The sequence below is a fragment of the Zingiber officinale genome, chromosome 2B (genome assembly GCF_018446385.1).
Source record: "Zingiber officinale cultivar Zhangliang chromosome 2B, Zo_v1.1, whole genome shotgun sequence".
NCBI lineage: Eukaryota > Viridiplantae > Streptophyta > Magnoliopsida > Zingiberales > Zingiberaceae > Zingiber > Zingiber officinale.
This window is the reverse complement of record NC_055989.1, coordinates 143,688,322-143,831,170: the sequence shown is the minus strand read 5'-3', so window position 1 is coordinate 143,831,170 and position 142,849 is coordinate 143,688,322. Positions and strand designations below refer to the sequence as shown.

General features: G+C 40.7%; 9 protein-coding genes across 14 annotated transcripts; 6 read left to right on the top strand and 3 right to left on the bottom strand.

Annotated features, from left to right (window-relative positions):
• Nucleotides 1-69,788: 69,788 nt before the first annotated feature.
• On the bottom strand, nucleotides 69,789-72,103 carry LOC122047562 (protein NRT1/ PTR FAMILY 5.10-like). The gene is made up of 3 exons (XM_042608925.1): nucleotides 71,970-72,103; nucleotides 71,647-71,864; nucleotides 69,789-71,131 (listed from the first exon to the last, which is right to left on the bottom strand). The coding sequence occupies exons 1-3, from the start codon at nucleotides 72,094-72,096 to the stop codon at nucleotides 69,983-69,985; spliced, it is 1,494 nt and encodes a 497-aa protein (XP_042464859.1). The 5' UTR covers nucleotides 72,097-72,103; the 3' UTR covers nucleotides 69,789-69,982.
• A 2,780-nt stretch (nucleotides 72,104-74,883) lies between these two features.
• On the top strand, nucleotides 74,884-78,007 carry LOC122047559. Its single transcript, XM_042608922.1, has 3 exons — nucleotides 74,884-75,043; nucleotides 75,392-75,432; nucleotides 77,480-78,007. Exon 3 carries the CDS (start codon nucleotides 77,509-77,511, stop codon nucleotides 77,794-77,796), a length of 288 nt encoding a protein of 95 aa, XP_042464856.1. The 5' UTR covers nucleotides 74,884-75,043; nucleotides 75,392-75,432; nucleotides 77,480-77,508; the 3' UTR covers nucleotides 77,797-78,007.
• Nucleotides 78,008-83,719: 5,712 nt separating this feature from the next.
• LOC122047558 (putative methylesterase 14, chloroplastic) lies at nucleotides 83,720-88,095 on the top strand. Of its 2 annotated transcripts, none has more exons than XM_042608921.1 (6): nucleotides 83,720-83,909; nucleotides 84,229-84,522; nucleotides 86,859-87,095; nucleotides 87,163-87,306; nucleotides 87,416-87,550; nucleotides 87,625-88,095. In XM_042608921.1, exons 2-6 carry the CDS (start codon nucleotides 84,265-84,267, stop codon nucleotides 87,895-87,897), a joined length of 1,047 nt encoding a protein of 348 aa, XP_042464855.1. In that variant the 5' UTR covers nucleotides 83,720-83,909; nucleotides 84,229-84,264; the 3' UTR covers nucleotides 87,898-88,095. The 2 variants fall into 2 exon arrangements, with proteins under 2 accessions (XP_042464855.1, XP_042464854.1); XM_042608920.1 differs by having other exon boundaries at nucleotides 86,856-87,095.
• Nucleotides 88,096-88,144: 49 nt separating this feature from the next.
• On the top strand, nucleotides 88,145-91,321 carry LOC122047557 (glycosyltransferase BC10-like). The gene is made up of 2 exons (XM_042608919.1): nucleotides 88,145-89,077; nucleotides 90,300-91,321. The coding sequence occupies exons 1-2, from the start codon at nucleotides 88,571-88,573 to the stop codon at nucleotides 90,939-90,941; spliced, it is 1,149 nt and encodes a 382-aa protein (XP_042464853.1). The 5' UTR covers nucleotides 88,145-88,570; the 3' UTR covers nucleotides 90,942-91,321.
• A 1,190-nt stretch (nucleotides 91,322-92,511) lies between these two features.
• On the bottom strand, nucleotides 92,512-94,003 carry LOC122049627 (peroxidase 47-like). Its single transcript, XM_042610989.1, has 4 exons — nucleotides 93,682-94,003; nucleotides 93,414-93,599; nucleotides 93,156-93,318; nucleotides 92,512-93,082 (listed from the first exon to the last, which is right to left on the bottom strand). Exons 1-4 carry the CDS (start codon nucleotides 93,895-93,897, stop codon nucleotides 92,685-92,687), a joined length of 963 nt encoding a protein of 320 aa, XP_042466923.1. The 5' UTR covers nucleotides 93,898-94,003; the 3' UTR covers nucleotides 92,512-92,684.
• Nucleotides 94,004-96,710: 2,707 nt separating this feature from the next.
• On the top strand, nucleotides 96,711-101,843 carry LOC122047556 (protein root UVB sensitive 6-like). The gene is made up of 13 exons (XM_042608918.1): nucleotides 96,711-97,184; nucleotides 97,717-97,815; nucleotides 97,939-98,052; nucleotides 98,475-98,546; nucleotides 98,627-98,737; nucleotides 98,831-98,950; nucleotides 99,727-99,828; nucleotides 99,913-99,985; nucleotides 100,607-100,690; nucleotides 100,767-100,831; nucleotides 100,945-101,046; nucleotides 101,123-101,299; nucleotides 101,413-101,843. The coding sequence occupies exons 1-13, from the start codon at nucleotides 96,852-96,854 to the stop codon at nucleotides 101,479-101,481; spliced, it is 1,521 nt and encodes a 506-aa protein (XP_042464852.1). The 5' UTR covers nucleotides 96,711-96,851; the 3' UTR covers nucleotides 101,482-101,843.
• Nucleotides 101,844-102,563: 720 nt separating this feature from the next.
• On the top strand, nucleotides 102,564-114,853 carry LOC122047555 (E3 ubiquitin-protein ligase CHIP-like). 2 transcript variants are annotated; one of them, XM_042608917.1, is made up of 8 exons: nucleotides 102,564-102,753; nucleotides 103,106-103,173; nucleotides 103,273-103,336; nucleotides 111,934-112,005; nucleotides 113,000-113,133; nucleotides 113,243-113,390; nucleotides 113,469-113,579; nucleotides 114,501-114,853. In XM_042608917.1, the coding sequence occupies exons 1-8, from the start codon at nucleotides 102,568-102,570 to the stop codon at nucleotides 114,624-114,626; spliced, it is 909 nt and encodes a 302-aa protein (XP_042464851.1). In that variant the 5' UTR covers nucleotides 102,564-102,567; the 3' UTR covers nucleotides 114,627-114,853. The 2 variants fall into 2 exon arrangements, with proteins under 2 accessions (XP_042464851.1, XP_042464850.1); XM_042608916.1 differs by having other exon boundaries at nucleotides 103,106-103,177; nucleotides 103,247-103,336.
• A 19,391-nt stretch (nucleotides 114,854-134,244) lies between these two features.
• Nucleotides 134,245-137,655, top strand: LOC122047554 (TPR repeat-containing protein ZIP4-like). Its single transcript, XM_042608914.1, has 5 exons — nucleotides 134,245-135,633; nucleotides 135,720-135,909; nucleotides 135,980-136,012; nucleotides 136,097-136,714; nucleotides 136,790-137,655. Exons 1-5 carry the CDS (start codon nucleotides 134,291-134,293, stop codon nucleotides 137,510-137,512), a joined length of 2,907 nt encoding a protein of 968 aa, XP_042464848.1. The 5' UTR covers nucleotides 134,245-134,290; the 3' UTR covers nucleotides 137,513-137,655.
• A 1,268-nt stretch (nucleotides 137,656-138,923) lies between these two features.
• LOC122047552 (protein IQ-DOMAIN 13-like) lies at nucleotides 138,924-142,013 on the bottom strand. 4 transcript variants are annotated; one of them, XM_042608911.1, is made up of 6 exons: nucleotides 141,626-142,013; nucleotides 141,037-141,141; nucleotides 140,694-140,972; nucleotides 139,931-140,173; nucleotides 139,716-139,859; nucleotides 138,924-139,651 (listed from the first exon to the last, which is right to left on the bottom strand). In XM_042608911.1, exons 2-6 carry the CDS (start codon nucleotides 141,127-141,129, stop codon nucleotides 139,076-139,078), a joined length of 1,335 nt encoding a protein of 444 aa, XP_042464845.1. In that variant the 5' UTR covers nucleotides 141,130-141,141; nucleotides 141,626-142,013; the 3' UTR covers nucleotides 138,924-139,075. The 4 variants fall into 4 exon arrangements, with proteins under 4 accessions (XP_042464845.1, XP_042464846.1, XP_042464844.1 ...); XM_042608912.1 differs by having other exon boundaries at nucleotides 141,639-142,013; XM_042608910.1 differs by having other exon boundaries at nucleotides 141,037-142,013.
• Between the last annotated feature and the right edge of the window lie 836 nt (nucleotides 142,014-142,849).

The window sequence follows — 142,849 nt, the reverse complement described above, 5'->3', positions numbered from 1 at the left end:
ACACGAATTATCCAATCAAATTGGGTCTTTGAGCCATGACTATCACAAAATTAATATATAATTCTAAATTATATATTTTTTCATAATTTTCTGTAATTTTCATAATTTTTACAATTTTATGAGTAAATTTTTCCCAGCGGTCCCGTTTAGCATTTTCGGGCGCAATCGCGGAACGAATCCCCTTGCGGGGCCAGGGGCAGCGCCCCTACCCGCGATCTAACCATCGCGAGGGTTCATTTGCGATCAAATAGCACCTAAGCCCGCTGTCCCAAAAGGTTTTGGGGCGAAACATTGCCATTTCGGAAAAACCTTCTCGGTAGTCGAAGCCTACAAGTGTCTAAACACTTGTGCTTCGCTTCTACGAGAAAAATACCCATTAAAACTATAAAAACATGAATTTACAGAAAGTTTACAGATCTATATTTTTCATAAAAATATTAATCTAAACTCATACTCGCTTCACACGTGGCTCTGATACTACTGTTGGATTTTTCGGGCCGCGAAAACCGCGTTTTCACATCGCGGAAACCCCGAATCACCCATGCCACTGGATCTCGTGCGAAGGATAGATTTCAACAGATTTAAATACGAGTACGAGTTTACTAAAACTTAGATCTACTCCTAGATCTACATGAAAAGATTTATACCTTCGATGTGTGCCCTCGCAAATCCCGCAAGTCCAAGGTACGCCGGATCTCGAAGTTGTCAACGTAGACAACTCTCTAGTAGTATCCACACGAACAAGAAGTGTTCTCTAACACTCAAGGATGGAGAAGAGAGCACCACAAGTGTACTAGCACTTCTTGGGCTCTCGGGTAGGATTTAAAAGAGAGAAAAGAGAGAAAGCAAAAAGGAATCTTATACACTCACTAGTAGTATCCTCCTTTGTGACCTTCACTTTCCTTTATTCTCTTGGAACAAAACTCACACACCTTCTCGATTTCTTGAAACCCACAGCAACAGCAAGAGAAGGAGGAAGAAAATACCCAAGGAAGAAGATGACATTCATCACACATTATTACCACAAAATAAAAAACCCCCTCTTCACATTAGTGTGACCGACCACACAATGTAACCCCCTCATTTAATGTGGCTGGCCACATTAAGTGGTATAAGATGTGTAATCTCCATGAGGTGGCACACCATTATGAGGTGGAGATGATGTGGCAAGGTTAGTCATGCCATGTAGGATGAGTCAACCTTCATGATGTGGCAATACATCAAGTCAAACTTGATGTTTCAACTTCCATTTGGTCAAGTCAAAATTGACCAATTCTCTTCCTTGTTGAGTTAAAACTAACATTTGGTTCAAGTCAATTTTAATTTAATGAATCTCAATTCATTAATATAAATTGACTCAATGAATCAAATTTAAATTAGACTCATTCAACAATTGAATCTAATTGAGTCTAACTCAATAAGTCTAATTTGAATTAATACGAATCCAATCTTTGGTGCATCATATGAACCTAATCTCTATCCACTTATTCTTTATGTGTGACCCAATGGGTTCTTGTAACGTTGACAATGTTTCTAAACTCTTTTAGAAACATAAGCAATGAGCGACATCTAGCAATACATCATTGCTACCCAAGTTACAAGAATGTTGAGATCCAACATCACCTTGTGACTACTAATTGTGACTCCTCACAAAATATGACATTGTCCTTCTATCCTAGACATCTAGATTGATCAATGTGAGGCATAGACCGTGTCATCCTCTAATCAATATAAATCTTGAACTCCAAGTAGACTCACTCGATCAAATGAGCTCAACATCTCATGTTGACTCATTTGGGCATGACCATGCACTTCGCGGTCTAACTCTATCAAGAATACCGATGTCGCTCCCGTCATATGGGAGGGATAGATCCCATCTACATCACTCACATCCCTCTACATAATTCGTTATATACCCAGTAATCGTCTTTATAGTCTACCCAGTTACAGGTGACGTTTGACGAAACCAAAGTACATAACTCCTTATGTAGGGAACCATGGTGACTTCAGGTCTAAGGACCAATAGTCATACTAATAGTCACATGAGAAAGTATATGACACTCATATAACGATCCATGATACTTTCTCATGGCGGGTCATTCAGTATACATTCTCCAATGCATACCCATGTGTCAACTTGATATCTCTATATCCATGACTTGTGAGATCAAGCCATCGAATTGACCTACATGTTAGTCTTATTGCATTAACATTGTCCCTGAATGTTAATACTCGACTATGAATGATTTAGAGTAGTGTTCCCTATATCATCTCACTATCGATTCAACCAATCGATTGATATAGGTAAGAACCTTCTACTCAAGGACGTTATTATACATAGTTTATTTGACACCAATACAAGTAAGTATAATAACCAAACAAATGCCTTTATTAATATAAGAATATGATACAATAAGTCTATAATACAATCATCAAATGATTGGCTCTAGGACTCTAGCTAACACGTTCCCCGCAGAGGGAACAGTAGGCGTCGGGTCGACCTAGGGTTTCCGGACGAAAATCTGAAGTCAGACCCGAACAATCTGATGACTGTCAATCACTTGATTTATCATGTTTATATCTGTTCTAACTTTGCCTTGCAGGGTATGTTGTTGTTTTGGGACTAACGTGTCTTGCAGGTATAAAAGGAACAAGCTAAGCCTCGGATGAACAGTGTTCGAGGCGCCTCCATGGAGCTTGGAGGCGCCTCAGGTGTAAGGCTAGAGCTGTCTACGAAGTGAGCTTAGAGGCGCCTTAGAGGATAGTAGAAGCGCCTTGGACTGCTTTTTGGAGGCGCCTCCATGGGGCATTGGAGGCACCCTGAGGCGGATAAGAGGCAGCGGCGAGAGCTCATCGACAACGAGGATTGCGGGATAAAACTTCGAGTTGGAGGCGCCTCCATGGGGCATTGGAGGCGCCCTCAACGGAGTATTTAAGCAAGTCTCGAGGTAGTAGCAAAAAATCAATTCTCAAGCTACCTTTCTCCTGTGTGCTACTAACAAGACAACCCAGAAGTGCTACGACAAGTTACCGATGACCCGGAGCTGCGATTCCTCAATCTTTTGTTGTCAGTATTATTTTTCAGTTTATTTAATTGTAATCCTTATTGTACTTCAGTTGTAATATTTCTCGATATTATAGTTGTTGCCCATCGAAAGCGATCAACGATCGCGGGCCTTGGAGTAGGAGTCGTCACAGGCTTCGAACCAAGTAAATACTCGTGTTCGCATTTGTTCTCTTTTATTTCCGCTGCTTTAACTCGATAGTTTTACGAATTTGAAACGAATTAGCCACAAGCGCTATTCACCCCTCCCCCCCTCTAGCGCATCTTGATCCAACAAGAAGTACCCGACTGCTATCACGAATACTCTGTCGAGCAACAGATGCTCGATAGAGAGAGAAACATAGGTGGAGATCTTTTGTTGCTTTTCTATGTTTGTAACCTCTTTTCCTATGATCGTAACCTTCTTATATAGAAACTTAGATCAATGACAACGTTAATGATCAATTAAAGATCATTACTCGATGAGCTGTGAAACGCTAGCGTTTCGCTCGACCGTTTTGATTTCTGCATTAATCTTACTTTAATGCATTAGTTACATAAGCAGCAAAAAGTTTATGTGGCAAAATGCTGGTAGTTCTACTTGGGAAAATTTTACTCCGACCGGTCTGGCATTCGGCGCGTGCAGATCGTGCTTGCACATGAGTCAACTTGGTTCAGTGCAATCTCGGCCCTGGATTTGCACCCCCCCTGCACACTCACGCGTGAGAGAGAGAGTCTCTCCCCTTGCATTTGTTCACATCATTAAAGCATGTGAATCAATATAAACCAACCAATTTGCCTTGAAATTCTCAATATGATACTAAAGTCTCATTCACAGAGTTCCATGCCTCTTCCACTTCTTCTCCATTCATATATATCCAACAATTTCCTAGATTTCTTCTCATAGTACTACGATTTCTTACGGAGAGTAACAAGCATCAAAGGGTTCGTCAGGAGTTGCTTCGGCCAGACCACTCTGATGCCTAAATTAACATAACACAATAAAAACTCCAGCATTTAGTGATGGACATATTTCCATCACTGACATTTTTTACGATGGAATATTTAAATCCGTCACTAATTAGCTACCATTTATATATGTCGTCGCTATATAGCAACGAATTTAATAATTCCGTCGCTATATTTCATAAGGTGAGCTTGAACAGAATTTAGATTTCATTTATCGAATTAACGACGGAATATTAATATCTGTCGTTAATTCGATAAATGGAACTTGACGATGAATTAGCGATGGATATTAAAATTCGTCACTAATCTTCATTAAACAATACGAGAACCTTTTCATTTTCATTCCTTTTCTATGTTTACAACCAAATATAATTAAATAAAACAACATATCATTTTTGTGTATGAAGATTTGTTAATATTACTTTGTGTTGTGAGTTTTTATACATTAGATTGGATTGTGAGTTTGTTATTTAAATCATCGTTTGTAATGATTTTGTATTGTTGGACAGGATTGCAGAACAATACAATTTATACACAAAAAAGATTACGTCTAAAGGTTTGATAGTAGCCGAAAGAAGATAGAAAAATGAAAAGAATAGTTAGAGAATTTCCCTCGTTTTACCTTTTCTTCTTCTGGGTGGCAAAAGGTCATTCGCCGACTTTGGACACCCTCACACGACTAGTTCTACAATCATTTGCAGATAGAGAAATCATGGATGACTTTTTCTTTTCCTTTTGAACCGTGACTTTTTCATCTTTATAGAGAGAAATCCTATAGACGTTCTCATTAAAGGTCATTAAAAGGGGTATTGTTGTAGTTTTGTCATTTAATTTTAGTAACCGTTACAGCTCGGGAGATCTACGAGCCGGCAACTTGATGGGTCGGCAAGTCGAGTCGGCTTGGAAGATGGGATACTTCACATAATTCCTATGTTGACCAAGTCCTGGAGAATGCCATTCGACTCCATACGTTTACCATCTGCATGAAAGATGAGTATTCGATTATTCAGTTAATTTGGTATTAGTTTTGTATATATTTTTTTTATTATTTTTAACCGATTTGATTAATTTGGTGTTAACTAAAATAATTGATTTTTAATTTGATTCGGTTAATTCAGTTTTAGTAAAATTTTGATTCGATTCGGTTAGCCAATATTACATTTATTTTCGGTTAATTTATGGACCGAATTAATCGAATACTCGCATCAAGCGTAATTCTACAATCGGCTACGGTACTCCACCGTTGACGCAACCTCAGCTCTCGCCAACGTCCAACACTTCGTCATTGGCTACCAATTTGGCCAGCTCATAGTCACCCACAACAACAACCTGATTAACTATCGGCACCTCCTCTTTGACTTGGAATCCAAGGGCTCCATCTTCGGCATTAGGGGTGTAAACGAATCGAATCGAGCCGAATATGCTGAAAAATTTAAGGCTCGAATTCGGCTCGAAATAGGTATATTTGAGTTTGAGCTCGATTCGAAGCTCGAAAAATTTAAAATGTTTGGTTCGAATTCGGTTCGAATTAGGGTTCGAGTTCGAATTCGGCTCGAAATATTCGAACATATTCGCGAACTATTTGAATTATTACACGAAAATAGGTTCGAAAGGCTCGAAATTTATTTATTTAATATATATTTAATTTATATTAATAAATATTAAGGCTCGTGAGCAGCTCGCGAGCAGCTCGCGAGCAGCTCGAACAATATAATTTGAGCTCGAGTTCGGCTCAAAAAAAAGTTCGAACATGTTCGAGTTCGGCTCGAATTCGATAAATTCGAATACGAATCGAATATTTTTCGAGCCGGCTCGAAAAGCTCGCGAGCCGGCTCAATTTGTTTGCAGCCATATTCGGCATCTCATCCGACACCGAGGTGATTCTCCATCTTCAGTCCTCCGCAACTCCTAACATAGAATTATTCAACAAATCATATCAAGATTAAGATATAGTAATTATTAAAATAAATCAATTAACAAGTTTCCTTTTATTACGTTGTCAATTGACCAAATATGTAAAATCTTTATTTATATATATATATATATATATATATATATATATATATATATATATATATATATCATGGACTTATTTCATTATCTCTTCTCTCTCATCTAATTAATTTAACTTGATATCAGAGTCATCACCCTACTCGCTCTCTCTTTTTCCTTTTTTTGCTCATGCTCTGTAATTTTCTTTATTGCTCACGCTTCCTCTCGTTTCTTTTCCGTCGCTCTGATAATATTTTATTTTTCTCTTTCCTCTTCCATGATCTCTGTTTGTCTCTCTCTAAACTTTTTCTTATCTCATTTTTTCCTCTTCCCTGCCTGCCTTTTTCTTTTCTCCTTGGTGGTTTTTCTCCCACCACCGCTGCAATCCATGCTCCTCCTTGCGCCGACTATTCTCCACCCTTCTTCTGTTACCTCCGAGAGATCCTTTCGTCGCACTGCTAGAGAAGAAGAGAAAGACGGTGTAGGATCGAGATGCACTAGAGGGAGGGGGTGAATAGTGCTCATGATTTTTTCACGCTTTTTTAGAAAACACGATCAGAGATAAACACAACAGAAAAGAATTCAAGAGTAGAAAAAAACAATAGCTAACAAGTTTGTTTTTACTTGATTCGAAGTTTATGACGACTTCTACTCCAAGGCCTACACTCGTTCGGTGTTTACTATGGACAATTCACTATCATTTTGAAAAGTGTTTACAAAAAGTAGTACAATGTATTTATAATGTAGGTGCAATAATTAAAACCATACTGACGACCTTTTAGGATCTGGAAGGTCATGCTTTCTGTCGTCGGAGTCGCGTCACTCGATCGCCAGAGTCACATCACAGAGTCGCAAGATCATCTTTAGAGCAGAGCACAGTAGAGTAATCGCAAAATCAAATGTTATTATGCATCTGGTTGAGACTGTCTCATATAGGTTGTTGAAGGCACCTTCAAGCTTCATGGAAGACGCCTCCAACTCGGTTCTTATCCCTGCAACATCGGAGATGATAGCTTTCGCAACCTGCGCTGTTTATCCATCCGAAGGAGCCTTCAGCCCATGGAAGGCATCTTCATTCGGTGTTCAAGGCGTCTTCAAGCTCCTTAAAGGTGCCGTCAAGCCATGCTGCGCGAGGCCTTCGGCTAAGGCACCCGAGGCACCTCCAATAGCTCCGGAGGCACCTCGAACACTGTTCATCCGAGTTTTTCCTTTAGCAACTCCTTTCCTACAAGACATATTAGTACACAAACAAAGTATACCCTGCAAAACAAAGTTAGCATAATAAAATATGAATAATATAAGTAATTGATAGTTTTTGGATTGCCCGGTTCTAACTTTTGAATTTCTTGAAAACCCTAGGTTGAACCGACGCCTACTGTTCCCTCTTCGGGGAACGCGTCCTCACCTAATTTTCTCAGGAGAGTTTACCTTTTGCCAAACCGGTCCTCCACGACTGTCTGGACTTTTGCTCAACATCCAATACTTCATGTCTTCATGCTGAACGTCCACTCCATGACCTGTCCAGACTTCCACCTGGTCTGCGACCACCAAGATTTCACCTAGAGTCCCCGACTCTAGGATTCGCCGAAATTGCTCGACCCGCCAAGACTTCACCTTGTTTAACCACAGTTAGGATTTTCCACCACCTAGGGTTACCTCCACTTAGGACCTAGTGTTATCTCCCCCTAGGGTCTTCCACCTACTTAGAATCTACTAGGATTTTTGCCTAAGAACATTTAGGACTTTCCTGCAAGCTCATTCAACCTTGTTAGACAACAAGTAACCTTAACTTTGGACTCATTACCATAATCAAAACTTAGGTTCGATCGTCTGGTGCACCCTACACCAATAGGCGGCTGCTAGACAAATTCGATCTTGCAACAATCAATATCGTTGCCCTCATCGGTAGCAGCAAGTTTCGTCGCCGAGGCAGAGATACGACGAATCTTTTCATGTCATCATCACCTCGCTAATGGCACATCCATAGCCGCCTCCCTCGCCGTCGGAGCACAGTGGAGATAGCCACGGTCATCGTTTAATTCCTTTTTCTTCCTCCTGCACGCGAATCGTCGGCACTACCGCATCGCTAAACTGGCCACGTGCTCCGTTGCCAGACATCAACTAGCCATTGATGCCAGCCTCTGAATGTTGGTCGTGAGTAACCCTCCTTGCCGTGGCAGCCACTGCTGCGCACGTTGCCGTGTTGCTCAACCTGTGATCGTCGTTGCCGTCACCGATGCCTAGCTACCAATCGACGCTGGTCCTCCATCGCGGTTTGTGAGAGAACGCTCGATTTCTTCCAGAGACAAGGCAGCAGACCACCGGAATTTCTTTCCCATAGAGGAAATTAATTTCTTTCCAGAGTCATCGTTGCCGCCTCTAGCAGCCCACCAGAGCCAATCCTAGCCACCCAACAGATTTAAAATCCACTTAGTGCGCCGTCATCTGCTGAGGAGATCCCTCGTCGACTCTTCGATCCACAGCTACGGTGTTTCTGTCTCTGTCCCTGCTGTCAGACTTCGATCCACAACCACCAACTACAAGGGAGAAACTCCTTCTTGTGACGTCGTCCAACAACTACCACCAGAGCTTGTTGCTGCCGCTTGGTTTTCTGCCACTGCTAGCCAAGGGTATGTGCAAACAAGTAGTTTTCTATTTTGTTTTCCAACAAGAAGACATACCCTCATGTAAAAAATATAGCACCATCATTAGGAGCATCTCCTTCGCAATCTGCAGAAGTCAACACCACCTACAAGAGAAGTTATTTTTTACTTTAGATGTCAAATACTCAATGACATTAAGGAGACGAAAAGTAAAGTTCAGACTAATGTCAAATTTGTCACATTGTTGGTCATACTGGAAATCAATGCTCTAATAGATTTGATTGGTCATATACTTAGGGAAAATGTCAAATTTGTCTCAGAAATGGACATTTTAGTATTCAATATCCTAAACGATTTAACTCAAATTTTATTGATGGTCCTGAACTTCAAAACAACCAACTGCTTCACAAGTCTATCCTAAAGTTCTCTTGTCTGTGCCTACTCATGGTAAAACTCTAGAGTTCTTATCTAGTGATTAGTGTTGGTGCGGGAAGCATCCGACGATCGAACCTAAGTTTTGATAATGGCAAAAGATTCAAAGTTAAGGTGTGTGGTGATATAACAGTCTGAATGAGATTGCAGGAAAGTCCTAAGTGTACTTAGGCAAAAGCCCTAACTGTGGTTAGGCAAGGTGAAAACCCTAGGGGGTGGTAACCCTAAGTCATAGGGGTGGTAACCCTAAGTCATAGGGGTGGTAACCCTATGCTGAAAGACTTGGTGGGTCGAGTGCTTCAGGCAAAAGTTCTAGGGGGATAACCCTAGGTGGAAAGTCTTGGTGTCACGAACCAGGTGAAAGACTGGACCAGCCGAGAAGCGGAAGTCCAGCAGAAAGTCCGGAAGCATCGAGCACCGAGCAAAAGTCCAGTCGATTTGGAGGATCGCACTAGCAATAGCGCAGAGGGAACAGTAGGCGTCGGGTCGACCTAGGGTTTCTGGTTGGAAATCCGAAGTCAGACCCGGACAGTCAGGAGACTGTCATCATATTCTCATATCTATATTGTTGTTTTGTACTAACTTTGTTTTGCAGAGTATGTGTTTGGGACTAACACTTTTTGCAGGACCAAAGGAGCACAATTTAGCCTCAGATGAACAGTGTCCGAGGCACCTCCATGGAGCTTGGAGGCGCCTCGGGTGCAAGGATGAGCTGGTTGTGCGCGGGAGCTGGAGGCGCCTCCATGGGTGTTGGAGGTGCCTTGTACCACTGCTTGGAGACGCCTTTGAGGGATCTGAAGGCGCCTTAAGCAGGATAAGTTGTGACCAGTTCTTCGCTCATCCGCGCGGCTGACTCGCTGAGTCTGAGGCGCCTCGGAGTGGGTTTAAGGCGCCTCCAGCATGCTTTAAAAGCAGGTCTCGAGCATCTTATTGAAAGATAATCAACCAAGCGATTCCTTTACGACAAGTTGCCAACGACGCGATCCCGAAGTGCTGTGACAACCTCCCGACAACCTGAAGCTCCATTTCTTCATCTATGGCTGTCGATATAAGATTATTGTTTTAATATTAAGCTGTAATTGTTATACTTGTAAATCTTAACGATTCTATAGTTGTTGCCCACCGAAAGCGGTCAACGACCGCGGGTCTTCGAGTAGGAGTCGAACTAGATTCCGAACGAAGTAAATACCTTGCGTCTTTCTGTGTGCTTTTAATTTCCGCCGCGTTTATTACTCTGTTAACTCTTCGAACGTTTTACGATTTCGATATGAACAAAATAGCCGCGAGCGCTATTCACCTCCCCTCTAGCGCTTCTCGATCCAACAATTGGTATCAGAGCGGGGTCGTTTTGAATCGGTGCAACCACCATTCAAAATAATTTTACGTGGTATTTTTAGATTTTTTTCGGAATCAATTAGAATTTAGCTTTGTAGCTATATTCTAATTCTTTTCTCGATTCGGTTTTTTGCTCAAAGTTGGTGCAACACCACTCTAGTCTATTTTTTTTTAACTTATTCCTGCATTACTAATCCAAGACTTAGTCTTGGAACAGATTTTCGTTCTTTTTATCATGCAGGATTTCAAATGGTCCATCAAGAGGGTTATAGCACCGTTTGTCCCCCGCTCTTCACCGGAGAAGACTTAGGGTACTGGAAGGGGCGAATGGAAACATTCCTCAAAACCCAGTTCGATACATGGATGATCGTCAAGACAGGGCTACGACTCCCCTCCGACGAAAACGACAAGCCAACACCCTGCGAAAAATGGGAACCAACCATAATCAAGAAGGTGGAAGCTGATGCCAAAGCGACCTGCACCCTCCAGTGTGGATTGACCTAGGAGGAGCTCAATAGAGTTGATCCGTTCACATCAGCAAAAGAGCTCTGGGAGAAGCTGATCGAACTCCACGAGGGAACCTCCGACACAAAAGTAAGTAAACGTGACTTGTTGCTTAATAAATTGTATAATCTAAAAATACAGGAAGATGAGACGGCCTGTCAACTCCACGCACGTATACAAGACATTCTCAACTCCCTCCACGCAATCGGTCAAAAGGTAGAGAATAGGGACATCATAAGGTATGCACTCAACTCTTTTCCTAGGAATACATTGTGGGCATCAATGGTAGATGCCTACAAAGTCTCCAAAGATTTATCGTTAATTAGATTAGACGAGCTATTTTCAGAATTCGAACTTCATGAGCAGACTAATACACAACCTTCCGAGAAAGGAATTGCTTTGCTTGCACGCACCGGTGGAGCTCGCGAATCAAGATCACGACGAAGAATCGAACAGGAGCCGGAAGCAGAAACCGACTCAGATGAAGAAGACAATGAACTAACCATTGAACTCATGAACCTTGTGAAGAGACTCTACAAGAAGAAGAAAGACTTCAACAAGAGAGACCTAAAGAAGGTAGTCCAATCCAAGGAGGCTCAACCGAATTCAAAGGTAAAATTTGAGGTGTTCTGCTACGGATGCAACCAGAAGGGGCATATCAAGGCCAACTGCCCTAACCAAAAGGAAGCAAAGAAGCAGAGAAGGAAGAAGGCCCTGAAGGCGACATGGGATGAATCTTCTTCAGAAGACGACGACGATGAACTCGAACAGACGAGTTTACTTGCGCTGATGGCCCAAGACCAGATCAACCTGTCCGAGAGCGAGAGCGAGTCGGAGGCCGAGTCCGAGCGAAGCCACGGATCCGTATCCATTTCCAAAGGGCCCGATACCTCTGTAAGTATCTCTCGACTCAATAATTTAGTTAAATATTTGTTACGAAAATTAGCTAAATCAAACCTTAGAGTCAAGTCACTTCTAAAGGAAGTAGAAGTCCTTAAAGAAGTGACTAACTCCGAATTTTTGACTGAACCAGTTCAGACTGGAAACTCAACTCAAGTCCAAAAACTTAAAGAAGAGAATTCCAGCCTGAAAATTCAAGTCAAGGATCTAGAGAAAACACTAGAACGATTTTCTTTAGGTTCCAAAAATCTTGACCTAATTCTTGGGACACAAAGAGCCGTTTACAATAGAACTGGTATAAGATTTAAACCAAAGAAAAAATATAAATCTTATTTATCTCTTGAACAAAGAGCAAATAGAAAAACAGTTCAAGCATGGGTCCCCAAGTCCAAATTGATTAATCAAGTTAGACTTGGTCAATATTGGATCCCGAAGGATCAAATACACTATCTCGATAGACCATATCGAGGCTATGATCTAGGGGGAGTGATCCGGCAGTAAGGACGGAGGACCCCCTTTGTGGGGAGCCAATGACACGTGAAGGTCAGAAGTCAAAAGGGTCAGCATGAGGTCCATCCGATCGGAGAAGGGTCGGGTCAACCGGCCGAACGGGTCCGCGCGGAATCAAAGACAACCCGACGGGGAGTCGGGTTTCCGATGCTCATGGTGAACAGGGTCGCCGGGCCGAGCGAACAGCCCGCTCGGCCGAGGCGTAAGGCATCAATGCTGTGAAGGAACAGTCTCAGCCGAGCACCCGATCGGACCGACACCTACGCCCGGTCAGACCGATGCCTGCCGAGCGGATGGACGATCGACTCGGGGAAGAAGGAGACAAGGACAAGGGGACATTGGGGAACATCTTCTGACAACAGACATGTTCGACGACTAAGCCATACGCAAAATCCTACGACGGAAGGTTCTGCTGTCCCATCAGAGAGGTGCTCGGACTGTAGCAGTATGGTGTTAGACGTGCTCCTCTGGTAAGCCCATACTAAGGTATGGTAAAGGACACGTGTACACCTCAGTAGGTGTGCATAAGCCTCCCCACAACTCTATATAAGAGCCCTCAGACTTCGCCGGAGGTACGCGATCTCTCATCTTTGGAGCCATTTCATCGTTTGCCTCTTGCCTGACTTGAGCGTCGGAGGGTCATCGCCGGGAACTCCTTCCCGGCTCGACTTCCTTGCAGGTTCGCCGGAGATTCGTTCGGCCAGTCGAAGACAGCGGAGAGCGCCACGTCCCTAGCGTCCGTCGACTCAGCGTTCGGACAGGATCAAATTGGCGCCGTCTGTGGGAACGCACCTGCATCCGAGCGGAAGAGATGGACGAAGCTGGACGACCTCACACTGTGATGCTCTCCCAGGAGGAGCTCGATGCTCTAATTGAGGCAAGAGCAGCTAAGCTCGTGGAGAAACAGAAACAGAAGGCGCAAGCCGAGCGAAAGCACCGCGGGCCCTATTCCGTACGCCTCCTGAAGTCGCACCAGCTAACCTTGAATGAGGATCTTCATCCGACAAGGCGCCCAGGCGAGACTACAGCAAAGGCAAGGCTCCCCGAACGAACGCCTCCCCCGAGCGGATTAACCGACAGTTTTCAGAGGCCATCCTGCGGGACCCTCTGCCCAAGCATTATGTGCCCCCGGCGATCGGGGAATACAACGGAACCACCGACTCGGACGACCATTTAGGAAAGTTCGACAACACAGCTACACTACATCAATACACAGATGGAGTGAAATGCGGGGTGTTCCTTACCACCCTCTCGGGATCGGCGCAACGATGGTTTCGGAGGCTGCCGGACGGATCCAACACCAGCTTTAAAGAGTTCCGCATCGCTTTCCTCCATCATTTTGTGAGCAGTCGGCGTTACCAGAAAACCAATGTTAGTCTATTTACCATCAAGCAAGAGCCCACGGAGTCGCTCCGAGCTTACATCCAACGATTCAACCGAGTGACCATGGATATTCCAACGACCACCTCAGAAACAATGATGAATGCGTTCACGCAAGGCCTCGTGGACGGTGACTTCTCCCGTTCACTTATTCGAAAGCCGTCCCGAGACTATGATCATATGTTACACCGGGCCAATGAATACATTAATGTGGAGGAAGCACAGGCAGCCCGAAGAAAAGAAGCTCCAACTGAGCGACTAGCCCCTGCCGAGCGGAAGCCGCTCACTGGCCACCAGCCGCCCAGAGGACCGCGAACCGAAGCAGTCCGCCCTCACCACGCAAGGTCCCACGCCGTCCAAGAGGTAGCCGCCGAGCGGCCCAAACCAAAAAAGAAGGTATGGACCCCCATGTTTTGCTCGTTCCACCGGACTGATACGCATAACACACGAGATTGCCGAAGCCTTCCCATGATCGCCCACCCCGCTCCCCGAAGTGGTCGTTGTCGATCGTCATCATCCGACAGGCGACAGCGACACCATGAAGCTGACCGGAGGATATCCAAAAAGTCTCCCGAGCGGTATCATCCTCAGGGGCATGAGGACAATCCCCGGGTATCTAAGGAGCGGCCTAGGTCGTCCGCCCGGGAGGAAGAAAATAGAAGCAACATGTCCCGGGGCGAAATCAACATCATCTCTGGCGGACTGACTGGAGGCGACTCCAACAGAGCAAGGAAGGCGAGTGTCAGGCAGCACAAGATTCATGCGGTCGGCTGAAGTCAAGAACGGGCGAGCGGGCCCGAAATCAGCTTCGGGCCCAGGGACCTTGAGGGAGTCGAAGTGCCACATGACGACACCCTCATCATCAAAGCGATAATAGCTAACTATACTATTCACCGCATTTTCATCAATACAGGCAGCTCGGTCAACATTATATTTAAAAAGGCTTTCGACCAACTACAAATTGATCAAGCTGAGTTGCTGCCCATGACAACCCCCCTCTACGGGTTTACGGGCAATGAAGTTCTACCGGTCGGACAGGTTCGACTGGCTATTTCGCTGGGAGAAGAGCCGTTCAGAAGGACGCGGACTGCCAACTTCGTCGTGGTCGACTCTCCCTCAGCATACAATGTTATCCTGGGGAGACAAGCGCTCAGTGAGTTCCGAGCGGCTGTCTTCACCTTCTACCAGAAAATTAAGTTCCCGGTTGAAGATAAAGTTGGAGAAGTGCGAGGAGACCAGCTGGCGGCTCGGCGATGCTACGTTGAAATAGTCCAAGCCAAAGCTAATTCCACGCGGAAGACGCCACGGATCGAGGTGAATGCCATAACCGAAAAATCACCCTCTTTGGTTTATGAAGAAAAAGAGGAGGTGCAGATCCACCCGACCCGATCGCAGGCCACCACATTCATTGCGGCCGATCTGGAGGCAAGCCAGAAAAAGGAGGTGATCAAATGTCTCCAGAGAAACTGCGACGTCTTCGTTTGGTCGACGCGTGAGCTGCCGGGAATTTCGCCAAGTATAGCACAGCATGAGCTTCACGTCCGACCGGATGCTCGGCCGGTGAAGCAAAGGAAGAGGGACTTTAGCGCCGAACAAAACGCCATCATCCGAGCGGAGGTCGAGAAGCTCTTGGAGGCCGGCCATATACGGGAGGTCCAGTTCCCGAGCTGGCTCGCAAATGTAGTGTTAGTCTCCAAGCCGAGCAACAAGTGGAGGGTTTGCATCGATTTCTGGGATCTCAACAAAGCATGCCCAAAGGATTTCTACCCTCTGCCTCGAATTGATCAACTGGTGGACTCCACAGCCGGGTGCGTGCTGATATGCATGCTAGACGCCTATCAGGGCTACCATCAGGTGCCGCTCGCCTGAGAAGATCAAGAGAAGGTCAGCTTCGTCACAGTCGACGACACTTACTATTACAATGTGATGTCGTTCGGACTGAAGAACGCGGGAGCAACCTACCAGCGCTTAATGAACAAGGTATTCAAGGAGCAGATCGGATGCAATTTAAAAGTGTACGTGGATGATATTCTCATCAAGTCTGTCCAAGCGGCTGATCTTTTTACGGATATGGAGGAGACCTTCCGAACGCTGAGAAAGTATGGAGTCAAGCTGAACCCTCAGAAATGTTTGTTCGGAGCAAAAGGCGGGCGTTTCTTGGGCTATATAGTGACCGAGCGGGGCATAGAGGCAAATCCCAGTAAGGTAAAAGCGTTGCAAGATATGCCGCCCCCAAGAAATCTGAGGGAAGTACAGCGCCTGACCGGGCGGATAACTGCATTGTCAAGATTCATCTCTAAGACTGCCGACCGGAGTCTCCCTTTTTTCAAGATCCTACGCAAAGCTACTAAGTTTCATTGGGACGAGGAATGCGATCGGGCGTTTGAGGAGCTGAAGACATACCTGAACTCCTTGCCCGTGTTAGCCAAGCCAGCTGTAGGTGAGCCGCTCTGTATTTATTTATCTTCAACCGAGCGGGCAGTAGGCTCGGCATTAGTGAGGACGAGCGGCGAAGAATAACCCGTGTACTTCTTGAGCCATATTCTAAAAGATGTTGAATCTCGCTACACTGGGCTCGAGAAGCTGGCTTTTGCTTTGGTCCTCGCCGCTCGACGACTTCGTCTTTATTTCCTGGCACATACAATCGTCGTCCGGACAAATAACCCATTGGGAAGAGTGCTGCTGAATCCAGAAGCGTTCGGACGGCTCATCAAATGGACAACGGAGTTGAGTGAATTTGACATTCAGTATCAACCCCGTTCGGCGATAAAGGTGCAGTCCTTAGCAGATTTTGTTACCGAAGTGCAAAATCCTGAACCCGAAGCTATCTGGAAAATATTTGTGGATGGATCGTCCACTTGGCGCGGGAGCGGAATTAGTGTGCTATTACTCTCCCCCCAAGAAGAACGGATGAACCTATCCATCCGGCTGGACTACAAAGCCACAAATAATGAAGTGGAGTATGAGGCCCTCATAGTCGGCTTGCAAGCAGCCCGGCATATAGGAGCCGGTCGGGTGACACTCCATTTAGACTCCCAGCTGGCCGCCCAGCAGCTCTCAGGTACTTTTGAGATTAACAACGCTCGACTCAAGCTCTACGCTGAGGCCTTCGAAAAGTTCAAGGCTCACTTCAGAGAAGTCATTATCCAGAAGATATCCCGCGCAGAGAACCAGGCAGCAGATGAGTTAGCCAAGCTCGCAAGTTCAATATCACCAGTCATCATCCAGCAACCAATTGAGCAAGTATCCTTGGTGGCGCACATTGACCGGATGGAGTGCCTCGCATTCCCGAGCAATTGGAGGACAGCCATCATAGAGTTTCTGCGCTCGGGTGCGACACTGTCCGATCGGGAGGAAGCCCAGCTATTGAGGAGGAGAGCCGGTCGGTTCACACTCGTTGGAGACCAACTCTACAAGAAGGCTTTCTCCCGCCCACTTTTGAAGTGTGTGAGCTCGGAGGACGCGGAGTACATCCTCCAGGAAGTGCACCAAGGATCGTGCGGAGGACATCCGGGCGAGCGATCGCTGGCTAGGAAGATACTTCTGGCCAACCCTGCAAGCAGACGGCGCTCGGACCGTCGCGACGTGCCTCTCCTGCCAGAAGTACCACAACTTCTCCCACCAACCGGCGGAGGAGATGAAAGCATCTACAGTGTCATGTCCGTTCAATCAGTGGGGAATGGATATCGTAGGTCCGTTCCCTATGGCGACCGGTCAGCGGAAGTTTCTTCTAGTGGCGGTCGACTACTTTTCCAAATGGGTGGAGGTCGAGCCACTGGCCAAGATCACCGAGCAGATGGTCAAAAAGTTTATCTGGCAGCATATAATCTGTCGGTTCGGCATTCCTCGCCGACTCATATCTGATAATGGGCGACAGTTCGTCGGGAAGCAACTCGAAGAATGGTGCAAAAGTTATGGCATCGAACAACACTTTACTTCCGTGGCGTATCCCCAGAGCAACGGCCAAGCTGAAGTAACCAACCGAGAAATCCTCAGAATTCTTCGGGCTCGACTTAACCACACAGGAGGAAGCTGGGTGGACGAGCTGCCGGGCGTCCTATGAGCTATCCGCACGACCCCAAAGGAGGGAATGGGCGTCACGCCATTCCATTTAGTGTACGGCGGCGAAGCAGTTATCCCAATTGAAGTCGGCGTAGAGTTCGTCCGGATCCAGAACTATGATGATGACAATGCCGAGCGGAGGAAGATGGAGTTGGACCTGATCGACGAAGAGTGAGCCAAGTCGTCCGTTCGGCTGATGGCGTATCGGCAGAGAATGAAGTAGAACGACAACCGACGCGTGATCCCTAGAGCATTCCAGGTCGGCTACCTAGTGTGGAAGAAAGTAAAGCCGGTCTGGGACGTTAGCAAGCTGGAGGCTCCTTGGGCGGGCCCCTTCAAAGTCATCGAAAAGCTCCGCTCGGGTGCCTATTATCTGGAGGATAAAGACGGACGGCAACTGGATCGACCATGGAGCGCGAACCACCTCCAGCCTTACCGGGCGGGGTGAAAGGTGCGCCAATGTAATGTATGATGTATACTTTCCGTTCGGCTGTATACTTGAAATGCAGGAGTAAAAAATCAGAAAATTAGCGCAAGTATAGGGCATCGTCATCCGAATCGGAAGACCGTCGAGTTTCGACGTTAAATATCGAGAGTCGCACCGGCGACTATAAACCCTCCGGCCGGAAGACCGTCGAGCTCCGACGTTAAATATCGAGAGTCGCGCCGGCGATTATAAACCCTCCGACCGGAAGACCGTCGAGCTCTGACGTTAAATATCGAGAGTCGCACCGGCGACTATAAACCCTCCGGCCGGAAGACCGTCGAGCTCCGACGTTAAATATCGAGAGTCGTACCGGTGACTATAAACCCTCCAACCGGAAGACCGTCGAGCTCCGACGTTAAATATTGAGAGTCGTACCGGTGACTATAAACCCTCCGACCGGAAGACCGTCGAGCTCTGACGTTAAACCCGAGAGTCGGACCGGCGACTATAAACCCCCCGGCTGGAACGAAAGACGCTTGAAGAGGAGCGGCAAGGGAAAGTAGTGACAAGTCATATGCCACCTACGCCCGCTCGGGAGGCCTAGTTGGCCGAGTTGTATATCATAGGCCCCGACCAATCACCCACAAACATGCAAAGTAAAAATGAAGTTGCACAACACAGATAAATTTTTCAATGAAATCAGAGGAATCAAGGCCGAGCGGCCGAATTACAAAAAGGGAAGTTTGTGGCCGAACGGTCGAATTACATAAAGACTTCTATTCCAGAAAATCATAAAGGTCCTTAGGGATGGTGCTAAGGAGCGCCGCATAGTCTTGGGCCGGGATGCTGGCGGAGTCAGGGAGCTGACCCTTGGACTTCAGATAGTCCGTCGTGGCGGTGAGGGCAAGCTCAAAGGCAGTGTACATCCGTTCGCAAACTTTCTCCGAGAATTCGGTCGAACGGATGTAATTTAGCTTTAAGGCAGCAACTCGGCCTGGCTCAGCCTCCTGGTATTCTTTGAGGGCCGCTCGGGAGGCGTCGGCGGCTGCCTGGTGTTCTTACAAGGCAGCCTCAAGCTTTGTCACCTCATCTGATCGGGTCGCCTTCTCGCCAGCCAGCTGATCCATCAGCTCCTTAACCCGTTGCTCTAGGCCCCACGCCTCGACGTTTTTCTTCTCCAGGTCGGCGATGGTCGTCTTCTTCCGATCGGTGGCAAGACTTATCTTCCGATCGAGCGTCTTCACCTGTCTTTCAAGTTCTCCCAGAGTATAGGCCTGATCGGCCGTCTTCTTTTGCTCAGCCGCCAACAGATCTTGGGTCTTCTTGAGCTCTTTCTGTAGCTCGGCGTATGAAGGACCCTGGGAGGGCGCGCCGCCCGAACTCCTTAGCCTCTTTAACTCTTCGTCCACCATGGTCAGATGATTGGAGACAGCGATCTCCTCTATCCATCTCTGACATAAATAAAATCATTAATAGCCGATCGGAATTACGGCATAAAAAACTTCGGAAGAAAACACACTTACCCCAGTGGCCTACTGCATGTTGCTATTGGCCAGATTGCCGAGTGGAATCATCGCGACACGCGCCCGAGCGTCGGCCCACATCTCAGCTAGGGGCCCCTTCATGGTGATCATGTGCTCAGGCGCGGTTGGCCGATCGAACTCGGGCATCAACTTTTCGGTGGGGAGATGCAGGGAGACCCTGATGGTACGGCGCCGACCGGGAGTCGTCTGAGCGGAAGCTGGGGAAGGATCGGAGGCCGGTGCAGAAAACTGGGACAAAATGGCCGAGCGTTGGACTAGGCGGGGAGAGGGCGGAAGGGCGCTGACAGGTATGGCCTCGTGGGGGTCCGCGGACACATCCAGTTGGGACGGGGTCCGATCGGACGAAATCGCCTCCACCGCTGGGGCTTTGCCGCGAGAATCGGCGATGGTCCGTTCGGACGACTGGACCGCGGAAGTGGCCGATCGAAGTGGTGTCTCCGTTCGGCGCCTCTTTTGTCGGAGAGGGCGCTCTTCCTCCTGAGCGGAGCCTTCCTCCTGAACTGTTGGTCCCCTGCTGGAGGTGGCGCCTCTTGCCACATCCCGGGGAGAGGCTTGAGCGGCCGACTCCTCGTGGGTCTCACTCTCCCCTTCGTGTGAGCCAACCGGCTCAATGCCACGCAACTCCATCTCCTTGGCAGCTGCGGCTTCGAGCGCCGCCGCTTTCCTCTTCAAAATCCCGGTCATCACGGACTCCATGACAATGTCCGCTGCAAAGGAGAAAATCAGTTAGCAATCAAGGCGAATGCACAAGTAAAATTCTTACCGAAGCTGCTCGGGAGGGGAGTCCGGATCGGACTCAGGCCAAATATGTACATCACCCCTTCGGGTAAGAATTTGTTGATGTCGAACTTCAGACCGGCTAGCATGTTGGCAGCGTGAAGATAGTTTGGTCGGGTCTTGAACCTCTTTAGCTCAGGGGAGGTTGGCGGTCCGACCTGCCACTGGGTTCGAAAGGAGGCCTGTTCGGGAAGACGAAGATAGAAGTAGTACTCTTTCCAATGTTTATTGGAAGAGGGCAGTTTATTAAAGAAGACTAAACCGGGCCGAGCCTGGAACATGTAAGTACCCAGCTCGGACTGTTTAGGATAATAAAAATAGTAGAAGACCTCCGGTCGGAGGGGAATATTGTGGATTTTGAATAAGACAACAACGCCGCATAAAAGGCGGAAGGTGTTAGGGACTAAGCTTCCGAGCGGAATGCCAAAAAAATTATAGACTTCTACGATAAAGGGATATATGGAGTGGAAATCGCAGACCAGCTATGAACTGGTCGCGGAAAACACAGATAGCTCCGCGCGGCGGTTTGTGTGGCCGAGCGGAGGGGGAGGGTAAGACAAGTTCAAAGTCAGAGGGGATGTCAAAATTGTCCATCAGAATCTCGGCGTTTCACTTATCGAAACGCGACTCCATGGTGGTATACCACGGGCCGAGGGCTAGATCTTGAGGTTGAGAAGAACTGGCCATTGTCCGAACGGACGAAACCACAAAAGGCGAGGAGAGGCAAATGATAGAAAGAAGAAGACCACAAACGATACAGCAACCAGAGAGCGAGAACTCGGCAAAAAACACGAGGATAACATAGAAGGGGTAAGGACCTTACAAAGAAGCTGAGGATCGAAAGGAGGAGGTTGGAGATCGCCGAAAATGGAAAAGCGGGATCGCCGGAAGTCTGAAACGCCAGAGGAAGCTGTGGAGCACGAGAAGGCACAGATGCGGCGAGGAGGGGGAGAAGGAGAAGGCTTTATAGGGTTGAGCCCGAGCGGCCTCCACCGTCGAATGCAGGTTACAGGAACCGAAGCACGCATCGGGCCGTCCATTTTAAACCGCCTCGGTCTCGTCACTCGCGATGCCGCCGCCGTACGATGACGGCAGCAGCGCCATGTGGAATTTGGCCACTGGAGCGCATTTAATGAGCGCCTTCACGAGGCACAGAGCGCATGCCCGGCCTTAATGTCGAAGATTGACGCAAATTTCGAAGAGATCCAAGGAATGTTGGCGTTGACTAAGGTCATAGCTACGCCCGTGGGGGTCGAGCGGAGGATAGTTTCACAGAGACGCTGCTCGGCATGACTGGAGGTTCAGTCAGTCGGACTAATCGTCTCCTTTGACTAGACTTGAAGGGGAGGCAAGTGATCCGGCAGTAAGGACGGGGGAACCCCTTTGTGGGGAGCCAATGACACATGAAGGTCAGAAGTCAAAAGGGTCAACATGAGGTCCATCCGATTGGAGAAGGGTCGGGTCAACCGGCCGAACGAGTCTGGGCAGAATCAAAGACAACCCGACGGGGAGTCGGATTTCCGACGCTCATGGTGAATAGGGTCGCCGGGCCGAGCGGGTAGCCCGCTCGGCCGAGGCGTAAGACATCAATGCTGTGAAGGAACAGTCTCAGCCGAGCACCCGGTCGGACCGACACCTACGTCCGATCGGACCGATGCCTGCCGAGTGGATGGACGATCAGCTCGGGGAAGAAAGAGACAAGGACAAGGGGGCATTGGGGAACATCTTCTGACAACAGGCATGTTCGACGACCAAGCCATACGCAAAATCCTACGACGGAAGGTTCTGCTGTCCCATCAGAGAGGTGCTCAGACTGTAGCAGTATGGTGTTAGACGTGCTCCTCTGGTAAGCTCATACTAAGGTATGGTAAAGGACATGTGTACACCTCGGTAGGTGTGCATAAGTCTCCCCACAGCTCTATATAAGAGCCCTCAGACTTCGCCGGAGGTACGTGATCTCTCATCTTTGGAGCCACTTCATCGTTTTCCTCTTGCTTGACTTGAGCGTCGGAGGGTCGTCGTCGGAAATCCCTTCTCGGCTTTACTTCCTTGCAGGTTCGACGGAGATTCGTTCGGCCAATCGAAGACAGCGGAGAGCGCCACGTCCCCAGCGTCCGTCGACTCAGCGTTCAGACAAGATCAGGGAGCAAAAAGAAAGACGATATTAATAAAACGAACATAATTCAAAATTCAAAATTCAATTAAAAATTTGAAATTAAATTAAAAATTAAAAATTCAATTAAAAATTAAAAATTCGAAATTAAATTCAAAATGAAATAAAAAATTCGAACTTAAATTCAAAATTCAAAATTCAAAATTCAAAATACAATTCAAAATTTGAAACTAAATTCAAAATTCAAAATTCAAAATTCAATTAAAAATTCAAAATTAAAGTAATTCAAAATTAAAAATAAAATTCAACTTAAATCAAATAAAAATATAAGGAGGATCCATAATAGCTGACACCCCCAACTAAACTACCCGACTGGGTAACCAAACTTAATCTACCCGACTGGGTAACCAAACTTAATCTACCCGACAGGGTAACCAAACTTTACCTACCCGGCAGGGTAAATAGGGTTAGATTAAAATGGGCTAGGTTTAACTTGACCCATGGTACTGGTGAAGTATTGGATGATAGTACGTTGGGGAAACTTAGTCATCGCATGTCTAGGAAGATATGACTTCGACTTGGTGCATTTGGCTAAGTGGAACAGACCGAAGCTACCCTTTATGGATCCTAACCAGTTAGACCAAGGTTTTGTATTAAGTTCAATGGGTAGGACTATTTGGAAAACCTCGAAGGCGTGGTTACTTTAATGATGTCCTTGTGACTCACCATAGCCTAGAAGTTTATCCAAAGAACGCTTATTTGTTGAACCCAAAACTAAACTAGAATCTAACACAAAGTTAAACTAAACCCTAAAATTGAATCTCAATTCATCTCACAACAATTATAGGATTACCTGATTGAAAATTTAGATCAGGTGAGATGACTAAGTAAAATTAAAATTAATTCAAATCAAATAACTAATTATTAATTCAAATTCAAATTAAATTCATAATTAATATTATTTTTTCAAATGAAATTAACTCAAAATTATTTGAAAAAACCTTTTAAAAATCATTTTAAAAATCTTTTAAAACTTAAATTCGAAATTATTTGAAATTTTTTTTGAAAATCAATTTCTAAATCATTTAAAAATTATTTGAAAAATCTTTTAAACAATTATTTAAAATCTTTTAAAATTTAATTTCAAAATTATATGAAAAAGTCTGTTAAGAATCATTTTTTTTTTAAAAATCTATTAAAACTTAATTTTAAACTTATTTAAAAAATCTTTAAAAAAATCATTTTCAAAATTTTTTAAAACTTAATTTCAAACTTATTTGAAACATCTTTATCATTTAAAAAAAAATCTTTTAAAACTTAATTTCAAACTTATTTGAAACATCTTTATCATTTAAAAAAAAATCTTTTAAAACTTAATTTCAAACTTATTTGAAAAGTCTTTTAAAAATTATTTTTAAAAAATCTTTTAAAACTTAATTTCAAAATTATTTGAAAAATTCTTTTAAAAATCATTTTAAAAATCTTTTAAAACTTAATTTCAAACTTATTTGAAAAATCTTTTAAAAAATCATTTTAAAAATCGTTTAAAACTTAATTTCAAACTTATTTGAAAAATCTTTTAAAAAATCATTTTAAAAATCTTTTAAAACTTAATTTCAAACTTATTTGAAAAAGTTTTTTAAAAATTATTTTAAAAATCTTTTAAAACTTAATTTCAAAATTATTTGAAAAAATATTTTAAATCTTTTAAAAAATTCTTTAAAAATTAGTTGAAAAATATTTTTAATACCAATTTAAAAATCAATTTCAAAATTACTTTTTAAATATTTTAAAAATCAATTTCAAAATATTTTAAAAATCATTTCAAAATTACTTTAAAAATCTTTTAAAATACCAATTTCAAAATATTATTCAATTAATTTCAGAATATTATTCAATTAATTTCAAAATATTAATTAACTTAAAAGGGTTTAAAAATCTTTAATTCTCAAATCATATTATAAAATTTTGATTGTAAATGTTAACTCTAATTAATTTTTAATATAGTCTCAAAGTTTAATATTTACTAATTTGAAATTCAAACTTATATTTTCAATAGTTTTATTGACAAAGTTAAGTTTATCTAACACTCACTCATAAGCTAAACATGCCTGAAAACCTAGAATGAGTGAGATGAAATTTTAGGCAATAAGCAAGTAGCTAAAGGTTAGATAGTTGGTGAAGAAAATGGAGATTGTAAGATTGAGCATGCTTTAGGGCTCTGATACCTGATCAAAATAAATTGGATAATTTAACATCTATTTAACCTGACTCATGCTTGGACTTAAGGACCAACTTAATTTAAATAAATAACCTAAATTAAATAGTTACTCCCTCTTCGTCCTAAAATTTAACAAGTTCTTACTCCTATTTTTTCAAAATTAAGGTTTTTTTAAGCTAAGTACATTTTTTAACTGAAGCTACATTTTCAAAATTCAATGTTTGCAAAAGGCTTAGCTAAGTGATTCATTTAGCAACTTTCTAAATTTCTCAAACTTAGCCAACCTTGAAATCTAACTTTATAACTTTTTGCTAAAATATTTTTCTAAGTTACCTCTCAGATTCATTCCTTACTTAGCTAAAAGTATTAAAATGCATATTTTTGTAAAATTTAACTCATTGCTTTCAAAAGATTTCTGCTAAGTAAAAAGAGCCTTCAAAATTTTTTCCCCAAAAATTATTTAGCTCCAAAAATTCTTTAAAATCTAGCTAAGTTTTTCTTCTAAACAGATTTTCAAAATTTAGCTAAGTTTCAAAAGTGGCTAAAAGTCATCCTTCGAAGTCAACCATATATTAGCTTTTTAAACTTAGGTGAAAAATATTCCTCTTAAGTCATCTATCTCACTTAGCTAACAATTTTTTTCAGTAAAATTTAATTATAAGCTAAGTGTTTCACAAGCATTTTTACCTTCTTTCAAAGCCTAATATGTTTTTCTAAAAAGTTAAAACTTGTTTTAAACTGGCTTGTTTTTGATAAATGGCAAAGGGGGAGAGTAGGGGAATTCAAAAGTAAAAGAAAGTCTAATTCAAAAAGAAAACCCTGTATTAAGGGGGAGCTTCACAAAGTTTAAGTGTTAGCTTAAATTATGCTTGTATTTGAAATTTATATACTTAAGCTTGCTCACCTAAACCTTTTAAATATATTTATGCATTTGTTTTACTTAACTTTGAATTTGGGTTGCCTTAATCAAAAAGGGGGAGATTGTTGGTGCGGGAAGCATCCGACGATCGAACCTAAGTTTTGATAATGGCAAAGGATTCAAAGTTAAGATGTGTGGTGATCTAACAGTCTGAATGAGATTGCAGGAAAGTCCTAAGTGTACTTAAGCAAAAGCCCTAACTGTGGTTAGGCAAGGTGAAAACCCTAGGGGTGGTAATCCTAGGTCATAGGGGTGGTAACCCTATGCTGAAAGTCTTGGTGGGTCGAGTGCTTCAGGCAAAAGTCCTAGGGGGGTAACCCTAGGTGGAAAGTCCTGGTGTCGCGAACCAGGTGAAAGACTGGACCAGCCGGGAAGCAGAAGTTCAGCAGAAAGTCCGGAAGCATCGAGTACCGAGCAAAAGTCCAGTCGATCTGGAGGATCGTACTGGCAACAGGTAAATCTCCTGAGTGGAGTAGGTGAGGACGCGTTCCCCGCAGAGGGAACAGTAGGCGTCGGATCGACCTAGGGTTTCCGGTTGGAAATCCGAAGTCAGACCCGAACAGTCAGGAGACTGTCATCATATTCTCATATCTATATTGTTGTTTTGTGCTAACTTTGTTTTGCAGAGTATGTGTTTGGGACTAACACTTTTTGCAGGACCAAAGGAGCACAATTTAGCCTCGGATGAACAATGTCCGAGGCGCCTCCATGGAGCTTGGAGGTGCCTCGGGTGCAAGGATGAGCTGGTTGTGCGTGGGAGCTGGAGGCGCCTCCATTGGTGTTGCAGGCGCCTTGGACCACTGCTTGGAGGCGCCTTTGAGGGATCTGAAGGCGCCTTAAGTAGGATAAGTTGTGACCAGTTCTTCGCTCATCCGCGCAGCTGACTCGCTGAGTTTGAGGCGCCTCGGAGTGGTTTCAAGGTGCCTCCAGCATGCTTTAAAAGTAGGTCTCGAGCAGCTTATTGAAAGATCATCAACCAAGCGATTCCTTTACGACAAGCTGCCAACGACGCGATCTCGAAGTGCTGTGACAACCTCCCGACAACCCGAAGCTCCATTTCTTCATCTATTGTTGTCGGTATAAGATTATTGTTTTAATATTAAGCTGTAATTGTTATACTTGTAAATCTTAACGATTGTATAGTTGTTGCCCACCAAAAGCGGTCAACGATCGCGGGCCTTCGAGTAGGAGTCGAACTAGACTCCGAACGAAGTAATATCTTGCGTCTTTCTGTGTGCTTTTAATTTCCGCTGCGTTTATTACTCTGTTAACTCTTCAAACATTTTACGATTCCGATACGAACAAAATAGCCGCGAGCGCTATTCACCCCCCTCTAGCGCTTCTCGATCCAACAATTAGTATATTGATACTGGAGCATCTCATCATGTCACATCAGATTATAATATACTTACACACGTAATGTCATATTATGACTCAGATACGGTTCAAGTAAGCGATGGTTCAATTTTACAAATTGCTAATCTTAGAAATACATATATTCATTTATCCAATCGTACTTTTCACATGCGCAATGTCTTTTATGTTCCATCTACTACTAAAAATTTACTCTCTATATGTCAATTTTGTCTTGATAACAATGTCATTTTTTTAGTTTCATTATAATCATTATTTTATAAAAAATAAATGAACAAATACTATTGTGTTTGATGAGAAAAATAAAAATGTCTCTACTATCTTCAAAGTTCTTCAATCAAAGCTTGTGTTGGTGAATGCACAAATAACTAACTTGGCATGCTCGACTTGGTCAACCTTCTCTTCGCATTGTTTTCTCAATCATCAATAACCATGGTTTACTTACTTTCTTTACCTCCTCCCCATCTCATTCATGTAAGGCTTGCATAGAATCTAAAAGTCATAAGCTACATTTTTCTTCATCCGATCATGTTTCTAATTTTCCATTTGAAATAATTCATTCAGATGTTTGGGGCCTTGTACCTATTTTGTCTAACCAAGGTTTCCAATATTATGTTACCTTCATTGATCATTTTAGTAAATATACTTGGCTCTATCCTATGAAAAGGAAATTTGATTTACTAGATATATTCTATAATTTTCAAAGTCAAATTGAATGATATTTTAATCATAAAATCCTTTATTTTTATTCTGATTGGGGAGGTGAATATCATGCTTTCTATTGTCATCTTGTCTCTTGTGGAATAATTCATCAAGTCTCTTGTCTTCATACTCCAAAATAAAATGGGAGAAAACATAGACATATAATTGGAACTACTTTAGTTCTTCTTCATCATGCAATAGTTCGAAGTAAATTTTGGGATGAAACTGTTAGCATTGCCATATATCTCATAAATCGACTTCCTACTCCATTGTTCAATCATAAGTGTCCTTTTGAAAAACTTTTATAATCAGACTCCTGATTACATTTTCCTTCAAATTTTTGATTGTGCATGTCATCCGTAATTACGACTCTACTCTAAACATAAACTTGACTCTCGTTCACTACTATATGTTTTCTTTGATTATAGCAATTTGCATTATGGTTATCGTTGCTTACATATACTAATAGGACAAATTTATGTTTCACTACATGTTACTTTTGATGAGTCTATTCCTTTTTCAGTAGCTTCTTCGATCTCTTCCCCAGATACAGGTGACACTATCTTGATGCCACATAATGTTGTCAGAAGTGATGACATCGTAGGTACTGCTCCGGAGCTTTCTAATAACTCCCCTATACCATCAGAATCACCTTAAGTTGTTAATCCAATCTCTGAAGCTTCACCAGTAGAAGTAATACAAGTCCATCATCAAAATCACTATGTCAATCTACTTCTTCGTCGCCATCAATAAGTGATTCAGATGATAATCCTTCTTGTCGCATGCTTCCCTTAAGTGACATATATGCATGATGTCCACCGATGACAACTCGGCATCCCCTTCCATAAGCTCTAGTGGTCTTTTCAAAATCTATTGAACCAACTTGTTTTACACAAGCGAGCAAGGATCCAAATTGACGTAGTACAATGACTACAGAATTTAATGCACTTCTTCGCAATGGAACATGGAGCCTAATTCTGCGCACTCCCTCCATGAATGTTGTGGGCTCCAAATAGATATTCTGTCTTAAGCATCGAGCTGATGATTCTCTTGAATGGCACAAAACTCGTCTTGTAGCCAAAGAATTTAGTCAACAACCAGGTATTGACTTCAATGACATTTTTTTGCCCAATCATCAAAATTACATTTGTCAGACTATTATTATCAATAGTTGTTAGTTCTAATTGGCCTGTACGATAATTAGACATTTCCAATGCATTTTTTCATGGTCATCTTAAGGAAACTGCATTTATAGAGCAGTCACTTAGATTCATTCATCCATAATTTCTATCTCATGTTTACCACCTCAAGAAATCCTTATATGGTCTTCAACAAGCTCTTCGTCCATGGTTTCATCGATTCTCTAATTAGTTACAAACTCAAGGATTTTATGGATCAAAGACTGGCTCATCTCTTTTCCACAAATATAATGATAGATCTATAATATTTTTTATTCTTTATATGGATGACATTCTAATAACCGACAATGATCACAAGGGTATCACAACTTTACTAAGTCTTCTCAATCAAGAATTTCTTACTTGAGTTTGAATATTACTCATTTTTTTCTTGGTGTTGAACTTATTCCATATGAGGAAAGCTATTTTCTTTCTCAGGGCAAATACATTAATAGACTTCTCCAAAAAGCTAAAATGGACGGAGCACGTTCGATCACTACACCAATTGCTATAAACAACTCTACACTTTCATCCTTTCCTGCACTGTCAAATCCACAGATTTATCGAAGCATTGTTGGCGCCTTAAAATATATCACTATCACACGCTCTGATATTATCTTTGTAGTAAATCATGATTGTCAATTCATGCATACTCCAACTGAACAAAATTGGGATAATGTAAAAAAAGAATACTTCACTATCTCAAAAATACTATTCTACATAGTCTTCTTTTATATCGCCAATCGTCTCGAGATTTACATGCCTATAGTGATACGGATTGGACAAATTCTCCTGAAGATAGATGCTTTGTTGGACCTGCGGGTGTTTTGATATGATCAACTAAGTTGGTTAGGTCTTGCTTTGTGTTTGACCCCTGTGTCTGAGTGTGCAGGAGCTTAGGAGCGCAGGAAGTCGAGTGGAAGACGCGGTTAGCAAGAAGGACGGCACGGGAAGGGAGCCGACGGGCTCGGCGCGTTCGAAGGACGAGAGAGTTGCGGAAGAGTACACCGGTGGGCAAGAAGAACATGTGCGGCGTTCGAGCGACGTTAAGCCGGGAGGAAGGCTACTCGAGGAGAAGGCCGAAAATTGGGTTCGGGTGAGCCCTATTTCGGTTGGCCGGAATCACCCAAAAGAACGAGACTTCGGAAGACGAAGTAAAGAAACAAGCAAGCTGGAAAAAGCTGTCAGCCAGCTTGGAGGTGCCTCCAACAGGCTTGAAGACGCCTCCAGCTTGAAGGCGCCTTCAATGTTTGTTGGAGGCGCCTCGGACCTGGCAGAAGTGAACGTTGAGCTTTTGGATAAAGTTTTATCCACTCTCTCGATGGAGGTGCCTTGGACCTCTATTGGATTCGCGTCGAACATCCGAGATAGGATTTCCAGAGGTTATATAAAGGTCTCTGGAACTAGGAATTAGAAATCAACTATTCCATCAACTCTGTAATCAATTCCTAGAAATAGTTCTGAGCTGTAAGAGTGAAAAAGGCTTCTCCGCCTTCAGAGAAGGAGATTTTTTTTGTGCGCGCTTTTCATCGTCCTGGATTAACAACCTTCTTGGTTGTAACCAGGTTAACTCTCGGTCTTCTCTGTCCTTCTGTTTAGCTTTATTGTTTTAAGTTACTTTTTATTATTGTTATTGCACTTTCGAGTTGAAAGATCCGAGGAGGGTAGTTTTAATTTGTGCAGACAATTCACCCCCCTCTTGCTGGCCTTCGTTGCACCTACAAGTGGTATCAGAGCAAGACCGTCTCAGAAGGACTAACCGCCGACTGAAGCACAACGATCAAGATGATGGCCGGAGCGAATATTCATCCCCCGAAATTTGACGGAGACTTCGCGACGTGGAAACGCCGGATGGAGGTATTTTTTAAGAAAAAATTTGACATTTGCTTAATTATGAAATATGACTATGCAGTTCCAAAAGATAAAGAAGAAAACACGTGGAGCAAGAAGGAGCAAGCCGATTTTGTCGCCAACGGGAAGGCAGAATTCCACCTGCTTAGCATGTTGCCACCACAAGAGGTAAGTCGAATCGGAAGCTACGACTCCGCGAAAGACCTTTGGGAAAAATTCCTGGAGCTTCACGAAGGTACCTCGGAAGCTAAGCTAGAGAGGCACGACATCCTCCGGACCTAGTTAACGAACCTTCGGATGAACAACAGTGAGAAGGTAGCGCAACTTCAAGCAAGGATCAAGAAGTTAATAACTCAACTAACCAACCTTGGAGAAGAAGTAACGAACCGAGACTCAATCCGGTACGCGCTCAACGTCTTCCCTAGAACTCCAGAGTGGGTCTCCTTAGTAGATGCATACTACATCTCTAAGGACTTCGAGGTAAGTACTTTAGAAAATTTGTTTTCTACTTTTGAACTTCACGAATCTCGAGTTGCAGAGCCCAATGGAGTAGAGAAAACTAGTCAGAACATTGCCTTAAAGGCAAAAATAAACGCTTCTGACTCTGACACATCGATTGACGAAAACGAAGCTGCGTTAATAGTAAGACCTTTTAATAAGTTTAGATCGCAGTCGAGTAAACACCATCAAAAGACAAGGACAGTCTGTTGCTACAATTGCAACGAAGAAGGGAACATCAAGGATGACTGCTTGAAATTGAAGAGCAAACAAAAAGAGAAGGAAAAGGTAAAGTACAAGAAGCTAGAATCCTCCAAATACAAAAACCTGAAAGCGACATGGTCAGACTCATCCTCCGAATCAGACCTCGAAGAATTCTCGGGGTTAGCGCTAATGGCCAACCATCTCTTCGAAGACGACTCAAGCTCAGAGATGAGCATAGACGAAGGGGGAGGAACCTCAGAAGAAGAAAGTAGCGATGAAGGGGGAGCATCACCAAGTCAGGTAAATAAGGTACGTGCTCTAACCCCTACTCAGTCGTTTAAATTTATCAAATCTCTTTCTAAAGATTTGTTTAAATTAGAAAAAGAAAATACTGAATTGAAAATGAAATTAGCAAAAGCATGTCCACTTGAGATGTATGATAATCTAAAATCAAAAAAATTAAAAATTAAAAATTAAAAATTGAAGTTGAAAAATTAAAAAATAATGCATGTTTAAATAAATTTCTAAAATAAAAAATTAGAATTTATGGAAAATTGAATTGGTACATTAGAAACCATCAGGGTCAACTTAGAAGAGTGCCCAAGAAATATGTACCCTCTAAATTTTTGAATAATCATGTAGGAAGGAACCTCTATTGGGTTTCGAAATCTGTGCTAAATTAATTTATTTAATTAAGGCTTTCAAGAGAGAAAATTAAACAAATAATTTCTTTATGAAGCTTTGTTTAAGGAAGTGGTTGTTACTCCAATAACCAAGAATGTCTAGTGTCTCGCCACGACCTGAAAGTTAAAATATTGAAATAAAAATATTTAATTAATTTTCTGAAAAAACATTAAATTAGAATTAAATAATACTTTGAAAGTTTTTTTTACATTTTTGAAAATTTCTAAAAATTCAGTTTACTTAGATTTTGTTTTTTAATTTTGACTTAGAAATTATTTTGAAAAATTCCATTCTGTTTAGAAAATTCATCTTACTCAAAATTCTTCTAACTTAAAAAATCTGCTAAATATTTTTAAATATCATACTCTTACCCCGTTTTGCTGTGATCAAAGGGGGAGAGATTAGTACAAGTCTAGGGGGAGATAATTTTTTCAATTTTTTTTTAAACTTTTATTTAGTTACAATTTTTACTTATTACAAATTTATGCTTAAAATGTTAGTTTAATAATTCTCTTTAAAATTACTATTTGTATATTTTTTTTACCCTAACTTGAACTTGGGTTGATGCACATCAAAAAGGAAGAGATTGTTGGACCCCACGGGTGTTTTGATGTGATCAACCAAGTTGGTTAGGTCCTGCTTTGTGTTTTGTTGGTGCGGGAAGCATCCGACGATCGAGCCCAAGTTTTGATAATGGCAAAGGGTTCAAAGTTAAGTCTTGTTGTTATCTAACATGTTGAATGAGTGTTTCAGGAAAGTCCTAACTGCGGTTAGGCAAAGGTGAAAGTCCTAGGGGGTGGTAACCCTAGGTCCTAGGGGGCGGTAACCCTAGGTGGAGGAAAGTCCTAGCTGCGGTTAGGCAAAGGGAAAACCCTAGGGGGCGGTAACCCTAGGTCATAGGGGGTGGTAACTCTATGCGGAAAGTCGATGGCTTCAGGCAAAAGTCCTAGGGGGTGGTAACCCTAGGTGGAAAGTCCTGGTGTCGCGAACCAGGTGAAAGACTGGACTAGCTGGGAAGCGGATGTCCAGCAGAAAGTCCGGAAGCGTCGAGTGCTGAGCAAAAGTCCAATCGATCTGGAGGATCGTACTGGCAGCAGGTAAATCTCCTGAGTGGAGTAGGTGAGGACGCGTTCCCCGTAGAGGGAACAGTAGGCGTCGGGTCGACCTAGGATTTCCGGACGGAAATCCGAAGTCAAACCCGGACAGTCCGGAGACTGTCATAATATTCTTTATCATATTCATACTGTTGTTTCATGCTAACTTTGTGTTGCAGGATATTGTTTGGGACTAACATGTCTTGCAGGTACAAAATAATGATGTTTTTCCTCGGATGAACAGTGTCCGAGATTCCTCCATGGGGCTTGGAGGCGCCTCGGGTGCAAAAGCTGACCTGGCCGCGAAGCAGGGCTGAAGGCGCCTCGGTTGGCTATGGAGGCGCCTTGGAAGGCGCCTTGAAGACCTATGAAGGCGCCTTCAAGGTGATAAGCGCAGAATGGTCAGCGCTCATCTGCACGATGGACTCGGAGCTATGAAGGCGCCTACGGAGGCTTCCAAGGCGCCTTGGACACCCTTTATAAGGGGATTTCGAGCAGCACCTCAAGATATCTGATTACAAGTGATCGTGCTTCAATCGGCTGCTAAACGCGACATCCCGAGAAAGCTTCAACTCAACTCGACGACCCGACACTTCGATTTCCTTAGATTCTGTCGTCGGTATTGTATTTCTTTAGTTGACAAATTGTTCTAAGTTTGTAATATTCTTCGAGCTTATAGTTGTTACCCACGGAAAGCGATCAAGGATCGCGGGCCTTCGAGTAGGAGTTGCCTTAGGCTCCGAACGAAGTAATTCCCTGTGTCTCTATGTTTGACTGTTTTTATTCCGCTGCTTATTACTCTGTTAATTTCTCGTACGATTTACGGATTCGAAAAACGAAATAGCCATGAGCGCTATTCACCCCCCCCCCCTCTAGCGCTTCTCGATCCAACATTTTTGACCCTTGTGTCTGAGTGTGCAGGAGCTTAGGAGCGCAGGAAGTCGAGCGGAAGACGCAGCTAGCGAGAAGAACGGCACGGGAAGGGAGCCGACGGGCTCGGTGCGTCCGAAGGATGAGAGAGCTGCGGAAGAGTACACCGGTGGGCGAGAAGAACGTGTGCGGCGTTCGAGGGTCGTTAAGCCGAGAGGAAGGCTGCTCGAGGAGAAGGCTGAAAATTAGGTTCGGGTGAGCCCTATTTCGGTTGGCCGGAATCACCCAAAAGAACGGGACTTCGGAAGACGAAGCAAGCACGTTGAAAAAAGCTGCCAGCCAGCTTGTAGGTGCCTTCATCAGGCCTGAAGACGCCTCCAACTTGAAGGCGCCTTCAATGTCTCTTGGAGGCGCCTCAGACCTGGCAGAAGTGAACGTTGAGCTTTCGGATAAAGTTTTATCCACTCTCTCAATGGAAGCGCCTTGGACCTCTATTGGAGGTGCCTCGGACATCCGAGATAGGATTTCCAGAGGCTATATAACGGCCTCTGGAACTAGGAATTAGAAATCAACTGTTCCATTAACTCTGTAATCAATTCCTAGCAATAGTTCTGAGCTGTAAGAGTGTAAAAGGTTTCTCCGCCTTCAGAGAAGGAGATTTTTCTAGTGTGCGATTTTCATCGCCCTGGATTAACAACCTTCTTGGTTGTAACCAGGTTAACTCTCAGTCTTCTCTGTCCTTCTGTTTAGATTTATTGTTTTAAGTTACTTTTTATTATTGCTATTGCACTTTCGAGTTGAAAGATCCGAGCAGGGTAGTTTTTATTTGTGAAGGCAATTCACCCCCCCTCTTACCGGCCTCCGCTGCACCTACATGCTCAACTAATGGATATGCAATATTTCTTGGACAGACCTTATCTCATGGATTTCGAAAAAGAAACCTACGGTATCTCATTCAAGCACCGAGACAAAATATAAAACTATAGCAAATACAATGTCTAAAATTATTTTCTTTAATCACTTCTCTCTGAACTTCATCTTACATCAAATATTGCACCAAAAATTTACTGTGGTAATATTGGAACAACATATCTCACAGCAAATCTAATTTTTCATGCTCGTACAAAACATGTGGAAATTGATTTTTATTTTATTCGAGAGCGTGTGGTGACTCAATGATTATCGATCTCTTATATTTCTATGGAGGATCAAATTATTGATATATTTACTAAGTCATTATCTAAACAACGTTTCAACAAGCTAGCAAGCAAACTCAATGTCAAAGATCTCCCATTGAATTTGTCGAGAGTAAAAAAAAATATTCAACAAATCATATCAAGATTAGAATATAGTAATTATTAGAATAAATTAATTAACTAATTTTCTTTTTTGCTTTTCCCACCTCCCAGCCCCACCTAATTTTTTACCTTTATACCCTTTCCTTATTCTCACATTCATGTTTTTTTTTAAGTTTTATTTCTTTTATTTTATTGGTTTTATTTTTTAATCAATTTTTTATCCATTTTTTATCAATTTTATTTTTTTGAATAATTTTTTTTATAGGTTTATAATCTTTTATTTATTGTTTAATGGTAGATTCTAGGAGTTATTATTTATAAAAAAATTTAAAAGTATAAAAATTTTAAAAACAACGTAGCACAGACGGTACACATGACATCTTTGGTGTAATGATCAGGGGTCGATTCTCAGGAACTGATGACCTGAGGTTTACCCCACCATACGCGTGACGCCTGTGTACCTGCATGAACCTCTCTCCATATCTGTGGGGCCCATTAATGTAGCGGATCTACATTTTAAAAGTATAAAAACATGGATCAAAATAAAAATTATATACATGAAACGAATAAAAATATTAACCATTAATAGTAAACATATTTATAGCTTACGAATAATTTTTTTGCAAATGAAGAGTAATAATACATAAAAAAATGCACAAAAATAAATAAAAATAGAAATTTTAATCAATTTAAAGGGAGGAGAGGTTCTGACATGTATCAAGCGTTGGAAGGGGGATAATTCAAAGGGAGATGAGTGTTTTGACATGTGTTAAGAATTGAAGGGTGAGTAATCTAAAGGGAGTGGAGGTTCTAGCATATGTCAGTTGAAGGGTGGGTAATTTAAAGATAGTGAGAAGTTCTGACATATGTCATGTGTCAAGAGTTAGAGGAAGGTAATTTTAAGAGAGGGGAGGTTCCGACATGTGTTAAGAGTTGGATGAGAATAATTTAAGTATCGAATTAGGAAAGTAATTTAAAGGAAAGGAGAGATTCTGACTATGTTAAAAATTATATAAAATATGGAAAATAAAAAAATTTGATAAAAAATAATAAACAAAATTGATTTAAAAAATAAAATTAAATAAAATTGGAAGAAATAGGAGTATAAAAAAAATTGATGAAAAAATAATAAATAAAACTAAATAAATTTTTTAAAAAAAATTAAAATAAAGAAGTTAGGAGTATAAAGGCTATTTATATGGAAAATAAAATCTAAAAATGAAGGGGCATGTGTTAGAGGAGGTGGGAGAAGAAATTTATGAAACTTAAATAAAAATTTAAAAATATATAAATGAAAAAATAATAAATAAAATTAATTAAAAAATAAAGTTAAACAAAAATTAAATATAATTAAAAAATAATAAATAAAATTAATTAAAAAATAATAGTAAATAAAATTCAATAAAAATTTTAAAAAAATATAAGTATTGTTGAAAAAATAATAAATAAAATTATTTTTAAAATAAAATAAATAAAAATTAAATAAAATTGAAAAAACAAAGAAAAAGAAAGTAAAAATGATATTTGACAAGGAGAGAGAAGAGGGGGGAGGGGTATGGTGTCAAACGGAGGGGGAAAAGCAATTTACTTATTTTAATTGATGGACAAATCAATTAAAAAAATTTATTTCATTATCCATTCTCTTGTCTAATTAATTTAACAACTCTAACTTTCACCTCTTCTACCACCCCTATCCACAACCTTCTTTGCCCTCCTTGTCTTCTTCTAATAATTATATCTGATTTATGATAATATTGGAGTTTTAGATTATTAATCATTGGTCACTAATTAACCACCTCCTAGGAGGTATACACGCATATGTCTTTGAGGCATATGTGTTAACTAGGATTATCAATTTTTTTATAAACATATGCCTTAGCGAAACACATGAAGAGGACCAACCCTACCGCACTGAGTATGACGAGCAGCCAATAGAAGTAGTCAAAGTGGCCGCAGTTGATGTCGTCGACGAACCAGCTGTCTCCACCGCCCATCTTGCTGATCTTGTCTGATCCGGTGGTAAGGATGGGGGACCCTCGTTGGCGGAAGGTCAACGACACGTGAAGGTCAAAGGTCAAGAGATTCAACCCTGAGACCCGATCGACCGGACTGAGAGGGCCGACCGGCCGAGAATCCCCCGAGCCGAATGAAAGACAACCTGACTAGGGGGTGGGTTTCTGATGCTCAAGGTAAAAAGGTTTCAGGGCCAAGCGGGCTGTCCGTTCGGCCGGGGCACAAGGCAACACAGGCAGGAGCAATATCATCCGAGCATACGACCGGGAGTCCTCCCAGTCGGACCGATACTTACAACCGGGGCAGAAATGATATGCCTGCCGAGCGGCCGAACCGCTCAGCCCTGGAACAGACAGGAGGCGCAAGAGGACAAAGGAGACAGGGGATAACATCATCCTCGAGACATCTGCCGCCGACCGAGCCGTACACAGGATCATACGGTGGAAGCTTCCACCGTCACATCCGGGATATGCTCGGACGATTGCGGAATGGCGTCAGGGGTACTTTTCTGACATGGGTTCGTTAAGGTATATTTGGGGAAGCGTGCACGCATCGAGAAGCGTTCCCGCGCCTCCCCGGGGTCCTATATAAGGACCCCAGGCGTCGACGAAGGTATGTGCAATCCTCACTGTAGCCACAGTTACGCTGCCTCTCTCATTTCTCGTTGCCTGACTTGAGAGTCGGAGGGTCGTCGTCGAGAAACCCCTCCCGACTCGGCTTCTTTGCAGGTCCATCGGAGGCATTCATCGCCGGCCAGAGACAGCAGAGCGTGTCACGTCTCCAGCGTCCGTCGACTCAGCGCTCGGACAGGATCAAATTAGCGACGTCTGTGGGATCACACCTGAATCCGAGCAGAGACGATGGAGAAGCTGGACGCCAACTCATGGTGACGCTCTCCCCAGAAGAACTCGACGCACTCATCCAAGCGCGAGCAGCAAAAATCGTGGAGCAGCAGCAGAAAGCTCAGGCTGAGCGGGCAGCGTAGCAGGCGATATCAGCATCGGGGGACCAAGCGGCACCCGAAGAGCGGCCAGAGCAACTCTCAATATGGGGGCAAAATAAGAGGCCGATCGGCACCCAGGTGGGGGCGCTGCCCGCCCCGATACCGTTTCATCGGGCTCTGTTCCAGACGCCCTCGGAGGTCGCACAAGCTAATCAAGACAAAGGATCTTCATCGGACGAAGCACCCGTCCGAGACGTAAGAAAAGGAAAAGCGCCCCGAACGGACGTGTCACCCGAGCGGATCAATCGACAGTTCTCAGAGGCCATCCTGCGTAATCCACTACCGAAGCATTATGTGCCCCCGGCAATCGAGGAATACAACGGGACAACCGACCCAGACGATCATCTGGGTAAGTTCGACAGCACAGCCACTCTGCATCAATACACAGATGGTGTGAAGTGCCGAGTGTTCCTCACCACCCTTTCGGGATCGGCGCATCGATGGTTCCGGAGACTGCCAGACGGATCTATCACGAGTTTCAAAGAATTCCGAACGACGTTCCTCCATCATTTTGCGAGCAGCAGGCGCCACCATAAAACCAGCGTCAATCTATTCGCCATCAAGCAAGGCACGAGGGAGTCGCTCCGAGCTTACATCCAACGCTTCAACCAGGTGGTCATGGACATTCCAACGGTCACCTCGGAAACAATGATGAACGCGTTCACACAAGGGCTCGTGGACGGTGATTTCTTCCGCTCGCTCATCCTGAAGCCGCCACGGGACTACGACCATATGTTGCATAAGGCCAACGAGTACATCAATGTGGAGGAAGCCCAGGCGGCGGGAAGAAAGGAAGCCCTGACGGACCAACTAGCCTCCGCCGAGCGGAAGCTGCCCGTCAGTCACCAGCCTCCCAGAGGACCGCGAGCCGAAGCAGCCCGTCCTCATCAGCACACTCGGTCGCACGCCATCCAGCAAGTCTCAGTCGATCGCCCTAAGCCCAAAGGGAAGGTATGGACCCCGATGTTTTGTTCACTCCATCAGTCAGCTACTCACAACACCCGCGACTGTCGGAGCCTCCCTCCATCACTCATCCTGCGCCAAAGAGCTACCGCCACCGATCACCTTCACCAGACCGGCGACATCGACAACGGAGCCCCATTCAAAGAATAGAAAGGAGATCCCCCGAGTGGCAGCATCGTCAGCAGCCCGGAGCCCACCATCAAGCGTCGCATGAACGACGTCGATCGACCGCTCGAGAGGAGGAGAATAGGGGCAACGTATCTCGAGGTGAGATCAACATCATCTCCGGAGGCCCGACCGGCGGAGACTCCAATAGAGCCAGAAAGGCACACGCAAGGCAGCTGAGGATACACGCGGTCGGCTGCAGCCAGGAGAGGGCGAGTGGACCCGAGATCAGCTTCGAGCCTAGGGATCTCGAGGGAGTCGAAGTCCTGCATGATGACACCCTGATCATTTAAGCGGTAATAGCTAACTACACTATTCACCGCATTTTCATTGACACAGGCAGCTCGGTCAACAAAATATTCAAGAAGGCCTTCGACCAACTGCAAATCGACTGAGCTGAACTACTGCCAATGACAACCCCCCTCTACGTGTTCACTGGGAACGAAGTCTTACCGGTCGGCCAAGTCCGGCTGGCTATCTCGTTGGGAGAGGAGCCTCTCAGAAGGACAAGGACCACCATCTTCATCGTGGTTGATGCTCCTTCTGCGTATAACATTATCTTGGGGCGACCAGCTCTCAACGAGTTCCGGGCGGTCATCTCTACCTTCTTCCAGAAGATCAAGTTCCCGGTGGAAGATCAAGTAGGGGAGGTGCGGGGAGACCAGCTGGCAGCTCGAAGATGCTATGTGGAGATGGTCCGAGCCGAAGCCAAGTCCGCTCGGAAAGTGCCCCGAGTCGAGGTAAATGCTATAACCGAAAAATCACCTTATTTGGTTTACAAAGAAAAGGAGGAGGTGCAGATCGACTCTTTCCGACCGGAGGCCACCACCTTCATAGCATCTGACCTGGAGGAGAACCAGAAGGAAAAGCTGATCAAATGCCTCCAGCGAAACCGCGACGTCTTCGCTTGGTCGACCCAGGAGCTGCCAGGGGTCTCGCCAAGCGTAGCGCAGCACAAGCTTCACGTTCGACCAGACGCTCGACCGGTGAAGCAAAGGAAGAGGGACTTTAGCGCTGAGCATAACGTAATTATCCGGGCGGAGGTAGAGAAGCTTCTGGAGGTCGATCACATAAGGGAAGTGCAATTCCCGAGTTGACTCGCAAATGTGATACTGGTCTCCAAGCTGGGCAACAAGTGGAGAGTCTACATCGATTTCCGGACCTGAATAAGGCATGCCCGAAGGACATCTACCCCCTGCCCCGGATCGATCAACTGGTAGACTCCACAGCCGGGTGCGAGCTGATATGCATGCTGGATGCATACCAAGGCTACCATCAAGTGTCGCTCGCCCGAGAAGACCAGGAGAATGTCAGCTTCGTCACGGCGGACGGCACCTACTGCTACAACGTAAGATCGTTCGGGCTGAAGAATGCAGGAGCTACCTACCAGCGTCTGATGAACAAGGTATTCAGGAAGCAAATCGGATGCAACTTGGAAGTGTACGTGGATGACATACTTATCAAGTCCTTCTGGGCAGCAGATCTCTATGCGGATATGGAGGAGACTTTCGAAACATTAAGAAGATACGGAGTCAAGCTTAACCCTCAGAAGTGCCTGTTCGGAGCAAAAGGCGGGTGCTTCCTGGGTTACATCGTGACCGAGTAGGGCATAGAGGCGAACCCTAGCAAAATAAAGGCATTGCAAGACATGCCGCCTCCCAGAAATCTTCGAGAGGTACAGCGTCTCACCGGTCGGATAACAGCGCTGTCAAGGTTTATCTCTAAGACCGCCGACCGGAGCCTGCCGTTCTTCAAGATTCTACGTAAAGCTACCAAGTTTCGATAGGACGAGGAGTGCGATCGGGCATTTGAGGAACTGAAAACTTACCTGAATTCCTTACCCGTGTTGACAAAATCGGCCGTAGGCCAGCCACTCCGCATTTATTTATCTTCAACCGAGCATGTTGTGGGCTCGGCATTAGTAAGGCCGAATGGCGAAGAACAACCTGTGTACTTCTTAAGCCATATCTTAAAAGATGCTGAGTCTCGCTACACCGGTCTCGAGAAGTTGGCCTTCGCCTTGGTCCTGGTCGCTCGGAGGTTGCGCCCTTACTTTTTGGCGCACACCATTATTGTGATGACGAATAGCCCGTTGGGAAGGGTACTCCTAAACCCTGAAGCATCCGGACGACTCATCAAGTGGACGACGGAGCTAAGCGAATTCGACATCAAATACCAACCTCGCTCGGCAATCAAGGCACAGTCCTTGGCAGATTTCGTGACTGAGGTACAAAAGCCCGAGCCCGAAGATACATGGAAAGTATATGTGGGCGGATCGTCCACTCGGCTCGGAAGCGGAATCGGGATCCTGCTACTTTCGCCTTTGAAGAGCGGATGCATTTGTCCATCCGGCTGGACTATCAGGCAATAAACAATGAGGCAGAGTACGAAGCCCTCATAGCCGAACTGCAGGCCGCACGGCATGTTGGAGCCAGCCGGGTGGTGATCCACTCGGATTCCCAACTAGTCGCTCAACAACTCATGGGCGCCTTTGAGATAAACAATGCAAAACTCAGGCTGTACGCGGAGGCCTTTGAAAAACTCAAGACCAGCTTCACCAAGGTGGTGGTTCAGAAGATACCCCGAACAGAGAACCAGGCGGCAGATGAATTAGCCAAGCTCGCAAGCTCGATATCGCCGGTCGTTATCCAGCAACCAATCGAGCAAGTATCATTGGTAGCACACGTGGACCAGATGGAAGACGTCACATTCCTGAGCGATTGGAGAATAGCCATCATGGAGTTTTTGCGCTCAGGTGCCACGCCATCCGATCGGGATGAAGCCCAGCTACTGAGGAGGAGAGTTGGCCGGTTCACGCTCATCGGAAATCAACTTTACAAAAAGGTGTTCTCTCGACCTCTGCTGAAGTGTCTCGGTTCGGAAGACGCCGAGTACATTCTCCAGGAGATACACCAAGGATCTTGCGGAGGTTATCCGGGCGGCCGGTCTTTGGCTAAGAAGATCCTGCTGGCCGGATACTTCTGGCCAACTCTACACGAGGACGCCGCTCGGACCGTCGCAACATGCCTTTTTTGTCAGAAGTGTTGGTGCAACATTCCTCAGGTCAAGGTTGACCTGGTTGACCAAGCTTGAGTCTTGGTTTGGATTTCGATGTTTGACAATGCAAGGTTGATTGAAGAAGAGTCAAGTAGGTCAAGGATGACCGGATACTTGACTGGGAAGTCCTAACTGGGATGTTAGGCAGGAGGAAAATCCTGGTGAGTGAAGCCAGGTGAAAGACCTAGTGAGTGAAGCTAGGCAATTGGGAAGTCCTAGTGAGTGAAGCTAGGCAGGAGAAAAATCCTGGTGAGTGAAGCCAGGTGAAAGACCCAGTGAGTGAAGCTAGGCAATTGGGAAAGTCCTGGTGAGTGAAGCCAGGCAAGAGAAATCCAGATGGGTCAAGGTTGACCAGACATCTGATGAGAGTCCAAGTCCTGGTGAGTGAAGCCAGGCAAGAGAAATCCAGATGGGTCAAGGTTGACCAGACATCTGGTGAGAGTCCAAGTAGGTCAAAGAGATTGACCGGATACTTGGCACGAGGAAGAAAAGTCCAAGTAGGTCTTAGGGAGTGACCGGATACTTGGCAAGAAGAGAAAAGTCTAAGTGGGTCAAAGGGATTGACCAGACACTTGGTGAGAGAGTCATACCTGGTCAAGGGTGACCGGATGCTAGGTCTTATGTACCAACAAGTCATGGTTGACTAGATGTTGGTTTAGGGGGCTTTGGGCTTGGTTTTGGGCAAAAACCAAGATCTGGATTGATCAGCCAATTGATCCAGCATGTTTGGATTGATCCGTGGATTGATCCAGCAAGTTTGGATTGATCCGTGGATCGATCTAGAAGATCTGGATTGATCGGCCGATCGATCCGGTGAGTCCCCGCGAACAGAACCCCTCTGGATCGATCGGTGGATCGATCCAGAGGTCCCAATCGATCAGTGGATCGATTGGGACGCTGCTGCTTCGCGCGATAAGCGCTGGATCGATCCGTGGATCGATCCAGAAGTTTTTTCAGAGCACAGAGGCGCTCTGGATCGATCCGTGGATCGATCCAAAGCCTCCCCAATCGATTGGGAGCAATCCAATCGATTGGGATTCGACCGTTGGCGTCGTTTATAGCTGTTGGCGTGCGGTTCCTTCAGCAGAACTTCACCGATTCATTCCAGATTCATCACAGCTCCTCCCCAGCACTCTCTAAGCTCCTCACCGCCAGTTCTTGAAGGTTCTTGGAGGTTCATCCAAGTCAAGAGGCGAGTTGCAACGAGAAGAAGAAGAAGTTAGGTTTTTTACTGAATCTCTTGTAAGTTTTTGCTTATTCTTTACTACCCTTTCTTCTACTTGTATTGAGAGTCTTGTAGGGCTTCTCCGCCTTCGGTAGTTACCGAAAAGGAGTGTTTATTAGTGGAGGTGTGTGTGTGTGTGCGTGGATTCTTGGACTAGTCACCTCTTGTGAGGTGGATACCAAGTAAAATCCTATTGTTAGCATTGTTGTAGTTTGTTTCTTTGTATTCCGCTGCGCATCACTTTGAAGAAACAAGCAACGAAGCACGACGAGCACACACGAAGCTATTCACCCCCCCTAGCTACTTTTCGGTCCTAACAAGTGGTATCAGAGCAAGGTTGCTCTTCACCGGAATCACCGCCGGAAGGGGCAAACATAACAAGCAAAGCTAGAGGGTGAAGAAGTTAGAGCAAATTCATCAAAGTCAAAGAATTCAAGAAGCTCAACTTCAAGATGCAATTCCAAGATGGACTTGGATTTGATACAAGGGTGGCTCCACCATACACATCCACAAGCTTCGATTCTTGGAGATCAAGAATTGAAAATTTCTTGATGATGGAGATAGAGCAATGGTTTGCTCTAATGGAAGGTTTTAAGGCTCCAAGGAATTCAAAGGGCAAAGTTCTCAAAAGGAGCAAATGGAGCCAAGAACAAATCCAAAGATGTGAGGCCAATGACAAAGTGACCAAGCTTTTGGTCAATCTATTGCCGAGCAACATCTTGGAGAAAATTGGAGAAGTTGAAGATGCCAAATAGCTATGGAGCAAATTGGAAAAGGCTCATGAGATCCCCTCCACTGTACCTAACCAAGAAGAATCCAAAGAGGGTGACTCATTGGAGCAAGATCAAGAGGAGGACTCCGAAGTTGAGAGATGCTCAACTTCCGAAGAAGAGGAAATCCAAGAAGCTTCATTCTCAAGGGAGTGTAATCAAAAGAGGAAGGAAGGAGCATATTCCTTGTTTCATGTACAAGAGGATGAAGAAGAAGGTGAAGCCTCCACCTCTAGGATTGAGGGGGAGCAACTCTTGGTGACACCGGATCAAGAAGAAGGAGAATCCTCCACATCCGGGTCAAGAGAAGAAGAAGATGAAGAAGCTTCCACCTCCACAAGTCAAGATAAATCAATTGGAGGGAAATCGATTTCGGATCAAGAGGAAGCCTCTACATTCATATCAAATGGAGGAGCAAGTGCCACCCCTACACAAGAAGGTATAAATAGTTCAATTAATAATAAGAATCATATTATATGTTTTGAATGTAGGGAACATGGGCACTACAAAAGCAAGTGCCCTAAATTGGCCAAGAAGAAGGGCCAAGTGGCACCTAAGGGCAAGGAGAAGCCAAAGGAGACCATCCCTGGAACAAAGAAGAGCAAGGAGCACATTGTGTGCTTCTCTTGCAATCAAAAGGGGCATTACCGGAGTCAATGCCCTAAGGGGAAGAAGATGGTCAAGGCTCAAGGAGGAAGCTCAAGTCAAGGGGGAGCCTCTAAGGTAAAAAGGAAGGTAACTTTTATTGAGCCTATCCCTTTACATTATGGTAAAAAACATGCTAGTTCTAACTAATATCATTTTAATGCTATTTACCATAAGAATAGAGAGCATGGTAAAATTAAGGAAAATAATGTAGCTTACCATGCTAAAACTACCACACCTAGGATTAGGAAGGTAGATAAAAATCTAGGCAAACACACTAAGGACCTTAGCTACAAGCCTAGAAATAAAAATGCTCATAAATTTAATGGAAAACCAAAAACTAAGGACTTAGTGATAGAAAATCAAGTCTTGAGGTCAAGGCTTGATAAAATGGAAAAGACCCTAAAAAGGATGGAAAATATCCTAAAAGGGCAAAATGAGCATAGCCTAGGTCTAGGAGCACAAAGGTCATCTAATGGCCATAGGGGTTTGGGATACAAACCAAAGGCTAAGAAGGATGTAATCTCTTACCATAGGGTTCCATATAGTTATGGAACCAACCCTAGGTCTAGTGGTCAAGCCAAAAATACAAGGGAAGTTATCCCTAAGAGTATTTTTGCAACAAATGTGACTAAGACTTCTAAGAAGTCTAAGAAAGTCACAAAGAAAGTTACAAGGGAAGCAATCCCTAGAGTTGATCTAGAAAAAGTGACCAAAACTTCTAAGAAATCACACAAGGTCACTAGGAAGGTATCTAGGGAAGTTATCCCTAGTGAATACCTAGAGCATCCAAGGAGCACCAATAGGTTTTGGGTTCCTAGGAGCATTTTCTCTATCCCATAGATGAGTTAGAGAGTGTCAACTCTGAGAAGAAGGGTAGTTAACCCAACTTTGAAGAAATTGACACTCAAGGAGCATTTTCAAGGTTTTTGTTAACCTTTGAAAATGAAATGGATTTATTGTTACTCTTGGAAAGAGTAAAATGTGCTATAAAGGAAGAAATTTGAGATGACTTTAAATGGCACAAGAAATCAAGTGTTAAGAAATACCAAATTGGGACTTTGGTATTGTCTTAGGAATTTAAGGCAAATCTAAGCCTTAATTTAAAGTGATTACTCTTATGGGAAAATGAAATATGCCAACATTTGAGGAATGTTTTAAATTTTTAATTGGAATAATTATTTCAAGAGATTAAAGAAATGTCAAGTTGGGTTTTGACATTTTCTTAAGGAAATTGGGCAATCTAGGGTTTATGCTTTAAGATTAGCTAAGGGTTAAGGATATTTAGATAGATAATCTAGATATATTTTAATTATGCAAAATCTTGCCATGTTTGGTTGCCCATTAAATGCCATGACATCATGTTTTATTTGTGCATTCATGACTTATTATGAAAAACTCAAAAATACCATGTCATGACATACATACATCATGTAGTTATAGGAAATTTTCTTCTGAAAATTATTTCTTTTTGATGTATGCCATAACATTATCATGCATTATGTTATTTCCTTAAAATTAAGGACAAATGGCAGTTATCATCAAGTGGCATACCAAATGACATCCTAGGTGGATGGTCAATATCCACAAGATGACTAGATAAATATGCATGAACCCTAGGTTAGAGCAAAACCAAAATTAACATCTCACAAAGACCTATAAGATGACTTGTATGTGTTTTATGCACAATAGATACAAGTGAGATGTTAGGAAGACGAACAAAACTCAACATGCTGAGTTAGTGCATTTCCTTGAGTTTTAAGTTCATCAAAACACATAGTTATGTGTTTTCCCATCATTGGGAAAGCTAATGTACAAGTCATGTGCATTAAGCCCAAGGAACATGGTGGGATATTGGTTTTGAAAATGTTTTCAAAATAATTTTGGAAAACCTTGGTGAAGGCTATCTTTTGATAGTAATCACCATTGAATAGTTAGACACAAACTTGAAGAAAACACTAAAGTTTTTGCAAGTTCTCAAGTTTGTGTCAATCTTTGAAAATATGATGTATTTTCATAGAAAACTATTTTTCCATGATAAATTATACCCTAAATAATGTCTATACAAATTTTTACGATTTTTGGAATTTTGTAGAATTTTCTAGAGGTTTCTGAAATTGAATTTCAGCAATTTCAGGCCTCCAATCGATCAGTGGATCGATTGGAGTGCCTCAATCGATCAGCCGATCGATTGAGAAGGTATTTCTCGCGAGCAGAAGCTCGCTGGATCGATCAGCCGATCGATCCAAGAAGATTGAATCGATCAGTGGATCGATTCAGCAGGGTTCAATCGATTGGAACCCAACTCCAATCGATTGAAGATGCTGATTTTGGCTGGGAAAGCTTATTTTCAGCATTTTGAACCTATTTTAGTCTAGGTAACCATTCCAAACCCCTGAAAATACATTTGTATACATAAAAAGGGTGTTTTCGTGTGGAAAACAAGGATTGATTGGTTAAGGAAGGCTAAGTTGAAGTTTAGGTTGAGGTTTGTTTCAAATTTTGAATATTTGAACCTCAAAACTTCTAAAATTGGGTTTCCTAAAGTTTTGGGGATTCCAAGTCATTGTTCGTGCAATGACAGAAGTTACCACCATGTCTTTATGGGGAGAGACTCTTTAAAGAAATAAAAATTATTTTTCATGAATCTTGGAAGGTGGTTAACCTTCCGTTAAGAACATGCTCAAGGTTGAGCGTTTGAACTTTAATGGGGAGTGGATATCCTCATTGTTCAAGTGGTTTCAAGTGGATAATGCTCAAGGATGGGTATTTGCCTACATTGGGGGAGAATGTAGGGTTAAGGTTAATGAAGGGTATGAGACCTTCATTATTGTGCTGATCACAACGAGTGAAGTTGTGAACGACGATGAGCAACTCTTCAGGGGGAGAGTTTTCAACAAGTGAATCTGTTGATGTGTGCCCAAAAATGGGGCATGGTTTGATGTGTGCCAATAGGGGGAGAATGAAAGGGAGTAAGTTAGGCTTTTATCACCTAGAGGGAGTTTGCCCTCTTAGGGGGAGAATGAAGGGCTTAACTTATGTATTCATTACCTAGTGGCATGAAGAAGGTTTAGGCTATGGGATTAGCCTAACTTACATGTGGTATTGTAAGTGATAGTGTTGGTATTGTCAAACATCAAAAAGGGGGAGATTATTGGTGCAACATTCCTCAGGTCAAGGTTGACCTGGTTGACCAAGCTTGAGTCTTGGTTTGGATTTCGATGTTTGACAATGCAAGGTTGATTGAAGAAGAGTCAAGTAGGCCAAGGATGACCGGATACTTGACTGGGAAGTCCTAACTGGGATGTTAGGCAGGAGGAAAATCCTGGTGAGTGAAGCCAGGTGAAAGACCTAGTGAGTGAAGCTAGGTAATTGGGAAGTCCTAGTGAGTGAAGCTAGGCAGGAGAAAAATCCTGGTGAGTGAAGCCAGGTGAAAGACCTAGTGAGTGAAGCTAGGTAATTGGGAAGTCCTAGTGAGTGAAGCTAGGCAGGAGAAAAATCCTGGTGAGTGAAGCCAGGTGAAAGACCTAGTGAGTGAAGCTAGGCAATTGGGAAAGTCCTGGTGAGTGAAGCCAGGCAAGAGAAATCCAGATGGGTCAAGGTTGACCAGACATCTGGTGAGAGTCCAAGTCCTGGTGAGTGAAGCCAGGCAAGAGAAATCCAGATGGGTCAAGGTTGACCAGACATCTGGTGAGAGTCCAAGTAGGTCAAAGAGATTGACCGGATACTTGGCACAAGGAAGAAAAGTCCAAGTAGGTCTTAGGGAGTGACCGGATACTTGGCAAGAAGAGAAAAGTCCAAGTGGGTCAAAGAGATTGACCAAACACTTGGTGAGAGAGTCCTACCTGGTCAAGGGTGACCGGATGCTAGGTCTTATGTACCAACAAGTCATGGTTGACTAGATGTTGGTTTAGGGGGCTTTGGGCTTGGTTTTGGGCAAAAACCAAGATCTGGATTGATTAGCCGATTGATCCAGCATGTTTGGATTGATCCGTGGATTGATCCAGCAGGTTTGGATTGATCCGTGGATCGATCCAGAAGATCTGGATCGATCCGCCGATCGATCCGGTGAGTCCCCGCGAACAGAACCCCTCTGGATCGATCGGTGGATCGATCCAGAGGTCCCAATCGATCAGTGGATTGATTGGGACGCTGCTGCTTCACGCGATAAGCGCTGGATTGATCCGTGGATCGATCCAGAAGTTTTTCCAGAGCACAGAGGCGCTCTGGATCGATCCGTGGATCGATCCAAAGCCTCCCCAATCGATTGGGAACAATCCAATCGATTGGGATTCGACCGTTGGCGTCGTTTATAGCTGTTGGCGTGCGGTTCCTTTAGCAGAACTTCACCGATTCATTCCAGATTCATCACAGCTCCTCCCCAGCACTCTCTAAGCTCCTCACCGCCAGTTCTTGAAGGTTCTTGGAGGTTCATCCAAGTCAAGAGGCGAGTTGCAACGAGAAGAAGAAGAAGTTAGGTTTTTTACTGAATCTCTTGTAAGCTTTTGCTTATTCTTTACTACCCTTTCTTCTACTTGTATTGAGAGTCTTGTAGGGCTTCTCCGCCTTCGGTAGTTACCGAAAAGGAGTGTTTATTAGTGGAGGTGTGTGTGTGTGTGTGCGTGGATCCTTGGACTAGTCACCTCTTGTGAGGTGGATACCAAGTAAAATCCTATTGTTAGCATTGTTGTAGTTTGTTTATTTGTATTCCGCTGCGCATCACTTTGAAGAAACAAGCAACGAAGCACGACAAGCAAACGCCCACCCCCCTCTAGCTACTTTTTGGTCCTAACAAGAAGTACCACAATTTCTCTCATAAGCCGACGGAGGAAATGAAAGTGTCCACAGTATCCTGCCCGTTCGACCAATGGGGCATGGACATCGTAGGACCTTTCCCTATGGCGACCAGACAACGGAAGTTCCTATTGGTGACAGTTGATTACTTTTCCAAGTGGGTGGAGGCTGAGCCATTGGCCAAGATAACCGAGCAGATGGTCAAGAAATTCATCTGGCAACACATCATATGTCGGTTCGGCATTCTGCGTCGGCTCGTGTCGGACAACGGGCGACAGTTCGTCGGAAAGCAGCTCGAGGAATGGTGCGAGGGATATAACATTGAGCAACACTTCACGTCTATGACATATCCCCAAAGTAACGGTCAAGTCGAAGTAGCCAACCGGGAGATCCTCCGAATTCTTCGGACTCGACTCGACCACATGGGAGGAAGCTGGGTGGACGAGCTGCCGGGAGTCCTATATATATGGGCCATCCGCACAACCCCTAAGGAGGGAACGGGAGTAATACTATTCTACCTGGTGTATAGAGGCGAGGCGGTCGTCCCAGTCGAAGTCGGCGTAGAGTCCGTCCGGATCCAGAACTACGACAAGGATAATTCCAAGTGGAAGCAGCTAGAATTGGACTTGATCGACGAGGAGCGAGCCAAAACGTCCGTCCGGCTGATGGCCTACAGGCAGAGAATGAAGCAGAACTACAACCGTCGCGTGATTCCCCGAGCATTCCAGGTGGGTGACTTAGTCTGGAAGAAAGTGAAGTCGGTCGGAGACGTAGGTAAGCTGAAGGCTCCCTGGGCAGGACCCTTCAAAGTTGTCGAGAAGCTCCGATCGGAAGCCTATTACTTGGAGGATGAGGATGGACGGCGGCTGGAGAGACCATGGAGTGCAAACCACCTCCAGCCCTATCGGGCCGGATAAGAGGTGCGCCGATGTAATATATTTCATGAATATTCCGTTCGGCTGTATCCTTTGGCTGCAGGAATGAAAGTTATAAGAACAAAGCAAAGGCATGAGCATTGCGCCAAGCGGGTAGCCGCATGAAGGCATGGTGAAGACCCCGTGTCATTAAGTCGGGCGTATATTATCCGAGTTATGCCGAAAGACCATCGAGCAGCGACGTTAAATCTTAGAGTCGAACCGGCGACTATAAACCCTCCGGCCGGAAGACCGTCGAGCAGCGACGTTAAATCTTAGGGTCGAACCGGCGACTATAAACCCTCCGGCCGGAAGACCGTCGAGCAGCGACGTTAAATCTTAGAGTCGAACCGGCGACTATAAACCCTCCGGCCGAACCGGCGATTATAAACCCTCCGGCCGGAAGACCGTCGAGCAACGACGTTAAATCTTAGAGTCAAACTGGCGACTATAAACCCTCCGGCCTGAAAATCATCAAGCAGCGACGTTAAATCTTAGAGTCGACCCGACGACTATAAACCCTCCGGCCGGAAGACCGTCGAGCAGCGACGTTAAATCTTAGAGTCGAACCGGCGACTATAAACCCTCCGGTCGGAAGACCGTCGAGCAGCGACGTTAAATCTTAACCGGCGACTATAAACCCTCCGACCGGAAGACCGTCGAGCAGCGATGTTAAATCTTAGAGTCGAACCGACGACTATAAACCCTCCTGCCTGAAGACCATCGAGCAGCGACGTTAAATCTTAGAGTCGAACCGACGGCTCTGTGGTAAACACCAGCAATCGACAAACCTTGTTCTTAGGGGCAAGAAGAAAATAATAATGTACTTCTATCCGGGTCGATCGACAAGAAGATAATAAAAAAAGTCGGCCTGTGAGCCGAGCGACTGATTGGCCAAGTTACAAAAGGTCAAGTTACAAAAGGTACTTCGCGAACATCTAACGGGAATTCCATTTAAAGAGGTGGGTGTGTTCAGACGAGCGGTCCAGTTACAGAAAATACTTCGTGAAAAATTCCTTTTGAGAGCAAGGAAGGCAGGGCGAGAGACGATTATCGAGAAGGAAAGGTGGGGGACGCGAACGGCGGTAGTTCACGCTCCAATCGGAAGACACAGGTATTGGCGATTTAACGAAAAAAGAGTAAGCTAATAAAAGGACGACGAATCTTCATTAAATTTCAAGCCATTAGAGCCAGTCGGAGTGATTACAAGAAACACTTCATTCAAGGAAATTATAAACCTGCTTCGGGATAGAAGAAAGGAGCACCGCGTAGTCTTTAGCCGGGATGGTAGCGGAGTCGGGAAGCTAACCCTTGGACTTCAGATAGTCCGTCGTGGCGGCAATGGCCAACTCAAAGGCAGTATACATCCGCTCGCAGACTTTCTCAAAAAATTCGTTCGAGCAGATGTGCTGCAGTCTTAGGGCTGCGACCCGGCCTAGCTCGGCCTCTTGATACTCCTTGAAGGCAGCTCGGGAAGCTTCAAGAGCCTCCTGCAGGGTCTTCAGTTCGTCCTTGTGTTTGGTCGCCTCCCCCAAGCGGCCCGTCTTCTCACCGTCCAGCTGCTCCATCAACTCCTTAACTCGTTGCTCCAGGGCCCACGCTTCGACGTTTTTCTTATCCAGATCGGCGATAGCCTGCTTCTTCCGATCGGTGGCCAGGCTTATTTTCTGGTCAAAAGTTTTGACCTGTTTTTCGAATTCGGCCAGCGTATAGGCTTGGTCGGCCGTCTTCTTTCGCTCGGCCTCCAACAAATCTTTGATCCTCTTGAGCTCTTTCTGCAGCTCGGCATATGAGGGGCCCTGGGAGGAGGGGTCACCAGAACTCTTCAGCCTCTTCAGCTCTTCATCCGCCATGGCCAATCGGTCGGCGACAGCGATGTCCTCCACCCATCTCTGACATAAATAGGAGTATTAATAGCCGACCGAAAAGACGGCGTAAAGGACTTCAGAAGAAAACACACTTACCCCAGTGGTCTGCTGCATTTGGATGTTGGCTAGGTTGTCGAGCGGAATCATCGCAACACGGGCCCGAGCGTCAGCCCACATCTTGGCGAGGGGCCCCTTCATGGTGATCGTATGCTCGGGCGCTGTCGGCCGATCAGACTCGGCCAAAAGCTCCTCGGTGGCAAGGTGCAGGGTGGCCCTGATGGTGCGGCTCCGGTCGGGAGTCTTGTGAGCAAACGCAGAGGGAACAGAGGGCGGGGCGGAGAACTTGGACAAAATGGCCGAGCGCCGGACCCGGCTGGAGGCAGGTGGAAGAGTGCTGACCGACACAGCCTCGATAGGGTTGGCAGGCGGGTTCAGTTGAGACGGATTCCGATCGGAGGATAATGCCTTCACATTAGGGTTTTCCCACGAGAATCGGATCCCGTCCGCTCGGACACATGAACAGCGGAAGTAGCCGATCGCAGCGGCGTCTCCGTCCGGCTCCTTTTTTGTCTGAGCGAGCGCTCGCCTTCCCGATCGGAGCCTTCCTCCTGGACGGTCGGTCCCTGTTTGATGTGGAGCCTCCCGTCACCTCCACGGGGGAGGCCTGAGCAGCCGACTCCTCTGCGTTTGTCCCGCTCCACGAGCGTGAGAGCCGACTGGGATGATGCCCAGTTGCTCCATCTCCTTGGCGGCTGCTGCCTCAAGCGCCTCCGCTTTTCTCTTCAAAATCCCGAGCATCACGGACTCCATGACGATATTTGCTGCAAAGAAAGAAGAAGAAAATCAGTTAGCACTCAAAGTGCATAGGCAAGTGAAATTCTTACCAAAGCTGCTCGGGAGTGGAGTTCGGCTCAGACTCAGGCCGAATATATACAGCACGCCTTCAGGAAGAAGCTTGTTGATGTCGAGCTTCAGACCGGCAAGCATGTTCGCGGCCTGAAGATAGTCCGGTTGAGTCTTAAATCTTTTTAGCTCGGGAGAAGTGGGCGGTCCGACCTGCCATTTGGTTTGGAAGGGAGCCCGCCCGGGGAGACGAAGATAAAAGTAATACTCCTTCCAGTGTTTATTGGAGGAGGGAAGTTTATCAAAAAAGACTAGGCCGGGCCGAGCCTGGAATAGATAGGTACCCAGCTCGGACTGCTTGGGTTAATAAAAATAATGAAAAATTTCCGGGCGGAGAGGAATGTGGTTTATCTTGAACAATACCACCACTCCACACAAAAGGCGAAAAGTGTTGGGAACTAATTGGGCGAGCGGGAGACCAAAGAAATTGCTGGACTTCTCTAAAAAGCTAAAATGGATGAAGCACGCCCCGTCGCTACACCAATTACTATAAACAACTCTACACCTTCATCCTTTCCCGCTCTGTCAAATCCATAGATTTATCAAAGCATTGTTGGCGCCTTACAATATATCACTATCACACGTCCTGATATTACCTTTGTAGTAAATCGTGTTTGTCAATTCATGCATGCTCCAACTGAACAAAATTGGGATAATATAAAAAAGAATACTTCGCTATCTTAAAAATACTACTCTACATGGTATTCTTTTATATCGCCAATCATCTCGAGATTTACATGCTTATAGTGATACGGATTGGACAAGTTCTCCTGAAGATAGATGCTCTACGAATGGATATGCAATATTTCTTGAACGAACCTTATCTCATGGAATTCGAAAAAGCAACCTACGGTATTGATGCGGATGTAGCCTAAGGTCTTAAGCATGATTAGGGAAGAAAAGAAGGGTATTTTGGTCATTTTGCATGTTGAGGGTTTAGAGATTTAAAGGGGAAGCACTGTTCACAGCTGAAAGGGGGTTGGGGTGCGTGGTTCCGGGACGGCCGCCAGGGAGAAGCTTTTCTTCCTCTCCCGCCCCTCGTCGGCTTTGAGGCCTGTCACTGGCAGATCCCCTCCTTTTCTCCATTGCCTCCTTTCCTTCGGCCTTCTTCACGTCAACACCACCGAGAAGCATTGTCATCTACTCCTTTCCTTCTCCTCCTTATGCTGCTGCCGCCAGCGCAGCGCGTCGCCACCGTCGTCAGGTATGCCCCACCGTTCCCTCTCCTCCACGCTGACACGATCTGCTCCTCACGTCGGTTGTCGCCTCCTCTGCCCCTTCGCACTGGTCGTCGCCACAAGGGGAACGCACGGCAAAGTCACGTTGCTGCCACCTCATCGCCCCGCTGATGCATACGCCACCGGGAAAGATCGCCTCTAGCTACAGCGGTCGGCGGCGTCTCCCGCTGCCACTACTGCCTCCAGCGTCTGTCATGTTGGGACCGAAAAGTAGCTAGAGGGGGGGTGAATAGCTCGCCGCGATCTTCGTGCTTGACGTTGCTTGTTTCTTCAAAGATGTGCAGCGGAAAATACAAAGAAACAAACTACAACGCTAACAAATGAATTTTACTTGGTATCCACCTCACAAGAGGTGACTAATCCAAGGATCCACACACTCACGCACCCTCCACTATGAAAACCCTCCTTTATGGTAACTACCAAAGGCGGAGAAGCCCTACAAGTTCACACTACAAGAAGAAAAGGAAAGGGAAACAAAAATACAAGCAAAAAGCTTACAATGAGTATAGAAACTCTAACCCTAGCTTTCTTCTTCAGCTGTAGATCCGCCTCTTGACTTGGAAAACCTCCAAGAACCTTCAAGAACTGGCGATCTGATCTTTGTGGAGAAGCTGTGGAAGCGCTGAAGTGATCTGAGATGAATCGGTGAAGTTCTACTGAAGGAAATAACGCCTGCGGCTTAAATCGACGCCAATGGTCGGATCCCGATCGATTGGATTGCTCCCAATCGATGGGGGAGGCTTTGGATCGATCCACGGATCGATCCAGAGCGCCTCTGTGCTCTCTGGAATAGCCTGGATCGATCCAGGGCTTATCGCACATAAACAGCAGCTCCCAATCGATCCACTGATCGATTGGGACCTCTGGATCGATCCACCGATCGATCCAGAGGGGTTCTGTTCGAGGGGACTCACCGGATCGATCGGCCGATCAATCCAGATCTTCTGGATTGATCCACTGATCGATCCAGATCTGCTAGATCGATCCACTGATCGATCCAGATCTGCTAGATCAATCGGTTGATCAATCTAAATCTGCTGGATCAATCGGCTGATCAATCCAGATCTTGGTTTTTGCCCAAAACCAAGTCCAAAGCCCCCTAAACCAACATCTAGTCAATCATGACTTGTTGGTACATAAGACATAGCATCCGGTCACCCTTGACCAGCTAGGACTCTCTCACCAAGTGTCTGGTCAATCCCTTTGACCCACTTGGACTTTTCTCTTCTTGCCAAGTATCCAGTCAATCCCTCTGACCTACTTGGACTTTTCTTCCTCGTGCCAAGTATCCGGTCAATCCCTTTGACCTACTTGGACTCTCACCAGATGTCTGGTCAACCTTGACCCCTCTGGATTTCTCCTGCCTGGCTTCACTCATCAGGACTTTCCTAATTGCCTATCTTCACTCACTAGGTCTTTCACCTGGCTTCACTCACCAGGATTTTCCTCCTGCCTAGCTTCGCTCACCAGGACTTCCCAATTGCCTAGCTTCACTCACTAGGTCTTTCACCTGGATTCACTCACCAGGATTTTCCCTTCTGCCTAGCTTCACTCACTAGGACTTTCTTCTGCCTGACTTCACTCACCAGGACTTTCTACTGCCTAGCTTCACTCACTAGGACTTCCTTCTGCCTGGCTTCACTCACCAGGACTTTCAGTCAAGTATCCAGTCAACCTTGACCTACTTGACTTTCCTTCACAATTTTAACTGGTCAACTTTGACCAAACGGGAATTGTATCAACAATCTTCTCAAATGAACAACTGCACCTGCATTGTCCATATCATCTATACCCAATATATTGTCAAACATCGAAACCCAAACCAAGACTCAGGCTTGGTTAACCAGGTCAACCTTGACCTAGGGAATATTGCACCAATAATCTCCCCCTTTTTTATGTTTGACAATACCTCTTGTTAAGTTAGGAAATTAGGCTACTCCCATAGCCTCAACTCCCTTCATGCCAATATATGAATGATGGTTCCCTTCATTCTCCTCCTTTCCTAGAGGGCAAACTCCCCCTTTAGGTACTGAAGGCCTAACTTAACCATGCATTCTCCCCCTATTGACACACATCAACAACATGCCCTCATCATTGGGCACACATCAAGAACAAACTCTCCCCCTGAAGAGTTACCCAATGTTGTTTACAACTTCACTCGTTGCTCAGAACACAATAATGAAGGTCTCATACCCTTCATTATCATCAATTTGCTCATCCGTGAGCAATAACCACTTAAACAATGAGGATATCCACTTCCCATTAAATCCCAACGCCCAACCTTGAGCATTTCCTCTAAAAGAAGGTTAACCACCTTCCAAGGTGTATGAAAAAAATAGTGTTCATGTCTTTAAAGAGTCTCTCCCCCTAAAGACATGGTGATAACTTCTGTCATTGCACCAATAATGACTTGGAATCCCTAAACCTTTAGGAAATCCAAATTTAGAAGTTTTGAGATTCAAAAATTCAATATTGAAATCAACCTCAACCTAAACTTCAATTTAGTCTTTCTTAACCAATCCATCCTTGTTTTCAATATGAAAATACCTTTTTTATGTATACACATGTATTTTGAGGGGGTTAGGAATGGTTACCTAGACTAAAATAGGTTCAAAATGCTGAAAATAAGCTTTCCCAGCCAAAATCAACATCTTCAATCGATTGGAGTTGGGTTCCAATCGATTGAACCCTGCTGAATAGTCTTCTTGGATCGATCGGCAGATCGATCCATCGAGCTTCTGCTCACGAGAAATGCCTTCTCAATCGATCGGCTGATCGATTGAGGCACTCCAATCGATCCACTGATCGATTAGAGGCCTAAAATTGCTGAAATTCAATTTCAGCAAATTTCAGAAACCCCTAGAAAATTCTACAAAATTCAAAAAATCGTAAAAATTTGTGTAGACATTATTTAGGATATAATTTATCATGGAAAAATAGTTTTCTATGAAAATACATCATATTTTCAAAGATTGACACAAACTTGAGAACTTGCAAAAACTTTAGTGTTTTCTTCAAGTTTGTGTCTAACTATTTAATGGTGATTACTATCAAAAGATAGCCTTCACCAAAGTTTTCCAAAATTATTTTAAAAATATTTTCAAAACCAATATCCCACCATGTTCCTTGGGCTTAATGCACATGACTTGTACATTAGCTTTCCCAATGATGGGAAAACACATAACTATGTGTTTTGATGAACTTAAAACTCAAAGAAATGCACTAAATCAACATGTTGAGTTTTGTTCATCATCCTAACATTTCACTTGTATCTATTGTGCACAAAATACATACAAGTCATCTTATAGGTCTTTGTGAGATATAAATTTTGATTTTGCCCTAATCTAGGGATCATGCATATCTATTTAGGCATTTTGAGTGGTAAACATCCACCAAGGATGTTACTTGTTAATTCCACTTGTTTATAAATGACATTTGTCCTTAATTTTAAGGAAATAAACATAATGCATGATAATGTTATGACATACATCAAAAAGAAATAATTTTCAAAAAAAAATTCTTATAACTACATGATGTATGTATGGCATGACATGGTATTTTTGTATTTTCATGATAAGGCATGAGTGCAAAAATAAAACATGATATCATGGCATATAATGGGCAAACAATCATGGCAAGGTTTAGCATAAATAAAATACACCTAGATTACCTACCTAAGTATTCTTAACCCCATAGCTAATTTTAAATCTAACCTAGATTGCCCAAAGTGCTTCAAGACAATGCCAAAGTCTAAATTTACATTTCTAATACTCTTGATTAATTTATGCCAATTGAAATTAATCATATTCCTCAAATGTTGGCATATTTCGTTTTTCCACAAGAGTAGCACTTTAAATTAAGGCCTAGATTTGCCTTAAATTACTAAGAAAATACCAAAATCTCAACTTGGTATTTCTTATGTTTTCCCAAATTGTGCCAAATAAAACTAAAATCAATATCTTCACTTTTGGCACACTTTACTCTTCCAAAAAGTAAATTATAAACCTTTTTCATTTTCAAAGGTTGATAATAACTTTGAAAATGCTCCTTGAGTGTCAATTTCTTTAAAGTTGGGTTAACTACCCTTCTTCTTAGAGTTGACACTCTCTAACCCATATATGGGTTAGAGAAAATGCTCCTAGGAACCCAACATCTATTGGTGCTCCTTGGAGGCTCTAGGTATTCACTAGGGATAACTTCCCTAGATACCTTCCTAGTGACCTTGTTTGGCTTCTTAGAAACCTTGGTCACTTTTCCTAGGTCAATCCTAGGGATTGCTTCACTTGTGACCTTGTTTGTGACTTTCTTAGACTTCTTAGAAGTCTTAGTCACGTTTGTCGTTGCAAAAATGCTTCTAGGGATAACTTCCCTTATATCCTTGACTTAACTTTTAGACTTAGGGTTGCTTCCATAGCTATATTGAATCCTATGGTAAGTAGGTACATCCTTTTTGATTTTAGGTTTGTATCCCAAACCTCTATGGCCCTTGGATGACCCTTGTTGTCCTAAACCTAGATTTTGCTCATTTTACCCTTTAAGGATATTTTCCATCCTTTTTAGGGTCTTTTCTAGTTTGTCAAGTCTTGACCTCAAGACTTGATTTTCCATCACTAAGTCCTTAGTTTTTGGTTTTCCATTAAATCCATGAGCATTTTTGTTTCTAGGCTTGTAGCTAAAATACTTAGAATTCTTGCCTAGACTTTTATCAACATTCCTAGCCCTAGGTGTAGTGATTTTAGCATGAAAAGCTACATGATTTTCTTTAACTTTATCATGCCTCCTATTTTCATGGTAAATAGCATTCAAATGATATAGGTTAGTACTTACATGCTCTTTACCATACTTTAAAGGGATAGGCTCAATGAAAGTTACCTTTCTTTTTACCTTGGAGGCTCCCCCTTGACTTAAACTTCCTCCATGAGTCTTGACCACCTTCTTCCCCTTAGGGCATTGAGTTCGGTAATGCCCCTTTTGGTTGCAAGAAAAACACACAATGTGCTCCTTGCTCTTCTTTGTTCCGGGGATGGTCTTCTTGGGTTTCTCCTTGCTCTTTTGTGCCACTTGGCCCTTCTTCTTGGCCAATTTAGGGCATTTACTTTTGTAATGCCCTTTTTCCCTACATTCAAAGCATATAATATGATTTTTATTATTAATTGAAATGTTTATACCTTTTTGTGTAGGGATGACACTTTCTCCTTTGGATCCGGAGGTAGAGGCTTCCTCTTGTTCCGAAGATGATACTCCTTCCATAGATTTAGCTTGACTTGTGGAGGTGGAAGCTTCTTCCTCCATTTCTTCTCTTGACCCGGATGTAGAAACTTCTCCTTCTTCTTGATCCGGTGTCACCAAAGATTTCTCCCCCTCAATCCTAGAGGTGGAGACTTCCTCATCTTCATCTTGTATATGGAACAAGGAGTATGCTCTCTCCTTGCCCTCTTCAATGCATTCCTTTGAAGGTGAAGTTTCTTGGACTTCCTCTTCTTCGGAAGTTGAGCATCTCTCAACTTCGGAGTCTTCCTCCTTTTGGTCTTGATCCAGTGAGTCACCCTCTTTGAATTCTAATTGATCTTGTACAGTGGAGGGGATCTCATGAATCCTTGCCAATTTGCTCCATAGCTCTTTGGCATCTTCAAATTCTCCTATTTTCTCCAAGATGTTGCTCGGCAATAAATTGACCAAAAGCTTGGTCACTTTGTCATTGGCCTCACATCTTTGGATTTGGTCTTGGCTCCACTTGCTCCTCTTGAGTACTTTGCCCTTGGAATTTGTGGGAGCTTCAAAACCTTCCATGAGAGCAAACCATTGCTCTATCTCCACCATTAAGAAGTTTTCGATCCTTGATTTCCAAAGATCGAAGCTTATAGATGTGTATGGTGGAGGCACCCTAGTGTCGAATCCGAGTCCATCTCGGAATTCCATTTGAAGTTGAGCTTCTTGTGATGAAGTCTTCGACTTGTAGAATTGCTCCAACTTCTTCACCCTCTAGCTTTGCTTGTTTTGTTTGCCCCTTCCGGCGATGATTCCGGTGAAGAGGGGCCTCGCTCTGATACCACTTGTTGGGACCGAAAAGTAGCTAGAGGGGGGGTGTATATCTCGTCGCGATCTTCGTGCTTGACGTTGCTTGTTTCTTCAAAGATGTGCAGCGGAAAATACAAAGAAACAAACTACGACGCTAACAAATGGATTTTACTTGGTATCCACCTCACAAGAGGTAACTAATCCAAGGATCCACACACTCACGCACCCTCCACTATGAAAACCTTCCTTTATGGTAACTACCAAAGGCGGAGAAGCCCTACAAGTTCACACTACAAGAAGAAAAGGAAAGGGAAACAAAAATACAAGCAAAAAGCTTACAATGAGTATAGAAACTCTAACCCTAGCTTTCTTCTTCAGCTGTAGATCCGCCTCTTGACTTGGAAAACCTCCAAGAACCTTCAAGAACTAACGATCTGATCTTTGTGGAGAAGCTGTGGAAGCGCTGAAGTGATCTGAGATGAATCGTTGAAGTTCTGCCGAAGGAAATGAACGCCTGCGGCTTAAATCGACGCCAACGGTCGGATCCCGATCGATTGGATTGCTCCCAATCGATCGGGGAGGCTTTGGATCGATCCACGGATCGATCCAAAGCGCCTCTGTGCTCTCTGGAATAGCCTGGATCGATCGGTGGATCGATCCCGGGCTTATCGCGCATAAACAGCAGCTCCCAATCGATCCATTGGGACCTCTGGATCGATCCATCGATCGATCCAGAGGGGTTCTGTTCGCGGGGACTCACCGGATCGATCGGCCGATCACTCCAGATCTTCTGGATCGATCCACTGATCGATCCAGATCTGCTGGATCAATCGGCTGATCAATCCAGATCTTGGTTTTTGCCCAAAACCAAGTCCAAAGCCCCCTAAACCAACATTTAGTCAACCATGACTTGTTGGTACATAAGACCTAGCATCTGGTCACCCTTGACCAGCTAGGACTCTCTCACCAAGTGTCTGGTCAATCCCTTTGACCCACTTGGACTTTTCTCTTCTTGCCAAGTATCCAGTCAATCCCTCTGACCTACTTGGACTTTTCTTCCTCGTGCCAAGTATCCGGTCAATCCCTTTGACCTACTTGGACTCTCACCAGATGTCTGGTCAACCTTGACCCCTCTGGATTTCTCCTGCCTGGCTTCACTCACCAAGACTTTCCCAATTGCCTAGCTTCACTCACTAGGCCTTTCACCTGGACCTCCTGCCTAGCTTCACTCACTAGGACTTCCCAATTGCCTAGCTTCACACACTAGGTCTTTCATCTGGCTTCACTCACCAGGATTTTCCCTTCTGCCTAGCTTCACTCACTAAGACTTTCTTCTGCCTGGCTTCACTCATCAGGACTTTCTACTGCATGGCTTCACTCACTAGGACTTCCTTCTGCCTTGCTTCACTCACCAGGACTTTCAGTCAAGTATCCAGTCAACCTTGACCTACTTGACTTTCCTTCACAATTTTAACTGGTCAACTTTGACCAAACGGGAATTGTATCAACAATCTCCTCAAATGAACAACTGCACCTGCATTGTCCATATCATCTATACCCAATATATTGTCAAACATCGAAACCCAAACCAAGACTCAGGCTTGGTTAACCAGGTCAACCTTGACCTAGGGAATATTGCACCAACAATCTCCCCCTTTTTTATGTTTGACAATACCTCTTGTTAAGTTAGGAAATTAGGCTACTTCCATAGCCTCAACTCCCTTCATGCCAATATATGAATGATGGTTCCCTTCATTCTCCTCCTTTCCTAGAGGGCAAACTCCCCCTTTAGGTACTGAAGGCCTAACTTAACCATGCATTCTCCCCCTATTGACACACATCAACAACATGCCCTCATCATTGGGCACACATCAAGAACAAACTCTCCCCCTGAAGAGTTACCCAACGTTGTTTACAACTTCACTCGTTGCTCAGAACACAATAATGAAGGTCTCATACCCTTCATTATCATCAATTTGCTCATCCGTGAGCAATAACCACTTAAACAATGAGGATATCCACTCCCCATTAAATCCCAACGCCCAACCTTGAGCATTTCCTCTAAAAGAAGGTTAACCACCTTCCAAGGTGTATGAAAAAATAGTGTTCATGTCTTTATAGAGTCTCTCCCCCTAAAGACATGGTGATAACTTCTGTCATTGCACCAACAATGACTTGGAATCCCTAAACCTTTAGAAAATCCAAATTTAGAAGTTTTGAGGTTCAAAAATTCAATATTGAAATCAACCTCAACATAAACTTCAATTTAGTCTTTCTTAACCAATTCATCCTTGTTTTCAATATGAAAACACCCTTTTTATGTATACACATGTATTTTAAGGGGGTTAGGAATGATTATCTAGACTAAAATAAGTTCAAAATGCTGAAAATAAGTTTTCCCAGCCAAAATCAGCATCTTCAATCGATTGGAGTTGGGTTCCAATCGATTGAACCCTGCTGAATCGATCCACTGATCGATTCAGTCTTCTTGGATCGATCGACTGATCGATCCAGCGAGCTTCTGCTCGCGAGAAATGCCTTCTCAATCGATCGGCTGATCGATTGAGGCACTCCAATTGATCCACTGATCGATTGGAGGCCTAAAATTGCTGAAATTCAATTTCAGCCAATTTCAGAAACCCCTAGAAAATTCTACAAAATTCAAAAAATCGTAAAAATTTGTGTAGACATTATTTAGGATATAATTTATCATGGAAAAATAGTTTTCTATGAAAATACATCATATTTTCAAAGATTGACACAAACTTGAGAACTTGCAAAAACTTTAGTGTTTTCTTCAAGTTTGTGTCTAACTATTTAATGGTGATTACTATCAAAAGATAGCCTTCACCAAAGTTTTCCAAAATTATTTTAAAAATATTTTCAAAATCAATATCCCACCATGTTCCTTGGGCTTAATGCACATGATTTGTACATTAGCTTTCCCAATGATGGGAAAACACATAACTATGTGTTTTGATGAACTTAAAACTCAAAGAAATGCACTAAATCAACATGTTGAGTTTTGTTCATCATCCTAACATTTCACTTGTATCTATTGTGCACAAAACACATACAAGTCATCTTATAGGTCTTTGTGAGATATAAATTTTGATTTTGCCCTAATCTAGGGATCATGCATATCTATTTAGGCATTTTGAGTGGTAAACATCCACCAAGGATGTTACTTGTTAATTCCACTTGTTTATAAATGACATTTGTCCTTAATTTTAACGAAATAAACATAATGCATGATAATGTTATGACATACATCAAAAAGAAATAATTTTCAAAAGAAAATTTTCTTATAACTACATGATGTATGTATGGCATGACATGGTATTTTTGTATTTTCATGATAAGGCATGAGTGCAAAAATAAAACATGATATCATGGCATATAATGGGCAAACAATCATGGCAAGGTTTAGAATAAATAAAATATACCTAGATTACCTACCTAAGTATTCTTAACCCCATAGCTAATTTTAAATCTAACCTAGATTGCCCAAAGTGCTTCAAGACAATGCCAAAGTCTAAATTTACATTTCTAATACTCTTGATTAATTTATGCCAATTGAAATTAATCATATTCCTCAAGTGTTGGCATATTTCATTTTTCCACAAGAGTAGCACTTTAAATTAAGGCCTAGATTTGCCTTAAATTACTAAGAAAATACTAAAATCTCAACTTGGTATTTCTTATGTTTTCCCAAATTGTGCCAAATAAAACTAAAATCAATATCTTCACTTTTGGCACACTTTACTCTTCTAAAAAGTAAATTATAAACCTTTTTCATTTTCAAAGGTTGATAATAACCTTGAAAATGCTCCTTGAGTGTCAATTTCTTTAAAGTTGAGTTAACTACCCTTCTTCTTAGAGTTGACACTCTCTAACCCATCTATGGGTTAGAGAAAATGCTCCTAGGAACCCAACACCTATTGGTGCTCCTTGGAGGCTCTAGGTATTCACTAGGGATAACTTCCCTAGATACCTTCCTAGTGACCTTGTTTGGCTTCTTAGAAGCCTTGGTCACTTTTCCTAAGTCAATCCTAGGGATTGCTTCCCTTGTGACCTTGTTTGTGACTTTCTTAGACTTCTTAGAAGTCTTAGTCACGTTTGTCGTTGCAAAAATACTTCTAGGGATAACTTCCCTTGTATCCTTGACTTGACCTTTAGACTTAGGGTTGGTTCCATAGCTATATGGAATCCTATGGTAAGTAGGTACATCCTTTTTGATTTTAGGTTTGTATCCCAAACCTTTATGACCCTTGGATGACCCTTGTTGTCCTAAACCTAGATTTTTTTCATTTTGCCCTTTAAGGATATTTTCCATCCTTTTTAGGGTCTTTTCTAGTTTGTCAAGTCTTGACCTCAAGACTTGATTTTCCATCACTAAGTCCTTAGTTTTTGGTTTCCCATTAAATCCATGAGCATTTTTGTTTCTAGGCTTGTAGCTAAAATCCTTATAATTCTTGGCTAGACTTTTATCTACATTCCTAGCCCTAGGTGTAGTGGTTTTAGCATGAAAAGCTACATGATTTTCTTTAACTTTATCATGCCTCCTATTTTCATGGTAAATAACATTCAAATGATATAGGTTAGTACTAACATGCTCTTTACCATACTTTAAAGGGGTAGGCTCAATGAAAGTTACCTTTCTTTTTACCTTGGAGGCTCCCCCTTGACTTAAGCTTCCTCCATGAGTCTTGACCACCTTCTTCCCCTTAGGGCATTGAGTTCGGTAATGCTCATTTTGGTTGCAAGAAAAACACACAATGTGCTCCTTGCTCTTCTTTATTCCGGGGATGGTCTCCTTGGGCTTCTCCTTGCTCTTTTGTGCCACTTGGCCCTTCTTCTAGGCCAATTTAGGGCATTTACTTTTGTAATGCCCTTTTTCCCTACATTCAAAGCATATAATTTGATTTTTATTATTAATTGAAATGTTTATACCTTTTTGTGTAAGGATGACACTTTCTCCTTTGGATCCGGAGGTAGAGGCTTCCTCTTGTTCCGAAGATGATACTCCTTCCATAGATTTAACCTGACTTGTGGAGGTGGAAGCTTCTTCCTCCATTTCTTCTCTTGACCCGGATGTAGAAACTTCTCCTTCTTCTTGATCCGGTGTCACCAAAGATTTCTCCCCCTCAATCCTAGAGGTGGAGACTTCTTCATCTTCATCTTGTATATGGAACAAGGAGTATGCTCTCTCCTTGCCCTCTTCAATACATTCCTTTGAAGGTGAAGTTTCTTGGACTTCCTCTTCTTCGGAAGTTGAGCATCTCTCAACTTCGGAGTCTTCCTCCTTTTGGTCTTGATTCAGTGAGTCACCCTCTTTGGATTCTAATTGATCTTGTACAGTGGAGGGGATCTCATGAATCCTTGCCAATTTGCTCCATAGCTCTTTGGAATCTTCAAATTCTCCTATTTTCTCCAAGATGTTGCTCGGCAATAAATTGACCAAAAGCTTGGTCACTTTGTCATTGGCATCACATCTTTGGATTTGGTCTTGGCTCCACTTGCTCCTCTTGAGTACTTTGCCCTTGGAATTTGTGGGAGCTTCAAAACCTTCCATGAGAGCAAACCATTGCTCTATCTCCACCATTAAGAAGTTTTCGATCCTTGATTTCCAAATATCGAAGCTTGTAGATGTGTATGGTGGAGGCACCCTCGTGTCGAATCCGAGTTCATCTCGGAATTCCATTTGAAGTTAAGCTTCTTGTGATGAAGTCTTCGACTTGTAGAATTGCTCCAACTTCTTCACCCTCTAGCTTTGCTTGTTTTGTTTGCCTTTTCCGACGATGATTCCGGTGAAGAGCGGCCTCGCTCTGATACCACTTGTTAGGACCGAAAAGTAGCTAGAGGGGGGGTGAATAGCTCGTCGCGATCTTCGTGCTTGACGTTGCTTGTTTCTTCAATGATGTGCAGCGGAAAATACTAAGAAACAAACTACAACGCTAACAAATGAATTTTACTTGGTATCCATCTCACAAGAGGTGACTAATCCAAGGATCCACACACTCACGCACCCTCCACTATGAAAACCCTCCTTTATGGTAACTACCAAAGGCGGAGAAGCCCTACAAGTTCACACTACAAGAAGAAAAGGAAAGGGAAACAAAAATACAAGCAAAAAGCTTACAATGAGTATAGAAACCCTAACCCTAGCTTTCTTCTTCAGCTGTAGATCCGCCTCTTGACTTGGAAAACCTCCAAGAACCTTCAAGAACTGGTGATCTGATCTTTATGGAGAAGCTGTGGAAGCGTTGAAGTGATCTGAGATGAATCGGTGAAGTTCTGCCGAAGGAAATGAACGCCTGCGGCTTAAATCGACGCCAACGGTCGGATCCCGATCGATTGGATTGCTCCCAATCGATCGGGGAGGCTTTGGATCGATCCACGGATCGATCCAGAGCGCCTCTGTGCTTTCTGGAATAGCCTGGATCGATCGGTGGATCGATCCCGGGCTTATCGCGCATAAACAGCAGCTCCCAATCGATCCACTGATCGATTGGGACCTCTGGATCGATCCACCGATCGATCCAGAGGGGTTCTGTTCGCGGGGACTCACCGGATCGATCGGTCGATCAATCCAGATCTTCTGGATCGATCCACTGATCGATCCAGATCTGCTGGATCAATCGGCTGATCAATTCAAATCTGCTGGATCAATCTGCTGATCAATCAAGATCTTGGTTTTTGCCCAAAACCAAGTCCAAAGCCCCCTAAACCAACATCTAGTCAACCATGACTTGTTGGTACATAAGACCTAGCATCCGATCACCCTTGACCAGCTAGGACTCTCTCACCAAGTGTCTGGTCAATCCCTTTGACCCACTTGGACTTTTCTCTTCTTGCCAAGTATCCGGTCAATCCCTCTGACCTACTTGGACTTTTCTTCCTCGTGCCAAGTATCCGGTCAATCCCTTTGACCTACTTGGACTCTCACCAGATGTTTGGTCAACCTTGACCCCTCTGGATTTCTCCTATCTGGCTTCACTCACTAGGACTTTCCCAATTGCCTAGCTTCACTCACTAGGTCTTTCACCTGGCTTCACTCACCAGGATTTTCCTCCTGCCTAGCTTCATCACTAGAACTTCCCAATTGCCTAGCTTCACTCACTAGGTCTTTCACCTGGCTTCACTCACCAGGATTTTCCCTTCTGCCTAGCTTCACTCACTAGGACTTTCTTCTGCCTGGCTTCACTCACCAGGACTTCCTACTGCCTGGTTTCACTCACTAGGACTTCCTTCTGCCTTGCTTCACTCACCAGGACTTTCAGTCAAGTATCCAGTCAACCTTGACCTATTTGACTTTCCTTCACAATCTTAACTGGTCAACTTTGACCAAACGGGAATTGTATCAACAATCTCCTCAAATGAACAACTGCACCTGCATTGTCCATATCATCTATACCCAATATATTGTCAAACATCGAAACTCAAACCAAGACTCAGGCTTGGTTAACCAGGTCAACCTTGACCTAGGGAATATTGCACCAACATGTCGATGCCTGACGCATCCGGCAACCGCTGATGCCTCCGGCGACAGTCGCCGACACTTCCAGCATTGCCGACATCGCCCCCAGCGGGTGCTGCCTCTGGCGACAGCCACCGTCACCCTCCGGGCAGTTGTCGTTTGAATGCTCAGGTTTGCCTACTTTGGCCTTCGAGTCGAGATAGTGTTCGACCATCGAGCCGAGGTGGTTCCGGCCATTGAGCTGCTGGGTTTTACTCTGCGCATCGTTATTATGAGTGTGAGTTATCTGTACTATCCGGCCTGCGTGTCGCGTATCGGCCTGTGAGCCGTTGTCATGTCCCGACTTACATGCCGCTTTCCGAATCCAGGCTGCACGGGATTCCGTGTCGTCGCCCCCCAGATCCTACTCCTCAACTGGCTCACACCCCTCTACTCGTCTGGGCCGCTACGACTCGATCAGCACCGCAATCAGCTCACCGACCCATCCGAGGGCGCCCCCGGGGCTAGGGTACGTCATCGTACTCGTCTTACATTTACTTCATTGTTGTGCTATTATTTGATTGCTTATACATTTGTGGGACCCGCCTCGAGCATCGGGGTACCAGGGACTGGGGCAACTCGGTCACTGGCTACAGGTATTGTTGACCAGAGGACCTCTGACGACTTGGTCAACACAGAAGACAGCTCACCACCGGGTCATGGGGATGCGGTCAACCTTCCAAACACGTCACGCCGGCAGGTCCGTCTTCTCAGCTTCTCGACAGGATCAGGTATCTCATTTAAGCACCGAGACAAAATATAAAGCTATACCAAATACGTCTGAAATTATTTGGGTTTAATCACTTCTCTCTGAACTTCATCTTACATCAAATATTGCACCAAAAATTTAATGTTATAATATTAGAGCAACATATCTCACAGCAAATCTAATTTTTCATACTCGTACAAAACATGTGAAAATTGATTTCCATTTTGTTCGAAAGCGTGGGGTGACTCAATGATTATTGATCTCTTATATTTTTACGGAGGATCAAATTGTTGATATCTTTACTAAGTCATTATCCAAATAACGTTTCAACAAGCTAGTAAGTAAATTCAACGTCAAAAATCTCTCGTTGAATTTATCGAGAGAAAAAAAAAATTATTCAACTAACCATATTAAAATTAGGATATAGTAATAAATCAATTAACTAATTTCCTTTTAATACTTTATCAATTTACCAAGTATATCTCATGGACAAATCAATCAAAAAAAAGTATTTCATTATCTATTCTATCTCGTCTAATTAATTTAACAGCTCCATCGTCTTCATCTCTTCGGCCACCCTATCCACAAGCTTCTTTGCCCTCCTTGCCTTCTTCTAATATTTATATTTGATTTATGATAATATTGGAGCTAACGTAGATTATTAACCATTGGTCACTAATTAACCACCTCCTAGCTATTTCTTATACACATATGCCTGAGCGAAGCACAAGAAGAGGGCCAACCCTACTGCACTGAGTACGGCGAGCAGCCAATAGAAGTAGTCGAAGTGGCCGCGGTTTATGTCGTCGGCGAACCAGCTGTCTCCACCGCCCATCTTGCTGATCTTGTCTATCGCTGACACCAGCCCCCCGCTGAGCAATTCACCGACACCGAAGATGCTCAGGTAGAGGCCCAGCCCCAGGCTGCGGTACGCCTCCGGCACTTGGTCGTAGAAGAACTCCTGCAGCCCAATCATGGTGAACACGTCGGAGACACCGAACAGCGCATACTGCGGCACCAGCCACCACACGCTCATGCTGTCGGACTCCCGGGCGACTTCGAGCCGCTTCATCTCGACTAAAGCGGACACAACGATGGAGACGAGGGAGATGAACATCCCGGCGCCAATCCTCTGGAGCATGGTGATGCCGGAGGGGCGCTTGGTGAGGCGCCGGGCGAGTGGGACGAGGAGGCGGTCGTAGACCGCTACGAAGGTGATGATGGCGACGCTGGAGCAGACTTGGAGGGACGCCGCCGGGAGTTCGAAGTTGGGGCCGAGGTGCCGGTCCAAGCTGGCGCCTTGCTTGGTGAAGAGCGTCGGCGATTGGCAGAAGACGACGGCGTAAGGGAGTAAGGTCGCCCATATCGGTACCAGCGGGAGCAACCGCTTCAAGTCTCCACGCCGGCCATCACTGGGGCAATTTGTCGAGGATTCGGTGCGCACCGGGTACAAGCGATAGGTCTTGGTGCCGAGGAGGAAGAGGAGAAGGGCGGCGGTCATGACGAGGCAGGGGATGCCGAAGCCGAGGGCCCAGCTGACGTAGTCCTGGATGTAGGTGAGAAGGAGGTTGGCGACGAGGATGCCGGCGCTGAGGCCAAAGAACCACCAGTTGAAGAAGGAGCTCTTGGCGGCGCGCTCGGCAGGGTGGCCGTCGTCGAACTGGTCGGCGCCGAAGGACTGGACGGAGGGCTTGTGGCAGCCCTGGGCAAGCGCCATGAGGTAGAGGGAGGCGTAGAAGGAGGCCACCTGTCCGGCCGCCGGCGCACAGTCGGCGGGGTCCGTGGTGGCGGCCTCGCCGCAGGGCGATGAATGCAGGGAAGAAAGCGTCATCAAGCTCAATCCCTGCGGTTCTTCCCTCCATTAGCGGATGGTACAGGAAATGAACAATTAGCTTCGTAATTAATTATTAATTATCTCCAATTAATATTTTTCACTTGCACTTAAATTAATCATAATTCATAAAAGTTAAAAAAGTATAGTATTAGCACAAGCAAGTCGATTGTTAAATTTAAAGGGCCTCATCTTTTCAAATCTTCAATGCCCTCACAATTTGAATTATAAAAATATAAAACGAGGTATATTTTATCCGTTTGCCTCGTCTTTAATTTTTTAATATCAAATTGCGAAAAAACAGGAGGACAATGTACAGGAAGCATCCATGTTTACTTAAGAGACGGACAATCCGTGCCGGGCCACCACACTACCACAGGTCCACAGAATGTAGAGACGGACAATATGGTGGAAAGAAAGAGTGATAGGGATAGAAGATAATAATAAAAAACAAATCTTGTCGTTATGCCAATTTTGGGAGAAAAAACATTGAAAAAAAAAAAAGCACAAGATTAGAATGGACTGACCGACATATAGAGGAGGGAGGCGCCGACGATGGTCCAGTAGCGCCCGAAATAGGAATCGGCGACGAAAGCGCCCAGGAGAGGCAGCATAGACGCCACGCCGCTCCACACATTGACGGCCGCGGCCGCCGTCGCCGTCGACTCGCGCAGCGGGCCAGTGAGGTAGGAGATCAGGTTGTTGGCCACGCCGTAGTAGGTGAACCGCTCGCCGATCTCCACCCCTGGAGGCGGAGCGCCGGCGGCGAGATTAGGGCAAAGGGGTAAAAAGAGATCGCCGCGATCGAGGAGATGAGATGAACGGGAAAAATCGATCGATCGGTACTTACATATGATGAAGACGGCGGAGATCCAACGGCCGGTGGTCGAGCGGGAGGCGGGTCGGCCGGCGTAGTCGACGGCCCCGTCGACGACGTCGGAGCTTCCGTGGGGAAGGAGGAGAGCTCCGTAATCCATCGCCCTCTCCTCTCGGTCTCGGAGGCACGCTGAAAAAACAGTTTTTTTTTTTTTTTTTTTTTTTTTTTGCTACAATAAAAAGCTGATTAGTATTTTACAGTTCGATAATGGTTGCGACCCGCGTTGTGAATGGATCCCATACATCATCGGATCACCATCGTGTTAGCGGGTGTTGAGGGCTAACGTATTCGTCTTTTACTATAAAAATCTTTTTTAGATGGTTTAGTAGTTAATATATGAGATATCATGAAATTTAGAATTCGAATCTCATATAGTCAAGTTAAATGTCTCTTTTATATGCTAGTCAGTATTCCAAAGATTATTAGTTGTCCATGATTTATCTCTTTTGTATTAGTGCTGGGACATATTCATAGGAGCGTTGGGGATGAATGTATTCATCTTTTGACTTGTATAAAAATATGATTCAGTGGAATCAAATTGATCATCTTAAAAATAATTAATGAGACTAAGAACATCCATAATGCTCTATTAAAGGAATGTTATAACACTCTATTTGATATTAAAAGGATTATGAAGAGGTATTATAACACCTCTTGAAATTAGTCCAAGTGAGACGGGTGGGCCAGCCTGATGTACTCATTGATTTATATTTTTTTATATTTTTTATTTTATTTATTAAAAAATTATAAATTTTAAAATTAAAATTTAAATAAAAAGGATAAAAATTATTTTTTTATAAAGTATGATTATTATTAAAAATAATAATAATTTTAATATTTTAAAATATATTTAAATTATATTTATTTAATATATATTAATTTTAAAATAGTTGAGTGGACTATATATCCATAAATAATGAGATAAAAATTTTAGATAAAATAATTAATATAAATATTTTAATAATCATTCGTTTATTTTTTCTATTAGTCTAAACATTAGATGTGAATGAATTTATCTTTTAACATAGGGAAAAAATTGGTATAAAAGTATTACGAATAACCCATGTCCACAGCCTTCTGACGAGTGTTGTGACAAAGCATTTGGTCACAATGTCCCGCCAGATCCTCTAAATCATAATTTATGATCCAAAGATGAATCATATAAGTTAATTGGTTGATAAGGATGAATCCTATTTAATTAATAAGTAGTATCCATTTCTATCCATCAATGAATATAATCATTCATTCTCTGGATTATAAATTGCCGTGTAAAGATATATGCGATATCCATTGATTTAAATGGATGATGGTGATGATGTTAAAATTTTAATATTTTTTATAGAATATTAAAATGAGATATACTTTTGATTCGTCAAGTGATTGTCTATTTAATAATATTTATAAATAATATTTATTTTTAAATTTGAATATAAAGAATATATGATTTAAGGAGCAGTTATGACATTCCACAATTTGGCCTTCCGGTGTCTTTTTTTTTAAAAAAAATATAAAAAAACTCATTCAAATTTTCTATTAAAATAATACGGACGGGAAGGGTAACCAATTAAATAGGCGACAATGCGATAAATTAAAACTTAAAAATAAATATTTTTTGCCTTTTTTACAGAATTGATTTACGTGTTAAATCCAAAATGTAAATATTTTTATTAATAATCTCTAGATGCCTAAGCTAGAGTCGGCCATGAACGTCCTTAAGATCATGATATCATGAAAGGATATTTAGATTGTTATCCAGATATTTATAGTTCGAACTCTAGTTATATTATATTTATAGAAATTTTTTCTTTAAATGAGGAGCGTAATTAAAAGATGCTGGACTTCTGAACTGACCGCCACGTGCACTTCCCGATTTACTCTGATGACTAATGGAAAATTTTCATGGGACCGAACCGGTCACCCAGAGATAATTAATGAGATTATCACTTTTAGAGTCGGACATGAATGATCAAGATAAGTAGGGATGGTAATGGATAGAATTATGTAGCATTTTATATTCTCCATACTCATCCCTACTTATTATATCTATACTCATATACATCCCTATACCCATCGGGTATTTAACTTTCATATCCATCGGAGTTTCAGGTATTCATATCCTACCCATCATCTTATTACTCTACTATTCTCATTTTTTAAAAAATTATTTCAATATACTTATTAGTTCTTCCTCATCTCGTGCTCCTCCTTCGATCAGGTGAGCATTTCTCTTGAAAAAGAAGATGAGTTTTTTTATGACAGAAAGCGGACTAAAATTTTTTCTTTCCCAATAAAAAAAAAATGAGACTTATATATATTATATCAAGTATCAAATAAGGTGTAAGTAAAATTTTATTATATTCATCTCTATACTTATATCCGAAATATTCATATCCAAATATCTATTTATTATAATTAGGTATAAAAATTTAGAAAGTCGATTGAGCATACAGTCCTACCTCTACCTCTGGCAGAGCTTGGATTTTTTTATTTGAGAGATTTTTTTCTTATTTTAATTTTTTTATTACTCTCTCTTTAAAATCTAAAATCTTTAAATATAAATTTAATTTACGTGGTCTATCAATAAAATTATTTTTATAATATTAATTTTATCTTATATATAAATAGAAAATGTCTATTTATTTCAAATTTAGGGTCGGCCCTGATCTAGGCCTTCCTCTAAATCCGCAAGTACAAAGTGAATTAGAATATAAATATTCAAAAATAGATTTTTAAAATATTAATTTATATTAAAATTCAAACTTTGATCTTTCCGTGTTCTTTTATTTATTTTTGAATATAGAAAAATTGATTTACGTTGTCAATAAAAAATATTACAAAATAAAAAAGACACTTTGGAAGTCAAAAATAGGACGGCATTTTGTGACATTATTAATAATGGTCGTCCACCTCCACCACAAAGAGTGCCAAAATCTTCCTTGGATTTGGATCTTCGTTCTCTGTCTCTGTCTCTCTCCTTAGTCCCTCCGATCTCAGTTCCTTCTTCGCGGAGCTAATTCGATCGGAGGAGGAACGGAATAGAGAGAAAGGTAAAATTTCTTCCTCCCTTTAGATTAAAATTTTGTCTTTTCGATTATTTTTCCGCCACAGCCATTTTGCTGGATTCATGCTGCATCGATTTTTCCCCTCCTTCCATGATTTTATTTTCTTACGATCGCTCTGATTTTCCTGGATTTTCCCTCGGACGTATTTTATCTGTTTGTTCTGCGTATTCTTGGCCAGATCTGATCTTGACGAGATCATGATTGTTGATCGACCTGATGATTTTGTTTTCCCCTAACTTTTAAGCAGGAAGGATATAGCTACTACTTTTTGTTTTGCCTCGTCTTTCTTATTAGTTTGGTTGATATTGATGGTTTAATCCTGATTGATTGCAGCGAGCCTCATTATCTGGAATCGTGGTTTGGGGACAACGAAGGTATGATCTTGAACGGTAGAAAAGAAAAGATGATTACCTATTTAAATTGTGCAAAGTTATTGATTTACATTCGATGGAAGATTCTTGTATGAATACGAGAAGCACACTGGAAATTTGTTTGATGCTAACTGTTTGAATAAGACTAGCTAAATGATTCAATAAAAATTGCAAATAGGTATGAAATGGGGTACCACCTTTTCTGTTCAATTGACTGGATTGCCACGTAAATTGTCTTGGATTGGATTGCTGACTTATATATCACCAAGTTCTATCTTTGCTCTCCCTTCCCTAGCGTGGACTTATCTAGCATGTAACGATGCAATAGTTTGAAAATAATACTAGGGTGTGGACTTTTCCTTTAGTCATTTATTTGATTATCTTGTAATGCATAAGTGGTGGCATTTATGGTTTTTGTTTGGTATCCTGCCAAATCTTGGAGCTCCACATATACTGTTTTTGTTAGCACACAAACTAATTCAAGATGTAGCCTTAAATCTCTGCATGTCAACATATTTCCCAAATCGGTTTTCATCTTAGGTTTTGGTAATTCTTGCCAAGATATTGAGGAAGACAATGGTTTCTGACTGTTCTCCATGTTCTAGCTTTACCTTGGGTAATTTTCTGTATTTGTTCGGTTTCCACTTTTATCCTCTTTATTTAAATGAGTATCAGTGCTTAGCTTTTCTTGTTCTCTCTTATAATCTTAACATTTGGGATCCACTGTACTACAAAGGGGCTTTGTAATATGGATTATGGACATAATTTGTGTATTTTCTACTCACCATCAGTACCACTGGCCTTCTAGGGATTAGAGTCATGAAATAGCATCATTCTTCAGTAGGATTATATTTTAAAACTAGACAAAGGGTTCTTTGTTGATCGTAAGTAGAACTTACAATTGAAACACAGATAATATAAGGACAAATGTTTTTTTAGATCTTCTTAGACACGGAAGTAATCATATTGAATAAATGAGAAGCATAACAAAGTAAGTTTTTCGGGTGACATGAAAGCTAAAGAAATATAAGATAAAACGATGAGGAATTAAAACTGAAAGCAATATTTTTCATAGATACAGAACAATTATTCTAACATAACATTATGATGTGCAATGACCAGGTCTAAGTATCCATATGAATATAGGTATTTGATGCATTATTTTCTGAGGTTTTCACTGCAATTTTCTGACTCAGACTGTTTGGGTAGATGAAGATTCTTTGTAGTTGAGTTTGCTTGAAGGTTTGAATTCAAAAGTATTCATGGGTTGAAAATAGATACACTAACAAAAATGTGTAATCTTAGATTGACCTTTTTACCGATAAGGGTATATATAAGCTATGCCATTTGAATGGGTACGCTTGCAAGTTGCCCACTACTTGTATTTCTTCACTAGGAAAGGTTATTGTTATATGCTACCACATCATTGTCGACCGAGTGTTTATAGATAAATACTATCATTTTTCCTACAAGTGGTTCTCTTGCTTTAGCACTTTGCCTACGCTGTTAATGTTGAAATGTTACTTTTGTTGTTTCCTAGATAATTCCAAGTGTTTGTTTTTGAAAACACGGGCAGTAACAATAGATCATCACTAAGGATGTTAAATCTAAACGTTTATCTTATTGTAAGATCTAGGTCTGCAATTAAAGTTCAGCATTACAATTTAATGATTAGGATATTTCTAGCTTCTGAATCAAAGCTCTCGAGGAGCTAAGCTTTATCTATTGCTATTTTCTTGTTAGATATGCCTGATTAGGTAGACTTGGATGTACCACATTACGTAGGGCAAAATAAATTCTTGTAGATTTAAAGACTTGAGAGTCTGTTTTATCTCTTAAAGCAAATGTATGTTTTGCGATGCTGTTTCGAAGCAATAATGATGTGTATTCCATAAATTATGATCGTAAACTTGTTGTCGGGGTTGATCAAAGAACATGGTTCTTCTACATATCGAATGATCAATGTGACTGTCTCTCGCCATCTTTGTTTTGAGTGTTTTTTTTTTAACTTGTCATTCATTCCTCCTGATAATTGGCTCTTGTATCACAGTTGCTGCTGTGCTCATTTACGTTGCGGCAATGAGTTTGACCTGCCTTGCATGCCGTAACATTGGTAGCCCATCGCCATCATTCAGGAGCTACTCCGTGTCAAGTTCAAGCTCAGAGGATGACGGGCAATGCGCAGCTCTTATCACCTGCTTGGCTCGCCGGGTCACCGTAGCTGCCACTGGGACAGGTAATGCTATTTCGACATCCAAAGTAGCACCATCGCCAATTGTGGTAAGTAGTCAAGGTGTGGCAGGAACTCCCCGCCTTCAACGCAGCCGAGCTATGAGCCGGGACCAAGTCAGAAACTGGAATTTTTGATCATGCTAGAGGTGTGAAAGAACTTGTCAGTCTTGTGCGCGAGGGAGAGGAAGAACAATTCCCCTACTGTATATTTGGTTCTTTTAGTACTCGCGTAAAATTGTCTCTAGTAGCTTGTTTTTGTCTGTGAATCGGGTTATTTGCTCCCTTTTCTCTTGTCAACTGTTAGATCTGTCAATCTAGTGTGTGTTATTCTCGAGTTAAACTTCAACTAAAAAACACCCGCTTCTCCTTTCGTTCCATCATAGAATGACAACTCGAGTTATTATGTTTCTCATTTTCTAAGTTTTTAAAGAACACCGAACTAGTGAGATTAGGAGCCCAATCGCCAAGTTTAAGAGTTGAAAATAGTAGGGAATTCAAGAGCCAATTGTAGTAAAAAAGGATGTCCGATCGATAAATTAAATGACTCGAAAGAGTTAGAACGATCAATTAATGTCCACTCCTTTCAAGTTTCTCGACTCTTGAATTCTTGTCCCCATAGGGTGCTTAGTTGGTTAGAGAATGATAGTTTTGCTCACAATGAGACAAAGGATTACTCCTTCCAATCTCTAACTCTTTCGAGACATTTAATTTATCGATTTGAATGACTAGGGACCGCACATTCATTACGAAACGAGGTCCCCTATCTTTTAGAAACTAAAAACAATAAGAGCATTGAAGAAAAGTAAGTTTAAGTAGGATGACAAAAAACATGTTTTAAAGTAAGCTAAGAAGAATACTAATTCAATGAAACAATGGATTCAATTTTGCTCACAAACAAAGAACATTGAATACTAGTCCTAGGCATAAAGGAAACACTAACCACCAACTGTTAGCTAAGCCCTACCAAACTTGTTTAACCTAACCCTATCTACCACTTTGATAGCGAAAAAAAAAATTTAAAGCGCAAGCTGATTTTCAAATTAATTTAAGTATTAAAAATCCTAAGTAGAATATTGTTATATTATATTCAAAAAAGAGTTTATTTTAATAAAAAAAATTAACGATAAGTTATTTTATAGATCAACTTATTCATATTCTATATCGAGTTTTAAAGTATCCATATTATGAGCTTTTAAATACTATAACTACAACATTAACTTATTTTTTTTACCTAAATGAGTGAATATTCGATATTAATATTTAGAGTGGAAAGTCAATTTCCTAATTACCTTGCACATCTATTTTTTTTTAAAAAAATAATAAGTAGAATATTAATATTTTTTCTATAATTTTCTTTTGGATGATAAATTATTTTTGTAAATCAACTTGTACATTTTCTTTTTTTTTTAAAAAAAAAAACTAAAGAATAATCATAGGGGACACTTTTTGACCATTATTAATTATAAAGAGCATCTTTTCATAAACTGCTCAAAAATATTTCAAAAACAAGTCAAAAGTTACTCTATAATGTAACTTTTTTCACTTTCCAAAAGATTTTAGAGGGCAAAAATTAAAAGGGCTTCTTTTATCTTCAAAAGCTTACAAAATATATTAAAATAACATTTTATTATATTTTTATTTAAAAAATACTTGTATTTTAATCTTATTAAAAAATATCAAAATAATATAATAAAAGGTAAAATTCAAAGGATGGAATAGTCAATAGAGCATTTTTAATATTTATTACAAAAACAATACTTCATCAAACTTCAATACATTTTCATTTTCAAAAATATTCCTCTTTTTTCCATTTATTATCAAAACAACACTCCACATTTTTTTATTTTAAAAAATATCCTTATTTTAACATTATTGTAATAACTACGAGATCTTAACTATTACAACATAAATACTTTAATTCTAATAATCAATATTAATAATAATATATTATTGTAGTTATAATTTATAATTATTTAAATATGAAAAATTCATCTCTAATCAATACTGGTTTATATATTATTATTACAGTTATGAATTGAAATTGTTACCATATAAATAGTTATTTCTGATAAATACTGGTTAATAATATATTATAATAGTTATGAGATCATAATTATTATATAATTATAACAACTATGATCAATGATGTAGCTAGGATTTTTAATCAAGGGTGAATTAAATAAACAAATACAAAATGTACTAAAATTCATATATTAACTTCGTATGTTTTTACAATAACACTTTTAGAGATTTTATGTTTTGAAAATGCTGAATAATAACTTTAGTATCAATTGTATCAAACACATCTAGTTCAATATATTTTATGGTAAACTAATAAATCCTTAATCTAATTTAACCTGAGATAGGTTGTGAGTTAGACAGACTAACCCATGAGATCATAAAAAATAAAAATATATATATTAAAAAATCTCTACAATTCTTGAGATTATCAAATGAGGACTTGATAAATCTTAATTGACATTTGAAAACATAGAATCTAATTTGCCTAGTTTATATGGATACAAAATAACAAAGTCTTACGTAAAAATAAAATATCAGACTACACAGTGAATCAAGATGATTAAGTGAGGTCTTAAATAATCAAGACATGTTCAATTATCATGATGATCTTCACCTAATTATCAACAACAGTTTTAATTTTAGAACAGAATCAAATACAAAAAAAAATGATGTCATAGATAGAACTCTAGATCTCAACCAAAAAACATAAATCGATCAAACTCTACGACTACAAATTTAAATAAGGCAAAAGGTCGTGCAATGGACCAATGATGCAAACTATAAACATAGAAAAAGGAAGGGTGATCCTATCTGAAATTGGTAAAAGTTGGACCATCGATGATCTGACTTCAAGGTTGACGGAAAGAAGATCTTGAAACATGGACGCCTGCAAATCCATGAAGTGGAGAGGAAAGGAGCATAGTAAGTAGGCCAGGGGTACCCCATACAACCACTCCAATGCTCAAGTCAGTGAGGTGGAGGCGTTGCGGAAAATGAATAGCAGAAGAAAAATGTAATTTGCACACGTAGACTAAGTATACCTGTGCCCGCTGAAGCGAGTTCCTTTTATAATCTCTTTGTGCCCCCCTTCATTAATTTGGCATTATATTGTGGTTAAGGAAATGTCAAATCGCTATATATTTACTACATCGATCAATTTCATCACCTATATCTCTTATCTATATAATGATACTATCTCACATGCTTCTGACATCCCATGTGCAATATTTATTACGGGGTTAGCCCATCATGAATCATAGAGCCCATTGGGTTTCTAGGGCCTAACTCACATAAAAAGAGTTTAGATAGTGGGGGTCCATTGAGATAGTGCAAGATATAAGAGCGGAGCCCCTAATCTCGGGCGAGCTGGTCTGATGGTGTGTTTCTTCATCTATAGAGAATAGTGGGGAGCTATGCGCATAGAGTCAGACGATGATAAGAGCTGGTTGAGTGGATTATGAAGTCAGATGGAGCATTACCCATGAGGTCGAGATTATCCGCTCGGTTGTGTGCCTCTGAACTAAGAGGGTACTGGTTCGATGGAAGAACAACCCACGGGCATCGATAAAGTTTGAATAGTTGTGTGTATTTGAGCTAAGAAGAGGAGGAGTTAGGGCTCTAAACGAGCTGACCCGAGCCGAACTTTGGGGTGTTCAAGCTTGTTTGATAAGATAACTGAGTCGAGCTGAGCTTAAAATGAACCAAGCTTTTGAAATGATTGCTCAAGTTTGGCTTAGTTTATTTTTTATAAGCTTGAGCTTGTCTTGTTTAGATGTTATCGAGCTCTCAATTCAAGCTTGGCTTGAGCTTGGTTTAAGTTTGGTTTGTTTAGATGTTATCGAACTCTCAATTCAAGCTTGTTTGATTGTTTGAAAACTTTAGTTGTTTGATTGGTTGTTAAGCTTGAAAATTTAAACTTATTTGTTTATTTTATTTTATTTTATTATTTATTTAGCATATTAAAAAGATTTTTATTAATGAATATGGTTCATGAACATTATTCACGAACGCTGTTTATGAATATTGTTCATGAACGTTAATGAGTTGAACACATATGTGTTCAAGCTTGTTTATTTAGTTTAACGAGTTGTTCAAGCTTATTTATTTAATTAATCTTGTGTATATTAAACGAACATAAACAAGTTCTTACCAAGTCAAACACCAAGCTTGTTCATGAACGCTTGGTTCATTTACAACCCTAGGAGGAGTCAAGCCATTAAAGTTACAAGAATCTAACTGGAATGATGCCACTAAACTAGCTGAGCGGTCAATGGGTAGAAGTACTTCGATTGAATGAAGGTCCTTTGAAAGGCTAAGTCAGAGGGAGTGAGCCGAGTTGAATGGAGCATAGCCATTGTAGTCGAGAAAGTACGGTCGACAACATGTCTCTAATCTAAAAGGACCTTGGTGCGGTGAGTCACCATTTTTTCTTGGGGGTTCGTTTAGTCCAATTGGTTATCCATAATCACATTGATCTGACTGGACTTTGACCAACTCATTCGAAAAATGATTACCACCTACGTGGGGTTTCCAATATCCTCCGTATCAAAGGGAAACAGAAAGAAAGGAAGTAAAAAATCTCACTTCAAACAAGAGCTTGGAGAATGGAGATCAGGGACTGCCAGTAACAGATTGGTAGGATTCGAGTTTGGAGTTAGAGATTAGAGATTGTCAGGCTGTCGATCTCTCTATTGAGTTTCTCTGCTGTGAATTGAAGGTGGCGGCGTAGCAAGGTGACAGATGGGGTAGAGAACTAAGGATAAGGTTTTACTAGAGAAAATAGTAGAATTGAAAAGAAAAAAGTGAAATGACTTTTTCACTATATGCTTTTGTGCTCAAATATAATGAATTGTGTACACAAAATGTGTAGTAGGATGTGCCTGATAGCCCTTGTGCAATTATAAAATAGGTGAAATGTTCTAATTGTTCTCTCTCAATCAAAAGTCTTAGATAAATATTTATATATATTGCATAATTGGGAAAGTAAAAAGTGAGAGTGTATATTGCATAATTAAATATTTATATATATTGCATAATTGGGAAAGTAAAAAATGAGAGTGTATATTGCATAATTGGGAAAGTAAAAAAATGAGAGTGGTGTATGAGAGTTGATTTGCAAAGATTTATCTCAACACATAATACGATCAATTTCATAATTATTTATAGAGAGATAAATTAAACAACTGAGCAGATCATTTTATGAGAGAATATTTCTTTCTATTTCATCATAAATTGATCCTTACTTGATTCGATAATTTTATCATGTGATGATCAACTTAGTCAAGTCTTGGCCACGAGTTGATTTGTAAAAATGATGCATAATTGAAGGCACTTATTTCTATCAATTATACATATTTGGGGAGGAGTCGCATTCCTCCGTCCCAACTTAGCTATGCGCCTACCATGTATGAGTATATATTGTACCTTTTTGAAAAAGGATTGAGTCGCACTCGTTTACAATTAATATAAACAAGTACTTGGGTTATTAATATAATTATTTATTTATTTTAATTTCCATGTAGAAAAGGACAAGACACCCTTAGTCAGATGCTTTAATGAGACACATGGCCATTATAGTTGAGTGGTTATTAGCTAGTAGAGTCCAATCAACAACTCTTTCTATCAAAATTCTTAACTCCTTTTTATTTTGGGCTATTTTAAAATTAGATTAAAAATGCAACTAGTTAATTAAAAATATATATAGATATTTAAATATAGAATTATAAAAATATTATAAAAAATAATCATATATATTTTTTTAAAAAGTTCGAAGTCAAATATTAATTAAACTCTTTTTTGAAAATTAAACTATTATCTTTTTAAAAGAATTAATATCATTCATTTATATGTTTAAATGATTATATCTTCTATTATATTTTCACCATTTAAAGCAAATTTTCTCTTCACTAAATCTAACAAAAAGTCGATATTTAAAATTTAAATATAATAAATACAATTATTATTGTCATTATTATATTAAATGATATTTTTATTTAAAATAATAAATAAATATTTGGAATTTAAATGACATGCGACCAAACCACAAGCTGCTTTTTCTCATCGGACGATTTCCGAAATGGCGACGAAAAGAGCCCCGAAATCTCCCATCAAACCCTTCCAAACTCTTTAATTTCTTCCCTTCTCGAATCTCAGCGCTTTGATTCGGAATCTCTGTTTGGTATCTTTACTGCGGAGCTTTCTGAATCCTTGGTCTTGATACTCCTCAGGTTTTCGCCCTTTGTGTTTTTTTTTGTGGTTATTTCTTGCGATTTTTGCAGGTTTTGTTGTTGCTCTACTCGCAAAATCTGATTTAGTTTTCATTATTGTAGTTGAATTTATTTGTGTGGTTTTTGGAAGAACCCTTTATGTTCTTCGATTCCCGTCAATTTTCTTGAATTGACCACGCTCTGTGGTCCTTCTGTGTGGATATTTCTTCAAAAAGTTCAGTTTTTTTTGTTTTTTACTCGTTGAAGTTGTAATCTTCCGATTTCTTTGTCGAAACTGCAAATCGATTAAGATTGTTGCTTAAAATTGTCCTCTTTCTAGTTCTAGAGTCGTCCCTGTTGTTTCCCCTCTTATTCCATGGGGAACGCGTGCGGCTGCATGCCTGAGGCGGATCCGGGAGGCGGAACCAGATCGCGGAGCAAGCGGGATCCGGCTTCGAGGTCACACCGAGCGATGGCGGCGTCGGAGGAGGAGCTGTTGCACCGTCGAGCGCTGGCGATTGCCATACAGCAGACTCAGCTGTCGCAACGCTTTGAAGGCTCCATGTCAAGGAGGATCGGCTCCACGAGCTCACGGAGGCGAGACCTCCCTGATTCGCTGGCTAACCCAAAGCAGGTAACTTCTGCTTGCAACTCTGTTGATGCATCGAACTACAAGCTTGTTCTTGAATGCTTTATCCTTTTGAAATTACAGATTGGTAAGTAATCAATGATAGCTTTTCCAACTGCTAAAAGTTAGCATGGTGTTCTTATTTTCATCTGGCAAAAAAAACAAACAAGAAAATTCACAGTATATATTAATAATATAGGTGTGGATGGCTAAGAGTCACTGTTAGGATTGAATTCGCAATCACGATACAAAGAGAGACAAGGTCATATAGATGCTGATAAGGCCTGTGGACCGTACTTCTTTTGTCGATAAAACATACCCATTATGATATTCAAAAGACAAATTGCAATTCCAAGTTAAATTGTGAGGAGACAGAAATATGATAGGATTGAAAAAGCTTCATACTTGTCCTTTTTCTAGTGATAAAGGTCTAAATAGCTAGACTTAGTCATCGATTCTCTTGAACTCAATGCTCTCTTTCAGTCTTTCTAGATCGTTGATTTGCAAAATAGTGTAGATACTAAGTTGTCTCAGAGCCCGCACATGAAGTACACATGGACATACATGTTATATCTACTCAACTAGAAAAGCATACTTCAGACATCGATGCAATGGATATCTTTTTTAACGTATCTTTGTGTAAGCTTTTGATTTGTAAAAGAATGATTTGTATAGGATAAAGAATCGAAGAGTTTTCAATGCCTTGTGTGAAGAGTTTTACCAAAAAATTGGTTTAGTAGTGATAAAAATGTTGAGATGAATGTGAGGTTACTAGAAAAGTTTAAAAAGAGGTTAAGATTGTATTGAAGAAGTTGAATCGATCAGAGTTGAAAGTGGTGTGAGAGGTTGAGACCGTCAGATTTTTTTTACTACATGTTAGTAAAAGTAATTTAAGCGAGCTATATATTTCTTTTAAATTTCTATAAAGCTTCGTATGAGTCTGAATGAGGGATTAAATTCATGTTGCCTTCGGAAAATAGTTGGACTAACAAAGTCTTATTATTGTTATAAGAGTGTTCCTCTTTCGATTCAGTATTTTATGTGTATAAAATAAGAAAGTCTATAATACGAAAATTTCTAGGGTAATTATGTGTACCCCTCTCGAGCTTGTGTTTATTCCATGTGCCTTTCCTTCCAAATACTCCTACAATTTAGTCCTAATCAGAACATGGTAATTAAGTTAATAAAATCAGGAAAAATTAACTCATATTATTTTTCTTTAAATAAGTATCATGCAAGACAACGAAGATTCTTTGTAATATAAAAGCAAAACTTGTAATTTTCACTCTATTAATTTCCAATTTTTTGCAAGGTTCAGCTGATGCGAGACATTCTCGTTTAATCGTTTGTCTTGACGAAATGGGTACTCCTTTATAAGATCTTTATAGTTACATAGAAAATTGTTTGTTTATTTCATGTTGCTTGAAAGGATTGTAAGGCTCCTTCTAGTTTTGTTAGAATATTGTTAAGACGCGATGCCAAAGTTGGTCAGAGGTTGCTCATTCAAGCAATTTTCCAATGTTATATTCGTCAATGGCTCAAACTCTTTGCATCTCCCATAAAACAAAATCTTTGTCATTGAAACCTACCGATCTTTTGCCATGAACATCATTCCCACTCTTGTATGATTAGTACAATACAGTATGCCTTATTGTGTTCAATATGTTTCACAGGGGAGCAGATCTCCTGGTCCACAAAAAAAGTGAATCAGGGGATGGACCACTCTCAATTGCGGCTGGATTGCAACTGCGATCCGGTCGCAATTGGTTGCGATCCCTCCTTGGGTTCACCGTCCCCGCCAGGTTATAGTTTGAGTTTGAGTGGGCCGCCCGAAGGCCGCCCCCTGCTCAGCGCCAGACAACTTGGACACTTGCCTACTTCCGGCGGCCTCCAACCGTCCGCTCTGACCCAAACTATAACCTGATGGGACGATGAACTTAAGAAGGGATCGCAACCAATTGCAGCCGGATCACAGTTGCGATCCGACCGTAATTGGGAGTGGACCATCCCCTGGTCCACTTTTTTGTGGACCAGGAGATCTAGATCTCCTTTCACATGGGTTTGAACTTTTAGTTGCATCTGTGAATCCCATATCGTTCTCATTAATTATTGGAAATTGAATACTAGTTACCCTATGCACTCAGACTTGGACGAAGAGTATCCGACACAGGTATGCATCAAAGACGAAGGGTTCAGTACGCGAAAATTTACCTCATTTAATTCTCATAGGCTTTTAGAGATTCTAGCTCACTATTGATTTCTATTTCCTCTCATTATCGATTTCTATTTCGGGTTAAGAGGCTAACAATTTTCGTTGGAACACGAAAATGCACTTTCAGCAGCAAGTTTTTCTCGAGAATCTTCAAACGAAGAAAATTGTTCTAGTTCATGGAGAAGGGTTTGGAGCATGGTGTTGGTACAAAACTGTCTCACTATTGGAGGAAGTAGGTCTGCATCCTGTTGCTGTGGATCTCCGAGGATCAGGGATCGATACTACAGATCCAAACAAAATATCAACCTTAGCAGATTACTCAAAACCGCTAACCGATTATCTCGCGAGCCTCCCCGACGACGAAAAGGTTAGAAGATCATCCACGCATGCCTTTGTTTGAACCCTGAAGTTGCTTATCGTTAAATAAGTTTCAGGTCATATTGGTCGGCCATAGCTGCGGAGGTGCTTCTGTATCTTATGCATCAGAGTGTTTCCCAAAAAAGGTATCCAAGGCGATATTCGTTGCTGCGACAATGGTATTGGATGGACAGAAACCTTTCGATATACTCTCCGAGGAAGTAAGTAGCACGATCATTGTTTCAGTTTATTTCAGCATTGTCAACGGATCGAAAGGGCTTGTTATGAACTTATGATACTATAAAGCTGCAATTTTGTTTCCGGTTACAGTTAGCATCTGCCGATGTTTTCCTGAAAGAGTCTCAGTTTCTAATTTATGGAAATGGGCGAGACGAACCTCCGACCGGACTAATGTTCGACAAACAACAGCTCAAGGGACTATATTTCAATCAGAGTCCTAACAAGGTTTGGTTCACCTTTCTCTTGAAATCTTGAGGATTCTTATTGAAAGTTCTTTATCGAAACGACGACGCTTGCAGGATATTAGTTTGGCTTCGCTTTCCATGAGGCCCGTTCCATTGCCACCGATCATGGAGAAGTTATCTCTAACCCCCGAGAACTATGGTTCGGTGCAACGGTATTTCATCCAAACACTTGACGACCGCATGCTCTCGCCTAACATCCAAGAGAAGCTAGTGCGAGAGAACCCCGCTCGTGGTGTCTACAAGATCAAAGGGAGCGACCACTGTCCCTTTTTCTCGAAACCGCAATCTCTCCACAAAATTTTGATTGAAATCATGCAACTCCCTTAACTAAAGTCATTCTTCGATCTATCACGAAAGTTTATAGAAAAGGAGGGCAAAGTAGATTAAAAATAGTAGAAATTATGGACTATTATTATTGTCATACTACTAAATTTAAAAGATTGTTTGTTTATAGTCAAAGGTAAAGAAACAAACAAGTTTGAAAGTTGGGGAATTTGTAATTTTATTTATTTTTAAATTCTCAAATTTTATTATATAATTATATAAATTTAATTATATTATTCATGACCAACATTCATTGGTGCGCATTTTGAAACGGGCGATTCGATCGCAGTCGATCCGTTGACCATGAAAAAATTGCGATCGATCGGAAGAGCAAAAAGACGATTTTTCTTTAATCTTTCTTCCTCTTTTCTTCTCTCCACGAGCTCTCGATTCTTCGTTCTTTAATCCTAGAATCGCTGCCAAGGAAGGGGGGCGGCTGGAGGCGTCGAGACGCACGCAGCTACGAGCCATTGGTGATCGCTCCTGAAGAAACTTGCCCGCAGGAATCGGTGGCAAAGCTCGATCTTTGGAGAACTGGATCTGCTTCTGAAATATCTGGCCGGGTAGGTATTGCGTTTGGATGATTTTGCAAGTTTTTCCCGAAGGATTTAGGTTTTGGTGGATTTGGTCGCTTTCCTCTTCTATCAAGATCTTCCTTTGATCGGAAAATTACAAGATGAAGCCAAGGAACAAACCTGACGAAGAGGAAGCTGACTTCTTCCACTTGCCTTCGAGGAAAAACTGGTCGACCAGGCTGATCAAATTCATTTCTGCTCTGGTCGTATTCATGGCGGGGCTGGTCATAGGCTTATCGTTGAGCGGTCGCTTCAACGCACAGACCGAAATCTTCTTCCCGGGCACAATGTACTCTGTCAACTGCGATAAGGACTTTCTGGGCTTCAAGAGCTTCGTGACTCCTCAGCATCTGATTCATAGTATGACAGATGAGGAGCTATTCTGGAGAGCTTCGATGGCGCCGAAAATGGAGGAGTACCCATTTCAAAGGGTGCCGAAGGTTGCCTTTATGTTCATGACAAGGGGGACTCTGCCTTTCGCTCGGCTATGGGACAGATTCTTCAAAGGCCATGAGGGCCAGTATTCAGTGTATCTCCACACACTTCCTGATTACAAACTTAATGTCTCTACAAACTCTGCTTTCTATGGCCGGCAGATCCCTAGCGAGGTAAGATTCATCTTTTGTTTTTGTAGTAATTTCTCTAATGCATGTTTAGTCTCATGATCGAAATTGCAAGTTGTAGTTCTTAGCGTCTCACATATATAGATTCATTGATGCATGAGGCTTTCATTGGTTGAAGGTTCTTAGTTATGGTGAGAGATGAATTGCTTTTCCTTGACCTTGTTGTAGGATAGTGTATGGTGCATAGTTTGAAATTTCATACCGTGTTGGGTGATATGGTCGAAACGTATTGTTCTGATAAGTTACTAGAATTCGAAATTACTTGGCACAAGCAATTTATCTTGTGTTGTTGTGTCAATGATGTCGATGAGTATCGTGTCATACTAACATTCAACACCCTTTGATGTGCTATGTTTTTTTTAGCCTTTGTTATGTAATATAATGTTACAATTGTACCATTCCATATGAGAGTTAGGAATATAGATGTATGCTCTTCTTATTCTTCTTCTTTTTCATCTCCTTTCTTCATCTTCAACCAATTCTCCACCAACACCATACATCGAGTTACTAATACGGTATCAGAACAGTATCATTCCAATCAAGGTATGAACTTTGCTATGATTAGTGAGGGTATGTATGTGTGATCTTCAAGTGTTGTTTAGTTGGCTATAATTGCTTGAAGGGATGAGGAAATAGTAGAGAAAGAAACTAGTTTGCAAGTAAATTGAAAACAATTACATTATCTTACTTTCACTCATTTCCTCCTATCTTGATTGCTTTGCTGATACTGAATGGAAAACCGTGTGGCCTCTACTTGGATGGTAGTAGGGGCGAAAAGAAAAGAAAATTTCAAATTCTCTTGTTTACTTGGACGTTTAAGATTCTGATCCAGACAAATTAGTAGCCATACTAAACAGGAGAAATTAGCAAATTCATTTCCTTCTCTTGTCTTTTCCTCTTATTTCTCTCCAAATAAACACAATATTAGTTAGAAGCATAGAACTGAAAAATGAAGATATAATCGTGTCACTTGCAACAGCTTATTTTGCTGGTGGTAAACTGGTTTAAGAATGTTAACTTTAGTTGAACCGATGGGATTTCAGTCATTGTGAGTAAACAGCCGAGCACACAAAATTAGTATGCACTTCAATATAAACGCTAAATCGATAAATCTTTCTTTTCCTAGTAGAGTATGATGAAGAATTTGTTAACTAGCATATTCGCAAATGCTGTGATTTCTCGATGCTGACAACTTCTCTTCATGCAGGAGGTTTCTTGGGGATCAGTAACATTAGTAGATGCAGAGAAGCGTCTCTTGGCCAATGCTTTGCTGGATTTCTCCAACGAACGCTTTGTCCTCCTCTCTGAAAGTTGCATTCCGGTGTACAACTTCACCACCGTCTACAACTACCTCATTTATTCTGCTCAAAGCTTTGTTGAATCCTACGACGAGAACTCACAAGAAGCCCGTGGCCGTTATAACCGTCGCATGGCCCCAACAATCAAGCTCTATCACTGGAGGAAAGGTTCTCAGTGGTTTGAGCTCAACCGAGAACTGGCGGTGTATATCGTGGCAGATTACCAGTACTACTCGATATTCCGGAAATATTGCAAGCCTTCTTGTTATCCCGACGAGCACTATATACCGACTTACTTGAACATGTTCCATGGGTCTCTAAACTCCAATCGGACCGTAACCTGGGTCGATTGGTCAAGGAGCGGGCCTCATCCGGCAACATACGGTGCTCCCAACATTACGGCAGACTTTATCCGGTCGATTAGAAACAACGGCACCTCATGTACTTACAACTCGAAACCAACATCCGTCTGTTTCCTCTTCGCGAGGAAGTTTGCTCCTAATGCCTTGGGTCCTCTACTCGCCCTCTCTTCGGCATTAATGGGATTCTGAAGCTTTTAGTCCGAATCCTTGCTTATTTTTTCATGCTGATGTGGCTGCTGAGCTGGCAACATTGTACAGGTCAGCTTGAAATCCTGACCCAACTCTTTAAAGCTAGGCATCTTAAATTTATTATATTCAAACAAAGAATAGGGCCAGTGATAAAGATGTCATTATTGATTTTTTATGAATACAAATTCATTTGATTTTCACAGTTTGGACGTGTTCAGGTTTTTTGGGAACTTGATAAGGGATTAAAAATAGGTAGAATATATTTGCTCGTCTTTTAAAAATTATTAAAACAGTGTTTCATCCATAATTTGATACATAAATTACCTCTGGTGTGCTCCACCTCGTAGTAACTTTGCCCAAGGGTGGATTATCAGGTCGAGCAACTATGACCAAAGCTACTCCACCGTAGAGATATATTGTTCTAAGGGCGTAAAGCAGCTTTGGCAGAGTTAGGGTTGTAAATGAGTTAAGTAGAGCCGAGTTACGAGGTGTTCAAGTGTAAAAAGTGTAAATAAAATAGTTGTTGAAATAGTTGTTTAAGCTTCCCTTAATTTATTTTGGTAAATTATCGAACCACGGAGATGAAGTTTTTGAATATCAAAATCAGAAAGCTAAGTTTTAAAATTATCAAATCATGTATCTCATACTTATTTTGTCCCGTATTTACCTCAATTGATAGCTATATTGTAACAATCCATTCGGGATGTTATTCATCGGCATAGTAAAGTCTTAGATTACTACATTGTATCAATTGATTAAAAAAATTCACTTTATGCTTAAAAAAATTACTGTTTTTAATATAGTGTGGCAAATTAATTTTTAAGAGTATGAATATAATCAAGAGAACTAGATGAACATGAGACTTGATTTCATATTATTCCAAGCTCTTTAGGTCATCAATCACATCAATTTGATATAATATATTAAGACAATAATTTTTTTAATACGAATTTGTTTAAAAATTTTAATGATTTTTTTAATGCAAATTTGTTTAGAAATTTTAATTCGAATTTAACAAATTATTATTCTTAATATAGTGAGTTAAATTGATGTTTGAGAATATGGATATAATTAGGAGAATTAGATGAACACGTATGATTTAAATTTCATGTCATTTCGAACTCTTTAGATCAATCAATCGATTTTATCACATGATTCACAACTTAGGAAACAAGGGAAGTGTGGAATCAATGATGGAGAGGAATCGAGCGAACGCTCACAGATCTTGATTACTTGAGAGGAAGAGAGGGGAAGGAGTGAGAAGAAGTAGCAAATGGTCCTTCCCCTCTCTTATTTCTTTTCAAGTAAACATAACTTCAATATCTCTTATTGTAATTGCATTTAATAAATTCTCAAATTTACTCTCCGTCAAATCCAATCATATTTCGATAAAATAACAAATTGTATGATTTTAATAAATTCCTTCACTAACCGAAATATGATGAATAAAATGCATTAAAAAAATATTTTTTCAGCTTAAATAATATTTTCGAAAACATGGAGCTTGTAATTATATTTTTCGATTAGAACTTTAATCCTAATTTAAATTAAAATTACTACAAATAATAGAAAAAAAAATCGACCCGTGTATGGATCAACATTAAATTTACACTTGAGTCGGATAAAGACTAACATCCATAACATCTAGAGCACAAATTATTACAACATGGAGGGAGCACACAAAGCATAGAACTTTTTTTTTTTAACAAAATATTTATTTATTTAATTTTTTAAAAATTTCCTTTAGTTGAATTTTCTGCAATTTAGCCTGATCTCCCCTTGATTGCCTTCTTTGATGTCTAGGGTCCCCATCTTGATCATTGCCTGCTGAAAATCAGAGAAGAAGCTCCTTGGGTCCATCGAATAAGAATTCACAATCGACTGTGTCCGAGGGTCGCTATACAGAGTCTGGTCGGACATGAGGAGCCCCATCCTTGCCTGCAGCGCGTAGAAATAGTTGACGTCGAATCGGTTCCTCGTGTAGTCGAACCCCACCTGCGTGTTGTTTCCCGTGTTGCACGTCCTCCGCAGCATCCTCACGTAGTTGGAGTCCATCGTCGGGTCAGCTTCATTGGTCGAGTCGAAGTTGCTCAACCTTTGATTGAACGATACACACCTCGCGGCCCCCAAAGTGTGAGCCCCTAACGGTCACAATTCACATTTGCGATCAAAGAAAAGGTAAGTGTAACAGGGTTAGTAGTCGAGTTTGCTTACCGGATAAAGCTACCAATTCCTGAGCATTAAAGCCATGCTGAGCAAACATCTGGATGAGTCCGGTGCTATTTAGGGTTGGGGGTGGCAAGTTAATCGTGTCTTCTATTCTCGACCTTCTACCATCCTTCCTTCCATTCGCTACGTCGTAATATGGACCTCCGGCCTAATTATATTGTTATCGATTCAATGAATACGATATACATGTAGATGATGACAACAATGATGATGATGGATGAAGAATAATTCGTTGGTTCTTACAAATAGAACAGCATCTCTAGCTGCTATAGCAATGATATCAGCACACGAGACGACCCCGGGGCACTGAGCCTCCAGCATTTGCTTCGCCTGGTCGATGACCTCATACCCGCGAATGCTTTCGTTGGCGGGCGAATCCTTCTCAGCTGTTTTGTCACTAGCGTCAATCAAAATAGAAGCATCGCATCCCTACAACTCATGATATATAGTTAACCGAAAGTGTGTCGAAAACAAAGGAAGATTAACTGATGCGCGATGACGAGAACTAAACCTGAACGAAACAGTCATGGAAGTGGAGCCTGAGGAGACCTGCCGCAAGGGTAGGATCACTTTGCAAGGCTTGGCTCACGGTGTTTCTCACCGTGAACTCAACAAATGGGCATGTCATGGCATAATAACTCGAAGACAAAGCACCGAAGCTAACTCGAACTCCCGAAGCCAATAGGACCATCGTCAGCATCAAGTCCCCGAAACAAGACTTCATCATCCTCTCTACCTACTTTAGTTCCAAGTTTTTGAAATGTTCGAAAATAGGGTTTCAGTAGAACAAACCCTAAGAGCTCAAACTTCGCTAGACTTGTGTTGTAGCTAGGGATGCATATATATAGTGTCATCGTATGCAAATTGGAGCACATTCTATATCGGGGCTCACCCTAGTGGGTGTATCGGTCTTGCATCAACATCCTACTCTACTCGATTGGTGTTCATGCAATTAGGGTTACATAAACGGTGGAAATGAGTCATACACAACAATTGGATGAGAAATGGATGCACGATCTAAGATAAGGATAGTTTCATGCCCGAAGTAATATAATCGATCTTTATGATAAGATAAAAAAGTGAGCATTAGTGTTTGATTAAAAAAAAATACTATCGTATGAATCGGAGACAAGTTATGTGCGTTTTGGCTCGATATGGTGTGAGATATTTTAGGGTTTGTTTGACCTCAAAGCAAGCTTGTGGAGGTTGTTTCATCACACTACTACAAGGTGGATCGTGACTAAGATTTACACTAGCCAAAGTTTTCTTCACGTTTATAATTTTGCTAGTTTTCACTATAAAATTTAAAATGATCATCATTTTGAGATAAAAATGAATATTTAGGACGCAAAAAGTATTCTTCTTAATTGTTTGATTAAAATCTAATTTTTAAAAGATATATTGAGAAAATCTCTTTTGATAATCACAAATAATAAAAGAAATAATAATAAAAGAAACATGAGAATTAAGGTAGAATTAATACGGTTTTATAGCTTATAAATCACCTAAATGAATAATTAAAAAAATTATTATAAATTTATTACTTTTATCCAATTAATTAGGAAAAGTATAAATATATATTTATTAGGCGTGCACTTGAAAAATAAAAGGACAATTAGAGCTGACTCAAGTGGACGGCATGGGACGGCATGGGACAAACACGAACAGTGACACGTATGGACTCGCACCACGCAAGTTTTTAACGGTCAGCGGCTCAGCGTTCAGCTGCAAGCTAATTCCTCTGTTAAATACTTTATGAAATAAATATTTGTCACTGGACGGACACAGTGCATAATTAGGATTTTCATTCAGAGAGGTAAAGTGACGGAATTGAATGATGACGATGATGTTGACGAAAAATAATAATGTCGACTAAGCGAAAGAAATCAATCAAAAAAATTTCATCTCGATTAAAAGGTGTTCCGGCGAAGAGATTGTGTTAGCCAAGTGAAGACGACAGAAATGCAAAAATGATAACGACGATGGTAGCAATCGGTGTGCGACGACAGTAACTTGCTATAAGGGTAGCGACATGTCGCGGAAGATCTTGTGGGTAAAATTAGAGTTAGGAAAAAGAATTGGAAAGAAATTAGAGGAAGAAAAAAAATGAAAAAGGGAAAATAAAAGTTCGGGATTAGAGAAGGAAGGAGAAAATGGATAGAGAATTAATTCGGAAAAAGAGGAAAATGAGTTTGACTGAAAAGTTTTTAATTGGAATTTTTTTTTGTTAAAAAGACAAGAAAATTTCAAAATTTATAAATATATCATTTTTTTAATATTTTTTTCATCGTATTAATATTTTCTTTGAATTACAAAGGGTAATACCTCTTGAGCCTTATATAGCTAGGCCCCTGAACAAGTTAGTTGATCCAACTGATTAAGTATTCAAAATGAGTATCTATATATAAATTTTATCTTATTTTATTATTTTTAACTAAATACTTTTTTTTATAACACATTTATCGTCATAATGTTAAACATTTATAAATTATTCAAGCACACGAGTCGTATCAAATAAAAATTTCAAAATAACTTGTCCTCTCTCTTAATTTATATCATATGTTATCATCAATATCAATCTCACTCTTAATCAATAACACACTTATTTACTTCCTTTTGTCCTTTTATTTATCAAGTCTCCCATCATTACGAGAAACGTCTATCGGGTCTCTCATCGTTACAAGAAACATCTAGGATGAATATAATTATCTTAATTATTAAATAATATGATGACAATGAGATGGATTAGACCCGTCTAAATGGGTCTCAAGGTGGATCCGGGGTGGGTCACGGATTTAACCGGACCAGCCCTGGACTCGCGCCATATAATATTTTATTTATTTTTATTTATTTATTTATTAAATATTAATTGAATAAAAATTGATAATTAATTTTTTATTGAATTAAAATTGATAGATTTTAATTTATGATAATATTATGAAGATTATAAAATATTATTATATAAATGTTGAAAAATAAATTTAATATTTAATTATTTTTTAAATTTTAAAATTTTATATTTTAAAAAAATAAAATATAACAGATCTAATTTGGATCCGCCCTACTAAATTCGCAGGACGAGACAAGACGGGATGGAACCAAAAGGAGATATGACGGATCTCAGATTTGATCAAACCCATCTCAATCCGGACATGGACACGTTGCCATCTCGACTCGCTGGATTAATATACTTGGTGCTGTATAGATGGTTACATTAATAGATTTTAAAATTAATTTTTATTAAATACAAAATATTTAATTAGATTAGGATAAATATTCTTTATAATTTATTCCCTTTCTAGATAGTAAACTCCATTCGCTCTAACAACGCAGTCCTGGGTTAATATACGTAGAAAGCTTCATCATGAATCTTCGTTAGTTTTATTTTCTTTGCTGAGCATATTTTTCACCATAGAAGGTTCGACTTGGAAAAATGGACCAACTCGGACCGGTTCGGTGACCCGCAGCCAGGGGAGCCACCAATTTTGCAACAGTTTGGACGCCACCCTCCAATTCTTTATTATTTCCTTTCTTAGTATTTATGCTTATGCGGAGCTGTCACAACCCCGACGACGCCCCCAAAATCGCCGGCGACACAACCGAGGCGACCCCTCTACTCTCGCCCTCTAAATCCCCCCTTCCTCACTCTTCCAGCGCCCAATCCGCCGCCTCGATCCGACCATGGCTCCGGGTCCATTGAAGCCCTCGACCAGCCTCGAGGCCCGCGACATCGTCCGCGACGCCGTCCGCGCCAACGCCGTCGCCACCCTCGCCTCACCCACCGCTCTGCCGCTGCGGGACGACCGGATCCAGACCGAGGTCAGGCTCGGGGCGACCGTCGACCCCGGCCTCGGCCTCGCCCTCGCCGCGCCCAGGGTCCTCTGCTGCGAGGAGATCGACGGGAGGAGGTGGAGTTATGTGCTGGACGACGTGGAATGCCCGCCCGGAACTAAGGCGCGGAAGGGACCGTCTCTGCGCGCCGTCCCGATGCAGAGCCCCGTGGATCCCTTGGAGGTGACATCTCTGAGCATTCTTTTGCTTCGATTCGTCTCTGCATTGATTTTAATCTCTTTTGGTGAAACGAAGCAAGACTATATATGCCTTTTATATGGCACTGTCTCTTGTTCACTGATGTTCTAAAGAAAGACTCTGCCTTCAGTAGGTTAAGGAAGATGACAGATCATAAATCATTATACTGAAGATGTTTTCAAGGTCGCTTTCCCTAGAAATGTTTGTCAAGACAATATCTTGGCTTTGTAGAAACTAAAATCGGATATTGAACAATATGCATCCTGTGAAATGAGGAAGCTTGCCCTTAGTCTTTCACCATGCTGTCCTAGTTCATTTTTGCCCCCTATAATGTGGATCATCTTGTTCACCTACGTACCTCTGTGATGATCGAGATAAGTTATTTATGCTTAAATTCCTGAACGTATTGTCGATTTTTTTCCTGTGACTCCTAAGGCAAGTGACGACTTATATTTTGTGTATTTAAGATGGCTATTGTAGATCCATGCTGAATTGCTAAATACGCATTCACATGCAGGAGTTGATGTCATTCGTAAGATCGTATGTAGTGCCTGAAGGTTTTCCTGACAGTGTGACCCCTTCTTATGTCCCATATATGAGATGGAGGGCTTTGAAGGTAAATACTAGTTTATCTGAAGTAGTGTGAATCCATTTGTTACTTTATTCTTATAGCAATGAAGGAAATTGTTATTTCTTTTTTGTTTTGAGTTCCTCACTAGTGTTTCTTTCTGTTGTTCAGCATTTCTTTGGTGGAGCCATGGGTGTTTTCACAACACGGACCCTGTTAAACTCTGTAGGAGTATCCAAAAATACAGCTGCATCAGGTGCTGTTGCCATCAATTGGATACTCAAGGTAAATTTTTTTTTCCCAGAAAAATTAGTAGTCTATGTTGAATTCACTTATTGCTTATGTAATGATCTTGACTTAATCTTTTCTAAACCTTTTTTCTTGACCATGAGCCTAAACTATTTCAGATAGCAATATTCAATGTCTAGATTTAAACTTTTTTCTTCTGATGTTACTGTCCTTTCCTGTGTATACCCTTGGCTTGAGTGTGTAAAGTAAATAATTACTTTAATTCATCCTGTAAAAACAATCAAAGTTTGCATTGCTTAGTTGAAGAATTATTTGCTTATTTGTTAGTTTAAGAATAAAAAAAACAATGATATATTTCCTGTGTTGGTTCGTCGAAACAATTTTCATTTTCCCATACTGAATCTGTTTGACCAAGTACTTCATTTTGGCTTTTAATCATATCTTCAAAATCTATCCAGGATGGAGCTGGCCGGGTTGGCAAAATGCTCTACTCACGTCAAGGAAAAAAGTTTGACTATGATCTGAAGCAGGTATACCCTCGTGCTCTTTCCATTTCATAGCTTCTGTATATGGTAAATAATTGTTGACTGATAGTTTATATTTCCAACAGCTTCGCTTTACTGGTGATCTTTTGATGGAGTTAGGTGCAGGAGTAGAGTTAGCAACTGCTGCAGTTCCACAGCTTTTCTTGCCGCTTGCTTGTGTGGCCAATGTTCTGAAGGTTAGGAAGCAAAGCTATGCGCTCAATGTCTAGTTTCATTTGAGGATAATAGGATCTGCATGATGTGTGATACCTTAATTGTCTCCCTTGCAGAATGTTGCTGCTGTGACATCGACATCTACACGTACTCCAATCTACAAGGCCTATGCCAAAGGAGAAAATATAGGGGACGTCACTGCTAAAGGAGAATGTGTTGCCAATATCGCTGATCTGGTAGGCTATTTTGTTCAACAATTACCTGGAATATAGACATTCTAAAAGTTTGAGAACACTTTCCACTTCGGTAGGCAGTCGTCCCAACTATTCTTGCAGTGTAGACTTGTGCATGCTATTACTTTATTATGCATGGGTTAGTCCAGTTACTATCCCTTTTTCTAGCTTGTTTCTCAATTTCAATGACTTGACCTAAATAAAAAAAAACTTTTGATGTTTCTTCAAGCATATTAACTTCTGCAAAATTTAGAATGAGTCGAATTGGTAAAGCAGGTTGTGTACGGTATGCTATCTTTTCAAATTTCTATCTTTTTGGTGCCACAAAGTTTTATTCTCTAGATGGGCTTTAGTTCTTGCAAGCTTTTCAAAATTGGAACCTAATAAGAAGAGAAAATTAAAGAAATGAAATAAATTCATAGTTACCTCAGAAAGCTTTTAACTTGTAGATCAGAAGGCATGCCAACTTGACTTAGTGTGCATTCTTTTGGATCCTTCACAAATGCTAAATAGAATTAAGTTCTACAGAAAAAGTCTTTCAGACAATTATAATATCGATGAAATCATTCTTCACTTGCATTTGCTTCATTCTTACTATCAGGAATAACTTCTTTTTTGAATAAGTTACACTCTGTTGCCTTTATGCTTGACAGAGAAATGTTATCATTCAAGAATCAGATAAATTGTCTGACGTTTCCCTCATTTTCCTTCCTTTACAAGTTTTTGCTGTAGAACTGTATCAAAATGCTACTGATAGAAATTTTCCCTTTTTGTTTAAGTTGGGTACTGGACTGTCTATCATGATATCAAAAAGAAATCCATCTTTGGTGGCCTCATTCACATTCTTGTCATGTGGGTATCTGTTTAGCTCATATCAGGAGGTTAGTCTCTGTCGGCTTAAGGTGCTGTGTGTCATTTTTTACTATTTCAACAAGTTTATTATGTGTATTCTACATCTTTGCTAGGTCAAATCAGTAGTATTGAATACATTAAACAGGGAAAGATTTGCTGTGGCAGTGGATTCCTTCATCAAGACTGGTACGTGAAGCAAGATATATACAGTTTAAATGCATTTTTGTTTGCACCAAGATATCATGAAGTACTTTGATGTTGTGTGCTTAACTACTTTTCTGATCAACTTCAGCTAGTAAATAGTATAACTAAAGTCTACCCTCATTTGATGGATCTATCAAGTAGGCAATGTGATGTTTGCAAAATTCTAAGGAAGTTAATGAACAGAGAAGTTTGAAAGAGTTGTGTGTATAATAGATATTTACTGCTGTTACAGTAAAATCAAATAAACTGGTAATGGTGTTCGATAATAATGATATGGTTTTTCATTTTTAGAAAGTGGAAAGAAGGAAACTCATATTTTCTTCTAAGCAGTTTTTTCTATTTCAAGTTGTGTTAGTAGTCCAAACTATCGAGGGTTGGTTATATGGAAACAGCATTATATGCTATGCAAGCCTATGCCACTAGAAATATTCATCTCTTAACTAGAGTGTGTTTTATCCCTCGCACTTCCAATTCTATCCAATTTAAGTATGTATTTCACTTCTATTACTCTGACTACTTAGTGACATTCGACTATCTTTGGAATAGATTTTTGTATAATATCTTCTTCTGTAACCTCTATTAACAATGCTTGAAATTTTCTAGGGATTGTTCCATCATTAAGGGAAGGCAATGTAAAGGAGAACATTTTTAATCCTCCATGGTCTAACCGGACACCAATTGTTATAGGTATGCGACAAATAAATGACTCTTCCTATTCACCTTTACAATTTGCACTGCTATATCTATTTTACCTTATGTTCAGGATCAAGATTTTCTGAAGCATTCCAGGAGCCATCTTCATTTGTCGCTATCCAGCCCTTGTTCGAGGTATATTTGATCTTATGATTCCTGCTCGCTGCAATTTTAATTCACATTCCCAGCTTTATTTGTTGCATCTTCTACTTCTATTTTCGGAGTTTGAGTTGTTTGCCCAATCACAGGAGGAGAGATACATGATCACATATAACCCTTCGAAGGGTAAAATCTATGCATTGCTCAAGGATCAAGCAAAATCAGACGATGTACTTAAAGCGGCTTTCCATGTGAGCACCGGTTACTAAATGTCAAATATACATAAAACACCTGCTTAACTTATGGGGCACCTTTCTTTTACCACAGGCTCATGTTCTTCTGTCTTTCATCTGTTCGTCACACTCAAAATTTAGGAGCACCGGCCAATCGAGATACGAAGAACCGTTGCTTGCTACAAATGCCAACTTTCTTTCTCATATCACAGAGTCTTGCAAGATCGTGTCATCTTCGTATACGACATTCAAGAATAAAGCTACTGAACAGGTGATGCATTAGCGAATAAGCATTCTACTTTCAAACTGCCTTCTATCATTCAAACTGATTCATATTTTGAATAATTCTTAGCTCTCTATTGACGATGTCTTCTCATTTGGTAGGGATGGATAATGTCCCACTCGTTGCTTAACCCCGGTAGAGCGCGACTAGTTAGTACTCTACAACACTGATCTACAATCGCTGTCCATAAAATTCAGAGGTCCCTTTGTTTAACTGGATTCATGTTTAAGTTTCGACAAAGAGTAAGTTTGATGGTGGCTTACACACGAACAGTGAATCACTACTCGAGATCATTAGCATTTTATGCCAATGCAGCCTGAGAAAGTGTTAGCATTGCGAACTAAGAGACAGACCATTTTCCGAAACAGTTTTGCTTGCGTAGCACGGGAATTGCTAGCTTCTCGATTGGCTATCAGATAGTATCGATATCCTTTTTCAGTGTCTTTGTTGTAATAGTATAAATTTGTTGGCTCCCTGACTGTATTATAGAGCTTGAGATGCAATGGTGATAGAAAGCAGTGATGGTTATGGAGATTTTACTATCATTATTAAGAGTAATGTTCTGCTGCGTGGCAGTGTCCGCGGCTGACATGTGGCAGTCAACCTACGTGGTCGCGTACCATTGGCCGTGGATGCTGCCGAGCAGCAGATGGCGCGCAGCAGATCAAACTCTCATTATAAAAGTTTCTATTAGTAAAATATATTGTAAGTTAATTTTAAATAAACAAGGTGAGCCCTAGTAAACTCAATTTATTTATGGATAAATAAACTTATTTATTAAATTTTAAAAATATAAGCATTTATAAACTTTTTACAATCTTAAATTATCTAAAAATAATAATATAAATTTTATCTGGTAAATTAATAATTTAATTTATAAAAATGTTGAGCTTGATAAGTGAATTTGATAAGATTTTAAAAATAAATTTAAATAATTTGGATAAGAAAATAAATAAATTTAAATATAGTTGAACTCGGTTTGAGTTGGTTTCTTTTCAGTTGTAGTTAGTTAGAGGTATGGATCCCTGTTAAAGGAGCTTGAATTGGTCATGATAGTTTTTTTAAAAAAATTAAAAAGTATTTATTATTATTATTGTTATAAATAAATAAATTTATTTTTTTAAAAAAAAAACAGAAGACTTTAAAAAATGGTTAAATACTATATTAATTTCGTTTAAGATATAAAATTAAATGATATTTACAGTAGCAACCTCGCATCCTGTTTATTTAACTACTAATCCACATTTCCGTCGGTCATGCTTCCTTGCGCGTCGTTTCGTCTATTGGGAAGTTTCGAGAGCGAGCGGTCGCGGAAGGTGGGCGGCAGCGTGATGGCGCCGGTGCCGGCGAGCGTGGCGAGGCAGGCGGAGATCCTGAAGCAAGATGGGAACAGCTACTTCAGCAAGAATCGCCTCGGCGCTGCCATCGATGCGTACACCGAGGTATAGCTTCCATTTTCCACCTTTGCCCGTGGAGAATTCGGTCCATTGCATCCGTACGGCCCTTCTCCTGTTGATCCATCGATCCTTCTGTTTTTTTTCCCTCTATCTTGGCGGAGATACGTTTAATATTCTTGTAAAAATGCTTTCTTTTTTGTTTTTCTTTTCCCCTTATTGCAATCCATGTATTTTTCACGTTGAGCGATCTGGTGTAGATCTGAAGGTGAGAACCAAAAATTGGACTTTCAGATGATGTTCTCATGATCGATTATTCATTTCGTGAAATCTTGCTTCACCAGTTTCCTTTTCCACGCGATTCTTTATGTTAGATTGATTGCGTGATTTGACAAAACAGGCTATTACCTTGTGCCCGGATGTGGCGGTCTATTGGACGAACCGAGCGTTATGCTATATGAAGCGGAAGTTTGTAACAATCATATGCGCTCTTTGTTTTCTTGCTGTAATTCTTCCACATAGGTATCTTAATTAGTATTAGGCTGTTTTGCTTTTTGAGTTTTGTAGGGAATGGGATAGGGTCGAAGAGGACTGTACAAGTGCTCTTCATCTAGACAGCCATTCCGTTAAGGTAATTGCATTTTTTTTTATTGTCCATTTGTACCTTTTGGATTGCTCTTTTGCGCATATTCTTGATTGCTATATTCAATGCAACCCCAATTCGAGGGTCTCATCTGCTGATTATCCCTTTAGCTTTCTTTTCAACCTTACATTTGCTTACTATCCAATTGGTTGATGAGTAATGTCACTCCATGCGTAAAGTTTGGCGATGCATCCCTGTTGTCAATTCAGTTGCAATGATCATTAAAAAGATTTATTTTTTAGATTTAGTTTAGCTAGTTTAAATACCCTACATTATCAACTTGTGCCTCTTTTAGTCCTAGGTACAACTGTTTGCATTCTAACTTACGCTTTTTCATGCTTCCATAACGTGCACATCAAACGAAGAAGAGAAAGATAGAAAAAACTTGGTTAGCTATGATAAAACAAGATAAAATTTATTTGAATATAAATGATGATATAAACTCCGTCCATGACGAATCAGTCATGGTCGGTCCCAACCCTGGATAAAGAAGGAGGGTTACGTTTGGTTGCCAACCAACGTTAAAACTATGACAAATGTCCAATGAATATATCCATTAAATCATTGTGTTAATGTTAGGTTGTTCCCCAGAAAGGAACGAGTTGTAGGATCCGACTGTAACTTCTCGGCAAGGACTGTTGTATCTCCAGAACTCGGATGTAGTGCTAAATATGCAAGAGTTTGCGTTGCAGGGTCCGACTGTAACGTATCGACAAGAACCGCCGGATGTAATGTTAAATAGATAAGAGTTCTCACACCATAGGTTCGATAAGAGCAAACATGATAGGAAAACTAATAGTCTAGGATTTAAAACATGGAAAAACCCTCACTGGTAAATCAATGAAGGTAGTAGATACGATGATTAGGAGAAAAAATAGTATTTTGTGTGTACAAGAGACAAAATGGATAGGGGAGAAGGCAAAGATGATAGAAAACTCGGGTTTTAAGTTATGGTACATAAGAAAGAGTAAAGCAAGAAATGGAGTGGGTATTGTTATAGATAGTTTGTTAAAGGATGAAGTTGTAGGAGTAGTTAGAAAAGGGGATCGAATTATAGCCTTTAAGATAATAGTGGCGAAAGAAACTATGAACGTAACTAGCATATAAGCACCGCAAGTAGGATTATATAAAGCTACCAAATCAAGATTTTGGGACAACTTAGATGAAGTATTATAAAACATTCCACCAAATGAAATGATTTTAATAGGAGGTGATCTAAACGAGCATGTCAGAGTGAAAAATGAGGAATATGAGAGGATATATGGGGGTTATGAGTTTTGAACGAGAAATGAAGAAAGGAAAACTATATTAGATTTTGCAATAACATATTACCTTATATTAGCTACTATATTTTTTAAGAAAAGAGAAGAACACTTAGTCGCGTTCAAAAGTGGGAATAATAAATCGCAAATTAACTTTCTTATGATTAGGATAAAGAATAGAAAGATTTGTAATGATTGCAAGGTCATCTCCAAATAAAGTTTAACTACCCAACATAGGTTAGTAGTATTGGATATACGCCTTAAACATAATATCAATAGAAGAAAATATATACGACTCCTAGAATTAAATGGTAGAAGTTAAAGAATGGGAAGCAAAATATATTTAAGGAGAAGGTAAGAGTACAAGTATTAGGTAAAATATATGGTGACTCTAATACAATATGGAATAAGATGATATCAAGGTTGAAAATAGTAGCTAAAAGTATACTAGTCAAAGGGACATGCATCACTAAATAAGGAATCTTATTGGTGGAATGAGAAAGTACAAGAGAAAGTGAAGGAAAAATGAATGGCTTATAAGGAATTATATATTTGTAAGAACGAATAAAATTTTAAAAAATATATAATAGCCAAGAAAGAGGCTAAGAAAATAGTAAATGAAGCAAAAAATGAAACTTTTGAATGATTATATTAAAAATTGAAAACAAAAGAAGGGGAAAGAGATATTTATAGAATAGCTAAAGTGAGACAAAGAAAGTCAAAAGATCTTATCCAAATAAAATGTATTAAATATGAATGTAATAGGGTACTAATAAATGATTGAGAAATAAAAGAGTAGTGGAAGAGGTATTTTCATCAATTTTTTTATGAAGGTCTTGGTGATCAACTTAACTTAGGTAATTTAAGTAGGTTAAATGAGTATAGAAATTTAAATTTTTATCGTAGAATCTAAACTTCAGAAGTAGAACAAGCTTTAAATGGGATGTACAATGGAAAAGCCATTGAACCAGATGATATTCCGATAGAGGTATGGAAGTGTATAAGGAAATAAAGTATTGAATGATTTACAAAATTATTTAACATGATATTGAAAATAAAAAAAATATCTGATCAATAGAGGGTTAGTATTCTAGTTCCCTTATTTACGAATAAGAGAGATGTATAAAATTATGCAAACTATAGGGGTATTAAACTACTAATGAGTCATACCATAAAATTTTGGAAAAAAGTAATAGAAAAAAGACTAAAGAAGGAGCCCATGGTGATCGAAAATTAATTTGGATTCATTTTTGGAAGGTCGACAATAGAAGCTAAACTTTTTCTTAGAGAATTAATTGAAAAATATCGGAAGCAAAAACAAGATCTACACATGATATTCACTGACTTAGAAAAAACTTATGATAGAGTCCTAAGAGAAATTATATAGAGAATTCTAGAAAAGAGAGGTGTTAGCGTAACATATATTGAATTAATTAAGGATATGTACGAGGATGTAACGACTAAAGACTTCAGGCAGAATAACCGGCATTGCACATCTAGTGCATCTTCCATATACTGAGAATAATATGACTTATCTTCGTTTGAAGCATCGGGTGTAGGCTCTTTCAGTGGTTCATTTTCGAGCATGTAAATTTTCCTCTCGTGTCTTAAGATGATTTTCAGTTTCCTATACCAATCCAGGTAGTTGGAACGGAGGAGGGTATTCTCTTTCTCGAGAATGCTTCATAGTGATAAGGTACTTGTGTTTGCCATCTAAAATTTAAAGCAGAGTTTTAGTATTTGTGGAATATATTTAATAAAGAATTTTTATAACTCCTATTATTTTATTCAAGTCCAACAACCCTCACTGTTAGAATCGGGAATTGGTTGGTAACAATTCCTAATAGGACCGAAACCCTGAAACATATAGTATGCACACAGCTGAGCTGTACCTACATGCTATATTCATCAAGTAGGCCTAACTCACCGATCACAAATCTATGTGACTTTCAGTATATTTTTGTTGAGTCTTATATTCTCAACACTTGCCCCTCGAATCAATTGATCTTAGCTAAGCTAGACAAGTCAACGAATTTGAGTTAAGTCGACCCACTAATAATTATGATAAATTATAGATGTTTTGACACAAATCCATGGATGAGTTGTACTGATTTATGTAAAAACTCTAACTATCATCATAGTTATTAGTGAAGGGCATTTAACAAATCTTGACTTTAATATATTTAAGGGATTTTATAATTATTAAAATATCTCACCATAATTAACTTCTTGCGCATTTACACAAACTCATTACGAGATTTATTTCCATTAATCCTCGTAGTCTTTTAAGACAAATAGGCCTCGGAGATTTTAACATGCTAATGTACTTATGCCATAAGGAATTTATATCTAAATTACATATATTAATTTACAGGTTTTTAGATAAAATTTATTTATATCAAGAAATATTAATGCATATAACTTGAAATAAAGAAATTTAGATTTCTTTGAAATCTCTCGAAACACGGATTCCTCAAATAAATTTTGAAGAAGAGGTTTCGTACTATATGATCCAACCATGAATAGGCTCTGATACCACTGTTAGAATTGGAGCGCAGTGGAATACATATAATAAATTATGGATCTCTTAGTAGTACATATAATTTTATACAAAATAACATAAAAAACATATCTCGAGGCTTCGATAGACGTGAATAATATCACAGACAGATAAGAGCCCCACGTGTGACCTCTTCTAGCGGTATCCACACGTACTAGATCACGAACTTGACATGATCGGTGTGGTGCTAGCCTCTTGGATTGAAACATGAGACCCATGTGAGGCTAGGACTAAGAGTTCATAGTGTTTGGCAATAGTGCAACTGGGAGATTATTAGTGTATGCACTTATGTGCTAAGACAGTCCTTATGTATTTTGTGGATAATTATTTTATAAAGGCAAGTATTTATCATTAATTATTTATTTTTCTGTACGTATATGATTAATGATAAAGACCCACAGATTAATGGGTATATTAATCTGAAAATAGTCCTTGATCGGATAGATATCTAGAGGGGACATGAATATTTAGATTAACGCTGAGTGTGATTAGGTCAAGATAGACCAAGGGATGGATATCCAAGTTGTACTTAGGGGTGTCTTGAGTTTAGGGGTACACTGGACACAACTCGCTTAAGAGGAGACCACATATTAAGTATCATTAGTCATTCCTCTTATGAACGAGTGTAACTGATCTTTTGACTTGAGACTTTCATTTATTCTATGCGTGGTGTTATGTGCTTTGACGCCGTTAAAAACAGTCTTTAATCGGATTGTGATTAATACGGTAGTTGGGTATATGATAAAACATAGAGAGAATAGTGTTGAGTCAATAGAGGATTCATCCCTCTCTTGAATTAGGAGTTAACATCCTAGCCGCTTGATAAATATATCAGTGACTCAAAATCCATGGCCATGGGAGGAATGATTTATCATTCAAGAGGAGTCTATTATATCTTAAAAATCAAGTAACACAATTAATTTGGTAATGATGCATAATGTACCAAATTAATTGGGATGTAGGCTTAGATGAAGAGATTGAATTATATAGTAGTCGGTTGGGTGGCTAAAAACTGTTGCTAGACGGTTATCTTAGTCTGTGTATGGATTTATACTGTCTTCGTGTATAAAACCTAGAGGGTCGCACACATAGCACGTAGACATGAACATTATTTATAATTGATTATTTTAGTGGATATTAAAATTAATCAATTGATTATTTTAGAATTAGAATTAATTGGATTATTAATTAATTCTGAAATATCGGAAGCTAGTCGAGATCAAGATCAAATATGGATTTATTTGATCGAAAGAAACGAGAATTTGAATAGCCATAATCATGATGATTAATGGAGAATTCTAACAGTCATCATAATAATGATTAATGGAGAATTCGAAGAGTCATCATAATGAAAGTCATAAATAAAGAATTTATGGAGGTCATAACTCTTCATCTTCCTAATTAATGGAGATCATAAATGAAGAATTAATGGAGACCTTAACGCTTCGTATTCCTTGGAGATTATAAGTAGTCATCTTTGGAAAGATTCAGGAAAAACTCTTTCTCTCCATTTCTCCCTCGACTTCTTCGCTTTCTTCTATCGGAAGAGATCGGTAGTGCTTCCAAGGTTTTGTCGATTCAAGAGGCTAGCACCTAACGGATCGTGTTAAGTTCGTGATCTAGTGCGCGTGGATACCGCTAGAGGAGTCACACGTGGGGCTCTTATCTGTCTGTTATATTATTTACACCTATCGAGGACTCGAGGTATGTTTTTTTATGTTATAGGAGGAAGTATATATGATACAACCTCCTAGTTTTATAAAATCCAAGAACGCCAATAACTTATGTAAGCTCAAGAGGTCCATTTCCATTGTGGCAAGAAAGGTCACTAGAAGAAAAACTGCTATATTTTCATGAAAAAAATGCTCTAAGTCTCTATCTTTTTACACTAATTATCGACGAACTCACTACACACATTCAAGACACAGTACTATGGTGCATGTTGTTTACAGATATTGTTTTGGTAGATGAAACACGTGAAGGAGTAAATGCTAAACTAGAATCTTGACGGGAAACACTATAAGGGAAAGGTTTTAGACTTAGTAGAATAAAGATAGAATATATGAAATTTAAGTTTAGCAATATTAGATGTAATTAGGCAATTATTAAGATAGGAGATGATGAGTTACTCGGAACCGAGAGTTTTAAATATTTAGGATTATTTTTGCAAAATGATGGAGGGATTGAAAGAGATGTCTTATATAGAATACAAGTAGGATGGTTAAAATGGATGAGAGCGTTGGGTATTTTATGTGACCGTAAAGTACCTTTAAAACTTAAAGGAAAGTTCTACAAAATCGCAATTAGACCTGTTATGTTATATGGAGCTGAATGTTGAGCTATGACTCAAGCACATGAGTAGAAGATGAGAGTTGCAGAGATGAAGATGTTAAGGTGGATGTGTGGACATACGAGGATGAACATAATAAAAAATGAGAGCATTAGAAAGAAAGTCAGAGTTGCATCTATTGAGGAAAAATTCCGAAAGAGACGTTTAAGATAGTACATGTATGTACTTAGACGACCAATAAATGTTCCAGATAGGCGATGTGAAACTATGACAGACATAAATATCAAATGAGGAAGAGAAAGATAAAAAAAAGACTTGGCTAACAACAAGATAAAATTTATTTAAGTATAGATGATGTTATAGTTGGAAATAGAGCTCGATGGCGTAAAAGAATCCATATAGCGAACCCCACCTAGTGGGATAAGATTTGGTTGTCGTTGTTGTTATAAATGATGATATAGTAGGAGATAGAGCCCAAGCACATAGAAGTATCTATATAACTAACCCCACCTTGTGGGATAAGATTTGGTTGTTGTTGTTTCTAGATTAAGTGATTTTCTGTTGTATCTTTGTTCTATATTTGTTTAAAATGCAAATTAGACCAACTGATAAGACTTCCATTCCATCTCTGTTTGAAGACTGTATCACTGAAATGAAATCAACGTTATGAACATTTTCTCTACATGTTTATGTTTTGTATATCAAAGATATTGTGCCTATAATGAGTTCCCATGTCATCCAAATATCTAGTTGACCATTCTTTCTATTTTCTATGATTTAAGATGGTGCCTCTCATCCTATATATCCTCTTATTGAAACAATAAATATCATTTACAGTGGACGCAAAGAATTTTGGAGATGTAGGAGCTTAAATTTAGCATGAATCCATAGGCGTACAGCATATCCAAGTGCAGAAGTAGTTATTATCTATAAAATTTATTTTGACTAGTTTGGGTAATTTGTCATTCACCTTTGCTTGTAACTTGGAAGAACCTCGTCTGGAACTTCAAAATTATGTACAACTAATCATTATTAATAACTCTTATTCTTCAAAAGATAGATTTTATATGCATATGAAAAGAATCATTTCCAACCAAAATAGTATTGAATCTTGATCAGAGAAGATATATTGAATGCATATGAAAAGAATCATTTTCAACCAAAATAGTATTGGATCTTGATCAAAGAAGATATATTGAATTGTTTATAAAGAGGGAAGTGTTTATAAAGTGGCGACTCAGAGAGAAGATCTAGAATTCTTCTGAATGCAAAATTTTCAATATCCACATTAGACCACATTTGTTTACTAGGTTCAAGCAAATATTGTCTCTAAAAGAAAAACTACATATAAACAAGATAAAGTTTGGAGTACATATTCAATTCAATTCAGGAATTCAATTCATCAAAATGAGGAGGTATAAAGCCCCTAATCTACAAAAGATGGGGAAAATGAAAAGGAATCAGGAGCCAATAATTTAGAAGAAGAAAAGGTCACATATATATTGAGCTTGATGTGCAATTCAATTGTAGAAGCTTTGGTAGCTAATAAGTCACATGTATATCAATGGAGTCAAGAGCTAAGAAAACAAAGTTCTAGTTTGTAACAATTTGGAAGAAGAAAGGTCACACGTATATTGAACTAAGATACAGCCATTAGATCTGCTCGGCCTTGTTGTCATTCATTGTCAATTTGTCATGTCTTGGCCTGCATCACTAAGGATGTGATCTAGCCCAATTGATATATCATATGGACAAAGAAATACCTAGAATTCAACGGGCAATAGTTCATGCTTATATCAGAACACTCTATATTGGAGAGGATAAATACCCATTGATAGAGGTGCAGCATTTCCATTTTGTAAAATCCTTAAATCTTCAAGTCCTTTGGCAAAAAATCCAACCTGTTCGAGTTCCTTGTTGGTTTTCCTTCCCTTCTTTCTTTTAAGATAATCTTTGTAATGGTTCAGAAAGTTTCTTACATTTGAAATGCTCTTTTTTTTTAATACTAGAACTCATTAGTGTTTGAGGGAGATAAAATTAGAGAAGTTTGGATTTAGAATGCTCTTAAACAATTTAAATAGCTGAAGATGAGCCCTGAACTTCCACGATAGGTTACTCTGAAACATATTGGACTATACCAGTGATTATACTTTAACCAATTCTAGTGATATACCACCTGTAGTGGGTGGTACTTATGGTTTGGCATGTGAAAAAACTACAAATGCCTTGATCCATACTGCTCTCAGTGGATGGTGGTTCAAGAATCAAGGGCCATGGTTGGACTGGTACACACTAAATAGCCAGACTAGACAGAGAGGGTTTGATACTTGATTTATCACAAAAGTCATTGCACGATGAACTCCTGTAGTTTGTTTTTTAGTCTCATTGATTGAATGTCCTGATTGCACGCAATTACTTATCATTTGATGATTGTTGATGACTTAACAAAAATTCTTCTATTGGGGTAGCGCAGGCCCACTATATGATGGGACATGCAATGTTGGAGAGGCATGACTATTCTGGAGGAATCAAGCAATTGCAAAAGGTATACTTTGATTTATGGAGTGATCTCCAATTTTTATTTGGTCTTCAATTAGGTGAAGTCTTGCACATATCATTTGTTCAAGGCACACATTGCCTACGTATGAATAGTGTCTTTCAATGCAAACATTAAAGACTATCAAAAATTGTAATTTATCTTTTTCAGAAAAATTTCATTCAACACTTTTACTTTTATACCATGACACTCAATTCAGGTTTTCCTCTACATATTTGATATTTAGTTGGGAATTATTCTTTTGCAAACTCTGCTCTTGAGGTTTTTGTCTATACAATATTTGGTATGGCATATGGACTTTGTTGAGTCTTTTAAAGCATTGTGTCCAGTCATCTCATCATATGTTTATCATGAATGAGCAAAAGTGATGCAGGACGAAGTCACTTTGATACCAATTCTATACAACAAATCGAATCAAACTTACATAGAGAATTGATATTGAAATTAATAAAGCAGAGATGATTTTTTCATACAGAAAAGAAAAAGGCTCTTGTATAAACCTTAATTAAAGCTAAAATTTATTGCAAGGATGATAAATATATTGAAAACTTCACCTCTTATAAACATTTCAACCTAAAGAAAATTGGAAATGAATTAAAAACAATTAAGGATACAAATAACCAAGGACCCCAAAATAACAAAATAAGCAACAAAGTGACCAAATTAACTAAAAGGGATCTAGACGAATGTAGTAGATATATTAGGATTTTGATTATAGTACTTAAATTTGCCCAAGTGGACAAGTCAAAGGGATCCATATAGGGAGTCATCACTCAAAAGGTTTCATTAGGGACAAGATTTGTTTGAATGGAAGATGCAAAGGGATCCCATTTAGGGAATTGAAATTTGTCTAAATGGATGACTTGAAGAGATTTAGTTAGGGATCCATTTAGTTAGAGATTTGTTATCTGGACTGGTTATATTTGCACTCATAATACTTAATTAGGGACAATCTTAACGATAATAAACTACTGATGCACAGGCATTAGAACTTGGAAGGGGTGCAAAACCTTCAAGCTACATTGTTGAAGAAATATGGCAGGTCCTTTCCAAAGCGAAGTACTTGGAATGGGAGGATATGTCTAGTAAGAGGGCATCTGAATTGCAGAAATTGAAGTAAGTTTCATTTGCTGATACTATGTTTCTGGATAAATGAAGCTTGTACATAATTCAGAGGTTTTGATTACCCACGAATAACCTTTTCATCACTGTTTTCTTGTTTCAGGGAAACATGCGAGAAAGCTCTTCTGAATTTTTATGCAATTGAGGATTCTCAAGATGGCACTGAGGAAGTTGCAGATGAACGGTTGCAGCAGTTGCAATATCTCGAAGAGGTGTTTACCAAAGTTGGAGAAGATGACCGACCCAAGGATGTGAGACATGCCAATAACTTCAAATTTAAGACAATTTCTTTCATTTGTTGTTATCTGACTCTGTTAGTGATATTTTAGGTGCCTGATTATCTTTGCTGTCAAATCTCACTCGATATCTTCAGGGATCCTGTGATCACTCCTAGTGGCATTACCTATGAGAGGGCGGTGTTGCTTGATCATCTTCAGAAGGTATCGTATATCATTTTCATCATAGAACATCTGTATTTATTTTTGGTATTCGCCCAACATGTATCACCTTTTTTCTTATTCTTTCTGTTTCTAATATTGAAAGCATCGAGTCCATTGTCTGTTTTAAACCATGGGGGGTTGCTCAAAAGATGCAAAACTCGATCAAATACAAATGCCAATAATGTTCTTCTTTTTTCTCTTTTAGCTGCCTGTTGTTGGTACAACAGTCTACCAACTCTCATGATGGAGGAGAATTTGTCACGACCATCCTTTATTAGGAGAAACATATTAAGCTTAAAATTCTCTTGTTCGTAGAAAAGGTTCCTTGTATTTGTCAAAACTGATCGACTAGACCATCAATGTTGATGAAGATTTAGGGAAAGGGTCTGGTATTTGTTTGCTAGATCCTGGAAACGTCAGAAATATATATTTGCTATACCTTATTCGAGTCTTACTGTAGTACTATTCAAGAACTAGACCACTGACTTTATTTTAGATAGTAACCTATACAAATACATATTTGAAGTGCTCCATACAGAGCTATAAAGCATTATCATTCCCGTGTTTGTGCCATCATTTTAAGTCTACTATTTCAACTGACTGCAGAAATAGAGTATACACAGTTTGTAATTTCCAATTCCATTTATTGATCGTCGTAGTTTTTTAAATTGGTACTAAATTCATACTTTAATGACATAACTTGAAGCCACATAAAGCTATATCGATCCTTGTACTTAATCGTAATTGTCTTGTGCAGCAATTCAACCTTTGATCAAGGCCTTGTATTATTGTATTTAGTGTTTCCATTGTGCATGCATGCTGATTTGTTTCAAGTTGTACGAAAATAGCATTCCGAAACCGGCAATGTTGTGCTTGGTCCATCAAATTTCGTTTTACAAACTCTTGTAAACCATAACTCAGGTCGGGAAGTTTGATCCCGTGACGAGGGTGCCACTAGAACAACACCAGCTGGTGCCAAACCTTGCCGTCAAAGAAGCTGTTCAGTCCTTCCTGAATCGACATGGTTGGGCGTACAAGATGAGCTGATCCTGGTTCCTTGCTCCACCAACCAAAACAAAATGGAAAAAAAAAAAATCATCTGATCAAACAGAGTATGTTGTATTCTTTAATCATTACTTTCTCTTTCGATATCCTTAATAAACAACCTTCAGGATTGTAGCAGTGTTCATGTACATATATACACACACAAATGGTTTCATTTTCTGATGAAAATTTAGTTAGAAATGAATGTGAATCTCATATTTGGAACTGTATATTTTTCAGTAGGGACAGATTAGGAGGACAACCGAGCCAATTCGATGGAAGGTTTTTCTTTATCATATTCTTTTCAATGCAAATTCAAGTTAAATGCTTTGAAGTTAAACCAACTAATCATTGTCTGTGGTAGTCAATTTTGTTTTCGGAAAAATGAAATTGTGCTTGGCTTCAAATGTTGTTATTGGAAAAGCGATGTCATTGGTCGAACATAACCCGCCTGATGTTCTTGAGTGATTGCCCTTACCACTTCTTGCTAGTCGAAGATCTTGTGTCCATCCATCCAAGCATCCCTTTTCGACTTAACACCCAACAAGTGGTCTCTCGAACATTTAGCTTCCTTGAGATGAGTTCCAACATGTTGTATTAGTGAATCCTAGATGCGTGTTTTGGGGTATAACTCTTTTGACTCGTCTTGATTCATGGAACATAGAAGTCGACTAGTCCTCCATGGGAATACAAAATAACTTGTAAACAAAGTTCAAAGATATCAACTTGTTAGCCACTTCTCTCTAACAATAGCTTTCTTGAGATGAGTTCCATCTTGTTGTATTAGTGTTCGATAAATGTTGATGATAATCTGCCATATCATCATATTTAATTGATATAATGTGGTGCTTAAGCTTTAATCTCTATCATCTTTCTTGTTTGGCAAGTGGTTGTTAATTAATCAACAACCAAATATTAAACAAAACAAAGGATAAGAAAAAAAATAATTAATTCATCTTCGAAATAAGTCAACAAAATTAATCAAAGAGTCAAAGCCCTCACCCACCCACCCACTCAATCCACAAAGCCACCATCTCAATTTCAAAAGAAAATTTTGATTCCCCCTTCCCTACTTTACTTACTTTTTCATTTTTCCCCGCATGATTTCTAGAATAAAAAATAGAATACCTCTAACTTTAACTCCATCTCTCCTCTCGCACATAGGGCCATGAGTAACTTCTAAAACACCCTTCAAGATTTAATAATTTATTTTTATCATCAAATACCTTCTCATATATATTATATTGGGATAAATGCCCAATTTATTTCAAAAAGATAGATAATAAGGATTTGTTAGGGAAGAAATAGAAAAAGGGTTGATGATGTTGTCCTCCACGGACTCAAGCCCCTCCTCTCCTTTTCGATCTCCAAGTTATAGTTATGTCTGTCATTGGATGATTGAGACTTGAGGTCTTGCGAATCAACACTGTTAGGACCAAAAGTAGCTAGAGGGGGGGGGGGGTGAATAGCTCGTCGCGTTCGCTCGGTGCGCTTCGTTGCTGGGCGTTGCTTGTTTCTTCTTGGATGTGCAGCGGAAAATACAGAAACAAACACAAGCACGCTAACACTAGGATTTTACTTGGTATCCACCTCACAAGAGGTGACTAATCCAAGGATCCACACCAACGCACACACCCTCCACTATGAATAACACTCCTTTATGGTAACTACCAAAGGCGGAGAAGCCCTACAACACTCTCAATACAAGAAGAAGAAAGGGAAATACAAGTTAAGCAAAAGCTTACAAGATGTGCAGTAAAAACCCTAACCCTAACTTCTTCCTCTTGCAATAGACCCGCCTCTTGACTTGGAAAGCCTCCAAGAACCTTCAAGAACTGGCGATCACGTGCTTGTAGAGAGCTGTGGAGGAGCTGGAATGAATCTGAGAAGAGCTCGTGAAGAGATGCCGAAGACCACGCTCGCCTGCGGCTTTAAACCCGACGCAACGGTCGGATCCCGATCGATTCGAATGTTCCGAATCGATCGGGGAGGCTTTGGATCGATCCACGGATCGATCCAGAGCGCCTCTGTGCTCAGGAAACGCGCCTGGATCGATCCACGGATCAATCCATCGCTTATCGCGCGAAGCAGTATCGTCCCGATCGATCGGCTGATCGATCGGGACCTCTGGATCGATCCACGGATCGATCCAGAAGCTTTCTGTTCGCTGGGAAGAATCTGGATCGATCCACTGATCGATCCACAGCCTGGATCGATCCACGGATCGATCCAGCACTTGGTTTTTGCCCAAAACCAAGTCCCAAACCTCCCTAACCAACATCCGGTCAACCTTGACCTGTTGGTACATCATGCCTCGCATCTGGTCACTCCCTTGACCTGCTAGGACTCCCCACCAAGTGTCCGGTCACTCCCTTTGACCCACTTGGACTTTTACTCGTCGTGCCAAGTATCCGGTCACTCCATTGACCTACTTGGACTTCCACCAGATGTCTGGTCAACCTTGACCCATCTGGACTTCCTTCCTTGCCAAGTATCCGGTCACTCCATTGACCTACTTGGACTTCCACCAGATGTCTGGTCAACCTTGACCCATCTGGACTTCCTTCCTTGCCAAGTATCCAGTCAATCCTTTGACCTACTTGGACTTCCCAACACCAGATGTCCGATCATTCTTGATCCATCTGGATTTCCTTCCTTGCCTAGCTTCACTCACTAGGGTTTTCCATCTGCCTAGCTTCACTCACTAGGACTTTCACCTGGCTTCACTCACCAGGACTTTCACCTAGCTTCACTCACTAGGGTTTTCCATCTGCCTAGCTTCACTCACTAGGACTTTCACCTGGCTTCACTCACCAGGATTTTCATCTGCCTAACATGCCAGTTAGGACTTCCCAGTCAAGTATCCGGTCAACCTTGACCTACTTGACTCTTCTTCGATCAATATCTTATTGTCAAACATCTAAACCCAAACCAAGACTCAGCTTGGTTAACCAGGTCAACCTTGACCTGAGGGATGTTGCACCAACAATCTCCCCCTTTTTGATGTTTGACAATACCACAATAACCCTTACAATCCCACATGTAAGTTATGATAATCCTATAGCCTCCTTCTTCATGCCACTAGGTAATGAACCCATAAATTAAGCTTTTCATTCTCCCCCTAAGAGGGCAAACTCCCTCTAGGTAATGAAAACCTAACTTACTTCCTTTCATTCTCCCCCTATTGGCACACATCAACCTCTTACTAATAAAACACATCAACCCGTCTTTGGACACACATCAACCTATGCTCCAATTTTGGGCACACTTCAACAACTCCATTTGTTGAAGACTCTCCCCCTGAAGAGTTGCTCATCGTGATCACAATTTCACTCATTGTGATCAACTTAATATCGAAGGTCCCATACCCTTCATTATCCTTAACTTCTCCCTCAATGTTGACAAATACCCAACCTTGAGCATTTTCAACCACTTGAGTTGCCACTTGAAATGATGAGGATATCCACTCCCCATTTATCCTCATTTCAAGTTTAAATGCTCAACCTTGAGCAAGTTCACAACAGAAGGTTAACCACCTTCCAAGGTTCATGAAAAATAATTTTCATGTCTTTAAAGAGTCCCTCCCCTAAAGACATGGTGGAAACTTCATCATTGCACCAACAATGACTTGGAATCCCTAAACCTTTAGGAAACCCAGATTTAGAAGTTTTGAGGTTCAAATGTTCAAAATTTGAAACAAACCTCAACCTAAACTTCAACTTAGCCTTCCTTTACCATTCCATCCTTGTTTTCAACACGAAAACACCCTTTTATGTATACAAATGTATTTTAAGGGTTTGGAATGAGTACCTAGACTAAAAATAGGTTCAAAGTGCTGAACTCAGGCTTTCCCAGCCAAAATCAGCAACTTGGATCGATTGAGTTGGGTTCCAATCGATTCCACTGATCGATTCAGACTACCTGGATCGATCGGCTGATCGATCCAGCGAGCTACTGCTCGCGAGATTTGCCTTCTGAATCGATCCATGGATCGATTCAGGCACTCCAATCGATCCATGGATCGATCGGAACTCTGATAGTTGCTGAAATTCCATTTCAGTCAACTTCAGAAACCCCTAGAAAATTCTACAAAAATCCAAAAATTATGAAATTTCGTGTAGACATTGTTTAGGGCATATATTATCAAGGAAAAATAGTTTTCTATGAAAATACATCATATTTTCAAAGATTGACACAAACTTGAAAACTTGCAAAACTTTAGTGTTTTCTTTAAGTTTGTGTCTAACTATTCAATGGTGATTACTATCAAAAGATAGCCTTCACCAAGGTTTTCCAAAATCATTTTGAAAACTTTTTCAAACCAATATCCCACCATATTCCTTGGGCTTAATGCACATGACTTGTACATTAGCTTTCCCAATGATGGGAAAACACATATCTATGTGTTTTGATGAAACTAAAACTCAAAAGAATGTACTAAATCAGCATCTTGAGTTTTGTTCATCATCCTAACATCTCACTTGTATCTAATGTGCACTAAAACACATACAAGTCATCTTATAGGTCTTTGTGAGATGTAGATTTTGGTTTTGCCCTAATCTAGGGATCATGCATATCTATCTAGGCATTTTGGAGATATTAGGCACCCACCTAGGATGTCACTTGTTAATAAGTGTTGTTAAATGCCTTTTGTCCTTAATTACAAGGAATTAAACTTTATGCATGATAATGTTATGACATTCATCAAAAAGAAATAATTTTCAAAAGAAAATATCCTATAACTACATGATGTATGAATGTCATGACATGGTATTTTTGGATTTTTCATAATAAAACATGAACGCAAAAATAGACATGATGTCATGACATATGATGGGCAAACAATCATGGCAAGATTTAGCATAAATAAAATATACCTAGATTAACTATCTAAGTATCCTTAAAACCTTAGCTAAACTTACAACTTAAACCTAGATTGCCCTAAAGTGCTTCAAGAAAATGTCAAAGCCTAAATTGGCATTTCTAATTCCCTTGATTAATGCCAGTCGAAATTAAGCATATCCTCAAATGTTGGCATATTTCATTTTTCCACAAGAGTAGCACTTCAAAGTTAAGGCCCGGATTGCCTTAAATTTCCTAAGAACGTACCAAAATCCCAACTTGGTAGCTCTTATGAATTTCCCAATATGTGCCTTTTAAGATTAAAATCAAATTTTCACCACTAGGCACATTTTACTCTTTCAAGGAGTAAATAATAGTTCCATTTCATTTTCAAAGGTTAACAAAAACCTTGAAAATGCTCCTTGAGTGTCAATTTCCTCAAAGTTGGGTTAACTACCCTTCTAATTGGAGTTGACACTCTCTAACCCATCTATGGGGTAGAGAAGATGCTCCTAGGAACCCAACACCTATTGGTGCTCCTTGGATGCTCTAAGTACTCACTAGGGATAACTTCCCTAGATACCTTCCTAGTGACCTTGTTGGGCTTCTTAGAAGCCTTGGTCACATTTTCTAGGTCAACCCTAGGGATAGCCTCCCTTGTGACCTTGTTAGTGACTTTCTTAGACTTCTTAGAAGTCTTAGTCACTTTGGTTGCAAAAATACTCTTAGGGATGACTTCCCTAGTATTCTTGACTTGACCACTAAACCTAGGGTTTGTTCCATAACTATATGGAACCCTATGATAACTAGGCACATCCTTCTTAGCCTTTGGTTTGTATCCCAAACCTCTATGGCTATTTGATGGCTTTGACTTTCCTAGCCCTAGGTTTTGCTCATTTTGCCCTTTTAGGATATTTTCCATCCTTTTTAGGGTCTTTTCAATTTTATCAAGTCTTGATCTCAAGACTTGATTTTCTATCATTAAATCCTTAGAATTTGGTTTTTCATTAAGTCCATGAGCATTTTTGTTTCTAGGCTTGTATCTACAATCCTTAGAGTTCTTGCCTAGACTTTTACCTACATTCCTAGCCTTAGGTGTAGTAGTTTTGGCATGTAGGGCCACATGCTTTTCCTTAAAGCCCTCATGCTTCCTATTCTTATGGTAAATCGCATTAAAATGATAAAAATTAGAACTATCATGCTTTTTACCATAATTTAAAGGAGTAGGCTCAATAAATGTTACCTTCTTCTTTACCTTGGAGGCTCCCCCTTGACTAATGCCTCCTTGAGCCTTGACCATCTTCTTCCCCTTGAGGCATTGACTCCGGTAATGCCCCTTTTGATTGCAAGAGAAGCATATAATATGCTCCTTGCTCTTCTTTGTGTTGGGGATGGTCTCCTTGGGCTTCACCTTGCCCTTTTGTGCCACTTGGCCCTTCTTCTTGGCTAATTTAGGCACTTGCTCTTGTAGTGCCCATGTTCCCTACATTCAAAGCATATAATATGATTTTTATTATTAATTGAAATATTTATACCTTTGCTTGTAGGGGTGGCATCTTTTTCTTTGGATCCGGAGGTAGAAGCTTCCTCTTGATCGGACCTTGATTCTCCTCCATTTGATTTTTCTTGACTTGTGGAGGTATAAGCTTCTTCCTCCTCTTCTTCTCTTGACCCGGATGTAGAAGCTTCTCCTTCTTCTTGATCCGGTGTCACCAAGGATTGCTCCCCCTCAATCCTAGAGGTGGAGGCTTCATCATCTTGAATATGAAACAAGGAGTATGCTCCCTCCTTGTTCCCTTCGTTGCATTCCCTTGAGGATGAAGCTTCTTGGATTTCCTCTTCTTCGGAGGTTGAGCATCTCTCAACCTCGGAATCCTCCTCTTGGTCTTGCTCCACAGAGTCTCCCTCTCTGGATTCTTCTTGATCTCGTACAGTGGAGGGGATCTCTTCATGAAGCTTGGCCAATTTGCTCCATAAGTCCTTTGCATCTTCAAATTCTCCAATTTTGCAAAGGATGGTGCTTGGCAATAAATTGACCAAAAGCTTGGTCACTTTTTCATTGGCCTCGCACCTTTGGATTTTCTCCGAGCTCCATTTGCTTTTCTTGAGAAGCTTGCCCTTGGAGTTTGTTGGAGCTTCGAAGCCTTCCATTAGAGCAAACCATTGCTCTATCTCCATCATAAGAAAGGTTTCGATTCTTGATTTCCAAGAATCGAAGCTTGTGGATGTGTATGGTGGAGCCACCCTTGTGTCAAATCCAAGTCCATCTTGGAATTGCATCTTGAAGTTGAGCTTGATAAAATCTTGAACTTGAAGAATTTGCTCCAACTTCTTCACCCTCTAGCTTTTCTTGATATGCTTGACCCTTCCGGCGATGATTCCGGTGAAGAGCAACCTCGCTCTGATACCACAGGGGGTGAATAGCTCGTCGCGTTCGCTCGGTGCGCTTCGTTGCTTGGCGTTGCTTGTTTCTTCTTGGATGTGCAGCGGAAAATACAGAAACAAACACAAGCACGCTAACACTAGGATTTTACTTGGTATCCACCTCACAAGAGGTGACTAATCCAAGGATCCACACCAACGCACACACCATCCACTATGAATAACACTCCTTTATGGTAACTACCAAAGGCGGAGAAGCCCTACAACACTCTCAATACAAGAAGAAGAAAGGGAAATACAAGTTAAGCAAAAGCTTACAAGATGTGCAGTAAAAACCCTAACCCTAACTTCTTCCTCTTGCAATAGATCCGCCTCTTGACTTGGAAAGCCTCCAAGAACCTTCAAGAACTGGCGATCACGTGCTTGTAGAGAGCTGTGGAGGAGCTGGAATGAATCTGAGAAGAGCTCGTGAAGAGATGCCGAAGACCACGCTCGCCTGCGGCTTTAAACCCGACGCAACGGTCGGATCCCGATCGATTCGAATGTTCCGAATCGATCGGAGGCTTTGATCGATCCACGGATCGATCCGAGCGTCTGATCAGAACCTCCGATCGATCCACGGATCAATCCATCGCTATCGCGCGAAGCAGCCGCGATCGACGGCTGATCGATCGGACCTCCGATCGATCCACGGATCGATCCGAGCTTCCATGGGAGAATGGATCGATCCACCGATCGATCCACGGATCGATCCACGGATCGATCCAAAGACTTGGTTTTTGCCCAAAACCAAGTCCCAAACCTCCCTAACCAACATCCGGTCAACCTTGACCTGTTGGTACATCATGCCTCGCATCTGGTCACTCCCTTGACCTGCTAGGACTCCCCACCAAGTGTCCGGTCACTCCCTTTGACCCACTTGGACTTTTACTCGTCGTGCCAAGTATCCGGTCACTCCATTGACCTACTTGGACTTCCACCAGATGTCTGGTCAACCTTGACCCATCTGGACTTCCTTCCTTGCCAAGTATCCAGTCAATCCTTTGACCTACTTGGACTTCCACCAGATGTCTGGTCAACCTTGACCCATCTGGACTTCCTTCCTTGCCAAGTATCCAGTCAATCCTTTGACCTACTTGGACTTCCCAACACCAGATGTCCGATCATTCTTGATCCATCTGGATTTCCTTCCTTGCCTAGCTTCACTCACTAGGGTTTTCCATCTGCCTAGCTTCACTCACTAGGACTTTCACCTGGCTTCACTCACCAGGACTTTCACCTAGCTTCACTCGCTAGGGTTTTCCATCTGCCTAGCTTCACTCACTAGGACTTTCACCTGGCTTCACTCACCAGGATTTTCCATCTGCCTAACATGCCAGTTAGGACTTCCCAGTCAAGTATCCGGTCAACCTTGACCTACTTGACTCTTCTTCGATCAATATCTTATTGTCAAACATCTAAACCCAAACCAAGACTCAGCTTGGTTAACCAGGTCAACCTTGACCTGAGGGATGTTGCACCAACAAACACGTGTTAGTGTGCGTGGCCGAAGTGACTCCTCCAATGATCTAGTTAGCGGTGGACTAGAAGTTGAGGTTCACGGGCATGTAAGTAAAAGGGAAATGAGCAAATCAAGAGAGAAGAGTAGCCTCTGCACATGAAAAAAAATATCTCTTCACCTACCGCCATCGAATTTTATATTGTCAATGGGAAGGAATATCCACGTGACTTAACGTGCTGGTCACACAAGCTATCGTACGTGCTACGTAGTCGACCACACAAGCGGATGGCCAAGAGCTGGCTTACATGGCTGCACGAGGTATAGCGTCGGAGGGGAGTCTACTATCAGGGCAAGGATGGTTCTATTAGTTGAGTACAACGATTACAGTTGTCAGGAATTATCGAAGGTTGAGGTCGAATAGAACCAACTCAACAAGAGAATCTCTACTAAAAGAAACTTCTATACATGAGTGTTGATAAGACATGAGTGTTGATAAGACATGATAGTTAGATCACACGGAAGATAAGAGGAGGTGTCTTACCAGACGGATTATCTCTAGATATATCAAAAATTATTCTATCTATTTTGGATCAATTGCTAATTTTGCATCTAGTAAACAATGAACCATATCTTAATTTGTATGCCATTTACTCCTTCAACGAGTCAGCCTTCCAGCGTAGCCTAAAGATGGAGATGAGATATTTTTCTTTTATTTTTAAACTATAAAGAATAAATGTAATATTTAAAACTACAAGAGGCAAACTGTAAAATTAAGTAAACACATAGAAGAGGGGCAAAATGAAATGTCGTCTTTCAAACTATAAAGTATAAAATGTAATATTCAAAACTACAAGTGGTAATCTATAAAATTAAGTAAAAATAGGGGCAAAATGAAATGTGGTCCTATTTCCAGCGAAGATAAACACGATTACGTCACCTGATCCGCCGCCGCTTTGACCGGTCAAACTGTGCTTCCTTATAAGAAAGAAACAGAGTCGCTCCGTTTCTCTTCAACTCGAGAAAACAGAGAAGCAGCTCGCGATCGATCAACAATGGCGGAAGGGCTGATCCCTTACATCTACAGGGCAATCAAGAGGATGCGGAGGGAGCAGAAGTACTACCGCTCCCTCTCCACCCGGCCGTCGGACTGGTTCGGCCTCCCCAGCAGCCACCGCAAGGTCCTCCGCCCGCCGGCGATCAAGCTCGGGAGCTTCTCCGAAGGCGGCGGCGCCGCCGATGGGGAGACTACCGGCCGCCACCGGAGGTACCGTTCCATGCAGGATTTCTACGCCTCCGCTGACGACGCGTTCTTGCCGGAGAGCAACGGCCGCCGGCAGGCGAAGGAGATGGCGAGGTTCGGAAGCAGCCGCAGCCGGGTCTTCTCGTGCGTTACCGGCGTTAATTAAGCTGATTAGTAGATTAATTAATTACTTACATGAAATTAATGTTAATCCGAAAATAATTGTGGGTTTTTTTATTATTGAAAAGTGTATAAATTCAAGTGATAATACAAGTTATTGGGTTTTGTAGAATTGTTAAAAGGATCCTAATTTATATTTATCTTAAACTCTTATTTTGGCAATTTTAATCCAACTATTGTAAAATTTTTTAAGGATTCAGAATCGAATGTCAACTTTGATAAATTAATGGGTATATTTTTTTTAATAGACGTTGATTCAAAGTGGTAAAAGATGAATATGTTCGTCCTTAGTACTTTCGTTAATCCGTCCTAGAATTAACACGGAGAAGGTAAATCACAGACGACTACTAATCTTTGGAATAATGACTAACACATAAGGGAAATATTTACTTCGACTTTGTCGAGATTCAAACCCCAGATCTTATTGTGACAATACCTCATGTGCTAACCACTAAACTCATCCGAGGGGACTAATAGAGATTTATTCAAGAATATTAGGTTGATGGGTTATCCACTAAACTCATCCAAGGAGACTAATAGAGATTGATTCAAGAATATTAGGTTGATGGATTATCCAATGAGAAAAAATTTCTGTGAGATCGATCATCCTAAAATCAGTCAACGTAAATTGAATATTTGATATCAATTAAAAAAAAATAATGCCCGTAGTTGATGGTAAAAGATAAGATGTATACGGTAATTAAATTATTGGTAAAATTGAGGGACCATCGTTTTTTCTAAATTTGCTTAGTGGAGGGAATGTAAAGTTTAACTGTTTATCGTAAAATTAATCGGATAATAAAATATACCGGATATTAAAAAAAATATGCATATAACTTTAAGATAACTTTAAGGGTGCGTTTGGTTCGGGATTATTCTTGATAACCTTGGTTATTCATCCAAGGTTATCAACAAAAACCTTGTTTGATTTAGGTATTCGATGATTCCCGAGTAATGTTCCATGCCCGACACGTTAGCAAAAGGGTTATGTAGCCCGAAATCGGAAAACCTCAGAAAGCTAAGGTTTTTCTTGATTCCGGGGTTAACGAATTTTTTTTACCAAAAATACCCTCCGATAAGAAAAAACATGGAAAAAAAGTAAAAAAAAATATTAAAAAATGTAAAAAAAAATAAAAAAATGTTTAGAAATTTTTAAAATTTTAAAATTTATTTTTTTAAAAATAAATAATTTTTAAAAAATAAAAAAATTTTAAAAAATAAACAATATAATTTTAAAAATAAAAAATTTAAAATTTGAAAAAATTTGAAAAAATTTAAAATTTTTTAAAAAAATTAAAAAAATAAAAAACAAAAAATTTTAAAATAAAATAAAAATAAAATAAATAAATAAAAATTAAAATTAAAAAAATGTAAAAAAATAAAAAAAATATAAATATAAATAATATAAAAATATAAAAACATTAAAAAAACACATAAAAAAATAAAAAAATATATAGGAAAAATAAAAGTAAAAAACATAAAAAAAATAAATAATAATAATAATAATAATAATAATAATATTATTATTATTATTATGTATAGTTGGTTTTGTAACTGAGGGTAATACGGTAAAATATTAAACTAGGGTATTAATTAAAACCTTCAAACAAACAAATTTTTGTTGCATTACCTAGATTGAACCAAACAACATTTGGTTATGTTTTATTCCCCATAACCTTGGTTATGTGATTATCTGATAATCACATAACCAAGGTTATACATGATAACTTGAACCAAACGCACCCTAAGATTTTTGTGAGTATAATAGTGGTAAAATATTCCATTAGGGATGAATCCTTTTGAAAGTCGTCTCTAAATGGGTATAAAATATGTTTCAAAGTTACGTTGACAAACCAAATATAAGGTTATTTGCTTTTGAGAATAATTTGACGAATGAATTTGAAAGAATATCATCTGTTTTTAAAATTAATCACCTAAAATTTGAATAATCGGGATGTCCCTAGAGTCGGCCGAACTTACAAGGTTCAACTCTCCAATTTTCATGGGCAAGATTCCCAGTATAAACTCAGACGACCCTAGAGTCGGCCGAATCTAAGGAGCTTAGAAGGGGTCAAATACTTGGGGCTAGCACGATCATATGTCTCGGCCGATTTAATCGCTGGTTCGATCGAATCTCGAGTTCCTCAGAGTTAATGAAACCTCAAGTCGTATTAGTGTCATTTAGAGATAAGTCAAATGTCCCCGCCGATTGCTCTAGATGATCAGACTAGAAGTTCGATCGGACACACTAGACATGCAACCCGACCGGACTAGGCTCTTTATACCAGTGTAAAGGTCGAGTGCAGGCCGAGCCATTAAGAATGACATCCACCCTTTATTCGACCTGATCGCACTTACAAACAAAAGTTACAAAGGGGACTCGGTCGACCAACCAGTCAATCTATCCATCAAGCATATAGGTGACCTACCAACCCAACTGTTTAATATTCTCTTTCGTGTTTTGTAGGACAATTGCCAAAGGAATAAAGGAATATTTCTAATGTAGTCTTTTATGAGAGAAACTTCTACTCTATAAAACACAAAGATGATAGGTTCATTTTTTAAAAGAATATTAGAATGCTAGAAATGTCAGTCCTTTTTTAAAAATACTTTGAGGGGGCGTTTGGTTCTTTCCTAGTAATAGGAATCGGAATGGGAATCATTGTATTGTGGAATGAGAATGGGTATGAGCATGGATATCACTCTTAAAAGCAATGTTTGGTTAGTTGTATATCTTCTATCGGAATAAATCAAAGTTTCCTTTTTTACCCTTAAAGAAAAATAAGAGAAAAAATTAGATGTGAGAGAAAGATGAATGTGAGAGAAAAATATGATGAAAGAGAATGATGAGAGAGAAGGTATTATGAGAGAGAAAGTGTGATAAGAAAGAATGAAGAGAGAGAAAGTGTGATGAGAGAAAATGAAAAAAGAGAGTGTGATTGGAGAGAGCATGATGAGAGAAAATATGATGTGAGAGAAAGTATGATAAGAGAGGATGAAGAGAGAGAAAATATAGTGAGAAAAAATGAGGAGAGAGTGTGTCATGAGAGAGATTGAGGAGAGAGAAAGTATGGTGAGAGAAAAAGAGAACAGTGAATATGATGGGAGAGATTGAGGAGAGAGAAAGTTTGATGAGAGAGAAAGTGTGTTGAGGAAAAAAGGAGTAAGTGTGATAAGAGAGATTGAGGAGAGAGAAAGTATAATGAGAGAGAAAGTGTGTTGAGGAAAAAAGGAGTAAGTGTGGCAAGAGAGATTGAGGAGAGAGAAAGTGTGATGAGAAAAAAGAGAGTGTGATGGGAGAGATTGAGGAGAGAGAAAGTGTGATGAGGAAAAAAAGAAGGAAGAGAATGCGATGGAAGAGATTGAGGAGAGAAAAAGTATGATGAGAGAGAAAGTGTAATGAGAAAAAAAGAGGAAAGAGAGTGTGATAGGAGAGATTAAGGAGAGAGAAAGTGTGTGATAAAATGATGAGAGAGAAACTATGATGAGAGAGAAAATATAATGAGAGAGAATAAGAAGAGATAAGTGATATGAAAGAAAAAATAAATAAATATATTTTGATATTTGATATTAATGGAGAAAATTTTAGTTTTAAGTCAAGGGTATTTTTGGAATAAGAGAATATTTTGATTGATGAAAATAGGGTAATGGCTCATTGAAGGGGGGTACATGGGAATTAGTTATTACCCAATTTCAAGGATTCATTCCCTTATTTGTATTCCTATTCCTATAATCCAAACATTAACAATGGGAATCAATGATTCTCATTCCCATTCCCCACTCCTATTACCCTAAACCAAACACCCCCTAAGATTCATATAGAATAAAATTAACACTATAAAAGAGATCTTCATCTATAAGCACAAATATGCTAATGCTATATTATGCTATTTCACAAAGCCCAAAGCATTCAGATTCCACTGTTCATTACTGTTATTTGTTGTATTTTCTCTTGAACATTTGTTTAATTTGAGCGTCGAAGTGTCTGTGCTGTGGACCTTTCCCTAGTCTGGTTGTTGATTTTTTTTTTCTATTCTCTATTTTTGATGCGTAGGATTGCATGACGTCTTCGATTGCCAGCTCAGAGTCCTCGTGCAATCAACATCAGAGAGTCATATCAGAGTCACGTGCTTAGTGTTTCGTCTCCCCAATATCAGACATGATCTCTTAGTAAAAAAATTTAAAAAAAAAATCAAAAGAGCCGTAGAAATTCCCTAAATCAATGTGCCAAATTGAGCATCTATAGTATAAAGAGAAATAAATTGTCCTAGGTGTAATATAGATGGTGTACACCTAACATTTTTGGTATAAAAGTCAGATGTCCATTTCTATAAACTGATAACCTATAGTCATTTATTTATATTTACTTTCCTCTCTATTTATGGGATCGGCACTAACATAATGAATTTATTTTTTTAATATACATTGAGAGAAATAAATTATGCAATCAATTTATTATCGATCATTAAATAATTGAGGGATGCAAAGAATTTTGTTCATTGAGGATAGGTGTCCATCGATTCCTCTAGTGTAGCAAATAAATCAACGTGCCCAGGCACACCGATCTTGCAGAATTGATGCCGGTCTTTTGCCGCACACCGATTTGTATTGTTTTCTTTACTTTTTCTTAGTGTTATTCGAGTACAAAATGATAGTGACTATCTACCAAACTTTGTATCCTCCCATTGGACGTTAATAATTGACTAGAAATAGCTGCACACGACATTTATATGACACGTATGGTGTATTTAAGAATTAAATTTCAATTTTAATAAATTAATGGGTAATTATTTTTTTAATAAACAGTTGAATCATCTATGAATATTTCAAAATTAATTGGCATAGGTTAAATACTCATTGTCAATTAAAAAAATATAAAATAATAAAAAACGACATGTTTTCTTCACTTCATCTTACTCATACGATCTCATCGATGACTATCTAGTTTGATCCTTCTGTTTGCCTTAGTTGACCCAATAAATGCATGCATGCATGGTTCGTTTGATTTATTTGACTCATGCACTCTATCTGTTCAACTCACTTGATATTTACTTTGATTCACTTGGCTCAACTAATCCCTTTAATCTACGTACTTTGACTGGTCCCTCTAACTTGCTAAGCATGATTAGAACCGTCAAATTAAATTGAGCTGATCGGATTAGCCTGCCCATTAAATACCGTAAAAGAATTGGATTTCCAGTTGGCCTGTGGCAGGGGCCTAGGTGATCAAGATGAGGCTGATGCACAGGGTCTCACCTTTGACAGGACTCTTTTTTTTAAAAAAATTATTTTTATTTAAATAAATATTAACAAAACGTCAAAAAATAATAATAATAAATTAAAAAGAGGGTATTATATATATATATTATAAGTAAATACTAATAAAATGTCTGAAAAAATTTAATTAAAAAGATCTAAATATAAATTATAAATTTTTTTCCGTAAAAGAGTCAAATAAGCATTCCTTTCCTCCTCCTCCCCTTTCACCTTCCTTTTTCTATTTCTATCTCCTAAAATCTTTAAATATAAAATTTACTTTATATATTTATAATGAAATTATTTTCTGTATCAATTTTATTATTTTTTATATAAATACAAAAGACTTATTTTTCCTTTTTATACAGACCTTTTAAGGTGTTAAAAAAATACGTTTACCGTTAGTACCTCTATCAACTCGTCTCAGTAACAATAAGAAAAGGGTACATACGGACCTTTCACAATCTAGGATCAGCTTGGTCCATGGTTAAGAAGAAGAAAAAAAATTTAAAACTTACAATTGAAAAGTTGATGGGCTAGGCTGACCACCGAATCTACAACCAAATTTAAAATTTTGAATATTAATGGGCTAGGCTGACCACCGAATCTACAACCAAATTTAAAATTTTGAATATTTTCTATATATATATATATGAATCCGTTGTTGGTCCGTGGGTTAAGAAAAGGAAAAAGAAATTAAAATTTAAAATTGAAAAGTTGATGAGAACATACTATTCTCGCTGCTTTCGACTTTGGTTATAAAAACACTTTAATAAATAAAATTAAATTACATAAAAATAAAAGAGGCTACTAGATTTTGTTAGATCGTATCGCATATGAGAGAGGGGGGTTGAATCATATGATTTTAAAAAAAAAATTTAAAAACAAAGTTTGCATAGTGGAACAAAAATCAGAAACGAAAATGCAGGATAACTTAAACGGTTTTACTTGGTTTGGAGCCTTTGATGACTCTTACTCCAAGACTCAGGTTCCTCGGACTTATCGATGGTTAATTCACTAAAGTCTCTTCTGGAACCGCCAGAAGAGAGAATCTAGTACAAATAAAAGAATAAAAAAGTGTGACAAACCTACACTTTTCTTTTACAGATATTTAAAGTAAGTACAAAATTAAAACCGGTTATCAGCATGAAGACATCAGAGTGAGAGCTCTTGTGTGTCGGTGACGGCTTGTCTAGAGTAGTCGGGCATGACAATGTCATAGCAAAACAACAGCATGAAATCGAAACAGTCGGAACTTCGAACAAACACGTAGAAGCTGGTAGAAGACTTGCCTTTTGAAGGCTGGCTGAAACACTCTTTTATTGAGCATTAAAGGAGCCTTCCATAGCACTGAAGGCGTCTTCCATCCTCTAAGTTTTATTCCGAATAGCTCACCTTTTATTGTTGACAAAGTTCAATTTTATCCAACTGAAGATGTCTACCAAGCTCTCGAAGGCGTCCTCCATCACCCAACTTAAGGTGCCTTCCTTTGCACGGAAGGCGCCTTGGGTACTGTTCACCCGAGACATTTTATGCTCCTTTTGTCCCGCAAAATGTGTTAGTCCAGCACAAAATTATCGGTTCCTTGGCGGTCGGCTAGAGGAGGTGAATAACCCTGCAAAAATAATACAAACATTCCTCGAACGTTAGAGCTTAATTAAACTAACACTTGCATAAAATAAATAAGAAACTAGAAAGAAGAGGCACAACGAGGTTTACTTGGTTAAAATCGAGGAGGTTGTTAATCCAAGAAAGTTGAAACTCACTATCAAAGTCTCCTTTAGACGGAGAAGCCTCTTACAACAGTTAAAGCACTCAAAATGCAAAGCTAGACAAAGGAAATTGTTTACAAGTGTTTTGTGTAAGCTTCTAGGACTAGGGTTGTATTTATAGCCCTGGTCGAGACACTTGGAAGAGTTCCAGACGCTTGGAGGGGGATAAAATTTATCCCTATCGCAACGGATCGCTTTTGACGCAATCTAGATAATTTTCAAAGTCTGGGCGCTCAGACCAAAGTTAACCTTATGTTAACTTGTTTGATCCGGGTTCTTGCTCCGGCTCTGCTCGCTTGGGTCTGGGTCTTTCGCTCGGACTCCACTTGTTTGAGTGATTTCGGCCATCCAGAATAGACCTCACCCGAACTCATTTTCCGACCTTCGAGCAATCTTCCGCTCTGGCTTCTCGTCCCTTAGAAATGCCATGTGCCTCCTCGTCCGCCCGCGTACTCTTCCGCAGCATCTCGTCCATCTGACGCACCGAGCCCGTCGGCTCTCTCCCGTGCCGTCCTTTTTGCTAGCTGTGTGTTTTGCTCCACTTCCTATACTCCTAAGTTCCTGTACACTTAGACATAGGAGTTAAAAACCACCAAGATTTAACCTGACTTCGTTGATCAAATCAAAATTACCTTGGGGTACTAACAAAAATATCTGACCTGCAAAATAAAGTTAGCACAATAAAAATAAGCAGTTTAGTAATTAGATTATGTTTTCCTGAGACCAGATCTAGTCAGGGTCTCAATTTAGGTTTCCGAAATGGACATAGATTGGATCTGTGCCTAAAGTCCCCAAATGAACTCGTTCTCACTGAATCACTCTCCTCTAGTACTTACTTACCAATCACATACTTCCTTGATGTCAGGTTCCTTGACTCACTGGGACTTCCTTCCAGTTTCAATCAATCTGGACTCCAGTCAGTTGTCAACCCAACTAAACTTCCTTATGCTAGGTCTCAACCAATTTATACTTCGTGCCATCTATTAACCTAGTTGGATTTCAGTGTTGACGTTTCAGTCCTCTAGACTCATCAAGTCCTGCACACTCGGTAAAAAGTTAGACAAATAACATATCTAACTTTAATCTATTTGTCATACATCAAAACTTGATTATTAGTGTAACATGCACCAACAGATTTTACTTGGTTATAATCGAGAAAGTTGTTAATCCAAGATATTGAAAGCACTAGCAAAATTCTTCTTTTGTCATAAGCGGAGAAACCTTTTACAAGCATTGGAAGTATAAAAAATGTAAACTAAATAAACAATTTGAAATGCAGAAGTGTTATGTTAAAATCTTGAACACTATGGCTCCTTTTATATGCTCATTAGTCGAAGTAATCGTTTGATGACATGGTGCGATTCGGATTCTTGGATCGGGTTCGGGTGCCCCTGGCTGGTCGCCTAACTGGTTGTCTCAAATCGCTTCACAATGGTAAGGGATAAAGTATTTATCCACTCCTAGATGCCCGAACCATCTTTGAGCACCCAAACCGCTGCTGACATGGACCCGAAGTTGATCCACTATGACGAGGTGCCCGTTCGGCACCAAAGTGGTCCGGGCACCCGGACCAGCTCCGAGCGCCCGAACTTCAAGCTCCTGGACTTGGTCCAGGCGTTCGGACAAGGTCAACTCAGGTTGACTTTGTCCGGTCTTCCTCTTTGATCGCTTGGGTAATTTTTCGGCCATCCAGAGTTAAGCTTAACTGAACTCAACTCTAACCTTCTTTTCTCAAGCAGTCTTCCGCTTCGGCTTCTTGCCCCTCGGAAGGGCCATGCACATCCTTCTCGCTTCATCATCATACTCTTCCATAGCTTCTTAACCCTCGGATGCACCAAATCTGTCGACTCGATTCTCATGTTTTCTTTTTCGTTTAATGCGTCTTCCACTCGATATTTTATGTTCCTAAACTATCTTGCACATTTAGATAAAATAATTAAAATATCATAAAATTTAATTTAATCTGATTAATTACATCAAAACTTAGTCACATTACTTATATTCATAGACTGTGGTGCTTAACTTATAACCTATCTTGAATTAGATTGAGAATTTCTCAATCAATTTTTAATCAGCCAACTGCTCGTCACAGATCGATCCTTCGGACAGCTCCGTCACGATGAGTCTTTGTCGTACAATCTGTCCCTGGCTTGACTATAAAAGTGCCTTCTTAAGTGTCAGCCGGCGGCAGCGGCTAATGCCAAGACTGCCACCCCGGGCGGAGGCTATGATTGCAATGCTGGGGTGGTCGCCGGCGTGATGGGGCGGCTCTGCTCCGGCCGCCTCGAATTTGTCAACACGTATAATGATTCGTTGTCCGGTTCTTGGCCAATTGATTTACCGGTTCAGATATCGACGAGTGAACCAAGCATCAGATCCTGATGCGAACCTGCTCCAGTGAGCGAGGAGCCACTTGGCTAGGGCACGGACCACTCGTCATTTGAATAACTCAAGCTGGTTCGGGAAGGAGGGAAACCCGAACCTCCTCTGCGGGATGAAGATCTCGGAGCTCTCCTCGCCGGACCTCCGCTCCACCTCCAAGGACGCGACGCCTGTCCTCCGCCTCCTCCTCGACGACGTAGAGTCCTCCGTCAAGGTAGCTGAATCCCTCGACCCCTCTTGCTCCCCGGCAGGTCTCGCCGCACGCCTCCGCCTCTCCCTTTCCTCGCTGAATCAACCCGCCTCCGCCACTCACCTCCTGGAGCCCGTCAAGATCCATCTATGGAAGCTCAGCTACCGCCTCTGGAACGCCTGCGTCGACCTCTCCAATGCCTCCGAGCTTCTCCGCGGCGACCCACCTTCCCGCAAAGCCGAGCTGGCGGAGCTCCGTCACGTCGCTGCCGACATGCTTTGTATTGCCGGACTCCCCCTCGCTATTCCGTCCGCCGCCTTCAAGTCCGCGTCCTTCTTCCACAAGACTGGCCTCATCTGGCACGAGCTCGGCCGGTTCGATCTCGCTGCCGGGTGCTTCGAGCGCGCCACGGAGCTAGCCTCCGCAGCCCATTCGGAGGGAACTTCGAAGATTGGCGACGAGGAGGAGAGGCAGCTCCTCCTTGACCTCCACATTGCCAGGGCGCGTACGGCGTGGGAGGTCGGCGATCGTAATCTCGCGATCGCCCTCTTGAACCGGTCGAAGAATCTAATCCTTGGCTCTCCTTCAGGGTTTCGGTCCCTGGCAGAGCAGTTCCTCCTGTTCGGGAAGCTCGATCTCTCCAAGAAATCCCCCGAGGGGAGATCGGACGCATCGAGGCTTCTCACCGAAGCAATGGATCTGTGCGAGAAGGGGATTGCCGCCGCAAGAAGCCGCGGTGCGAGCGGCGGAGTGGAAACGCTAGAATTGGACGGTTTGAAGAGTCGGTGTCTCCGGTTCCTGGCGGCGGATCGGCTCCAAGCGGAGGACTACGACGGGGTGCTGAAGTGTGTCAGGGCTTTGAGGTCTGGCTCCGTGGTGCCGCCGGCGGTAGAGCACCCGAGCGTGAAGTACGTGGCGATGAAGGCGTGGATTGGCGTGCGGAGGCTTCAGGAAGCGGAGAGGGAGTTGATGGGGATGATGGCCAGCAAGGAGGTTCCGGAGGCTGCGTGCGTCTCAGCTGCGGAGGCGTACCTCTCCAATGCGGGGCCAGATAAGGCAGGATCTGTTTTGCTGGGACTAACCGGGCGGTGTCACGCCAGTGCTGCGGCGGCACTGAGGGTGGTGCAGAGGGTGGCTGAGGGCGGTGGCAGAGGAAGGGCGAAGGTGTTAGCGGAGCTGACGGCCGACGAGAAGGTCGTAGCTTTGTTCCAGCCCTCCGCAGCAACGAAGGAGCGGGAGGCAATGCACGCGCTCCTCTGGAACTGGTGAGCTCATAGTCTCCTCTCCTCCCACAACATGACTTGACTTAGCTTCGTACCTGACGTCTTCTTCTCTGGATTTACCAATACAGTGGAGCAGAACATTTTAGATTCAAAGATTATGAAGTAAGTGTTGACTTGTTTGAAAAATCAATGCTTTATGTGCCTCGAGACGAGGAACACCAATCGCGCAGAGCAAACTGTTTCAGAGTTCTTTCCCTTTGCCATCTTGGTCTTCAACAGATTGATCGAGCTCAAGAGTTTATTGAACAAGCTGAAAAGGTACAATCTGCCTACCCATAATTGATTGTGAGGTTACAAATCATTACTCACCAATTCAATGCTTCAACAGCTTGAACCAAACATCAAGTGTTCTTTCCTCAAGGTACCACTTGTAGTCTCACTTGCAAAGGTCTTGATCTTCATGCAACTGAGTTCACAAATTTCTTGTTTTCTGACTGTTTTGCAGTACAAAATTTATCTGGAAAAGAAGGATGAAAATGAAGCCATCAAACAGATGCAAGCAATGGTTAGTTGCATCGATTTCAACCCAGAATTTCTTACCCTCTGTACCCATGAGGCTATTTCGTGTCGGCTTCTTCCTGTTGCTATTGCTTCATTGTCTGTCCTGCTCAACATCTATTCACCTGGGAAGAAAATGCCAATGACTGAAGTTGCAATCTTGAGGAATCTTATCAGCCTCCTCCACAGAAGCCCAAACAATGAGCTAGAGATCCTTAAATATACAAAGTATGCTCGGACCAGAATGGTCGAAATTGGAGTGGAGTGCTTCTTTGGCAAGGGAGCCGTTGGTAGCCGTGAGCTGAATTGGCTTGCTGGAATTTCCTATAACATGGGGTTAACAACTGGAAACGAGAAGAAGTATGAATTCTGTGCCAAGTTCTTTGAATTGGCATCTGCTTTTTACACTGCAATCACTGATGAGGAAGGTGTGAATCAAGCTACATCTTGCAAATGCTTGATCATCAGTGTGGGTGCCTTGCTTAATGCTGAGAAGCAAAAGGAAGTTACTTTGGTGGACAGTGATGTCAAATTGGCTCTGGAGATGTTGGTGAGAGCTGAAAAGGTACATTTCAAATTCGAACACCTTTTGTAAATTTGTAGAAATTATCATCTTAAAGCATTTCCTAAATGCCTGCAGATATTGCCTTGCATTTCATCCTCGTTCAATGACCCCAGAGAGGCACAGGCAGTGAATCAAAGTCTCCACTTCCTTCACACTTACTGTACATATGAGCTCATGAACCGTGTTAAAGATGGTGGCCGGTCACAGCAGTTACAACTGATAAAAAGCTTTGCTGCTTCTAAATCATGCACTGGACATTACCTTCTCCAATTAGGCCTTGCCGCTTCTTGCAGTGAACATTACGATCCAGAAGTAGCTGAGTTTGCTCTCAATGCTTGCCTTTCTGCCCTCATTGCATCCCCTTCCCCAGATTACAGTTCGATCAGCATTGTCATCCGCAAGTTGGTCTGCCTTTCTGCATCCAGAGGCAATGAAGTTGGCAAGGATGATGGAACCTATGATATATACCGGAAAGCATACCAGATAATTCTAGGGCTCAAGGAAGGGGAGTATCCTATTGAGGAGGGTAAATGGCTTGCCATGACTGCGTGGAACAAATCAGGCATTGCTGTCCGGATGCAGCAGGTTGCTAATGCAAGGATATGGATGAAAATGGGGTTGGACTTGGCACGGCATTTTAATGGCATGGACAAGTATATATGTGGCATGGAGGAGTATTTGGCTAATTTTGAAAGACTTTGTTGTGTTGGGGATGGTGGAAATAATGAGGGAGAGGGCAATGGAGGATCTCGGAACAGTCCTACTACAGGGAACATTGTACAGATATGCCGAGAATGAATATGTTTTTCCTCTTTTAAGGCTGATGTTAGTCTTGGCTGCAATCGCCTGCTTGGATAGAGTTGTGAAACACGTAGTTCGTCAATTAGCCATTCGACATGTAGCATGTAACACATACTAAGAAAGTGTTTGGCTTGTGGTCATAATTTTTACCCACCAAAACACTATAGTTACGAAGATAATACATAATCATAGTTGCAGTCATTTGCTAATATGGCTGGATTGTTAATGTGTTTTCCAACAAGAAAGCTACTTTGATGATTAGCTGTGTTAGCCAAGATCTCCACCCAAACATGCCATGCCTGACAAAACAGTGTTTATGTGCATTCTACCTTCTTTGTTTGTCTCTCCTTTCAGAGCAAATTGTTCACTAACGTCACTTTTGTCTTCTATATCTATCTGTCAGTCAAGTTGCTTTAGTGTATCATCTTCTAATATAGTAGGAATTATCCATATTAATCATGAGTGTCATTGTGATGATCTTCATCTCAAAATTCTACTAATGGAGAGAATGGATGCATCGGATGTTGATATAATTTGACAATTCTTTGTCTTTTACTATTAGTGTGATACTTTGTTGATTTGTTGGTTAAATTGGATTCCCTTCTAGTTGTTGTTATTGACTGTCAAGTTGCTTTGGTGTATCATAATTCATTGTTTTAGATATAGTTAATCAAACTTAAAATTAACATATTTCATTGTTTTAGATATTATGCACTATCAATAATCATGAATTTTGTGGTGGCGATCTTCACCTTAAACTGTCATTTAGGGAGAAGAAAAGACCACAAATAAAAGTGGATGCACCAGGTGTTGATATAATTAGTCTCTTTTTTTTTTTCAGCTTTAACTATGTTGATTCATTTGATTCCCTTGTTCAACTATTTGCTGATATTGGCAATCAAGGAGTACATAAAACAATTCAGTATCATGATCATTCTGGTCAGCTTTTGTTATTCACTTGCATGTTTTTCTACTTCTTTGGTAGACTACTAAAAGGTGGCTTCACATGTGGATTCATAGGATTCAAAAAAAGTTATTAGGTACACTTCATGTTTCATATTATCAAGCAATACTAGGTAAACTTGACATTAAATCTTTTTGATAGTTGAGGGCCAAGAATATTTAAACCTTGTCATTTTTCTAAAGCTTGTTAGAAAAATTGTTTGCTCAAATTCTGTCCTTGTCCATTTCCATTCAGAACATTGTTCTATTTCAATCTACTTTTAACTTCACTCCATGAACTTAATTGCAAATTCATTTCAGATTGTTGCCGTCTCCAATGCTTCTGGGAAATCAAACATTTATGAGGTATTTATTCCTTCTTTAATCCAAAAGTCTGAATCTTAAAACTTTCTTCTAATTGCTTGATAACTGTTCTAATTTGTCTTGTTATCTGTATCTGTTTAACTTCAAGTTGAAATCATGAGTTTATAGCTCAAATGGTAAAGACGTGATCAAGAACATTCTTCATCTGACAATTTCTCACAATGTAACAAATTAAAACACACCAAAATGCTTTAGATTAAAAAAAACATGGAACATCTGAATCAAAGTTGCATGCTATTTATAGTTCCTCCTACCACCAACCCTTCCAGTGGGCAGAGACATGATGGAGTCCATGCTCATGCTGCTTATTGACTGTGTCGACCTATGCCTCTCTTGTATTCTCACACTCCTTCGCCCACTACAACTGCTGTCACAACCTCTTCTGTTGGCCTCCTTGCCGGCAAACAGGGCCCCGATAGTCTGGCCAAGACCGAATGAAAATCTCTTCTTCTCCGGGCCGGGGACCGTCCCAAATGTCCGGTGGCTTCTCGCCTTGGCTTGGGCCGAGACAGTGGTCGTCATGTAGTTGGGCACGGCCAAGGGTGGGCAACTCACGAGGCTTGCGTCGTCGGCGTACTCCGGCTTCAACCGCGCGTAGTGAGAGCTACGCGGCCGACGAGTGGTGGCTTTGGCATGCACTGTGGTAGCTGTTCGTGGTGTATGGAGATGCGACGAGTTTTGTGAAGGTGGCACAACTTCGATGTTGTTGGTGGCGAGTTGGCTTTCCAACGAAGACCACCACCATGGGGCTCTACGGGTGCGGAGATCGATCAACATGGCCTTAGCAGATTTGGGTGTCATCTTCAACAGCTGAGGCAAGTTACTGTCAATCTTTAACATGAACAATTTGAGTCATCTGATGGAACGATCGTACCTGGTGGGTGTAAGCATAAGCCAATGCCCTCTCCCTCTTGATGGTTGCTTCCACCTTTCTTCTTATCCTTGCTTCCAGCTCCTCTTTCGTGAGAACACTATCTTCCCATTCTCCTTCAAACCCTTCAAACCCTTCTGCTTCAGTCTGCAAGACCATTACAAGTTCATACTATCCAATAAACGAGATTGGGAACGTCAGACGAGGACAATTCTCACTTGGCGAGCGACACTCCAGCCACCAAAGTTGCTCTCTGACTCATCGTTCTTTGGCAGAGCCTGGTGGAGTTGGAGGCTTCTGTTCTCCATCATCTTCAGCCTTCTGTCTCTTATTTGAAACTGCACTCGAACTAGCATTCGCATACATCTTAGGGTGTTTGTCGTCTGTTGTTTCACTCTTTGATTTCTTATGGCTCTCTGCAGTCTCATTAGACCCTTCAATGCTCGGTAGCTCCTTCTAGCCTGTTTATTGGAAGGATTTGTTGTTGCTGAATGACTTGTATACAAGTGGAACTAGGATTCTATGAAACATTTAGAAAATTTATGGAAGATAGAGCTCCAGGTCAAAAGCCAAGAATATTATTTCCTCAAAGAAAATTTGTATGGTGTTTTGGAACATTTTTCTTGCAGAAGAACAGGGAGATGAAATGAATAAAAAGAATAGCAATCTTATTAATTGGCACAACTTGAACTCTTGGTTTTGAGAATCTTCCTTGTGAAACAATTTCTTATCTTGTGATCATATTGTTGGAATTTGTGTACATGCTATCGCATACTCATTGCTAGTTGCATGGCTAGAGTTCTCTTCAGTTTGTATTTATGTTCTGATATATCAAGATTAGGTCGATGCATGTTTTTAAATTTCAAGAAACATGATAGGTATGAGCATTACTTACTAGTCCAACAAGGGATCGTATGTATTGGCCGATCCTTTATTAATGCTAAAATGTTGTTTGATGCATGACAAACAGATTGAGCTTACCCTGTAACCTCTATATGCTGCTTGGATTTTGATTGCCGAAATGTGGGCATAGTTGGGAGCAGTCCTTGGTTTTCTTGCAGGCGATTTCGATTGTTGAGCCTTCTTGGGGAGCACTTGCTGCACTCTATGTTGTTGGTGTTGCTCATTTTGAACATCCTCCAGTATTCGCTCAATTATGTTTTGTTGTCTATGCATTTGAAAGAAGGAACCATTGTCATCATGGTTGGATTTGCTAAATCCCCACTTTTTCTTCTCTCTTTTTTGCTTGTCCTGTGAGTACTGTAGTCACAAAGATCACATTTAGGAACTGTCTGAATCTAAGGGCACCTTTAGTTCGACTTACTTGAATTGGGGTACTTGTCTGGACCAATTTATCCTTAGAGCTCGAAGTGAAGGCTCTTTTGATGAGCATAAACCAACCCGATGTCTTGCCCATCTCTAGCGATCACTTGATTCAACAGAAATAAATGAAACAATTAAACTTTTAGACACTTATCACCACGCACAGCTCTCTTGTTCTCTTGAAGCTCGATAATGCAAAGTGAGTATTCAATCTTTCATGGATTCTTAGAGCTCCATGGTATATCATGTTAACAGTCTAGAACTTACAAGCTCATAATCTACTAGCTGATATTATCTGGAATTTCATGTTTGTTTGCTTGGTTTATTTTCAAAAAAGAAAAAAATTGTTTTGCTCATTTTTATTATATTTCTTTCATCTTGTAGTACTTCTTGAAGTATTCTTCACACCAAGAACAGGTTAAAGTAGAATTAAGATTGCTATTGAATACTTTTCACAACAAACAAAATGAAATTTCTTCTCTAGCCTAAGAAATCTTTGTTATATATCATTAATCGAAGTTTACAACTATAAATTGCTTAAGGTAGTTGCTGAATTTATATAGATAAACAAAATGATGTTTTCTCTTTACCTGTGGGAATTACCTCACTGTGTCTTGCACAAAACCATGTCTAGGCTTTAATTCTTTCTCATTCTTGGAAAACTCTCTCCAAGTCTCTCACATTCAACTTTTTTTTAGTCTCCAGGTTGTTTTATACCAGCTTTGGATCGACGAAGAGGAGGAGGATGACCACTTACTCCATGACCCCCCAAGCCAACTTTACTTGAACTAAAAGATTTCTGAAGACAGCTATGGGCACTTGAGACAGATCAGTTGGCCCCTTCCACTACATAGAGCTGCACTGGCAATGACTCTCAGTGGAGTTTATGTCAAGTTTCTCTAAAGGTATGTTCATTCTTCCTGTGCTCTGTTCATAGGATTGCTGATCTAAGTCTCTAAGTAGGCATTCATTCTCAGCACTTATAACTGTTAACCAAGTTCTGGAGCAAAATGAGGAAAGATAGGCAATCATTGATGAAGACAGAAAAGAAATATTTGTTTAATCTTTACAGATATTTAGGCTTTTAGCCATAGAGACGTGGCTTTGTGTTGTAGGTTAGGAAGCAAGGGCTGAGTGGTGGCTTAGAGCATACACAAGCCAGTGTTGGCCATTTGCTTATAAGCTACTCCACACAAACAGGGTTGTTTAGTTGCTAGACTCCTCATAGTCCTACGTCCTAAACCTTTTGAAAACCTTTTGAGTTTGGAGCTTATTTCTCACTGGGCCCTGTGAGAGTAGAGAAAAGAAGCAACGTACAAACTTATGAAAAAGATCATGGACTGGAGATTGATGGTCGTCAATAATGTTATTGTTGGATTCAATGAGACGATGTTAAGCCTGTACCTGACCACAGTTCGATCCGTCGATTTGATGGTTTAGAATCGCTAATTCGACGATTAAAAAAATCTCAATCTTTTTCTTTAACCTTCAAAGGTCATTATTATTTGCGGTTCGGAATCACCGAAATTCATAATTCATGATGGTTCAAGATTATTATTTATATTTTATTTTTTAAAAATATTTTTAAATTTATAAATGTGAAAAAATAAAAAATTTAAAAACGTGTGAACTTATTTAAGTTGTTGATCTGATATTCACTTAGAGTACGAGGAAATTAAAACGTAGTTAGTTTGTTATTATTTGGTATTAAAATTTTCTACTACATTCTTTGAAAGTACATTTTTTGTATTCATTTTTATAACTTTCGTTCAATCATTATTGTTTGAGCTTCTAAAAAATCGGAAGTCCAAATA

Coding starts and splice junctions, on each gene's coding strand:
- LOC122047562 (XM_042608925.1), bottom strand. CDS start 72,096: ATGGATTACGGAGCTCTCCTCCTTCCCCACGGAAGCTCCGACGTCGTC. Junction 71,865..71,969: donor CTCCGCCGTCTTCATCATAT/GTAAGTACCGAT, acceptor CTCCGCCTCCAG/GGGTGGAGATCGGCGAGCGG. Junction 71,132..71,646: donor CCTCCCTCCTCTATATGTCG/GTCAGTCCATTC, acceptor GAAGAACCGCAG/GGATTGAGCTTGATGACGCT.
- LOC122047559 (XM_042608922.1), top strand. CDS start 77,509: ATGAGTTTGACCTGCCTTGCATGCCGTAACATTGGTAGCCCATCGCCA.
- LOC122047558 (XM_042608920.1), top strand. CDS start 84,265: ATGGGGAACGCGTGCGGCTGCATGCCTGAGGCGGATCCGGGAGGCGGA. Junction 84,523..86,855: donor CGCTGGCTAACCCAAAGCAG/GTAACTTCTGCT, acceptor ATGCACTTTCAG/CAGCAAGTTTTTCTCGAGAA. Junction 87,096..87,162: donor GCCTCCCCGACGACGAAAAG/GTTAGAAGATCA, acceptor AATAAGTTTCAG/GTCATATTGGTCGGCCATAG.
- LOC122047557 (XM_042608919.1), top strand. CDS start 88,571: ATGAAGCCAAGGAACAAACCTGACGAAGAGGAAGCTGACTTCTTCCAC. Junction 89,078..90,299: donor GCCGGCAGATCCCTAGCGAG/GTAAGATTCATC, acceptor CTCTTCATGCAG/GAGGTTTCTTGGGGATCAGT.
- LOC122049627 (XM_042610989.1), bottom strand. CDS start 93,897: ATGATGAAGTCTTGTTTCGGGGACTTGATGCTGACGATGGTCCTATTG. Junction 93,319..93,413: donor CTAGAGATGCTGTTCTATTT/GTAAGAACCAAC, acceptor CAATATAATTAG/GCCGGAGGTCCATATTACGA. Junction 93,083..93,155: donor GGAATTGGTAGCTTTATCCG/GTAAGCAAACTC, acceptor TGTGACCGTTAG/GGGCTCACACTTTGGGGGCC.
- LOC122047556 (XM_042608918.1), top strand. CDS start 96,852: ATGGCTCCGGGTCCATTGAAGCCCTCGACCAGCCTCGAGGCCCGCGAC. Junction 97,185..97,716: donor GCCCCGTGGATCCCTTGGAG/GTGACATCTCTG, acceptor ATTCACATGCAG/GAGTTGATGTCATTCGTAAG. Junction 100,691..100,766: donor CCGGACACCAATTGTTATAG/GTATGCGACAAA, acceptor CCTTATGTTCAG/GATCAAGATTTTCTGAAGCA.
- LOC122047555 (XM_042608916.1), top strand. CDS start 102,568: ATGCTTCCTTGCGCGTCGTTTCGTCTATTGGGAAGTTTCGAGAGCGAG. Junction 102,754..103,105: donor CCATCGATGCGTACACCGAG/GTATAGCTTCCA, acceptor TTGACAAAACAG/GCTATTACCTTGTGCCCGGA. Junction 103,337..111,933: donor TAGACAGCCATTCCGTTAAG/GTAATTGCATTT, acceptor GGGGTAGCGCAG/GCCCACTATATGATGGGACA.
- LOC122047554 (XM_042608914.1), top strand. CDS start 134,291: ATGAAGATCTCGGAGCTCTCCTCGCCGGACCTCCGCTCCACCTCCAAG. Junction 135,634..135,719: donor CACGCGCTCCTCTGGAACTG/GTGAGCTCATAG, acceptor TTACCAATACAG/TGGAGCAGAACATTTTAGAT. Junction 135,910..135,979: donor TTATTGAACAAGCTGAAAAG/GTACAATCTGCC, acceptor ATGCTTCAACAG/CTTGAACCAAACATCAAGTG.
- LOC122047552 (XM_042608910.1), bottom strand. CDS start 141,129: ATGGGCAAGACATCGGGTTGGTTTATGCTCATCAAAAGAGCCTTCACT. Junction 140,174..140,693: donor CAGCATATAGAGGTTACAGG/GTAAGCTCAATC, acceptor TCCAATAAACAG/GCTAGAAGGAGCTACCGAGC. Junction 139,860..139,930: donor GCTGGAGTGTCGCTCGCCAA/GTGAGAATTGTC, acceptor ATGGTCTTGCAG/ACTGAAGCAGAAGGGTTTGA.